Below are 124,874 nucleotides of genomic sequence, written 5' to 3' on the forward strand. Positions count from 1 at the left end.
GATTTAGAGTTTTTAAATATTTAGACATCTGGTAGGTGAGCATCCATTTATACCATTGTCCCAGGCCCTGTAGAAGTGAGTCGTGGGCCTGTTTGCTTCTCCCTCATCAAACTCAAGATGACATGACCACTCTCGCATCAGAGCTCACCATCCAAGCTCAGAAACCACATAGATTCAGATAGTGAGGGGTAGTCAGGATACTTCCAGAATTCAAGCACTTCTTACACCCCTGTTGTCAATACTCTGGTCCAAGCCATTTCAATTTCTCATCTGGTGTGATGGGCTTTGTATTATGTCAACTCAACCAAGCTGCAACTATGTTTCCCAGAGTTCCTTTTCTTGTATAGTTTTGGATGAGAATTGGCCACAGAGGGAGATTTAGGCAGGATTTAGGAGGTGGAAGTGAAGCTGTAGACATGCTTATGCTTGGAAGGCTAGTACAGGGTCAAGTGCTGCTGCAGTTCATGCATGTTTTCACTGATCTGTTGGCTCCCCTTGTCAGTGTAAGGCAGCAGCTGGGCCATAGCTCCTCCAGCACCGCCTCCCCGCCCCAATCTCTGCCTTCAGCTTCTCCAGCTCCAGGGTAAGTGTGTGTTGATGAAAGGCACCAGCTTCTCTTGCCAGTCATCGTCAAAATTGGAGGCTTAGAGGTGGGGAGAGAGAAATGCGGGGGTGGAGGTCTAGTTTGTCCTCATAGATTCCAGTTCATCTTCATGGGTGCCAGCTTGACCTTGCCCTCCACCACTTCATGTCCATCTTTCAGAACACCCATCATTTAGGACTTCCCTGCTGACTCCTAACCCAACATCAGAAGCACAAACAACAGCTGTACATAAACTGTGTAACCAGCACCCATAATTACATATAATCAAATATGTATAATAAATCCCTTATTCCTACCACTCTTAATGGTTCTGCTTCTCTGATGGAACCCTGATGGATACATCTGGATTATTGCAACTGACTCCTAACTGGTCCCCTTGCTTCTGTCCCTGCCCTCCTGGGAAGCCAGAGTGATCCTGTGAAAGCTTTTCAGACATGTCACTCCTCTGCTCAAATCTCTCCAATAGCTTCCTATCTCATTCTAAGTAAATGCCAAAGTCTTTCCTTTAACTGTACCAGATTCAGTTGAGATGTCTCTCAGCAGTCAACATCCTTGCCTCATTGCCAAACGTTACTGGCTGCCTCAGCATCATCAGGAGGCAAGAGCTAGTCTTTGGCATGAACTCAATTAAGCCTGCTACAGTAGGAACACCAGAAGCTTTGGCGCTCATGTCTGACCCAACTGGGCTTATGAAGGCTCTGGCTTCCCCAGCAACAGCCCAGTGGAAGGAGTTAACACGGTTCCAAAGGGCAGACTGTTAAGATCCTGTTGGCAACCATGAGAGTAGACAATGAAAAATTGATGACAGGGCTTCCCTGGTGGCGCAGTGGTTGAGAGTCTGCCTGCCAATGCAGGGGACACGGGTTCGAGCCCTGGTCTGGGAAGATCCCACATGCCGCGGAGCAACTGGGCCCGTGAGCCACAATTACTGAGCCTGCGGCGTCTGGAGCCTGTGCTCCACAACAAGAGAGCCCGCGATAATGAGAGGCCCGCGCACCGCGATGAAGAGTGGCCCCCACTTGCCGCAACTAGAAAAAGCCCTCACACAGAAACGAAGACCCAACACAGCCATAAATAAATAAATAAATAAGTAAAAATTAAAAACAAAAAATTGATGACAGATAAATTCCTCACTCTTCTTCCTTACTATGGACTATTCCAAGGCACAGTGGTTCCATGTGACCTCTTTGAAGAGATTCCATGTGACTGAGCAACTGGCCTTGATTTTTGTAGACTCTGGCCAGCTAAGTAATGTAAGAGCTTATATTTCTTTCCTTCTTTCTCTGTTTCACTTCTGTTCTCCCCCTCACTTTTGCTTCCTTGGGATTGCAACACCCAAGGAAGCATCAGTGTACAACCTTTGATTCAGGCTCCATTTTCTAAGGAACATACGTTGACATTTAGTACCAGAAGAGGTCCTAGAAAACAGACCTCCGGGGTGTGATTTTGTAGTTGAATTTCTCACCCATGTGAAAGCAATAGGGATCTCATTGTTGGTAGTAGATGGAGTGATAATAACTTTGCCCTTCAGCTGGCATCACAATTAGTAAAGCTTTCACTTGTGGTGAAGGGAAGGCTATGTAGAAAAAAAATCACAGCCAATCACATTATAAGTGGCAGAGTTGCAAAGGTCTCTAACTGTACAGTGTCAGTAGATCTCCTATGTCATAGTCAAGGCCCTGATAGGGAAAGAGTAGGATCCTGAGACCGGGGCTAGGGATATCAGGGTAGACAAACCTAAGAATCTTTATCTCATAAGTTCTCCTGGGTGGCAGAAGCAGCCTCTGCCCTCTTGCTAAGGAATAACAGTTTCTCACTTCCCTGAGACTATACAATAATCTCACATGAAGCAGGTCCTTCATAAGATATTTGTTCTCCTTAATACAAATGTCACTCCCATCACACACTCAAATAACTGGGGTCTGTTCCTAGCAAATCCTAAGTGGGGAGATTTAAGTCCTTACCCAGGAAAAATAAGCTGCACATCAAAGGAATCGAAAGGCCTGGCTAATATATGTGGGAGTGATCTTGGGAGTTTTAGACATGGCAGTGAGGAGGCAGGCATGGCAGAATATAAGACTGGCTAATGGGGAATACATCGTCATGGACCACACTTGAGTAAGTCAGGCTTTAATATGCTTGCAAAGATGCCTGAGCTGGTCTCTGGTAGTTTCCAAAGAGGGTCACCATCAATTCCTTCTCTCCCTCTATGTACATGCCACTCCTCACATCAGAAGATGGAGTCTATTTTCCTCCTTTCCTTGAATTTGGACTGGCCTACGACTTGCCATAACCAACAGAATATGGTAGAAGTGACACTGTTCCAGTTCCAGACCTGGCCTTTGAGAAGACTGGCAGCTTCCATTTCCTCCCTCTTGGATGCCAGCCACCATGTAAGAAATCCAACCACACGGACACCCTTACACTGTGAAGAGACACCATGCTGAGAAAGAGAGATGCCTGACCAGCCTCAGATGTTCCGTCCATCCCAGCTGAGCTGCCATTTATGTAAGTGAAAAGGACATCCTGGACATTGTACCTCCTGCAACACCTACAAACAATACATGAAGCGTACGAACACCCAGCTGAGCCTAACCCAGGCTGCAGAATTGTGAGAAATAATAAATTGCTGTTGTGTTAAGCCTTTAAGTTTGGGGTGGTTTGTTATTCAGCAATAGATGATTGAAATATGATCTTAATAGTTTGCAAGGATGGTTCCTTAAAGCAGGATGATGACCTACAGTAAATGAGGTCAAGATGCTAGAACTTCCTTGGTAGAGTATTAAGAAGAGGTCAGAAAGTTCAGGGAGGTGGAATGTAAGATCTAAGAACTCAGCACCCGTGTTCTCTAGGAGGGCCCACACGACACCCTCTGCACTAAGTCAAAAAGGAACTCACTGATAAAGGGGACACCAGCACTTCTGAGTAGCTCAGTGGTGACTGTTCTGGGTACCCTAGGATTAAGAGTAAGAGATGCTGCCATGGTATTGGGATCCCTAATATCAGTAGTAATGTTGGGATTCCAGAATGGCAGAGGTGGCATCCAAGACCAGGTGAATATAATTACTGTCAAGGGCAGCGAGGCCAGAGTGACAATGAGGATGCCTCGGTCTGCAGGAATCTATGGCAAGTTGTAATGGGGATGCGATGGATGGACAGCTGACTGGGTGATCCTCTATTTTCATATTTTTTTAAAAATCCGGAGCTGGTAAGCAGACGACTGACATCAGCTGCTACAATGGATAACCACAGTCCCTCATCTAGATTCTAGATCTACGTTCACAGAGCCAGAACCCCTTGGCTATAGCAGAGGCCATCCCCCTAAAGAAACAACTCTATAGTGATATACCATAATTATATATAGTAAATATTCCTCCAATCCTTCCCCAAAGGAATCTGCTGTCATTTACCAGGATAATTGTGCGTTGGAAAAAGGACAATATTCAGAATATTGAAAGATTGTTAAAGAAATGGAGTCTGAATTGACACAAAACAGAGTTCTCTGGCTAGAGCAGGGAGTAAAGGAGGCCAGGTGATATAGATGGAGTTTAGCCTAAGTCCAATGGGTTCCAAAGAAGCTGACAGAATCCTTTCATTGATTCCACGATCTGCAGGTAAAGGCTGTAATGATAGGAAGAGCCAAGCAGAAGCTCCTGAAACTCCCTGTATTAGTCAGAGCTCTCCAAAGAAACAGAACCATTAGGATGTGTGCATATATAGTGAGGGAGTGATTTATTTTAAGGAATTAGCTCATGCAATTGTGGAGGCCGGCAAGTGCACAATCTGCAGGGTAGGCTGGCCACTTGGCGACCCAGAGAAGAATTGATGTTACAGCTTGAGCCCAAAGGCGGACTGCAGGCAAAATTCCCTCTTCCAAGGGGGAGTCAGGTTTTTTTTTGCTCTTAAGGCTTTTAACTGACTGAATGAGGCTCACCCACATTATGGAAGGTAATCTGCTTTACTCAAAGTATACTGATTTAAATGTAAATCTCATGTAAAAACTACCTCACAGCAACATCTAGAGTAGCATTTGACCAAATATCCAGGTACTGTGGCCTAGCCAATTTAACACATAAAATTAACCATTACACTGCCCTACAGCTGATTTGTGCAGTATTATTTCTGATCTAATACTTTGGCTGAGCTTGGATTCCCCATCGTATCCCCATTCAATTCACCTGTCTGGCCTCCAAGAAAACAGATGGATCAGGTAGATGATGGATAGATCACTGTGAACTTAACCTTGTGATAGCCCCAATCAGAGCTGTTCTCCTGGATGTGGTATCTTTACTGGAGCATATCAGCACAATCTCCAGCACTTGTGTGTGGTTATTGATTTAGCAAATGCTTTCTTTTCAATACCCAAGAGAAGAGATGATCAAAGGCGGTTAGTTTGCCTTTACATCACAATATGACAGTGAGAGCACCTTCACTCTCTCCCCTCAGGGCTTTGTTAACTTTCCAGCTCTCTGTTATCTATAGTCTTCAGGGAACCTGATCACCTTGACATCCCACAGAACATCATATTGGTCCACTATATTGATGACATCATGCTTATTGGACATGAACAGGAAATGGTAAGCACCATATTTGCCAGAGAGTGGAAGATAAATTGCATGAAGATTCATGGTCCTGCCACACTGGGAACATTTTTAGGGGTTCAGTGGTTTGGGGCATGCCAGGACAAGTTATCTCACCTCACATATCTCTTAGAAAAATGCACAGTTTTTGGTGGGCCTCTTTAGATTTTGGAGACAGAATAGACATGCTTAGAACTACTTCTCCAACCCTTTATTAGGTGACCTGGAAAGCTGCCAATTCTGAGTGGTGCCCAGACCAAGAGAGGGCTGTATAGCAGGTTCAGATCATAAAACAGGCAATGCGGCCACTTTGGATTATATGATCCTGCAGGTACAATGTTGCTGGAGGAATCTGTGGTGGATAAAGTTTCTGTGGGGAGTCTCTGAAAGCTCAAATAGGAGAGTTGCAGTGAGGACCCCTAGGATTCTGGAGTAAGGCCGTAATTACCATGGTCCATTTGAACAAAAAGGTTCTGATGTGTCACTGGGCCCCAGTAGTGACTGAGCATGTGACCGCCAGCTGTCAGGTGGCTGTATGTCTAAAGCTAGATGTTATCAGACGGGCACAGCAGCAATCCAATATGATGGAAGTGGTACATTCAGGGCTGGGCTCAAAGAGTTCAGAGGCATAAGTAAATCAAATGAACAGGCAGCTCAGAACTCCCATGGCATCTAACTCTGTTGATGCGACACCTCTCCTTTAATTCATACCTATGGCCTCATGGAGGGTTCCCTATAGCAAACTGATAAAGGAGGAAGGGAGCAGAAGCCAATTTACACACAAGTCAGTATATGCACAAGCTGGAAATGGACCACTCTATTACAACCCCAAGTGGGGGTAGCCCTGAAGGACGGCGTTAAACTCCCTGGGGGCAAAACTCCAAGCAATATACTTTGTCCTTCCTTTTGTATGGAGGAAGATATGACTGAAGCACAGATATACACTAATTCCTAATAAATGGCAAATGGCTTGGCTAGTTGGTCAAGGGCACGGAAAGAGAAAGAGCAGAATTTCAGAGACAAGCAGGTCTGGGTAAGGGGCATATAGATGAACTTATCGGAGTGGGTGCAAAGTATGCAGATCTTGTGTCTCACATTAATGCTCACCAGAGACCATCGAGGCTCTCCAGCCAGATGGCCAAATGTCCCATCTTGTGGATGTCAGCCAGCCTCTAAAGTTAGCCACCCTGTTGCTTTGCAAAAGACCCATAAAAGGGTGGCCGTAGTGGCAAGGATGGAGGCTATGAATGGACCAGACAACTTGGGCTCCCTTTCATCATCGAGGTTGATCTGACAACGGCCAACAATTAGTCAACCAGCCAGCAGCAGGCAGCAGCATAGAAACATTGGTCAGGGAGGGCAGCCAGCCCCCTGTGGGCAGGTCAATTATATCAACCCCCTTCCTCCTTGCAGAAAGCAATGATTCATCCTTACTGGAATTACATGTACTCCAAATACGGTTTGCGTTTCTAGTTCTGCAAGCATCGCCATCCAAAGGTTGAAAGAATGCTCAATCCATTACCCAGAGCCAGAAGACTCATTTTATGGCAAAGGATACGTGACAATGGCCTCATGAACATGGGCTTCACTGGTCTTACCATATGCCCATCACCCAGAAGCAGCCAGCCTGAGAGAACAATGGAATGGAGTGATTTCATTTCCACAAGTTTTAATCTCCTCTTCTGCAAAATAGGATTATAAACAGTTCTAGTACTTCACAAGACGTTTGTGGGATTGGATCTCTTTCCTGGCCCTTGTATGCTGCAAGTGCTCAATAAGTGGTAGGCATTATTATTAATTGAATTAAACTGTGAAAGACCTTCTGCCCCAGGAGGAACTGGTGATCGGGCTTCACTAAGCCCAGCAGGGCTGTGGATCTCACTCTAGTTTGACCTGCTTTGAATACTCTTAGCTATTCGGAAAGTCTCCGACTTGAATTACACTTTTTGGCCAGTACGCAGCTCAGCAGAGATGTTGTCGCTGAGCAGAGCTGGAGGGGAGGAGAAAAGATGCTGCAGAGCTCGAGAAACCGAAACTGGAAACTCTGACAGGGATTGGCCACCTGTGGGCAATCTGAAAGGACTATAAAAAAACCAGCCTGAGAGCTGTTACCTCACTGCAGTTCCCGTCTATCAGCAGCCTGCAGGCAGGAAGATTCCTTCTCTGCTCTCCTCCAAGGTAAACCCAGAAGCTATGAGATGTGGGTGTGAAGCTGCCAACCTCTGCCAGGCTGCCTGCCTGTGAGGCTCATGCCATGAGAGCCGGGATGCCCATTCCTCAGGGAGTCTACACCCCTGAGTGCCCTGGACTCAGAGTGGTCTGAGGGGATGTGTTGGTGGGCTTTTAGGGGGTTGGGTTGCAAAACCCCAAGAGTCATGAGACTTAGCTTATAGATGCCATGTCAGCTGTCTTTGGCCTTAACTCTGTCACTTCACCTCCTTGGGCTTTAGTTCCTCATCTGTAAGATTAGAATCAAGCTACTTTACTTGCCCAAAGGACTGGACGATTTCTGAAACCCCTTTATTGCAGAATCTAATGTGACAGTGAGTTTATCTTTGAGGATAGATGAAGTGATCTGAAGTAGATATTCAAAGTGTGGGTTTGGGCATTAGTCAATTGTGGCTTTAAATCCTGACTGCTACTCCCTAGTTTAGCAGGCTTGGGATTATTACTTTTCTGAGCTTCAGTTTCCTTATCTATAACGTGTGGTTTAGAACAATGGTACCTACTTCATGGGGTTGCTATGGGTATAAATAACCTTGTGCCATAAAGCGCTGAGTAAGTGCTCAGTACAGGGGAAGTTGTTTGGGTTTTTTGTTCGTTTTCAATTCAAGGGAAATGCATTGAGCAGACAAAGTTCACATTAGAGGTGAGTTGTGGTGGGGGAAGGGAAGTGTGTTTCTATTTTGCTGTGTAATGGAAAGAGCATAGGTTTTGGATTCTGCAGTCTTGAGTGTGTGTCTAGGCTGCACAGTTTCTTGTGTGACCCTGGGCAAGCTCCTTTACCCCTCTCTGCTTTCTTTGTGAGAAAGGAAGTTGATGTGAAGCCAGTGTTTGGGGCCTGTAAATATTCAATGCATTGGGAGAATAAATCTATCAACAACCATCGTTTAGAAAATTCTGTGTGACAGACACTGTTCTAAATGCTAGGGATATAGTGGTGAACAGTTGCAAAACTCACAGCCACCCTCTGAAATAGGCTTTATTGATAGGCCCACCTTAGGGATAAGGAAACAGGCTCAAAGAAGTCCCAGGTATCCTGCTTAAGACAAAGCCAGAAACACAAACCACAGTAATGATACTAGCTGACTTCCGTTGAGTGCGCAGTGCATGCCAGACACGGTACCAGGGAGGATTCCATCCTGTAAGTCTCATAACCACCGGTGTGGCGGGAACATCAGCGCCGCTGGTGCCGTGAGGAAACGGAAAGCCTGCGGCTCCTTAGAGGGGTCCTGGGCTCAGTCCAGAGCATCTCGCTGCTTTTTGTGGACTCATCCTCGAATCGAAAGGGAATACAACAGAGCGGGAGTGGCTCCAATAGGGCTCTGGGGACCACCTCTTCCCTCTCCCCCATCCCAAGTACGGCGACAAAGCATTGCGCTGTGCCACCATGCGGCAGAAGGCGGTATCGCTCGTCTTGTGCTACTTGCTACTCTACACCTGCGGCTGCGAGGAGACAGGTAAGGATCCTGGGGCACCTCAGGACTCTGCGATAAAGAAGCGGAGAGCTTCAGGATCCCTGGTTTCGAGACCCACGCGTGCCTCTGAACGAGAGAAGCTATTCCAATGGACAGTGCGGGGTCCCTGTCTAGAGACCCAGATTCGAATCCCTGCTCTGTCAATTCTTCCATTCTCCCGAAATGAGTTCATGCCAGTTCTGTACCAGGCAGAGCGCTCTGGGAAAAGTCTCTTCCCTTCGTTGAGGCTCTCCGAAATGGGAGGATGGTGGCCCCACCTCCGGGGGTGGTCCGGAGCATCAGGCACAGAGTAGGGGACCCTGCTCCCCACTGGGCATTGTCCACTCTCCTTCCAGACAAAAGACGCTCAGGGGACGGTGACTCCGGGTTCTGGGGCACGCTGACCTACATGGCCGTCGGAGGAGGTGGGTCTGGAGGGCGGGGAGCCCCGGAAGGTGGGGCGGGCCCTGCGGCTGGCGTCCCTCACTGCTTCCTCTTCCTCCAGGGCTCATGGCCATGGCGCTGCCCGCGCTGGGCTTCTCGAGCACAGGCATCGCCGCCAACTCGGTGGCTGCCTCGCTGATGAGCTGGTCGGCCGTGGCGAACGGGGGCGGAGTGCCCGCCGGGGGGCTGGTGGCCACGCTGCAGAGCCTGGGTGAGTGCGGGCCGGGCCAGGTGGCCCTCTTTTCTGTCCTGAGCCCTTTTCACAGGCTAACTCAACTCTACTAGGTGGGGCTTCTTCTAATGCCCACCACTCAGTGGGGAAACTGAGGCACCCAGGGATTAAGGAATTTACTCAAATTCTCCCATATAGTTAGCACCACGGCCAGGATTCAAACCCAGTCAGTCTGCCTTCTGGCTTTCAGACTCTAAGGCCAGAGCCTTCACTAATGCTTTGGCCAAGTCGCAAGTCTCAGTTTCCTCATGCGTTAACCAGCATAAACATCCTCAGTTTAACATTTTATGAATCTCCTCAATCTCAGAGAACCAGAGTGGCAAAGAAATGTGGTGAAGCGACCCAGTTCAATCTCATACTAACCCTGGTCTTGCATTTCTTCAACATCATGAAGGGGATAGATACAGAGCACAGAATGGTGCTTCTAAAAAACGTGCTTTCACCTCTCTGTCTCTCTCTTTCATCCAGCCCTTTCTTTCTTTCTTTCTTTCTTTTTTTTTTTTCCTCTCCCCCTCTGAGGCGTCCAGAATCCTACAGAAAAACCACCCCTGACAAACTGCCCCTCTGCCTTTCTGAACCCTCCATCTTCCCTCAGTTCTGGAAGGCAAAAGCCCAAAGAACCAGCCCAAAAGGACACAGCCCTTCTCAGAGTGGGCAGAGAGGAAGACAGACCAGGCTGCACCCCAGCAGTGAGAGGTGAAGGGTGTGGGCAAGGCTAGAAACAGTCCTGTGCTATAAGATGGTTGTCCTCTCACCAACTGTATTTGCATTACAGGGGCTAGCGGTGGCAGTGCCCTCATGGCCAAGATTGGGGCCCTTCTGGGCTATACTGTCCACAAGCAAATCGAAAGCAGAGGGAAGGAGAGAGCGGATGAAGAGTAGCTAGCAGCTCCCTGGAACCCCCTCCTTCTTCCTTGTCTTCCTTTTCCAGCTGTAGTCCAGAGGTTCCTCTTTCACACTTGGCAATGACCTAGGTAAAAAAACAGAATAAACGTCTCTCAGAAAACACTGTGTCCTGCTGTGAGTCGTGCTTGCTATGAGAAGCCCAACAAGATCTGGCTCTGGTCTGCCTCATCCACACACCCCACCCGCATTTCCCCCAAAGGCCATCACAGCTCCTGGAGCAAAACTAGCTGATTTTGCCTCTGAGCCTTGGCATATTCTGTTCTCTCTGCCTAGAATGTCCTTCTGAAGCTAATAACCCAGCTCAGACATCTCCTCCTCCGGGACTCCTTCCCAGCAGAGCTGCTACTCCTGTCACAGCCTGAATGCTCAGGCTCTACTTCTCAGGGTCCCTGGGGAGGCAGATTCTTTCTGTTTTCAGTGAGAGAAGTTTCCAACTCCTTCCCTGATTGGGCAGAGATGGAGAAGCCAGATCTCCATTCTCCAAAGAAGTGCTAGAGTGGTCTCCCTCAGGCGGAGGCTAGAAGGCCAGACATTTGTCTTGGGGAAACGGTGTAACAGCAGCTTTTGGGGGGTCAACAAGGCCTCCCTTCCCTCAGAAAACTCTGGGGACAGGGTAGGCAGTTTTCATCTGGAGCCTACACGCCTTCTGAGGGGGAAGGGAAGGCCAAGCCCTTGGGAGGATCTGAGGTTTGGGAGGCCTGTTCAGTGAACCAGAGTGCCAGGACCTAGGCAGGCGGGGGGCAAAGAGGCTCTGGAAATTGTTTGGTAGTAAAGCTAGGGCTGGTTCTAGCACCAATGGGGAGAGAGAGAGAGAATCGTGCTGGGGTTCTGGTCTGAGTGGGTGCACCAGCCTCGATGCCAGACCAGCCTTCTAGAGAGATCTGCACCCCTGGGAAGTGGCCATGTGTGAACTACAAAAGCTGGTCACTAAAGGGCCAAGCCAGCTGTCCTCAGGCCTCCCCCACCCAGCCCCACTTCTAATCCAGAATTTCTTCTTCGATTACAAATGTATGGAGGTGGGTAAGAGGCTCTTTCGTGCTTGCTCCCATCCTCAGGTCCAGCGCCACCCCTGCAGGTGGCAATGGTTTGCCTCAGCTGGCTTGCCCCAGGCCCCCAGAGAAGCAGTGTTTGTGGAAGAGGAGACACAGGTGGCGGAGACACCATCTGCACCTCCAACACTGTCTCCACAGCTTGTGTCCAAGAGCGGAAGCTGAGCTGAGTCCCCTGCCCTGATAATCACCACTGGGCCTCAGCTGAGTCCTGCCTTGGTTCGGGCCATTCACTGAGGGGCAGATGGAGTGGACTTCTGCCCAGGAGGGGATGGGGTCTCAAGCATCACACTCTCCCAGGCCTGGTAATTGCACCCCAGTTTGTCTGTAGAGTTGATATCCCAGAGACAGAAACGGGTATCCCTCAGCCCCTTCATGGCGGGCACTGCATCTAATTCATCTCTCCTCCCCAGTGCCTGGCACACAGTAGGTGCTCAATATATGTGGGTAGAATTGAACCTGAGGTTAGTCTCCGTCCATCTACCTGTCCCTTTACCTTTCCCAACTTTCATGGGAAGGAGGGACTGGACCGCTTGTTCTTTCCCTGGGGAGCCCTTGATAATACCCGCTGTCACTGCCATGCAGGCCTCGGGGAGAGGACCTCAACCCCCTTTAACACTGTGGTCAAGTAAACACAGGCCCCTAACCTTTTATTCAATATTCTCTAGCACAGATGAGGCTAGGTTTTCAATAAGGCAGTGGAGCAGAGTGGGTAGGGATGTCCCTCTGGAGTCCCACAGACCTGGGTTCAAACCTGCCCTGCCATCTCCTACCTGCATGCCCTGGCACAAGTTCCTTTACTTCTCTGTGCCTCAGTTTCCTCCCCTGTAAACTGAGAATGATAATAGCATCTACCTCGTGGGGTTTTTGTTATGAGATTAGATGAAATAATGAACAGAAAGAGTTTAACATGATGCTGGCACATAGTAAGCACTCAGTACATGTCCGTTATTATTATGATTAAGGACTTGCATAAAGCAAAGAGGAAATAGCCAAATAACAGCCAGGAATTAGATAACCTAACTTTGGAGTCAGGGTTTACTTTCTGGGGCCCACAGCCCCTGTTCTTCCTTCCTCCTAAGGGTGGGCAGCCTGCCCCAGGGGCAAACACCCTCCTTAGACATCATATTGCCTTGAACAGCGTCAAGCCCAGAGAGAAATGGACAGCTCTGCCCCCAGATTTTAGATCTGAGGCCTCAGCAATTCTCAAGCTGAATGACACTGGCAATGACTCGTCTTTAAGGAGATCCTCTGCCTACCACAGGATCCCTTTGGGCCTGTGCAGGATAAATCTTTGCTTTCATTCTGCAGAGGTTTGCTGGGCACTCACTCTGTGTCAGGCACTGTGCCAGGTGTTAAGGACACTGCAGTGGAAGAGACCCAGTTCCTACATACTTGGAGCCCATAGCATACAAACTAGGAGCCCCCCCAAATCATCCATGACCCCCTTTCTCCCTCCCTGTCACCACCTCCTTGCCCCCATCTCCTTTCACCCATCCTGGCCCTTGTCAACTTTCACGGACCACGGTCGTCTTGTCTACAAAGTATGAGACAGAATGATGACTACAAACCAGAATTCACTAGCGCAACAAGTCAGGAGATGCTAATCACCTTTGGACTTCTCCTTGACAATGGCCTTCAGAAAGACACAGTGCTGAGTCCTGGCCCAGCTCCAGGGTGGGGCACTCAGGCAGGTTACTTGCCCTCTCTGAGTCCCAGCTTCCTCATTTTCAAAACCAGGGGGGTTGGACATCAGAGTCTCCGAGCGCTTCCTGCTCCAAAACTGCTGAGCCTGAAGCACAGACTTCTAAATCCCCTGGGTCCTGTCAGGTCCCAGTCCTCTGAGATTTTATTTTTGGAAGCTACCAAAAGCCACCTTGTAGTGCCAACTTTGGTGACTAAGGTGGGTGATGGTGCTGAGAGATGCCTGTTTGGTCACAAATGAGGGTGGCTAGAAACTAGCAGGGCAGTTCCTCACTCTGGGACCACACCCTAAGACAAGCCCCAAAATAGATCCCATCTGTGTGGCTTACTTGATGGAAAACAGCGTTGAGGTCCCCTGACATCATCATTTCTCTCTGGACCTCAGTGTCCTAGTCTATAAAACAGAGGAAAGGAAGTGTTGGACTCTCCTCTAGACCTAGAATGTCTTTCCAAAGTGCTCAAGTTAGAGGTGTCTTGCTTTTTGATAAAAATCCCTTTATCTAGAGATTTCTTTTATTCTTTAAGGGCCTCCCTGGCCCCCAGACCCTTGAAAGTCCACTCACTCTCTCTCCCGGCAAGCCTCCCACAATTCCATTGCTCTATGCATGGATGTGGCCACCAGGTGGCAATACAGTCCCAGCCTGGAATCCTCAGCCTGAATCATCCTCCAGCAGCTCCACCAAGATCAACAGCCCTCCCTGGGGCCAGGCCCCCCACAGATGTTAGAGACCAAAAAGATTCAGGCCCTGCGCCTGCTCTGCAGCAGGAGCTCCTGAAGCTCACAGGAGTGGTCAACCCTCAGGATCCCTGCAGGGCCTGCCTCTTCCTCTCCTTCCAGGCCCTCAGTCCTGCAATGCTGGGATCTCCTGAGCACAGCATTCAGGACCCTCTGCAATCAGGTCTCACTTCCAGCCTGTGCTTCCAGACCTGAGCCACAGGGATTTAAAGGCAATGAGAGGAGCACTCCACACAAACATTTCTTATCTGGGCAGCAGATGGTGATGCCAGGAAGAGGGCATCCCTGGACCCAGACTTGAAGGGGACCTGGGCCAGCAGAGGGCCTGGGTCAGCAGTAGCCGGAGGGAGGTGAGGCAGAGGAGGCCTGTGGCTTCCTGTGAAGAACTGAAGAGCCACTTCCTTTAAGCAGATGGCTGTGAGGGAGGGGCAGAAGATTAGGGAGCACGGGCTTCCTGGCTCAGGGGCAGAGGAAGGCCCTAGGAAGACCCTATGAAGTGGCCCAGGGCAGCCTTCTATTTCCTTTCCCTCTGGGGTCTCCATGAAGCAGACAGTGCAGACAGGCAGGGTCACACCTTTCCCATGTGCTGTGAAGCCACAGAGAGGAGAGTCAGGTTAGGGGCAGTTCATTTGTACAAGACCAGTAAACAAATGGCGTCTTGGTTACTCAAAGAAGCAGGCCCAAAGGCACCTCCAGGCATGCAGGAACTGAGGCTAGACAAAGGCCTTCCCCCTGACCTTCCAATGACGGTTCCTTCTTCACTCTGGGGTCTCCGCTCAAATGTCACCTACTCGGAGAAGCCCTCCCTGACCACTACTTTAAAGCAGCCTCCTTGTTTCTCTCTACCACAGTGGTTCCCAAACTTATCTGCAGCTGGGAATTACCTGGGGGCTTCAAAACATACAGATACCTATATCTCACCCACAGAGATTGTGATTTAACTGGTCTGGGGTGTAGCCTTGGGCTTTGGAAGTTAAAAAAAAAATCTCTGGGTGATTCTAATGTGCAGACAGGCAAGTGTGGGAACCACTGTGCTAGCATATCATCCTGTTTCAATTTTCTGTATAAGGCCAGTAAAGAAATGGGGCTTGGTTACTTCAAGAAGCAGGCCCAAGCACTCAGCCCCAAATACTCAAGTCCAAGTACTCAGCTTCAGAACCCAGTCCCAAACACCCAGATCCAAGGTTTTACATATATCAACTCATTTAATCCTTACCACAATCTTCTTTTTTTTTTTTAATATTTATTTAGGCTGTGCCAGGTCTTAGTCGCAGCACGCGGGATCTTCGTTGTGGCGTGCGAACTCTTAGTTGCGGCATGCATGAGGGACTTAGTTCCCCGACTAGGGATTGAACCCGGGCCCCCTGCATTGGGAGCGCAGAGTCTTACCCACTGGACCACCAGGGAAGTCCCTTTACCACAATCTTCTTAGGTGTTATTAGGATCCTCATTTTACAGAAAAGAAATCAAGGCAGAGAGAGGTCAAATCACTTCCCCGAGGTAAACAGCTGACAAGTGACAGGCCAGGATTCGAACCCAGTCAGCCTCACTAGGACAGTGCCTGGCACCCAGAGGGGACTCTATAAGTGACTGTCCAATCAAGGAACTTAATTTTAATCTCCTTGTGCCTCACCCATCCAACCCCATTCAAGTGAGCAACCAAGCAGCCTGGAGATTCTATTTTCTAATTATTTCTTTAGTCTGTTCACGCGTCTCCACCCACATGGCCCCCCTCTCAGCATCTAGCTCACTACCCTCAGGCCTGGAGGGCAACTACAAGGTCCTTCTAATGGGTCTCCCTGTGTCCACTCTTGCCCCCCTGTGTTCACGCTTGTCTATTCTCCACATAGAGTCAGGAAGATCTGAAAACAAAGTAGATCAAGTGACATCCGCCCCACCCCCCTCAAAACCAACGGTGGCTGCCCATCACACTTAGCATAAAATTCTACTTCCTGGGCTTTCCTGGTGGCACAGTGGTAAAGAAACCGCCTGCCAGTGCAGGGGACACGGGTTCGAGCCCTGGCCCGGGATGATCCCACATGCCACGGAGCAACTAAGCCCGTGCGCCACAACTACTGAGCCTGCGCTCTAGAGTCTGTGAGCCACAGCTACTGAAGCCCACGTGCCACAACTACTGAAGTCCGCGTGCCTAGAGCCCGTGCTCCGCAACAAGAGAAGCCATCGCAATGAGAAACCCACACACCACAACGAAGAGTAGCCCCCGCTCGCCGCAACTAAAAGAAAGCCCGCGTGCAGCAACGAGGACCCAACATAGCCAAAAATAAAATAAATAAATAAATAAATTTATTTTTTAAAAAAAATTCTACTTCCTTACTTTGGCCTTCAAGGTCTTTAATAACCTGCTCCCCCAAATCTCCAGAGTCTTATCTCACCTTCCTTCCCCTCTGCCAACTCTTTTCCAGCCATACTGGCCTCTTTTCCCTTCCCAGAACCCTCCAAGAACGTGCCAAGTTCAGTGCCTGTCCACAAGCTCTTTCCTCTGCTTGGAACACTCTTGTTGCTTCAGGAGTCAGCTGGAATGTAACTTCTCCAGAGACCTGAGCCCCCAGTCTAAATTAAACACTCCGTTGTTCCAGCAGCCTGTACCTTATGTTCCTAGAATTGATCACGGTTATAATAACAGCACGATTGGTATAAGCATTTTGTTACTGTCAGACCTGCTCACTAGACTTGAGCTCTCTGAGCACAAGCACAGGACTCATCGTTATTTACCGCCAGCGCCCAGCTCAGTGCCTGGCACACAAGAGGCGCCCAGTAGCTTTGGTTGAGTGGATAGACAGATAGGTGGACAGCTGGATGGACAGACGGATGGGTGGACGAGTGACTGAGTGAACAAATATATTTTAAAACTTATAAAACTATTCACCTGCCTGTATTTCTCAGGTCAGCTATAAAGTGCGCGATTCACAAGGGGGTTATTTTCATCCTTCTAGAGGCCCCACCCACCAGCCCTGCAAGGCCTTTCTCAGGCCAGGCCACTGGGCGGGGCTTCCGGGGGCCGGATGAGTGACGTCACGAGAGGCGTGCCCTGAGTCAGCCTCTGCTCCCTGATTGGCGGGCGCCACGAGCGGCTGCACTCACAGCCACTGCTGTCGGAGTAGATGCAGTGGGAACCAAGGCGAGGGAACGCAGCAAGGCGTGCCCGTGGACCTCGGCGAGGCCGTTCGCAGCCGCGCCAGCCTCACCTCATCGGAGTCCCCTGAGGTCGCGTTCACGTAGCGCCGAGCGTTTGGCCAGCTTCTCGCCATCCTGCAGGGAGATGTGACAGCGGAAGGGGCCCGCGCTGTGGCTGGACGGCTGCCCGCAGCGGGCGGGGCAGAGAGCCAGTGACCAAACCTCGACGCGCTCACCGAAGCGCTGCTATTTCGGGCCGCTGACCTCAGCGAGGAAAGTCCCAGAAACACAGCCCCACACTCCCCCCTCACACCTCTGGACACGCTTCACCTCTTCCCCCCACCCCAAACTCAGACCCCAAAGAGCTGGACGAGGAGTAGCACTGGACTCCTATTGCCTCCTTCAGACCCCATGGCAGCCCTGCAGGAGATGCTGTTCCCATTTTACAGATGCACAAACTGGGGTTTCTGGATGGATGCTCTTTGCCTAAGGTCACACGTGAGGTAGTGGCCAAGCCAGGGCAAACTTCAAAGCCCAACCTCTTTCTTCTACCCCTCAGCTTGGTGTCTCTTGTCTACCTGCCCTGCTACCAGGCCCATCCTGCCAGAAGTATCATAAGGTCCTGAGGGTCCCATGGCTCCTGTTCCACACAGCTGGATCCCACCCCCACTGGGGCCTCAGCAGCTGTGTCTGGGCAGCACATGGGGGTCACGGGTCCTGGGTTGGGCAGGCACCAGGTGGGAGGGGGCATAGCTTCCCCAGGTATCCAAGTGGCCTCCCTCCCTTCACTCAGGTGTCTCCACCTCATCCAAGGGCCTTCCCTTGCTACCCATCTAAATACTACTTCCTACTTGCCTTCTGTCCTTTTATCTGCTTTATTATTTTTTTCTTGGCACTACCAAATGACAGGTAATTATTTGCTTGGCCTCCATCTCTGCTGAGGAGCTGGCTCTCATCACCTCTGCTCCCTCTACTCTCTGTGGCCTTTGCAGAGCCATTCCCCAAGGGACCCTGCCTCTCCTGCCTCCTCCTATTGTCCTCTCTCCCTTCTTCCTCCCACAAATGTTTATCCATGCCTACTCTGTGTCATTGAATAAGCTCAGTGCTGGTCCTTGCAAAGGGAGAGACTGACAAGGAAACCACGTTATAATTCATTCACCCATCCCCAATCCTATTGCCTTCCCCTGTTCTGCCCTCAGCGGTGCAGTCTGCTCTCCACATTGCAGCTTGAGCCATCCTGATAAAAGGGAGGTCAGAACATGTCACTCTTATGCTCAACCCCCTCCCATGGCTCCCTAGCCCGGAGAAAAAGCCAGTGTCCTTGCTGTGACCTGCAAGGCCTGCATGAGCTACCTCATCGCCTCCCACTCTCCCCTCTGAGAGCTCTATTCTGGCTGCACGGGCTGCCTTGCTGTTTTTCAACATGCCAAGCATGCTTCTGCCTCAAGCCTTTGCATTTGCCCTTGGTGCTGCTAGGAATGTCTTCCCCAGGTATCCAGGTGGCCTCCCTCCCTTCACTCAGATGTCTCCACCTCATCCAAGGGCTTCCCTCACTGCCCATCTAAATACTACTTCCTACTTGCCTTCTGTCTTTTTATCTGCTTTATTATCTTTTTCTTGGCCCTACCAAATGACAGGTAGGCAATTATTTGCTTATTGTGTGTTCCCCTACAGGAGTATAAGTCCCATGAAATCTCCTACAGTTCCCCACCCCTCAGGAGAAAAAAAAGGGGGGAAAGAGAAAAGAATATCAGGAAACTATGAAGAAAGAAAAGACAACATTAACCATACTACTATAGATAATTATATTTAAAGCCTCAATAATTAAAACAACTTGCTTTGGATGCAGGAAGAGACAAAGGAATGGGCTGGACTAGAATGTCCAGAAATAGACCCAACTGTACAGGAGAATTTAGTATTTGATAAAGGTGTCATCTCAAAGTGGAGAACGGACTCTCTAGTAAATAGTTCTAGGACAAATAGGTAGCCGACTGGGGGAAAAATGAGATCTCTACCTCACATGGAGCATTAGGATAAGCTCCAAAGATTTAAATGTTAAAAAAAATTAAAATAAATAAAAGCACTGGGACTTCCCTGGTGGCACAGTGGTTAAGAATCCTCCTGCCAATGCAGGGGACATGGGTTCAGTTTCGAGCCCTGGTTCGGGAAGATCCCACATGTCGCGGAGCAACTAAGCCTGTGTGCCACTTAGCTGGCATAAATAAATAAATAAATAAATAAATTTAAAATAAAAGCACTAAAGGAAAACGGGAGAGAATCTGTAATCTCATAGTGGGAAAAGTCTAACCATGACTCAAAAGAAGTCATTAGAAAAGATTGATAGGGACTTCCCTGGTGGCGCCGTGGTTAAGAATCTGCCTGCCAATTCGGGGGACATGGGTTTGAGCCCTCCCTGGTCAGAGAAGATCCCACATGCTGCGGAGCGACTAAGCCCTAGCACCACAACTACTGAGCCTGCACTCTAGAGCCCACGCGCCACAGCTGCTGAGCCCACGTGCCACAACTACTGAAGCCCGCGCACCTAGAGCCCATGCTCCGCGACAAGAGAAGCCACCACAACGAGAAGCCTGCGCACCGCAACGAAGAGCAGGCCCCACTCGCCGCAACTAGAGAAAGCCCACACGCAGCAACGAAGACCCAACGCAGCCAAAAAAAAAAGAAAACCTAAATACATAAATAAACAAAAAAGAAGAGATTGATAAAGTCAACTATATAAAATCAAAAACTGTTGCATGGAAAAATCATATAAATCAAGTCATAAGATGAATGGCAAACTAAAGGAAAATATTTGCATCTCAGGTCACAGATAAAGGGTCATCTCTCTAATTTATAAAGAATTCCCAGAAGTCCATTAAAAGGGCCAACAATCTAGTAGAAATAGGCATAAGATATGAACTGACAGTTTGCAGAAAAGTAAATACAAATGGCTTTTAAAGATATGGAAAGAAGATCAAACTCACTCGAAAGAAATGAAAATCAGGAAAACCACACTAGGATACCATTTCTTAACAGCCTGGCAAAAAATCCAAAAATTTAATAATATACTCTGTGGGCATTTCTGTAAGGAAACCATACTCTCACACCTGCAAATATAAATTGGCACAGGTCCCCAAAAGGGCATTTTGGCAAAATCTATCAAAATTACAAATGAGTCCAGATATTCTACGTCTGGGAATTTATCCTTTGGATATACTTGCACAAGTGAGAAATGATGTATGGATACAGTTATTATCTGCAGCACTGTTTGCAATAGCAAAAGACTGGAAACAACTCAACTGTCCATTAGTAAGTGTTAGGTTAGGTACAGCACAGTCTATCCATAAAATGGGATACTATGCAACTAAGAAAGAGAATAAGGGAGATCTGTGTGTCCAGATGGGGAAAGGATATCTGTAAGGGATGTTAAGTTTAAAAAACAAGGTGCAGAGCAGCATATATGATATCCCACCTTTTGTAGGAAAAGGGGGGAGAATTATATATACAGTTGACCCTTGAACAATGCAGGGGTTAGGGGCTCTGAATCCCTGCACAGTGGAAAAACCCATGTGCTGCTCTCTCTGCCTCATAAACAAAGGACTTGATAAATGACTCACACAAGGGCAGGAACGGAAACAGTTTGGAGAGAATCAGGATTCAGACTCTAACTCTTTTGATTCCATAGATTGCGATCACTAATCAAACACAAACTTTTCCCCACACAATTAAAGATCTGTAAAATGAAAATCCAGGTACTATATTTATTGGAAAAAATCCCTGTATAAGTGGAACCACCCGTGTCTTTCAAGGGCCAACCAGATATTCAAATTCCTACTGAGGGGCAGGGCAACCAGTGATTAAGAGCACAGGCTCAGAAGCCAGACTGCCTGAGTACAAATGCACATTCTGGTACCATACTGGGTTCAGTAGTGTCCCACCAAATGTCCACCTGGAACCTGTGAATGTGACCTTATTTGGAAATAGGGTCTTCGCAGATGTAATCCAGGTAAGATGAGGTCATCCCTGATTAGGGTGGACCCTACATCCAATATGACTGGTGTCCTTACAAGAAGAAGAAAATTTGGACACAGCGACAGACACACACATATGAAGACAGAGGCAGAGATTAGAGTGATGCATCTACAAGTCAAGGAATGACAAGGATTGCTGGCAACCACCTGAAAATAGGAATGAGGCATGGAAATTCTCCCTATAGCCTCCAGAAGGAATGAGCCTTGTTGACACCTCAATTTTGGACTTTTAGCCTCCAGAACTGTGAGAGAATAAATTTCTGTTGTTTTAAGCTGCCCAGTTTGTGATAATTTCTTATAGCAGCCCTCGAAGCTGTAGTAGTAATACAGCTACTTAGAAGCTGTGTAATCTAGGAAAAGTGATTTAGCCTCCCTGTGCTCCAGTTTTCTCATTGGTCCTGGAACCAATCCTCCACAGATACCAAGGGACAACCGTCATTGAGTCACTATATTCTTGGACAAGTAACTCAGCCTCCCTGGGCCTCAGTTTCCCCATCTGTAAAATAAGGACAGTGAGATTGACCTTACTGTGCATTTAGTGTGCTCGGTGACCCAATACAGCGGGCGCCTCACATACATCATCTCAGTTCATCACATAACAGATTTTATTAATATAGCCATTTTACAGATGAGGAGACAGGCTTAAGGAGTTTGAGCAGCTTGTTCAAGGTCACCCAGTCAGTAAATGGAGTAGTCAGGATTTGTCTAGAGGCCAATGTCAAGGTTATGGAGAGAAGGCAGTGTCAATCAGTTCAAGCAGACCCTGGGCCAAACCCCAGCTTTTTCACTCATTCACTAGTTGTGTGACCTTGGGTAAGTCTCTGGAACTCTCTGGCCTCCATCCCTATTAACAGGAAGAATGACTCTACTTCACAGGGAGATAATGCAGGTAGAATGTCTAGAACAGGGCCTGGCATACAGTAGGTGCTCAGTAAATGGTGTTCCCTCCTCCCTTCCTTATTTCCCTGCTCTGGTAGGGATTTCAGGCCTGCGGGCTGACCTAGCTGTCTTAGACACAATATTTGTGTTCCCTCCTCCCATATTGAAAAGGCCTGGGGGACTGCTGGGAGCACCACTCACTCCCAGGGTCACTCCATTCGCAGGGAGCCTCTGCCTGCTGGGGTCTAGGGGATAGTCTCCAGGCTGATGGAGAGCAGCCCAGTCGGAGAAGGGATATTCCGGCCACAGGCCTGACACAGAAACCACAGCATTGTGCCACCTCATTGCGCAGTGTGTGTGTGTGGCTAGGGTGTGCGCACAGGAGGTAGAAGGGCTGGTGCTCTGGCAGGGGCGTGGCTGGCGCTCTGCCCTATGTTGAGTGAGCTGCTGGGCTACTACCTGCTGGAAGGTGAACACATTGTGTGGACGGCGGCTGGAGAAGTTGGCACAGTCCAGCTGCTGCTTGTCCAAGTGACAGCCCAGTACATCGCTAACGCTATGCATGGTGGAACAAATAGGAATTGTACCCTGAGGGCCTGAGCCACCCAAACTGGCCCACTTTCTTCCGCCCACCACCTACTGACAACCTCTCACTGAGCGCCCTGGCCCCCAAGGGCCTCAGGTCTCACAGGCTGTGAAGCAGAGTAGCTCCTCCACCCCAACAGGGCTCCTATACTCTGGAAATAAGCAAGCCCTCCATAAAGCAGGAGGGACTGCAGGTAGACTGCAGAGAGACCCTTGGAAGCAAGGGTCTGTGCCCAGCAATGCTCCCCACTTCAACTGGGAGTCCCATTCTTGAGAAAGGGTTTCTGAGGAAAGGAAAAGAGTCCTGCCCAAAGGCAGAGGGATGGCCAAGTTAACCTGACCCTTACCTGGAAGCCCCAGAGCTCAGACAGGATGCCGCATCAGGACTGGCTTCTCCTTGGTGCCACTGACTTGGAGACCACAGCGGATATTGGCCCCCCCAAGGCCATGGTCACCAGCATCACCTTGTAGCCCATACTGAAGGGCTGCTTATGGCTGAACTGGAGAGTGATGACCTGCCTTGAGGGGCAGGAGAGAGCATGGGACTTCCAGGGACCCCAGAATCCTTGGACTGCAGACTCGGGGCTGAACAGGGCTCTCTGGGCAGCCTCCAAGACCACACACCATCTCCACCACTATTCTCACTCACCTCTGAAATACCCCAGCCCACTCAATGAAAGACTCCAGCCCCCTCTGAAGTACTCCTGTTGTCTCTGAAATAATCCAGCCTCCCCCAGAAGACTTCAACCTTCTCTATAACATTCCAGCTTCTCTCTGAAATACTCTAGATCCTCCTCACTCCCCATAATATTCTAGCACTTTCTGAAATAACCCAGCCCTCAGTGAAATTCTGTAGCCCCCCACTATACGATATTCCAATCATCTCTGAAGTACTCCAGCCCCGGCTTTGAAACAGCACTCCACTGTTAAGCTGCAGCTCAACTTTATTTTTTAATTTTATTTATTTATTTATTTATTTAGGCCGCACCACACAGCATGCAGAACTTCCCCAACCAGGGATCGAACCCGTGCCCCCTGGAGTGGAAGCGTGGAGTCTTAACCACTGGACCGCCAGGGAAGTCCTGCAGCTCAACTTTAAATGTGTGCTCCAAGTTCAATACTCCAGTCCCCCTGAAATATGCCAACACGCGTAATACTCCTCACCCCCCTATAATACTCTAGTCCTCACTCCCATTATAGTCTCCACCCCCAGTGAAAATCCTCCAGCCCCTTCAGTAACACTCCAGTCTCACTCTGATAGCCCAAAACCTCTGTAATGCTCTGTCTGTCCACAAAGATGGACCCCCCCCAGGCCTGCCTAGAACATACTGAGAGGTAGTACTTGCTCTGGCTCCTGCTGGTTCAGACGTCCTCCTGGACCTCAAATGGCTCCTGGACATCAGCATAGGGCAGCATCAACACCCCTGCTGGGAGGAGGCTGTGAGAGGACCCCACCAGCTTCCTCACAGTCCTCCAGCCAAACAGAGTCCCCTTCTAGAAATCTTCCCCCCGCCCCCACCCAGGTGAAGGGCCCCACTAACAAAACATGATAGTAGTCCCCAAAGGTTGGCGGCGCCCAGGCCCTGTGGGACAGCACACCACTGACCTGCCAGGTCAACTTGTCAGGAACCCCCTGGCTGGGTCAGCTGCCCAGAGTAATCCCGCAGGCTCAGTCAGCTCCAGCACCAGGCCGGTTTCCCCCTTGTGCTGCTCTGAGACACCTGTCCTGTGGCTCCATGGATCTAAGGTAAAAGGGCAGTTAGGCCAAGGCCAAGCTGTCTCTGTTCAAGGAACACAGTGACCCAGTAGGGCTTCTGAGTCACCAGGGAGTGGAGCTGGGCCCCTGGGGAGGGTTTGGGGGGCTACCTGCCCTTTTTTGTGCTTATCCAAGTGCTACCCACTGGGTCACCCTTATGTGAGGGTGAGTGTAGCCAGAACCTAGCAAGTCCCTGACCACAAGGTGGCTGCATGGAAGGGTTAATTATGGGTTAGCAAGTGGAAGGATCTAGATTCCAAGGCCAGCTCTGTTGTGTTACTTTAGGCCAATCACTTTCCCCCTCTGAGCTGCAGTCGCTTTACCTTTGAAACAGATAATAATACTTATCTTGCCCCTTACCAGTTTGCTTCAAGGCTCAAGTGAACTAGCAGTTAGAGAATGAATCTTGCATTTAACAAGTATTTATTGAGTGCCTACTATGCGCCAGGCCTGCATCAGACATAGACATAAAGTATTTATTATAAAGGGTATACAGTGGTGGTGGGAGAGATTCTAAAACTCCTGATCAGACATCCCTCCCTGGCTCCTGACAGCCTTTTGTACACCTACTATGTACGAGGTACTTTCAAAGGCATCATATCCTTTACTCCTCATCCTGGGAGATAAATATTAAGTTCTGGTTTTACTGATGTGGAAATTAAAGCTTAGAGTTGTTAAGTCACGGCCTAAGAAAACATAGCTAGTAACTTATGGGGCTTAAGTTTGCTCCATCCTACCTCTGACAAGGAAGAAGTCAGAGCAGCACCACACCCTGTTGCCCTCCATGAGCCAGGTCTGTTCCTGGGGGTCCTGGCAGTGGGGCCTGAGCCAGTGCCATCTCTGTCCTCCAAGAGACCCCAGTCCCATAGAGGACAAGAGGACCAGACTCCAAGCAAGACATCTGGAGGTTGAATAGGCCTCATAGGGCATCCTGTCCCACCCTGTCCTTGTACAGATCAGGAAACAGAGGTCCAGAGGTGGGCAGACCCTTGTTCAAGGTCACACAGCCCGTCAGAGGCCCTGCCTCTCACCCAGGTAAAAACTTGCTGCTCATAAAAGACAGAGCATGCCAATCGCCCTCCAGCGGTGCCAACAAGAAGTGCTCGAGGGTCAGGGAAGGGAGAAAATACCACCTGCCTAGAAGGCTGAGCCTGGGCAAGAAAAGAGGAGAGAGAGGCTGCCAGCTGGGGAGACCTCTGGTCCGAGGGTTGGCAGTGGGACTTGTGTGCATCACCATGGGGGCCCACGCCCTGCCCATACCTGAGGCTAGTCCATGAGGATCTCCTCTGTTGCTCTCCCTGGTGATTCCTGAGACCAACCATTCTGCTGCTGAGCTATTCTGAGAACGTAGTTCTTCCTGCTCCTGAGCTGAAATTCTGCTGCCTGAGGCTGCACCCGCTGGTCAAATTTCTGCTGTCTGGGTCCCCAGAAGGAGTATCATCCCAGAGCCTCGAGGGGTGGAAGTCGGGGGAGGGACTCTATCAGAGTTTTCACCTGTGGGCAATCTCCTATTTCTCCTTCAGAACCCACTAGATACTCTCTCCTGTGGGGAGTCATCCCTCTCCCCCAAGCAAAGTTCATTCCTTTCTTCACTCCTGTTTTCAACCAAAGACTATCAAGCACCTACTAGGTGCCAGGCACTATCTATGTGCTGGGTAGATCTGGTGACCGAAGCCCTGCCCTAGTGGAGCCGAAAGCCTATTCGGGAGGGAGAAAAACACATTGACTAATACACACCCTGATAGCTGTTTTTTTCCCCAAAACTATCTAGCCAAATTTTATACATTACATTTGGCAATGAAGTCTCTTTGGTCTCCTTTAATAGAGAACAGTGACCCCATCCTGCCTTTTTTTTTTTAAAGACAACTGTTTTAAATGACCTAGTCAGTTGTCTTTCAGAATGTTCCACATTATAGGTGAGTGTGAAGGTTCCCTCTAGTGTCGTTTACCGTATTCCTCTAAACCTGGTATCGCTTGGAACTGGAAGTTAGGTGGAGACCACAGGATGGCAAACTTTCTCTGTGAAGTGGCAGAAAGTAAATATTTTGGACTCTGCAACTCATACAGTCTCTGTTGCAAGTACTAAGCACCGTCGAGTAGCCATACACAGTACGCAAATGGAGCGTGGCTGTGTTTCAGTTACAACTTTATTCAAGGACATTGAAATTGGGATTTAACGTAATTTTCATATGTCACGCAATATTATTCTTTCTTTGATTTTTTTAGAACCATTTAAAAATGTAAAAACCATTCTTACTTCAGGGGCTGCACAAAAACAGGCAGAGGGCCATCTTTGACCCATGGTTTGCTAACCCCTGATTGGATTTAGGTTAAGCATCTGTAGCAAGAATTCTTCAGAGTGATGGTGTATACCTAATAGTCATCGCGTGAGGAGGCACGTACTGCCAGCTTATGCCAGTTACAGGGTGAGTTGCGGGATGTCCACTAGACCTCTCCATTGAAAAGAGAGATCCTCTGCAAATGCCAGGTCAGCTGTGCGGGGCTCCTTCAGCATTATGTGAACATTGTGTTCTTTAGAACCTTTCAACTAGTGTTTTTAGCACCAGCTATGCACTGAATTGTGTCCCCCCCACAAATTCATATGTTGAAGCCCAAACTCCAGTGTGACTGTATTTGGAGATAGGGCCCTTATGGAAGTAGTTAAGGTTAAATAAGGTCATAAGGGTGGGGCTCAAATCCAATCAGACAGGTGTCAAGGATAAGAAGATACACCAGAGGGCTTCCCTGGGGGCGCAGTGGTTAAAATCCGCCTGCCAATGCAGGGGACACGGGTTCGATCCCTGGTCCGGGAAGATCCCACATGCCGCGAAGCAACTAAGCCTGTGCGCCACAACTACTGAGCCTGCACTCTAGAGCCTGCAAGCCACAACTACTGAGGCCAAGTGCTGCAACTACTGAAGCCTGCGTGCCTACAGCCCATGCTCCCCAACAAGAGAAGCCACCGCAGTGAGAAGCCCATGCACCGCAGCGAAGAGTAGCTCCCGCTCCCTGCAACTAGAGAAAGACCGCACACAGCAATGAAGACCCAACACAGCCATAAGGAAAGAAAGAAAGAAAAAAAGAAAGAAAGAAAGAGAGGGAGAGAGAGAGAAAGAAAGAAAGAAAGAAAGAAAGAAAGAAAGAAAGAAAGAAAGAAAGAAAGAAAGAAAGAAAGAAAGAAAGGAAGGAAGGAAGGAAGAAAGAAAGAAAGAAAGATACACCAGAGAGTTCCTTCTTTCTCTGCCATGTGAGGACATATTGAGAAGGCAGCCGTCTGCAAGCCAGGAAGAGAGCTCCCACAAGAAACCCACCCTGCCAGACCTTGATCTGGGACTTCTAGCTTCCAGAACTGTAAGAAATAAATGTTTGTTGTTTGAGCCACCCACTCTATGGCTTTTGGTATGGCAGCCCGACGTGACTAACACATCATTGACGATTCTTGCCTAAATTGATTATCTAATTGAGGCTACAAAATGGAGTTTTTCTAGTTCTCACATTCCCTCTAGTATATTAGCTGGCATTCTTCTACAAAGAAAAGCTTTCCTTCATCAAGTAGGAATGAACTGCAGCTCCTCTTAAAAAGACAGAATAAATGTTAAATTCTCTAAGGGAAAGTTTTTGGGTTTTTTTTCTTTTTTAATGGGAAATTCTAGAACCTGTTTGTATGCTGAGAGGATAATTCTTTGGAGAGACATGGTGCAGGAGAGGAGGTTACAGAAGGCGTGAAGTCCTAAAAAGGTAGGAGGATGTAGAGTGCAACTGGGGAAGGGGGAAAAAGGGTGGGAAGGGGGAGGGCAGAAGAAAGGGTGTGAACTGGTCATCTGGGCAGACATACAGGGCCAGCTTACTAAGAAACGCACCGGAGGGTTGCTGGGCCTGGTTAGCGCCCTTTGAATCTGGGAGCTGTAACTCTTGTCTGTCTGGCAGGTGGCTTTCTCCTCCTCACCCCGAGAAGGTGAATGGTTGGATTGCTGCAGGCCTGGGGCTTTCCAGGCAAGCACACTGGAGGGCGGCAAGGCAGGGCAAGGGCTTGGCAAAGGGGCACCATAACGACTGACCACAGAATCCAAGATAGTTGAAAACAGAAGTGAGAGCGGGAGAGTGATGGCTGGATGGGAAATGGATGGGAGGTCTCAGCAGCTTGCTGGGCCTTGATTTTTGGTTTTGGTATCAGTTTTCAGAATTGATTTAAAGGAACACATGAGCGAGCGGGGGAACTGTGAGCACTAAGGATAGTGGGGGAGGCCCCCCTGTGGCCTCTTTGCTCTGTGCCCATTGTCTCCTGTGTCATATGGGGAACACGTGCCACATGGAGGGCAAGGACTGGACCTGACTCCTATTCGAGCCTCCACCACCCAGCCTGCCACAGACTAGTGACAGGGAAGTTTGAGTATGATTGAACGAATGAATGAATGATAGCAAACACTTATACAGCACTTACTGTGTACCAAGCACTAGTCTAACAGCTCATTGATTTCTCCCAAGACTTCTGTAAGGTAGAGACTCCCCATTTTACAGATGAAGAAACTGAAGCATGGAAAGGTAAAATAATTTGTCCAAAGTCACAGAGCTAGGGAGAGGCAGAGTTGGACTGCAAACCAGGCAGTCTGATCCCAGAGTCTGTGCTCCTAACCACCAGGTTATTCTGAATGGATGAATGAGAGTCATAGACTCGACCTATCTCTGTCCTGGGTGAAGCCAGGTATATCTTGAGGTCAGAGCCCCGATCTGGTCAAGAGAGACCCCGAGACGATCAACAATGAACTGAGAAATACTCAGTTCTAGATTGTGACAACTGCCATGAAGGAGACAAACTGGGTGCCAAGGGCAAGAATAAAGGGACCTCCTTAGATGAGGTGGTCAGGGAAGGCTTCTCTGAAGAGGCAGCACTTCAGGTTAAGGATAGAAAGGAGCCAGTACTGTGAAAAGCCAGGGAAAGAGTGTCCTAGGAAGAGGGAACTGCATGTGAGAAGATCCTGAGGCAAAAAGTCAATGTAGTCTAGGAACTGAAAAGGATTCCAGCGTGGCTGAAGAGGAGGATGGCCCAAATGGGACTGAAGAGGTGGGCACGGGCCAGGTACGCAAGGCTTGGGAGGTCATGGCAAGGCATTTGGGTTTTATTATTCTTCCCTATTATTGAATTGTATTTTTATTATTCCAAGCAAAATGGGAGGTAAGCCGTGAGAGAGTTTTGAGCAAGGAACTTATGTGGTCTGATTTGTATTTTAAAAGCAGAAGCAGTTCTGTTCTGTTCATTTGCTTATTCATTGATTCTTGAATATTTTCATTCATTCTTTAATTCTTACATTCAGTCGTTTATTTTTTCATTGGGCTTTCATTTGTTTACCTGTTAATTCCTTTGCCCCTTGATTGATTCATGCACTCCTGTACCCAGAGAACCTGCCTCTCTGTGCCAGACCCTGCCTGTGCTCCAGGGGCATTGCCAACAGCCAGGTCTAGTCCTTGGCCTTGAGGAAAACATATCCCACACCCCACACCCCAGGAAAATGATGCTGAGTGCTCAGCTGGGGATAAGAAGCCAGCCCTTGAAGGATGACAGAGCCTGATAGATTGGGGGATCCCCAGGGATGGGACCAGTCTCTTTCATGTCTGTGCTCCCGAAGCCTGACACTTGACAGGCAATGATAAATGTTTGTTTGTTAACTGAACAGGTGGGACAATAGCCAGTCAGGGAGTGCTTGATGGCGGAGGTGATGATGTCCAGCCAGGGTGACGCCACCCTTCCCAAGTCCCTGCACCTCCACCTCCTCCCCTGTGCCTTCCTCCCCCCATCCTTCCTCCCGTTATCCTAAGAGAAAGGCATTCTTACCTGCACCCCACTGTTCTCTGCCACCCCGCAAGCATATTGAGACACACGTGAGCACATGCGTGTGCACAGACACACACAGGCATTCAAACGTATCCCTGCTCATACACAGAAGCACATGTGCCTGCATAATGTGTCCCTGTTGTTGATTCCAAAATTGCAGTCATCACATTCATTGCCTCCAATCACACACTCACACACACACACACCTGTTCTTACACACGCTCCCTGCCTCCCCACTATATCCCAACACACACACTTCTCCACCAAACAGCCCTCCCACACACATCTCTTCCTCCCCAGACAGGAGGGATTCTCCTGGTCCTGGCTGAAGGCTGAAGAAGTAACAGTGGTGGGAGGGGGGATTGAACCCCAGGTTGAGGGGAGGTCAGGGACCCCTGATCGTTGGAAAGGCTGGAACTGTGATAGAAGATGCTACTCAGTTTTTCTAAAACTTGGGTGTGTTGGGGAGGCTTGACACCTCCCTGCTTCCTCAGTGTAGCCCAGTGACTGATCCTCTGAAAAGCAGTTTCCTAAGAGAAGGGTCTTCTGCTGCTCCCCACCGTCCTAGATCCCTGCCTCCCCAGCGGTCAGTCCCCAAGGATGGCAAGGTGTGGTGACTGGATCCGAAGTGGCCCTGGTGACAGCAGTGTGAGGTCAACTGGCTGTGAGAATTTGGGTTAAGGTCTGTCCGCATCTGGTCCTCAGTTTTCTCAGCTGCAGAAGTGGGGTGGGGCAGTGACAGAGAAAAGCCCCTCTTAACCTCAAATGCCATGATTCTAATAGAGCAGGTGCTTCTGGGTGTGAGGAACCTGCCCCTTTGGAGGGGGTCTTAGGAAGGTTGTGCTGGGGGTTCAGGTCTGGGGACAGGAGCCAGGGTGCAGGGGGAGGCCTGGGAAAGCCGAGCCGCGGTAACCCGGGGGGGGGGGGTGGGAAATGGGGGCGGGAGGGCCTGGGATTTGAGGGCCCCTCCCCGCTGCGGGCAGCTGGCTTGGGGCTGGGGCGTGACTGCAAGTTCTCCCCGTCGCCACCGCCATCGCGCCGCTGCGGCTGCAATAAGAGAAGTCCGAGGCTGCTTCCTCCTCCCTGCCCAGAGGGGGCGGCGGTCAGAGGCGGGCAGCACCCCAGTTTTCTCGCCCCCACCCCCGTCGCTACTTGTGGCTGCTGGGAGCCCCGGCTGGCTAGCCCCGGGGTCGGTCAGAAGCAGTGTCCCCTGGGACCAGGTAGGTGCAGTCAGGTGGGGCTGGATGGGCAGGCGGTGCCCCGCCCCCAGCCCGCCCTAGGCCCTAGGGTCCGGGTTGCGGGAGAGTGGGGGGACGTGAACTTGGGGAGGATTGTTGAGGGAGTTGAAGGCCAAAGCAACCCCACTCTGAAAAGAGCCTAAAAAGGAAAACTGAGGAGACCTGGGGCGTGAAACTGGTAAAATTTGGGGAGGGGGATGAGGGAATATGGGGAAAGTAAACTAAAAGGACCCCCAAAAATGGTCTGGTGGGGAAAACGGAGGGAACCTCTAGAGATAGAATTTGGGAAGGGGGCTGAGTCGGGGAAGGGAAACTGAGGGGACGCACACAAGGGCCTGGGAACCTTGAAAGCGAGAATTTGGGGAGAAGCTGAGAGGTCTGGAAGAGAGGAACTACTAGGTGGGGGGCCTGGGAGAATCAGGTGAGGGAGTTTGCCAGAAAGGGGTCAAGGAGAACCATTTCTGGAGGACGCAGAACGTGGGGCGCAATTCCGGGGATCCAGAAAGTCCCCCTATCCGGAATCGGCAGAAGTTGGGGGCGAAGTCTGTAGCTGGGAAGGGAGGGGAGGCTGCCACGCTGCAGCCCCCTAGACTCTCCCGCCCAGCACAGGTGGGCGGGTCCCGGTTGGCTAGGGGACTCCTTCAACTTGCTGGAGGCGTGGGTTCCCGTTTCCTGGGGAAGTCCCCGCCCTCGGCAGGGATGGGCCTCTCTGGGTGCCCCCTCCCCGCCCGCGGTGGCGGTCTCGGTCCACGTTCCTCTCGGGATCCGGGAATTGCTGGCCGCCCCGACGGAAATCCTGCCTTTGACCGCGATTGCAGGGAGGGGCTGTCTCCATGGCAACAAGAGGGCGGAGAGACCGAGCCCAGCGCTTGGCTGCAGCAGGGCTCAACGCCCGCGGTGCCCCCTTTGGTCCCCTCCCCCCCGCCCATTTTGGGTCGTCAGTCGGGGGCGGCCTGCGGGATAGAGGAGTAAGGCAATGATGCTCAGTGTTCGGGGATCCTGAGGTGGGGAATCTGCAGTCTCAGGGACTTAGCCAGACTGGGACCTTGATTGCTGTGTGACTTTAGGCAAGTTATGGGGCTTCTCTGGGCCTCATTTTCCTCATTTGAATTATGTAGGACATTATCTCTGCCCCTACCCAGCTCCCATCCCCCACCTTATCCCCAGTCATGAGAACCAGGTGCAAAAAGCAGTTTTTGCCCAGTGTGCTGGAGGGGTTAAGACTTATCACTCCTTCACTTTCTCAAAAGCATGGAGCGGGACCAAAAAGCCTGACAGGGCCTCCAGGAACCAGCACACAGCTGACTTCTAGTGAAATAAATGTCTGTGGGTCTGTTGAGGCCCCATACTGGGAAAGGCAGCAGGTTTGAGATCTGTCCCCCACCCACCCCCCCTTTTTTTGCTATTTTTTGTGTTTATGTTCATGGTATAAGCACTGGTTTGCCAGCAAGTTTTGCCGTTCTCAATTCCAAATAATACAAAGTTCAAGAATATGAGTTTTATTGAAACTTCATTTTATTGAAACCAGTGATCCCTGAGTCCTTTGGCATCCTTCCATCTGTGCGTGGTGGTGGGAGAGCAGGGCTCTGTTCCCACTTCTAAGATGGGAAGATGGAGGTTTGGGAGTGAAGGACTGACAGGCCAGCAGTAGGGACCCAGAGTCCAGGGAATCCCGTCCCTGATGTGGTGAAGGAAGTAGCCAGAGATGAGGCCTGCGTTCCCCCCTCAACCCTACCAAATCCCACGTAGCCCTCCGGAGAGGGGAGCGGGTGAGGAGGGGAGTGATGGAAGAAGGTATGGGGCTCCTGGGCTTCATGGCTGGCTCCTGCTCCCCAGTGGGTATGAAGCGGTGAGTGAGGGTGGAGAGTGTGTGTGAGTATGCTTTGGGCTTTGAGTGAATGAGCATGAACATGTGAGCATATGTGTGGGTGTTTGGGTGTTCTCTGCAGCCACCTGGGGCTGACGTGGCAAAGGAAGTGGCCAGACTTTTGGGAGGATGGGTAGGGAGACCCCAGAACTGGGGAAGGAGGAGCCAGGGCCCTTCCTGCACAGAGCAGACCAGGCTGGGCTACCATGGGACCCCGGGGAAGTCTGGCCACACAGTGGAATCTAGGCTCCTGTTCCCTCAGCTCCCCCTGGACCACCCATGGCTCTCATCCCCCAAGAATCTCAATTCCCTCAAGACCCCTATTTTAGAGGCTAATGGGTAGATTTTCAGCAACAGATGAGAAACCACTTTTACCCACAAGAAATGGAGAAAATTCAGCTGATGCCCTCAGGGCCATGTGGAGGGTAAAGTGAGTGTGGCCCCTCTCCCACCTCTACGCACCTGGCCCTACCAGGGTGGCAGAGTCAGACTCTGGTATGTCTTCTTAGCCCCTGGGTGTTCAGGGCTGGGGGTGGTAAGGCCTCAAGCAGGAATGGTACGAGATGGTTGGAGGTTCTATGAGAGGTGAGGGCCTCAGTGAGGGAGATGGAGGCTCAGTAAGGGCACTAGAGTCAGTGAGGGGTGGAGGGTCCCAGTGAGGAGTGGAAGCCGTCATCAGGGGTGTCAGGCCTTGGTGAGGGATGCGGTGCGGCGGGACTGAGACTTGGGCCTGCCTCTGGCCAGCCCAGAGCCCTGAGAAGGAGCCGGAACTCTTGCTGGATGGTGGTTTCCTGCTGCTGTTCAGTCCCAGTTCCCTTTTGGTGAAATCCCCCAGGCAGCTGGGTCAGCTCAGCCCTCCCGCCTCACCCAGAGCACTTCTCTTTCTTCTCAGCCTTGCCACTCCTCCTCCCTCAGCCTTGGAGGGGGCTTCTTCAAGGGAAGGGAACCGAAGTGAAAGTTCACTGAGCAGCTACTGAGCGCCCTGTGCTTTCAGGGGCTTGACCGCAGTTGATGTGCAGAAGCAACCCCATGAGGTAGAGATTTAGATTCCTATTTTCTAGGCGAAGAAACTGCAGCTCAGAGAGAAGTGAACTGACTTGCCCAGTGTCTCAAGCTAGTTGTCAGGCAGGGTAGAATTTGAGGTGAAATCTGTCTTCAGATCCCACAGGACGTCCTGTGTCTACATCAAAGCCCTGATGTGGTGTTGGCAAGTATGGACCTCAAGAAAGATGGGTGAGCCTGGGGCTCCTATGTCCAGGAGTAGGGGTGGGAGGGAGGCAGGTTCCCTGCTGGGTGGCCAGCTGCCATATGGCAGGGGTGGTGTGATCAGTTGGCCCGGAGCTGGGTAGGAAATATGACATTCACCAGTCAGGGACAGCATGACCTCCTGCTCAGGCTTTGGAGAGCATAGCCGGGAACAGAACTCTGGACCCAAATTAATAATCCTGGCTTTGAATCCCCTGTCTGACTGTTTGACCTCCAGCAAGTCACTTCCCCCCTACACACAAGAGGGAGGTAGACTGATAAATGGTCCCTGGGGGCCATTCTAGCATATGGTTCTCAGCCTCACTCAGCCACACTGGGCAAGAGCCTTCCCAACAACTGCACACAAGGTACAGATGCAAAAACTGAGGCTCAGAGGGCTCATGTTATTCACCCAAGGCCCCAGAGCTGGGTAGGACCACACAGAGGGAGATGCTGAAGGTGGGAACAACATGGTCCAGGACTGGACCTCAGCTCTGACATCCACAACCTGATTTTGATCCAGATCAGACTTTGGAAGCCAACTCCTGTCAACCAGATGTTCAAGAGGCATGCTTATTAACAGACTCAACTTCCTGCAGCGACCAGAACACTTGTAGCCGTTCTCTGAGCTAGTGCCTTTCTGGTGTTAGCAGGCAGCCTAGATCAGCGCTGAGAAAAGAGAGACCTGGATTCAGATTCTAAGAGCTATGAAAATCATTGATTGCCTGAGAGACCCTGGGCAGGTCACTTCCCCTCGCTGGGCTGTAGTGAGAATTCAGGTCATGTAGCACAGGGCCTGGCACACTGTAGGTGCTCATTAAGGTACATACATTATTGCTTTCACAAGGACTTCAAAATACAACATTGCTTATGACGGACTTTGGAGCCAAATTGATTGGGGTTGCATTTTAGCTTCCCCTTACTTGCTATGTAACTAATCTTAGGGAAGTTATTTAACACCTTTGTGACTCAGCTTCCTTATCTGTAAAATAGGGGTAATAATAAAACCTACCTTATAGGGTCACTAAATGAGATCAATCATGGGAATTGCTTGGCACAGTGTCAGGCACTGAGTAGGTGTTTAAAAAATTAGCATTTTAAAACTAATAGTTATTGCCCCCCCACCAGACTTCTAGGAAGTCAAATTACCCTCCTAGGAATTGGTGGCTGGTAGTTGAGATCAGAGCTAGGCGAGGACAAAGAGTCCTGGGGGCCTATTTTCATGCAGATGCCAAGCAGAGAGGACCCTACCTGCTCCCTTTCTCTTTTTCCTATCTTTAGCTCTTTAGTTCTCTGTCTCTGCCTCTCTCTTTCTCCGTCTCTGTCCCTCTCTGTCTCTCTACCTCTCATTTCTGTCTGTTTGTCTCTTCTCTTTGTTTCTTTCTGGCAGTGATATGCTGGAGCTAGCTAGCTGGTACTGGCTCTTGGGAGCTGATTCTGCGAATCTCTTTCCAGCCCAGCGTTCAGGAAGTCACTTCGGTAACTTGAAATCATCCATGATGGGAATATTTACACCATGAAAATCAGCAACTGCTACAAATCAGGGCCCTTTTTCCCCCTTTTCTTTTAAGAGTCAGTATACCAGGATACCCTCACCCCTGCCCCCGCTGCCTTGCCAGGGCTCTCCCTAAGCCCACAGAGCCTTCCGCCTCCTTCTCGGAAGCTGACAGTTTCTGAACGCACGTTCCACTCCAGGCATGCAGAATTCTGGGCTCCCCTTAGGCTGATTTGAAAACATTGTGGTAACAGGTACCTGTGAATTGTTGGAAGTGGCCGCATTGTATCTAAGTGGGGACCCAAGAGGTTGCATAAGTTTGTGTCTCTTACAGAGGGGAGCTCTGTGTGGGTCTGTGACTCAGGGATGGGGGAGCTACATATATCTCTGGGTTTCCCTCTGGGGGCTCCATGCACCTGTGCATGCTTGCAGGAATGGCTGTAATCATCTGTGTCTGTGACCAGGCAATGGAGAAAAGAGGTTCAGATCCTGGAACCAAACGCCAGGATACATCATCTGTGTGACCTTGGGCAAGTTTCTAAACCTCTCTGTGCCTCAGTTGCCTTATCAATAATTATAATACTTACCTCGTAGAGTTGTCGTGAGAATAAAATGAGGTAATATATATAAAATGTTTAATGCAGTGGCTGGCACAGAGGAAGTGCTATAAATCCTCCATATGCTATTCTTTGGGAGAGGCTCTGTGTGTGTGTGTGTGTGTGTGTGTGTGTGTGTGTGTGTGTGTGTAGATGGGTGAGGGCTGAAGGTGTGTGTATATTCACAGATGTCTGCATCTGTGAATCTGTACAGAGGAGCTCATAGTCTCTGTGTGAGGCGCTACGTGTAGCTGAGGTGACGTGTGTGCGTCTGAGAAGGTGTCGGGAGGGCCGTGTGGACCTGCGTGTAGGGCTCTGTGTTGTTTGAGATGTGCAGTGTGTCTTCCTGTGAGAAGACCTCCATTCTCACCCTATAACCTTTGTTTTCATCTTACCCCCATCTGTTTTCTCAGTGCCTGAAATCCCCTCCCTTGGCTCTAGATGCCCCCCACCTCCACGTCTATTCTCTCCCTGAGTCTAACCAGCCCTGTAGCCCTTCGGACAGTGGCTTCACCCCAGGGGAGGGGTCCTGAGGTGAAGATCTCTGCAATGGCTTGGTGAACAGGGCCTATTTTGGGGCTCAAACCACAGCCTGCCTCACAGTTCACCACATGGGTGTCACCCCCCCACACACACACGGGAGAACGGTTACAGTGGAGCATGAGACAGGCTGGTGGGTCTAGAGTGGGGGTCAGGGCACTGATGTGACAGAGCCATCAGCTAAGCAGCTGGATCCAGTGGATCCAGGAAGGCTTCCTGGAAGAGGTGAGTAGTGCTGGGTAGGAGGGGCAGGACCCATAGAGAAGAGGCGGGAGGCTATCCATAAAGGGAACTGGACTTGGGAGTTGAGAAAGGCAAGACCAGGCACCTGTCCCAAGGATCCTTGGGCCCCTCTGGGAGAAATCAGGCTTCACTGGGTTGGTCCCACCCTAGGACTCTCCATTCCTCTCATATCTGAGAAAACCGAGCCCTCTCCCCAGCAGTTCCTCTCTGAGTGTTGCAATGGGAGAGTTTCTGGAGGGGCGTGGAGAGCCCTTGCTCAATGACCTGCCTGCCGTGTCACTCAGAGGACACAGCTACTAAGAAAGGCTTGGCTCACTTAGGGACTCCCCAAGGGACCCTGGTGGCTCTGGCTTCTGACCTGGGCCTTTCCCTGATGTGGGGATAAGAACAAGCTCTGGAGGTAGGTGTCCACCTGCACTCAGCTACCAGATATAGTCCTGGGTTGCCGGGGTTTACCCAGCCCAGGGTGGGAACAGAGGCAGCACCCGGAGGCTGGGCTTGTTTTTAGGAGACAGTGACCAGAGGCCTGCAGTGAGCTGAGCAGGGCTTGACAGAAATCCTATTACAGACATGGGTCTAACCCAAAGATACGAGTGTGTGAGTGTTCGAGTCTGTTAGCCTGAGAGGCAGCCTGTGGCGTGTGTGTGCCTGTGTGTGCTACCACGCATCAGAGCCTGGGCTCGTGTGAGAGTTAGTTGTGTTGGTGTGTGGCAGTGCTGGTGAGCACGCTCATGCAAGTGTGCGGTGTGAGTACTGGTGTGTGACTGTGTGCTGCCGTGGGTGCTACTCTATGTGTTGGTATGTCAGGTGGATGTGAGTGCGAGAGGGCTGGTGTGGTGGTGTGTCCTGTCTGGGGGTGGATGTCTAAGTGAGCTGGGGCTGTGGGAAGGAAAATGAAGGCAGAAGACACGCTAGGGCCGAGCCCAGGCCCCCTGGCTTCCTGGAGAGGACAGGCGCTGGCATCTGGCTGCAGGAACACTGGCAGAGACTTCACCTTCCGTGTCCTCTGTCTCGCCTTCAGGTCTCTGGCCCCTCCCAAGGACCATGCCGCAGCCCCACTGACCCAGGAGTAGGGACCTGAGGGGTGAGTGGGAGGAATGGGGACTGAGGGCTCTCAGGGTCAGGAAATGGGGTAGGGGTGGCCTTTCTGGGCCCCACAATTCCTCACAGCCCCCTCCTCCTACAAGGACCCTGTTGCTAGGTAACAGATGGGGGAGCCGGAATGAGGCAGCTTGAAAGGCCAGAGGCTGGACCCACGACAGGAAATGGCCTTGATCCCCCTCTGCAGGGAAGCTCCAGGTGCAGGCACACAGCCCTCACACACACTTACACACAAACATGCATTGATACATAGACATGCACACACACACAGAGACACACACATACCCACAGAGACACGCACACCTACTTACACAGACCTACACACACAGATACACACACGCAGACAGGCACAAATACTCCCACTCAGGGCTATGCACACAGTCGTGACACACAGATACAGAGGCACCCACTCACACACACCCACCTGCATGCACAGTCACACACACACAGAGGCACGCACATGCACGCTCACACAGAAACACACGCATACGTAATACTCATACAGACATGAACACACAGAGTCATCACATGCAATAAACATACACACACTCATACACATACTCACATACACACACAGACGCAGACATTCACAAAAGGCTGCACATACACACACACACACAGACACACACCCACCAGCAAACTCACAAATACTCAGAGATACACACACAAGCACTCTGACGGAGTCACAGAAACCCAACACACTGAAACACTAGGAGGCAAAAATATGTAAACGAACACAGCAACATCGTGAAGCAGAAAACCAGCCCCGTGGAGGAGACACATACTCTCTCCACACACACTAAGGCAGCTGGGGGGTGGGGGGGTGGACGCAATGGTGGCCCTGCGCCACCTTTATCCCTCACTAGGGAGGACACCCCCTACTCCAGGCCTGAGAGAGGAAGCTGCATGCCTGCGTGAGTGTGTGTGTGCAAGCATGCGTGCATGTGTGCCTAGGGTGGCATATCTGGCAGGGGCCCCACGTGAAGCATGCCCCCGTTCCATAGCAGGGCACGTGGAATGGGCTGTGTGTTCTGCAAGAAGTTGGAGCCGGGGCCCAAGGAGGATGTTGGCCTGGAAGAGGACTTCAGGGGCTACGGGGCTGCAGACCGCTATGGCCCTGCCCCTACTCAGGGCCGGCCTGCATCCTCCTTCGCCCATATCCCCAACTACAACAACTTCTCCCCTCAGCCCGCCAGCCCCGCCTTCCTCAACGGGGGCACCATCAGGGGCATCTCAGGTGAGTCCAATGGGCTGGAGTCAGGCACTGACTGGACCCTGGCAGGACCTAGGGGAAGGAGAGACTTGGACTTGCCCTTAGGAGCCTCCATTATGATTTGGGAGACACGGCCCTGCTTTTAGCGCACAGTCTGAGGGAGTATGTACAGCTCTACCCTCAGAAACCCTAGTCTGAGGGGGAGACGTAGTTCTGTTCCCAGTCTGAGTGAAGGATTCTGATGACAGATGCCGGTGGGAAGTCTGCTTGGTGGAGGAGAGCAGAAGCGACTCCCCAAGGAGTCCCCAAGGGGGGAGGGATGGGCTTGAAGGTGTGTGTCCTGAATCCATGTCCAAAGCAGAAATCCACTGGATTCCAAAGACCTTTGCGATCCAGTGCACTGCAGCAGTGGGGAGGCATAGTGCCTGGCTGTGGAACAGGACTCTGGGGGTGCAGCCCCTGTGGTGCCCCCTGATGAGTAGCCCTGACTCTGCAGGGACTGGGGTGACCCTGTTCATCGCCCTTTATGACTATGAGGCCCGAACAGAGGATGACCTCACCTTCGCCAAGGGCGAGAAGTTCCACATCCTGAACAACATGTAAGTGACCAGGCCACCCAGCTCAGGACATGGCCTGGACGGGGAGCAGGACCCAGAGAGGAATCCTACCTGGTCCTTGTCCTCAGAAAGCTCTAGCCTAGTTGGGGAGGGATACTTGACAATCACAAGCCGGGGTGATTGCTACTATGTAGGGGAAGCCTGAGGAACTATGGGCACAGAAAGAATACCAACCATGGTCTCCAGGGTAGTAGTGATCAGGGCAGGCTTTCTGGAAGTGATTTCTAAGCTGAGACTAGAAAAATGAATAGACATTGAAAGAAGGGGTGAGAAAAAAGGAAGAGAGAGCGAGAGAGAATGAAACTAGAGAGAATGAAACTAAATGATGACTTCTGGAAACCACCAAGTGGTTCAGTATAGGTGGGCCATAAAGTATGAAGTGCAGAACAGAGAGAGCAGATCCTGAAGAGGTGGGTGGGAGCAGATTCTGCAGGGCTTTTTAAGCCATCTTGAGGAGTCTGGATTTTATCAAGAAGGAAATATAGCCATTGGAGGGGTTTTTAATGGAGAAGTGACCTAGTTAGCTGTCCACTGCCCGCCCAAACCCCAGCCCAGCTGAAGTGCCAGAAAAGAAAGCCAGGAGGCCCAGATGTCCCCAAACATATTCCCTCAGCGGGGAAAATCTCCCGGGGCAGCTGCAGTGGCTGGGGGCAGAACAGACGAAAGCCTTGGGGAGGGTGTGTACCCAAGGTGAGGGGTTGGCAGGGCCAGTGTCCACCTGACCCTCGGTGTGACCCTGCCTGGCCCCATGGTGCCCCAGGGGCTGGGTTGCCAACGCCGCCGCCTGTTCTGTGCCTTCAGCGAGGGTGACTGGTGGGAGGCTCGATCCCTCAGTTCTGGACAGACTGGCTACATTCCCAGCAACTACGTGGCCCCTGTGGACTCCATCCAGGCTGAAGAGTAAGTAGGGGTTGGGGGGAGTCCAGCCTTACAGACAGGACCCTGGAGTCCAGACTCAAGGCCACCTCTTGGGCAAGTCACAGCTCCACTCTGAGCCTGTGTCCTTACCTGTAATTCTGTAAGATCGTTGTGAGAATAAAAAGATAATAATGATGACACTAAGAGTAGGTAAATATTATCTAGCACGTACTATGTTCTGGACACTATTCAAAGTGCTTCCTGTGCATTAACAAAGTTAGAAACTAATAGAATCCTATTTTACAAATGAGGAAACTGAGGAACAGAGAAATTAAATATCCTGCCCAGTTCACATGGCTAGTAAGTAGGTGGAGCTGGTATTTGAACCCAGATAGTCTGGCTACATTTGCTAAGCATTATATATATATGGCCTCTCGGAGATAACAACAGTGTATGAGCTTTAAAAAAAAATTGTAAAGTGCTAAACAGATGGAAGGGGGCATTACTTAGAATTAATTCTATTAAGGAATCAGGGAAGTATCATTTATGGAGTATCTTGATGTAATTGAGATACTATGACAGATACTTTACCTATCTAGATTCATTTAATTCTCACAGTAACACTATGGATATTATTATTGTCCCATTTTACAGATGAGGAAACTGAGGCTCATAAAAACTCTTTATCTAGCCTCACGTATACATACATATATGGGAAAAGTAAAGATTGGAGAGACTGCAGAATGGGAGTCACCAGGACTTGGTGACTGATTTGCCATTGGGCTATGGGGAGTGGGAGGAATCCAGGGTGACCCAAAACCTTCTTGAGGAACTGAGTGGGTGCCATTTGCTTAAGTGGGGAACACAGGAGCAGGTACAGATACATGAGCGGGCTTGTTAGCTTGAATTCATGGAGAGGAACACCCACATGGAAGAGACGGCCAGCAATTAGATTAGGTTGTGCTTTGTACGTGAGGTGCCCAGCCCATGCCAAGCCATGCCCCTGAATTAGCCCAGAGGAAGGGGCATCTTATTCTCATTGGAACTAAGGCTCCTTAGTTTGTTTGCTATGGCTCCTGCAGAGGGCACACCTGGGCTGGGGTGGCAGGACTCTTCAGCGTGGAGATGATAATTAGAGCTGCACAGGGGAGTGAAGGAAGAGGGAGAAGAGTGAGAAAGAGATTGGCCCTAGGACCCAACTTTGGAAAGAGCTGTTGGAAAACCAGGCCAGGCTAAGTCAGAACAGCCAAGAGGGCGGAGGGGAGGTTTCAGGAAACAAGAGAGGGAGTGTCAGAGGCTGCCACTGGATTTGGCAATGGGGATGACCTTGGTGAGAGATCTCTCCACATGAAGTGGGGGTGGAGGCCAGACAGCAGAGCCTGGGAGGGAGTGGGAGGTGAGGAAGTAGAGACCCAAGTGTGAAGTGCTTTTTCAAGTGAAGGAAGGTGAGAGATATAGCAGAATGTTGATGGCAAGATAGAGCTTAGAACGGTTTCCTTTGGGGAAGGAAGAAATGTAGGCATATGTAGAGGCTGGTGGTGGGATGGAGAGGCTGCAGATGGGGGCTGGTCGGTGGGGAAGAGGTGTCCTTGAGCAGATGGGAGTGAACGGGGTCCTGAGCTCAAATGGGATGAGGCCTTCATCTGGAGAGGGTGGTAGGAGGCATGGAGGAGAGGAGAGGTGATGAGGCAGAAGGTGAGAGGTTTGGGGGTCCACATCTCGGCGGCAGTGTTGTGAAGTTCAGAGAGGCACTCCGTGCAGTGTCATGGTTAAGAACAGTGTCATGGTCAAGAACGCATGCCTTAGAGCAGACAGCTTGGGTTCCTATTCTGGCAGCACAGCTTAAGAGTCGAGTGGCTGTGGGTAAGTTGCTTAACCACTAGGCATTTCAATTTTCTCGTCTGTCTAACGGGGGCTAATAATAGTACTTACTTCACAGTGTTGTTATAAGAATTAAATGAATACATATATGTATGACAGCAGAGCCTGACACAAAATAAGTGCTGTTACGATTATGTCAATTATTAAGGAAGTAGCTAATGTCATGGGTGTGAGTGGGGGCAGAGCATTGAAAAAACTTGGGAATGTGTTCTGTCTGCATAGTTCTTCAACAGTTTCTCCTTTCCCACCCTGCCTGCCCTCCTGGACACGCTATTCGCCAATGCCTTCCCCTGTTCCCCAAACTGTGCGTAGTACCCAGGTATGGATTGACAGTCCCAGAGTTCACTGAGACTGCCACCTCCCTTGATTTGAAATCTATGCTCCTTTTAATTCGGCCCAAGATGGTCACAGGTCAATTTAGTGATCAAATGACATCTGAGTCTTCTACGACACCTACGGTCACCTCGACTCTCCCAGTGTACTCTCACAGTTGCTTTCAGGCTACAGTTCAGTCCCAGGAAGAATATCCAAGAGACAGCAGGAATGCTTGAGGTCTGAGCTTGAAGTAGAGACTTAGAACAACATCCAAATTTAAGAGAGTAGAGGAAAAGCAGCAGTCAGAGCTGGGCAGGAGCAGTCAAAAAGAGGGGAAGAGGGAGTTCCCTGTCAGTCCAGTGGTTAGGACTCGGCGCTTTCGCTGTCGTGGCCCGAGTTCAATCCCTGGTCAGGGAATTAAGATCCCACAAGCCACGAGGTGCGGCCAAGGGGGAAAAAAAAGGAGGGGAAGAGAAGCAGGGAAGGGTGTCGTTCTGGACACCAAATGAGGAAATGGTTTGAGATGTGTGCAGGGAGAGGAATCTGAGCGATTGCCTGCGATGGTGGGAAAAGAAGTAGGGTCGGTGGCGAAGGATTTCAGGTAGAGCTCATCAGCCAGCCCTGTGGGCAGGTCAGTTCCCCTCTCTGTGCCTCAAGTTCCTCATCTGTAAATGAGCCTATGGAAGGAGTGGTAGTGAGATGGACCCTGATGAGGTCACTGATGACTGGGGTTCTAGCAATTTAAATTCAAGAGAAACCCAGAGAGTGAAAAGAAGTCTAACCTTTATTGGGCACCTTCTGTGTACCAGGCATTCTACATTCGCCTTCTCTGTGATCCTCCTAATCAGGCTGAATCTTGGCTAGTGAGGTGACTTTCCCCAGGAGGCTGAGTTGGGGGTTGAACTGGGTGTATCTGACTCTTGCCTGCCCTTCCCAACAGGTGGTACTTTGGAAAGATCGGGAGGAAGGACGCGGAGAGGCAGCTGCTCTCCCTGGGGAACCCCCGGGGGGCCTTTCTCATTCGAGAGAGCGAGACCACCAAAGGTGGGGCTGTGCCACTGCCCATCCAACAGGGAAGCCTAGCCATTAGGGGGAGGCTAGGAGCAGTGGGGTGGGACTTGGGACAGGGCCACGACTGGGACAGGGTTGGAGGGGCAGAGCTAAAACTGGAACTGGGTTCAAGGGATGTGGCCATCCAACCTCAGAGTCCCCAGCCTTTTGGGCCTCTCTGGGCTCCCAGACTGGGTATGAGGAGGAAAGCAGGCCCAAAGGTGACCCTTGCCCACAGGCGCCTTCTCCCTATCCATCCGGGATTGGGACCAGGCCAGAGGCGATCACGTGAAGCATTACAAGATCCGCAAGCTGGACACAGGCGGCTACTACATCACCACGAGGGCTCAGTTCGACTCGGTACAGGAGCTGGTGCAGCACTACCTTGGTGAGGGCAGCCCTCAAGGCTGGCGTGTGCTTCAGATTCCTGAACCAATCGGCTGAGACTGAGGCCCAGAGAAGGGAAGGGGCTCCCAAAGCAGTAGTGGCTGGACCAGAACTAGAACCCAAATGTCTGGGCTCCCAGCCCAAGATCCTGCTCTGTAGGTTTCCAGAGGAAACTGAGGCGTGAAGCTGTCCATGGCCAAAGGATGCCCTCTAATGTCTGAGCTGGGTAGGAGACTGAGTGGACCTGACTTGGAGGATGGGCTGTGGGGTTGAGGGGAAGGTTTGCATCCATGCCTGGTTTCCGCTTTGGTTGGTTAGGCCAAGGATAGGTCTGTGGAAGGGTGAGGGCTTCATGTCCACACCATTGTCTGGAATTCCCAAATCCATTTCTACCTGTCAGGCCCAGCTGGAGGCCACCCCTTATGGGAAGGCCCAGATGGACGCCACCTCTTATGCGAAGGCCCCCAATCCTTTCAGGGATCATCTCTCCCTCCGGTGCCACCTCCTTCCCTGGGCACCAACATGTTCACCTACTCAGTGGATCAGGTTGCCTTCTGCCCTGGCCTGTGACCTCAGCTGTGTCCTAGTTCCTTATAACTGATCTTGGGGGCTGGGGTGGGATGAGGAATGTGTGGGCCATTCTGGCCTGCCTTTGACCTCCAACCTCCCAATCCCCCACTGCCCAGAGGTGAACGATGGGCTGTGCCACCTGCTCACGGCGGCCTGCACCATCGTGAAGCCGCAGACGCTGGGCCTGGCCAAGGACGCCTGGGAGATCAGCCGCAGCTCCATCGCGCTCGAGCGGCGGCTGGGTACCGGCTGCTTCGGGGATGTGTGGCTGGGTACGGAGGTCCTGGGAGCGGGGGCCGGAGCCCGAGGCAGGGGCGAGGGCTTGGGACGGCGGCGAGCCGGTCCTGACAAGCCTTTCTGCCCGACAGGCATGTGGAACGGCAGCACGAAGGTGGCGGTGAAGACGCTGAAGCCGGGCACCATGTCCCCGAAGGCCTTCCTGGCGGAGGCGCAGATCATGAAGCTGCTGCGCCATGACAAGCTGGTGCAGCTGTACGCAGTGGTGTCGGAGGAGCCCATCTACATCGTGACAGAATTCCTGTGCCACGGTGAGGGGCGGGGTCATGAGGCGGAGTCTGAGAGGGCGGGATTTGGGGCGAAGTTAAGGTGCGTGTCTCTGGGGGAGGAACTTGGGTGGCGACTTGGGATGGGACGAGGAACAATGGACAGAGTCCGAGAGAGGGGCCGGAATGAGTGAAAACACAGGAGTGCTGGGAGTGGGGGCGGGGCCAAGTTAGACGGGGCGGGCCCGGCCTGGGGGCGGAGCCTTTGCCTCGGGGCGGAGCCTCGTGGGTGGTCAGCTGGTGGGTGGAGCTTGGGCGAGTGAAGGCGGGATCTGTGATGAGAAAGGATCTGGGGCAAAGTCTTAGTGGGGCTTGTCTAGGGAGGATGGAGGAAGAGAAGAAACGAGACGTGGGCAGAATCAGGGTGTCTGTGAGAGTAGGGCCTGGGCGAGATCTGTGAGGGGTTGAGGCACCTGGCAGAATCCTGAGTGGGGGCGGATCTAGGGTGAGAGGCCTGAGAGCAAGGGGGTGGGGTCAAACTATGTGAGAGGAGTCATGGAGAGGGGCGAGGCCAAGCGAGAGAAGGCAAGCCTGGAGCTGGAAGTAGTGTGTTGATGCTGATTTTTTGAGTTCTCCTCCCCAGGTAGCTTGCTGGAGTTCCTCAAGGACCGGGAGGGCCAGGGTTTGAGGCTGCCCCAATTGGTGGACATGGCAGCCCAGGTAAACTGGGACAACAGCCTTTATCTCTCAGAGCCCCTCCTATTATCTTCCACAAATCCCTGTGTCCTCAAACGCCTAGCCTACCCCTGGAAGTGCAGCCCCAGCCCCTGGATAACCTGTGCGACCTGAGGCAGGGCACTGCCCCTCTCTTTGAGCCCCAGTCTGGAAAGTGGGTTTTTCAAATGATCCCTCACGCAAACCATGGTGTTCCCATCTCTCTATACCTTCGCCCCCAGGTAGCTGAGGGCATGGCCTACATGGAGCGCATGAACTACATCCACCGAGACCTGAGGGCAGCCAACATCCTTGTCGGGGAGCGGCTGCTGTGCAAGATTGCTGACTTTGGGCTGGCCCGTCTCATCAAGGATGATGAGTACAACCCCCAGCAAGGTGCCCTGCCTCACCCCACCTTCCAAGAGCTCCCCAGTGCACCAAGGGGCTGCCATGGGGCCCCACCTCCCCGCAGACCATCCGGGACATTCCCACTCTGATGTAGTGTAAGACGCAACTCTGGGTTCAAACTCAGCTCCTCCACTTACCAACCATGTGGCCTTGGGCAAGTCACCTAACCTCTCTGGGAGCTGTCTTTTCTCACAATAAAATCCTCAGTGAAAATATTCAGACAACAGTAAGTCAACAGATATTTATCAAGCACCTACTATGTGCAAGGCACTGCTATAAATCTCAAGTGAAAGACCATAGAGTGTAATAGCGAAAATGCTGTAGCCAGAATGCCTGGGTATGAATCCTAGACACAAGCTGTGTGATTTGGGCAAGTTATTAACTACTCAGTGCCACCTTTTCCTCTTCTGTACAATGGGGATAATAATAGTAATAGTAAAAAAAAAATAGTAATAAAACTCACAGGGTTTTCATGAAAGTTAATTGAATTAATGCATGTAAATCGCTTAAAATGGTGCCTGGCTCGTGGTAAAGGCTATACAAGTGTTAGCTATTATTATGATGAGAATTATTACAATGTTTGTAAAGTGCCCGGTACTATACTAGACACAGTAGCAAGTGCTGGCTAGATACCAGGTCTTTTCTGTTATGTCCAGAGACCTCTGTGCTTACGGGCCCCAGTCCTAAAGATGCCATTCTCTTAATCCAGCTGTTCCCAGGGATTTCTGCACTAACTTTCCCTTCTCCCCCAATCTCTCCAGGGACCAAGTTCCCCATCAAGTGGACAGCTCCAGAGGCTGCCCTCTTTGGCAGATTCACCATCAAGTCAGATGTGTGGTCCTTTGGGATCCTGCTCACTGAACTCATCACCAAGGGCCGAGTCCCCTACCCAGGTTTGCTGGGAGGTGGGGAGGTGGAAGGGTGGTCATGGGAAGGGCTTCTTCCTGGTTGCCTCTTCAGGAGGGGCTAGGCCCCCTGACTGACAGAGCCCCACCCTCCAGGCATGAATAAACGGGAAGTGCTGGAACAGGTGGAGCATGGCTACCACATGCCGTGCCCCCCAGGCTGCCCAGCTTCCCTGTACGAGGTCATGGAACAGACCTGGCGTCTGGACCCGGAGGAGAGGCCTACCTTCGACTACCTGCAGTCCTTCCTGGAGGACTACTTCACCTCCACAGAACCCCAGTACCAGCCTGGGGATGAGACATAGCCTGTTTGGGCATCAACCACCTCTCTGGGGGTGCTCACCAGCCCTTCCAATCCCCAGGGCTCTGGTCCCAAAGCCCCCCAGGCCTAGAACCCTATAGAGAGAGTCCTAGCATGTCAGAGCAAGCAAGTTGCTTTGGCATCATCTAGGGCAACTCATTCATTTTAAAGATGGGGCAAATCAAGGCTCAGAGATAATCCCTCACCAACTCTGGCCCCAAGCTCTATTTCTCCCCTTCCCACTTCTGCCTCTGCATGCCTCTAGTCTTCCTGTCTGCACTCCCCCACAAAAGAAATGCTCAGATCTTGTCTAGTTATTTATAAAACTGTATATCCTTTCCCTCACTTATCTCCTGTCCCTGCTTTCCTGCCCTGTCATCCCACCCTGGTCCTGGCCCCCAGAATTCACCTCCTTCTCAATTCTCTCATGTCTGTATGTTACAAAGAGAGGGAAAGTCTTTGCCGGATCCCTTTCCTGCTGGGTGGATTCTGTAGTCCAGGACTGAGGTCCAAGCCCAGGGCGAAGGAGAGTGTTGCTGAGGGCTCATCACCTCTCTGAATCATGTGTGTGTTTACTGATTTTGTAAATAAGAAAAGTGACAATATGAATCCTTGAGCCGTGAAAATCCCTGCCTGTGGGAGGGATGGTGGTCGGTGGGAGGTGAGTGGGGTTGCTTTGGCTGCTGGGAGGCAGGGGAGGAAAGAGAGCACCCTAATGCCTACTAAGCACAGGGCACCCAAGGTGTGTTCTAGGACACCCCAAAGTCCTGAAGCTCATCCTCATGTGAGTTTAGGGCGAGTTGAGAGATGGATATAGAAGACAGGTAACTGCAGATCAAAATATCTCCTTCATTACTGATGCGGCTTTCAATCTGCATGCAGTGGTTTTGCTAATTCTTTACTTGATTTCAGCAGATTTACTGTTCATCACAGGCACCACAGCAGACCCTCAGGCCTCCCCCAGTGGGGCAGGGGGAAGACCACAGTGGACCCTCTGCAGCTCCCCAGAAGGGACAAGGGGTGGGTGGGGAGAGGCCTGAGAGTCTAGCTCATTGGATTTCACTTGGGGCAACTGTGCCCCCAGGGGGCTTTTGGAGAGGTTTGGAGGCAGTTTTGTTAGTCACAATGACTGGGGGCTCCTACTGGCATGCAGTGGACAGGGAGGGGGGTGCCTAACGGCCTGCCATGTACCCTGCAATGAAGATTCGTCCCGCCCCCTGGCTCCCCCATTGAGAGACTCCAGCAGCTGATGTGCCTCCGGGTGGAAACAAGACGAACAGGGAATAAGGATTCCCACCTCTCCCATCAGGAAGTTGTTGACCCCTGACTTACTAAGGGAATGGCCAGGGGAAAGAGTCTGGGGGCTGGCAATCACTGCTACGCTTGGCAGACAATGACTAAGCATTGACTCTGTGAAGGGCCCTTTGCTAGGCAGGACCCTGGGAACACAGAAATGAACAAGACCTGTCCCTGTCCTAGAAGAGTTCACAGTCAGACTGGGGAGAAATAATAGTAATAATAACTCATTTATTAAGTGTCAGCTGAATGCCAGATGTGTTTACATCCATCTTTTCATTTAACCCATTCCTGAATCTGGTTCTATGATTAGCCCCCCCCCCAATTTACAGATGAGGAAACTGAGGCCCAGGGGTTACATGATGTACCAAGGTCACACAGATATACGTGACAGAGCTGGGATTTGAACCCAGGTCTCACACCAAGGCCCATGATCCTTCTACCAGACCTTGCTGCCTCTGGGCCTTGGGAAAAGATCCTATCTGCCCCAGGTGGATGTCTGGGTGATCCTTCTCTCTCGAAATATTGGTAGAAGGAGTCCCTGGAAACCCCCCAAGCTGAGTGACTTAAAGGAAAGTGGATGAGGTGGCCAATGCAGATGGAGCATTCCCTGTGCTCAGCCCTGTGCTGGGGATGGCTGAACAGGAGTGATAAGATTGGTGGAAGCCAAGTGGCTGCTTAGAGAAGTGGTCACAGGAGTGGGAGCCTTAGCTCTGTACATTCCAACTCTCAGGGGCCAAGGCTTCCAGAAGGCCATGGTCTCTTGCCAACCAAACTCACAAGAGCCTGATGTATAAACCAGAAGCCTAGTGTTTCCACCTGCCATGGAGTAAGCAGATAAGAGCACAGTTCTGGAGCTGAATGTAGTATTGTGAATCTTGCCTCTACCACTTGCTAGCTGTGCCATTTAGTGCAAGCTATTAATCTCTCCAAGCCTCAATTTCTTCATCTTTGAAATGGAAATAAATGCACAATACACGTTAGCTGTCTTTGTCACTACCACTTACAAATCATTTATTCTATGCCAGACATCCTACTAAGTGCATGCAGCCTACTAAGTGCACAGAGCCCTATAAGGTGAGGGCTACTATATCTTGATTTTACTAATAAGGAAACTGAAGCACAGTGAGGTAAATAGATTATAGGACATAATGGCAGAGCAGGGGCTTGAACCCGGTCCTCTGACTCCAAAATCAGTGCTCTCAGTCTCTAGAGTCTTTTCCTAGGACCAGTCTATTCCTGTCTGCCCAAAGGGGCTCTGCCTGGCACCTGGATGTCCATTTAGTTTAAATGGAGGCCCAGCAGGGCAGTGAGCCACCTGGAGTCCACCAGGCCCCCATGACTCCTCAGCAGAAACCAGAGCCACCTGAGCCTGGAATCCCTATGTCTACTGGTTCCCTGTCCCTCCCTCTGGTGCAGCCGAATGAATTCTCCCTTGCACCCCCTTTTCTGTGCATCCTTCTGTTCCCTTCAGATAGAGCACAATGCAATTGATTAGGCCTCTGTTTTCTCAATTTCAATCACATCCTCGCCCTGCCTCCCTGAGATTACAGGCGGGTCACCTTGATTGCGGTTTCCACCGTTCACAAAACTCTTCAGTCATTTACAAAACCATCTCTCGCCTCATTCACTCCCCCACCTGGCTCTTCTCCTCTGTGATGCATGATTTTACTGGCTTAAGACTCAGAGGGCAATTTTATTTCCAAGTTCATGGTGGGGGAGGAGGACACCTAATTGACTAATGCTGGGTGTTTCACATGCCTCGTCTAATTTGAGCCTCGCCATGAGGCAGTGCAGAAGTATGATTATTCCCGTTTTACAAAAGTGGAAACAAAGACTCTGAAAGACTACAACGCTTGCTCAAGGTCATCCAGCTGGACGATAGAGTCAGGATTTGAATGCAGGTTTGTGTGACTTCAAAGTCTTATGCATCCCTCTGTGTCACATTGCCTTATTTGATGGAGCAGCATGGGAAAGTATAATACTAAACCAGAGTCAGGGCCAGGGAGGATAGGGGGTGGGGGTAGCCCCATATGTGCTGAGGATTGTTTTCGTAAAAGAGCCAAGTCATTTATTAATTTCACACACATCTACTGATGTCTCCTGTAGGCTGGTCCTGTCCAGGAGACAGAACAGTAAACAATTACAACAATTAGGGGCAAGGTCAGTCTGGAGGCTAAGGGAGACTTCTTGGAGGAGGTGAAAGAAAAGTCTGCTTGATGAAGCAGCCAGAGGGTAAGATCATCTCCCACTGAAGGAATGGCATGTGCAAAGGTCCAGAGGTATGGGAGAGCAAGGCCAAGTCAGGCAAGAGCAAATAATTATGTATGGGAGGGTTGAGGGAAAAGATGAGGCATATAAGAAGATGGTTGGAAGGTCAGAGGCAAGAGGTAGGAGGGTCAGAAAACCAAGGGTTATGGTCCCTGAGTTGTGGAGAAAAGTCAGAGAGAAAAAATCTCGGTGCCCCAGGACCTATTGAGATGAGTCTATTCTGGATCCCACTGCTCCAGTTCTGAGCTGGGTGGACCCACTATCCACTCCAGGAGTTCTCTCCCAGGTACAGTATCAAAGCCTCCCTCCCACCCGGCCATCCACATCCATTACACCACACACACACACACACACACACACACACACACACACACACACCCTGGATGGTCTTGCAGTGGAACACACACACACACACACACACACACACACACACAGAGAGAGCCTGGATGGTCTTGCAGTGATGTCCATACTCCCTCTAGTGGTCATTCTGGGCACTACATCCAAAACTGCAGGAAACTTTCCTCCGAGACAGGAGGACCAGGTCCCTTCAGAGCCTCCCCATCCATCAGAATGGAAGAGACAGTAATTCAGTACAGTTCCTGCTCTCAGAAATCTCACAATTTAATGATGGTGAGGGTGAAGGGGACAGGCACAGGCAGAAGATGTAGGAGAACAGGGGAGGGTCCTAACTCAATTGGGCAGGGGGAAGTCTTCTCAGTGGAGGTGTTGCTTCACCACCGGAGACCTGAAAAAGGAGTGAAAGTTTGCTAGCAAGAAAGAAGCAAGCAAGAGAGGGGTATTCCAGACTTGACAGAATTAAGTAGCTCAGAGGCAGGAAATGGGACCGTGCAGAGAGTTACAATTAAGTAGGTGTGACTGGAGTGAAAAATTTGAGGGGAATCAGTGGCTAAAGATGAAGATGACGAGGTAGGCAGGGGGTCTTGTCTGCCATTGCCCTCGGGCTAGGATTCCAAACCTTGGGCCACGGAAGCCAGTGAAGGGTTTTAAGCAGGGTAATAACAGAGTCAGATTCATTTTCCAGAAGGAGCCCAGTGGTGACCAACACGGAGGAAGGATGGGAGGGGAAGAGGTGGGAGAGGAACACCCTTCTTGGACACAAAGAACCACACCAGGTCACACAGAGCTTTGGGCAGGCCTGTGAACCAGACATATCAACACACGTGATGACACCTACAGACATGTCAGTGGGACCCCAGGCTGAGCACCCAGACAAACAAACACATACTGACATACACTCAGACATACGGTCCTCGAGCCAAAAGGAAACCAAGGACACACATTTACCCCCAGACACAGGCTGACAGTGAGAACCATGCACACCCTGATGGACACAGGAATTCACACACACACACGCAGTGTGGCTGTCAAGGGCTCTACCCTGCCCCCCTCTCTCTCCCCCTGGGTCCCTCACCACCTCGGGCAGGAACAAAGCTGACCTTTGCCCTCTGGCCTCTGGCCTCTCCTCCCACACCCCCTGCCCAGAGGGAGGAGCCGTTTGAAGTCTGGGCTGCAGCTGGGGTTTCCTGTTGCCTGGAGGAATGTGGGAGGACTTTCAGGGAGGGGCGAGTGCAGGGAGGCTAGCCCACGAGGAGGGATAATGGGGACCTGGGGGCCTTGGTTCCCACTGTACCACAATGAAGGAGGGCTTCCTGCTTCCATGGTCTCTTGGGCCCCAGCTCTGAGCCGTTCCCATCCAGAGGAGGGGAAAACCAAGGCCATAATGGCTCCAGTCCAACGGGCCTCTTGTTCCTGGATCTGTAGCTCAGTGGCTCAGGTCAGGCCCTCAACCTCTTTTGGCCCAGTTTCTCCTTCTGTGGACTGGGATGAATCCCTCTCCAGCAATCCAGATCTTTGCTGAGGTAGCTCCAAGAGTGGGACCAACCCCAGAACTTCTGTAGTCAGGGAAGGCAAGGCTCCCTTCACTCTGCCCTTTCCAGGAGCTCCAGGGGCCTGGTTCCAGGCTGCTGTGACCTCTCAGTTACTGTCATTGTTATTATCATGACTTAATAATCCCTCAGCATGCCCGTGCCAGTTTTCAAAGTGCTTTCACATCCATGTGTTCAGTAAATCTTCTCAACAGCTTTGCCTGTAACACAGAGAAAGGATTACTCCTCAATTTTACACATGTGGAAATTGAGACTCAGAGAGTTTAAGGACACACAAGTAAAAGCAGAATCAGAACCAGGTCTGGGGAATTCCCTGGCGGTCCAGGGGTTAGGACTCCACGCTTCCACTGCAGGGGGCCCAGGTTCGATCCCTGGACGGGGAACTAAGATCCTGCATGCCGCTTGGCACAGCTAAAAAAAAAAGAACCAGGTCTGTCTGGCCCCTATTCCCCATGGCCTCCAAACCCTTAGGCCCCAAAACTTTACCTCTGGACTCTCACCTCTATTTCCTAGGGTCTAGCTATACCACCTTCTGCTTACATTGAATCAAAAATGGCTGGAGTGAGCGGAACCCAGAAAGGGATGATGCAGGTTCTTCCAGAACCTGGGTCCCCTCCTTCAAGTCCGCTTTCTCTGGGAGCTTATAGCTACCCTGCCCAGCCTGAGGTGACCCCAGATGCTGTTTTTGAGGACTGGGTAGCCCCCTTTTAGACTAGGCTGGTGAAGCAGAGATGGCAATTAGACACTAGGTGGCAGCAGCCACCTACAGGAAGACTCGGCTTGAGTTTGGGGAGCCCACCCCCCCTCACCCAACACAATTTTAAGAGGTTCCAAGAGAAAGACCAGCCCCCAAATGACTGGGAAACCCTGTAATGCTTGGTTTCCAGCTATGCCCAACACCTTGGGGACTAAGAGCACCCACCCTGTCTGGGGAGGGGGCCGCTGAAGCAGCCTGGAGTGGGAGGGGAATGCATGGACAACCCCACCTAACTTCTATTCCCCTCTCACTCGTGGAGCCGTGGGCCCTACTAACCTTGCACCTTATGACCTAACCTCTCCCCTCCCATGCCTTTCCCAAATGCCTTTTCATTCCAATCTACCTGGGGCTCCCTATTTCCCAGAAGCTATCCTGTATGCCCACCCAATTCCCTCCCCAAATTTGATTCAGCTTAGGTGGGATCTTCACGCCCTTGGGCAGAGCCTAATAGTTAAGGATGTTGTGAGGGGGTAAAAGAAAGGGGAACCTGGGCCTCTCCTACGCTCCCCAGTGATAAGTCTCGCTGGTGGGGGACCAGCTGGTGCAAGATGCCAAAGTCCCATCTATTTGTGATAACTTTAGACTCAGGCTTTGGAGGTGCAAAGGGCCCCTAATGACTTTAACCACTGCTTTCATTAATATCTGACCTTATAATTGTTCCCATTCAATGAATAAATCTTTGAACCCAGGGCTTGCCTGCAAGGAGAAGCTGCTCCCAAACGGGGGCCTCTGCAGCTGGCCATGCCAGCCCCATGATGCCAGATCAATAGGTTACTATTTAGACCCTAAACCTCTCCCATGGCTGCTGTGCTCCCAGTCCCCACAAAGGGCCAACAGAGAGTGCCCCCTAGATCCCCTCTTTTGCCCTCTGGGGGTTCCAGACTGTCTAGAGGAGGGGCTTGGGAAGGGTGGAGGTGTAGGGAAGGTGGTGACAGGGAGCTGCAGTTGGCAAAATGACACCACCTGCCTTTGTCACATGCTGGCCATCACCTCGCAACACCCCGCAGGGCCAAAGGAAGAGTCAGAAACAGGTGGGACAAGGACAAAGGCACCGCTGAAGAAACTTCAGACATGGGGCAAGACAGAAAAAAGCCAGCAGACACTGGACAAAGGAATGTCAGACACACAGATGAAGTGGGACCAGCGCAGGACCAGTCAGGGCCGGTGCTGGTAGACACCGAGGACTGGACAGCCACCATGCATTATTCATCTCCGTGTCCCCTGTGAGCCCTGCACACCTCAGTTAACATTTGTCGAATTGAAGTGCCAAGGGAGGACACACAGACACTGGGAGAGAAGGTCAGACGGAGACCTGGGGAGTCAAAGCTCCCTGCCACAGCCCAGAGGTTAAGCAGTGGGCTTTGGAATGAAACGGATCCTGGTCTGGCTGGGCTCTACCACTTCTTCAGTGGGTGTCATGGGCCTCAGTGCCCTCATCTCTAAAATGGAAATGATAACAGTACCATTTCACCAGGTCTTTGCAGGACTCAAGAGCCCTGCGGTGTTCAGTAAATGGCAGCAGCAGCAGTTTTCCTTTCTGGGCTGTCCAGATATCTTCCCTTGGTAACCAGGCCCTGGCAGTGCACATTTCCATCTGTGGGGATAGGCCAGGCAGGGGGCCCAGAGCGAGGGGCTGGATAACAGATGTGACCTGAAGAGGAGGTAGGTGAAAGTGCTGAGTCCAGCCCCCTGGGCACAGCAGGGGCTCTGAACTGTTGAATCTGAATGTTGCTTCCTGACACAAGGAAAAAGCTCAGTCGAATTCAGGAAGGCAAGCGGGGTGTGTGTGTGTGTGTGTGTGTGTGTGTGTGTGTGTGTGTGTGAGAGAGAGAGAGAGAGAGAGACAGAGAGAGAGAGACAGAGAGAGAGATCTGTGGATTATCCAGGAATTTGTGCCCTCGCCGCCCTTGGACTTCTAGAAAAACTAAGCTTTGGTGGGGGTCGCTAAACCCAGAGCTCAGAACTTGAGACGGGGTCACTGAGTGAGGAGGAGGTGCTGGTGGGCTTTGAGGTTTCTAGAGCAGCCCTCTCGCCATAAACCCTTGCGCTTTACTCAGTAGGAAACCTTTTCATAAAGGGAGAACGCCCCAAATTCAGGGAGCCGGTCCTCTCCTCTTTCCTCTTCCTCTCTTATTTAATTGGGATGCCCCAGAAAGTAGCAGGCCCTTTAGCTAATCCTTCGATTCCCTGTTCTACTCTCATTCCCTTCGCAGACCCCGCCCCTTCCCTCCCGCCCGTAACCTCTGCTCAAGCCAGAGCCCCCGCGGGGGACTAGGAACGTGGGAAACGTTCCCAATCCTTGGGGAGAACCAGCACCCCTTGGTAAAAGAGGACTCGCCCCGGCCGCAAGGGCCCGGGCGCTGGGGTCCCTGCAGGGTCCCGGCCGCGCCGTCGGAGCTGCTGGCGCCGCCCCGCCCGCCCCGCGCGCCGAGCGGCCGAGGCGGGGACTACAAGTCCCGGCGTGCCGCGCGCGCGCTCCCCCCTGGGGTTCCGGATGGTGAGCGGCGAAGGTAAGGCGAGCTCGCAGAGGCAGCGGCGGCGGCGGCGGAGACGGAGAGAGGCAGGCAGGCAGGCAGGGCGAGGGCGAGAGACGGAGGGAGGGAGCGAGCGAGGCAGACCAGACAGACAGACAGGCGGGCGGGCGGGCAAAGCGAGCCACCCGCCAGGCTGCGCTCAGCCCCGCTCGCAGCGGAGAGAGCAGAAGGCAGGAGGAGGGAGGGGAGGAGGGGGAGGGAGGGAGAGAGGGAATCCAGCTACCACCACCCAAAGCCAGCGTCTGCTTTCTGTCCTCATTTCCTTTTCCCACCCAGCTCTGAAAGCAGAGAAAGGCAGAGGGAGCGAGAGATAGAGACAGTCAGAGAGACAGACAGACAGCCAGAGAGAGCAGGAGGGAGGAGGGCGGAGGAGGAGGAGCAGGAGGAGGACTACGCGGGGCGCGTTCCCTCCCAGGTTTGCAATTGGGGGGGGTGGGGGCGGGGGTGTCCAGGGCTGTGAGAGTGTGTGCGCGGTGGGGGGAGCGAGGTGGGCACAGAGAGCGAAGGAGTGATCGAGGTGGGGGGCGCCGCGAGAGCGGGGGGCCGTGTCCAGCGGAGTTAGCGGCGGAGAATGTGAGCCGAGGCGCGAGCCATGCTGTCAGCAACGGCGGGCGGCTCAGGGCTCCACCACGACTGCTCTCCCCAGCTGCCGAGCGCCCGCGTCGCTGCCGCGGCCGGAAGACAGACGCCCCCCAAAGCCCCTCGCCTGGCTCGGACCAACGGAGCCGGCAGCCCAGCACTCCGGTGAGTGGCGCCTCCTCCCCAGCCCTAGACCCCCGCTGGGGACCGGCCGGCCGGGCTCTTTTGTGCAGCGCACCGGGGGGGCTCCGCGCCCCCTCCGCGCGCCCGGGTCCGGTCCGCCGGACCCCGTGGCTGCGGTGCCCGCGGTGCGATCGGTCTTTGTTTCCACCGGGGCCCGCGGCTCGGCTGGGCTCGGCTCGAAGCCTGGCAGGCAGCGCCGGGAAGGGGGAGGGGGAGGTGGACGAGAAGGGGGGGCGGGGAGGGGGGGTTCTCGGGTTTCCTGGCCGCCCCGCGGCTCCCCCGGCTCGGGGGCGAGGTGCGCGCCCAGCGCTGCCGCGCGCCCCCTCCTCCTTCCCCCTCCCTCCGTCTTTGGATTTAAAACTGCAATTTGCTCTCCAGCTTGCTGAGAATGTGGGGGGGGTGGGTGAAGGGGGGGACCGTGGGAGCGGAGAACAAGGCTGGATTTTAGGAACGGCCCTGGGAAAGGGGGAGACTGCGGAGGGAGGAGCCCCTCCCCTTCAACCCCCAAATCCCAAGGTTCTGCTGGTGCTCTGGGAGTTGAGGGGCGGGGACCTAATGACCCGGAGGGGGTGTGGGGCGGAGGAGGGATTTGGGGGCGGCCAGGGCCGTAGGGGTTGGGCCGCGTGCCCGGTTACCTGGTGAACAAAGTCGGCTCACTTTTGCATAAATAAATAAATAATCGCCTATCAATGCGTTTCCTCTGAGGCTCTGATTGAATCGGCCCCCTCTTCCCCAGGGGGTGGGGTGCTGAGTGACAGCTGTCAGCCCCCTGGGCCGGTAGCTGGGGGGTGAATTGCAGAATCTCTCTGCTTTCTGGCTAAGGGCGCATTCCCCTGCTGGGTCCTGGTCCCCAGGCAGAGCCAGAGGGGCAGGGGGCTGGCTCTGAGTCTAGGAAATAACCTTGTTTCCTGTTCTACAGGAAAAGGGACAGCAACCCAGAGTTTGGGGGCTGGGGATGAAGACTGATGGGAGCTGGAGGGGTTCCCCAGCAGCCTGACCCCCCAGCCTCCTGCCAGGCGAAGGGGCCAGCTGAGGGAGGAAGGATGTGGGCCTTGCTGGCCGGAGGCGGGAGCTGGGGCCGTCCCTGAGGCGGGCAGCGGGCACTGAGAGGGAGGAGGGAGAGAGAGAGAAGCGGGGGCGGGAATTCTCTACCGCAGACCCTGGGGGCCAGGGCCAGATGTGGAGGGGTGGGGAGTCCCCCCTCCCTCCTAGCTTGGGGGCCCTGGGGCTGGGCTGGGAGGGGCTGAGCCTGGTGCCCTCCGTTCTGCACCAGTGCCTGACTGGCAGGGCCAGCTGAATTTGGGCCCAGGCGTCACCCTGGGAGGTAGGGCCAGGCTGCACCAGCCTGGCCCCTGAGCACAAGGAGGGACCCTTGGGGGGCCTGTGCCTGTCTGGCTGGGCAGGCGTTTCCCGCCGGACCAGTTGGTGTCAGGCGGGACTTGGCCCCAGCTCCCTGGGCAGAGCTCAGGGTGTGAGGACAAGCTTTGCCTCCGGGTCAGGGTGGCCACATTTTGTCCGCTGCTGCCGCCGGCGGGGCGGGGGCATGCGCCCGGGCCTGGGCAGAGTCCTGCCAGGAGCATTTGGGGTGTTTCTATTGTTGGCTTGTTCCTGTTCCGTGTGGCCCGGTGTGTGTAGCTGTGTGAGCTGGGGCTGTAGGTGACAGATTACCAGTTGGTCCGTCCCCCACCCACACACAGCCCCCACCCCTGCCGCCTGGAGGGGCAGGCTGGGTTGTGGTGGTGAGCTGCGGGGGGGACCCCCCAGGTGGCATGTGCCTGCAGCTTGCCATCTCCCTCCTTTGAGCAGATGTATATTTATTTTTATAGTAATGGAAAATCAAACTGGATAGTAAGTTGAATTCATTTTTTTCTTCTGCTGTGTCAATAGTTGGAATAACCCCCAGAGACTAGTGAACTTCTTGCCCCAGAGCTCCCACCCTCCAGAGGTTGCAAAGATCAGTGAGGGCATGAGCTTTGGGGGACCAGTTCAAACCAGTGACTCGTTGTCCTTCTTGGTCTGGCATTGGGGCAGGTGCCCAGGTGGGTGGGCATTGCCCCCTCCCCAGGCATTCCCCCCACACCCCACCCCACCCCGGGTGTAGTCTGTCCTCTCAGCCACCTCCTTGGTCGGTGCCTGAGCTGTGCCCAAGCCCTCAGGGACCTTCTCCTGGTGGGCTCTCTCCCCTTGCCTGGGCTCCCGGCCCACGTGCTGATATTTATTTTCTGTAGTAAAATCCATTTTTAATGCCGTTACTTTTGAAATAATATAGAGAGAAACAAATGTGATGTGTTTAAGTTGCCCTCTGTGAGTTTTTAATGTGATCTATGGCTGAGGTAGTGATGGAAGGAGCTGTTCGGCTTGGAGGAATTTGGTGTCATAAAGAAAAAGAGCTTGCTGCTTATTATGGTTGCTGGGCTGGGGGGTCTGGAACAGGGTCGTGGGGGCAGGGAGCCCGAGCACCCCCAGGTGCTGTGGATGGACAGCGTTGCTTCTCAGTTTGGAGGTGTGTGGGTTCCAGGATTATTTTGCATTGCTCCCCAGCCCTTGATGGGGCCTTTGGTGAGGGGGCGTGGGAGCTGGGGGGCTTTGTCCCCTCCCATTCCACCTGGTTAGATTTGGGCCGGGAGGCTTATGGAACCCCCTGCTGAGCTAAGTGGAGGTGTACTGTAGGGAGGATGGATTTGGATTCTAAAGGAGATTAAGAGACGGGATCTTTACCTGCTTGGTGTGGCTGTGCTGGAGGCTTGGGGGGCAAACTGTCCCTGGCAGAAGACCTTTTTTTTTAGAGGGGGCTGATCTGGACCGGCAGAGCCCCAGAGGGACATTACTTATTCTCAATCAGCCTGGAGCGCTGGCTCGAGCCACTACCTCCTCTTGCCTCTGTTCCCCATTGGACAGGGGCTTCCTCCAGGGAAACCTGGTCCCCCTCACTTCCCCTCTTCTCTCCTCTGCCCCACCCCAAGTCAACTTCTTTTTTTTTTTTTTTTTTTGGTTTGTGGAATACAGAGCTCTGTGCCTCAGGCCAGCCACCCAAGACCACAGGGTGCCATGCCTTCATACCAGATGCCCAGGCACTTCTGGCGTGATTAGTGAGGTCAAGCAGACTCACCATTATGGGATGGAGCCCAGCTCTGCCTCTAGGTCCCCTGGGTCTCTTGGGACAGAGACAGGGAGGGGGGAGCCAGGATGGGGTGGAGCTGGGAACTGAAGGGGGGGGAGCAAGGGTAACATTGTTGCTAATGTCAGCAGATGGGCCCACCAGGGAGAGAGCTGGGGGAGGTGGGGAGGAAAGAGACCCAGACAGCCTCACATGAGGTGGAAAGAGGAAAAGATGGTGACAGAAGCCAGTGATGAGGGGGTGAGAGAGAAAACGGTCAAGGAGAAGAGCCAGGATCACAGCCCCTGGAGATGGCATCCAGGGGACCAAGAAGGCCTAGGCATGTGCCACTCCCCACCCCACAGCCCAAAATGCGCGGGCACTGAGAGCCTCTCACCCAAGATCAAATGCTGCTAGGATTGTATCTGGAGGAGAGACAAGCAAATGTCTCTGGGAAGAGGGAGGAGGACAGGTGGGAGAGAGAGAGAAGGAAGCTCTCCCACAGAAGGAGGGAGAACGGGGAGACAGGGGGATTCCAGGGGTCACTTGACTAATGCTCCTGCCCCAGGGCAGCGTCTCCCGACTCCCCAAATGTCTGGGAACAGAGCCGAGCTCTTCTTTGGACCTGGGGGCGGAGCCTGAGGCAGGTACAGCGCCCCACAGGTTGTGGGCGCTCTGTGTCAAGAGGCACTGGGCTTTTAAAAGCGGGGAACATTAGGACCGTTAGAGACACCAGGGGTGTCATCCGGTTGGATCCCCCCCACCTTGTCTGACAGGAGGAAATCCAGTCTAGAGGGGGCCCCCTCCCCTTGCTTGCCTGGGACCTAGGCTCTTTCCGTCCACCTCTCTGTAGTTAGAGAGCTGGAACAGCTGCAGGGGGCCTCCTGGGTGCGGAGGGGGCCAGAGCCTGGGGAGAGGAGCAGGCGGGCACCCTTGTGGCCAGAGCCCCCCCCAGGGGAGGGGGAGGCGCCGCTGCTGGGAGAGAGAGGGAGGGAGGGGAGAGAGGAGGGGAAACAGTGAGTCAGGCTTCCAAGAGCTGAGGATGAGAGAGCCAGGGCTGGGAGGGAGAGGGCAGGGAGGGCTGCTCAGAAGCGAGGAGAGGGAGGGGGCCCAGCCAGGGGCAAGGAGAGCTCTAGAGGGAGGGAGCCAGCCCCTGGCCCTGGCCCAGCGGCAGGGCTGTGCAGGGCTGTGCAGCCAACATGGACTTTGCCCGTGGCAGGTCAGGAAGGAGCCAGATTCTGCCCCTGCGGCGTCCTTTTCATTCCCTATTCCTCATTTTTGATCCCACCCCAGGGTCTCAGGAAGAATGACTGACTGTGTCATCCCATCCCTTCCTCAGTTTCCCCATCTATTGTGGGATTTGGACTGTGAGCTCTTCTTAGAGAGGGAGGAACAGAGCCTCCTGGGGAGTGTTGAGGGGTACCTCCTCCAGCTGCTGGCTTTGTGCCGGGGGCCCTGCTGGAGGCTGCCACCAGTCAGCGTAGGGTGCAGGTCTCCGCGGTAGGGCTCCTCTTGAGCCCTCAGAGTTGCTGGGCCAGGGAGTGGCGATGGTGGGCCACGAGTGCTGGGGTGCAGTGTGTGTGTGTGGTGCTGGGCTGGCAATGGTAGGTGGACTGCCAGGGGCCTCTCAGGATGGCCGGGGCGTAGACAGGGCCACGAACTCCAGATGTCCAGAGCCAACCTCCATTTGGGGAGGGAGGAGACATCCGTGTGATCCACCCCCCTCCGCCTTATCCCTGTGGGTCAGAGGCTCTGGGGCAGCTGGGAGGTAGGAATGGCCCTGTGGGAGCTGGTGAGAACTGCCTATGCGGCCCCTCGTGTCTGGAGCTGGGACCAGAACTGGAGGGATCCCCAAGGACTGCCTGGGAGGGAGGAGGGAAGGAGCCCCCCTCCCACCCATCTGACAGGAAGCTATGGCTTCGCCCAAGGCCTGGCATCCCCCAGCCCTTCCCTCCTGGATCCCCAGCGTCTCTTCCATTGGTGAGGGGATGAGGGAGGTGGGCACTGAAGCTTCCTCTCCTACAGGGTCTGGCTTTGGGGGGGAACGGTGAAGCGAAGGCAAAGTGAGGCCCCCTGCCTCCCCCTACGCACACACACGGACTCAGCTGCAGTGAGGCCCTGCTTTCTCCTCTCTCTGCTCTGGGGTCCTTGGCTTGGGAGCCCAGGGGAGGGGCCACTTCTGCAGCTGGCTGGCCCCGAACTCCCAGCTCAGCCCAGCTGCTACTGAAGCTTCCAGAAGCTGCAGCTCTGCACCCCCTCCCCGCCCCCTGAGCCAGGAGAGGCCTTTGCTGACCTGGGGGAGGGCGTCTTGGTGAGCGAGTGGGCACCCTCAGAAGGACTAGCACAGACAACCAGACAGATGGGTGGCGGAGCAGATGGACAGAGACACCCACGCACAGGCAGACGGAGAGAGACGGACAGATGGACCAGGACTGGGAGAGACGGACATACAGAGGTGCTGGCAGAGACAGGAGTCAGAAATACGGAAGGGCCTGGGGAGAGAGAGACAGACAGAGAGAGACAGAGACTTGGAGACAGGGAGATCCAAGGGGGGAGACAAGGTGACTGAGATGGGAGAAGGAGAGATATGGGGGAGAGAGGGAGAGGCAGGAAGAGATAAAGAAAGGGGGAAACCCAGACCGAGAGAAAGAGAGAGGAGAGACTGAAGGCTACAAACCACAAACAAGGATTTGATGAGAATCTGGAAGGTGTTTTCTCCTGCTTCCCTCCCCAAACCCCCAGGCCAGCCAAGTCTCCATTCCTTCCACCCCCGGCTCAGTTTCCAGCTGCTAAAGAGGTCAGGGAGAAAGAGAGAGAGGAAGACACACACACACACACACACACACACACACACACACACACACACACACACACACACACACACACACACACACACACACTCCCCCCAGATCCCAGAGACCCCTCTCCCCTGATCTCTTTGTAGGGGGAGGGAGTTGCGGAGGGTGCCTCTCCTAGCCCTGACCCCTACTTACAAATGTACGTATCTCTTGTCTCAGAAAATATCTCAGAATACTCCCCACTCACTCCCCACTCACACTCACTGTGTGTTTCCTCATGTAAGTGCACCCGCACACACTCAACACCTGTCCACAGGGGCCTGGCCTCACACACACTCACAAATACACATTTTGTGGCATACATGTCTCTGCTCTCACACTCATCTTGAATCTCACAAGCATAACTGGTGAACCTGTCCCTATGCTTTCTTACCCATACAGGCAGTGACACACAGGCCTCATCGTGGCTTCTCAAAACATGTTGATACACACACATACACAGTCACACTCTCACACAACAGTGGCAGTCACCCCAGAGCAGAGAGAGGACTCTTTACCTCTGGAGGGGAAGATCAGGGTTCCCAGGGAGCCATGGTGTCATGGTGGGGTGGGGAGGTATGCCCCCCTACTCTGACCTAGCTGGCAGGGCAGGGAGGCAAGAGACACTTTCAGCCGGTGGCAGCCCTCCTGCAGGGCCTGGCCTGGACACCGAGAAATGGGCTGGTGTGAAAGAGCTGAGAACTGGTGAGAGTGTGTGTGCACATGTGCAAACATGTGCACGTATGTACAGGTATAAGGGATGGTGAGTGTCTGTTACAATGTGTGTGAGAGAGACTGAGTGCGTATGAGGTGGGATATGGGTGTGACAGGGAGATCCACTCCCCGAGGTGTGTGGAGTGTGTGGGTGTGGGTGTGACAGCTACTTGTCGGGTATGTCTGTGTGGAGGCATGTATATGTGACAGGTGCATGTGGCTGTACCTGGCTTTGCAGTGAGCGGGTGTGTGTGATGGGCGTACACATGTGAAGGACTAGGACCCTGGGACTGAGGGCCATGTGTACCAGGGTGCAGCATTCTGCAGATGTGAAGGCGTGGGGGGTGTTTGCGTGTGAGTATAGTGTAGGCAGGGTGCATGGATGAGGGGGTAGCTGCCTGTGTGAGGCTGTGAGCTCGTAGCCTGGGTTGGAGGGCGGTTTTCCAAGGCAAGGATGCTGCTTGAACAGAGGCCACTGGCATGAACACAGGCGAAGGGGCTCCAAGGCACACAGTCGGGCGCTGACCCGCACAGACACACAAGGACAGACATACCCGCCCCTGTCCTCCCTCTTCGTCTCTCCTGGCGTCAGTGGTTTTCAAAGGAGCCTCCGTGAGGACCGTTTGCTGTGCAGTTCCCCCCCACCCCTCAGCCCGTGCCTCTTCAAACACACAGGGATGCCCTCCAGGCAGCTTTGTGGAGGCTCCTGCCTCGACCATCTGAAGGCAGATGGGTGGGCTGGGATCCACTGCCTCCCCCCACGGAGCGAGGAGGCGGCTCTGCTCCTCCGGCCTGGGCGCAGGAAGAGACAGATGGACTGCCTGTCTCGACACCCGGACGTGGGGTCTGGGGGTGGGCGGGCACCCCCAGCAGAGGGGTTCTAGCGGGCAGCCCCGAGGTGGGCCCCTGAGCAAAGGCCAGGACTCTGCCCTTCACCTCCTCAGGGGCACCTGCCCTCACGCCGCAGCCCCATCACTTGTCTGGGCACAGGGGCCCAACTCCAGCCCCTCGCACCTCCTAAATACACAACCGCTTCCCCACTGACAGCTCCAGCACCCCTAAACACACAGCCCCAGCACGCCCCCAAACGCACAACCACCACATGCCTACCCACCCAAACACATATTACAGCCCTAGTACTTAACCAAAACCCAGATGTTTATGACCCCCAATATACCCCCAGACACCCCAACACACACACAAGGCTTCTACCACATCCTCAAACAGATCATCTCCTCCTCCAACCCCAGCACCTCCCCAGATACACCCAGGACCCTACTGTAGCCCTGATACCTTCCACACACTCAGGCTCTCTGAGCCCCAGCACCTAACCAGACACCCACAGACTCTCCCAACAGCCCCAGCGTTTCCCTCCGCTGCAGCTCAGCACGTCCCCAGACACACCGATACAGCCCCCTACACCCTTCCAAACTCTCCCCGCGACATACACGTACACACACCGCCTCGACACCCACTCAGAGGGGGACAACCCTGCAGCCACACCGTTTACCTCAAACACACAGACATAGTGCGTCTTTGAACAGTAATGTCCCCTCAAGCTTCTCATACTTGCCAGGCCGTGCACATGCATGCGCACCCCGCACACGCACACGCACACACACACCCCAGATCCCAGCACCTCTGCAAACAAGCAGTTCTCTGTGCGTTCCCCAGCAAGCTCCAGCTCCAGTACTTTCCTCAGCCATCCAAGGGCCCAGGGACAGCCCCCACCCCTCTCCAAACACCAGTCCCGCACTCATACGCAAACACACACAGCCCCAGCCCAGTCACCCCTCAGAGCAGCTCTGCCCTGCGCCCACACCTCACCCTGCAGCCCGCACTCCCACCATCACACGTTCCAGCACAGCCTCCGTCCTCAGCGCTCTCCATCACCGCTCCCCCATCCCACCTTGTTCTCCCCAGGCTCCCTCCCCCAAACCCTCCCCATAGCCTCCCTCCCCCAAACCCCCCCCACCCCCACCCCGCGCACCCATAGCCTCAGCCTTGCAGACACACTGGCCCACTCTTCTGTGCTCTCTCTAGTTCTCAGCTGCCTGGTCCTCCCCCACTTCCCAGAGCCTCCTCTGCCTGGGGAGGCATCTCCACCCCCCCTCATTGCCCCAGGCCTTTCATTCCTGGACAATGAGGCTGTACATCTGGTTCAAAGCTGCCCCACCCAAGACCCTGTGCTCTGGGCACCCTGGCCTGGGCTTTTGGGGGTTTGGGGCCTCTTTGGGGGCTCTTGGCACCTGGTCGTCCTGGTGTGTCAGCCAAGAACTCTGAGTACCCAGCCCTGCCCTGACTCTGGCGTGTAGGGGTGAGGGGGGGGCCTGGACAGGGGGATTTACCCCCAGCCTGTGCTTTCTCAGGTGCTTGCCAAATCCCCCTCTTCTTGGGCTCACCTGAGGGGGACATTGGGCCTGAAGCTTCAGGAAAAAAGATGCAGAAGGTGCTGGCTTGACATGCTTCCCCTCCCACCCCCCCCAGATCCGGGCTTGGGGCTTGGTCTCCCTGGGAGTCAGTTCCGACAGTGAAGGTTACTTTACTAGATGCATGATTTTAAACGGAATCTCCACCATCTGTTCCACCCCCTAATTACAGATGCACAGAATCCGCCTCAGAGGGCAGCATGAGGGGAGTGATTTAGAGGCTGAGCTGCTTCTGCCTGCATTAGGGCTGGGGAGACTGGGGGGGGGCCTCTGGGTATTGCTCACAGCCCCCCAATCCCATCTCTTTCCCAGGGGCCCCTCGTGCCTCTTCTCTTGCTGGGGTGAAGGCTCCTAGAACGGTGCCCCGACCCCCTAGACCTGAAAGAGGAAACAACTGCAGTGCTGAGGGAGGGGTCCCTGAGAGATTGCCTGTGTCCCAGGCCCCAAGTCTGGGGAGGCAGGCTCCATTAGAGCCTTAAAAAATTCAGTGGATCGATCTCCTGCCTGCTTCCTGTGCCCTGGGGAGCCACAGACGCTGGCCTGGCCCAGCTGTCTGCCCACCCCAGGGGTAGCAAGGGTTAGTGAGGTTAGGGAGGGGGCGGTTAGAGCAGAGGTGGGGGCATCCAGGTTTTGGCAGCAGAGGATGTGGCCAGGCACGCCAAGACCCACCAGGTGTGTTTGCACGTATGTGCTGGTCCTCCTTGGCGCAGCTGGCAGGCCCGACCCCAGCTTGAGCCTTGCCCTGTGGGGCTGGACGGGCACCAGGGGCCGGAGGGGATGGGCCAGGGCCTGGGCCTCAGAGGGTTCTGAGGGACACCCCGAGGATGGGTCTACCTTTGCCCATGGCTCCGGGGACCTGGGCCCCCGGCCAGCTCGCTGGTGGTGGTGGCGGCGGCCGCGGGCACACTGCGGTAGAAGCTGGAGCATTCACTGTGGGGAGAAAGGGAGCGAGGCCGGGCTACAGGAATTTTAAAGATTGCTGCAGGCAGGAGGGTCTCTGGAACCCTGTGGAGCGGGCAGTCATGCAGAAGTAATCCTATCGCCGCCTGCCTGGAGGAGAGGAGAGGAGAGGGGGCTGGGAGGGGAAGGATGGCGCGGCCGCCCCTTTCCCACCTCAGCCCCTGCCCCGGCCAGCTGTGGAGGGAGCCCGGGACCCCAGGGGGCTCCCCCGGGGAGGCACCACCCTTCCACCACTGCCTGTGCCCCCTGGAGGGGCGGCACCGCAGCTGTTGCTCGGCTAGGAGCTCTGGGTTTTATAAATAATGCAGCTTGGAGGTGGGGGCCAACTCAGCCTTGGGTCACCCACTGTGGCATCATCTCCAGCTGGCAGTCCTGTGGCAGAGCCCCTCTCCCTTCCAGCCTGCTCCTCTTCTTTTGCTATATGAGCTTGGGCCAGAGGCCCAGCCTGTGTGAGCTGGGCCAGGGCAAAGGAGTGTGGAAGAACCCAGAACCCCCTGGCCTTTTGTACCCAGCCCCCGCCAGCCTTCACAGGTTAACTGGCCACTGGCTCAGCAAATCCAGGCTGGGAAGGGATGACCCGCTGTACAGGGACCTCCCCAGTTCCAGCCCCTCCATTTTGCAGATGGAGTAACCAAGTCCAGAGAGGGCAGGGATGGCCAAGGCCAGCCAGCTGATGAGCACCTCCTTCCTGTCCCGTTCTGCTGTCACTCAAGGCTCTTCTCAGCCTCAGCTCAGCTAAGAGCAGGGCCTGGGGGGGGTGGGGGGGTGGGGGGGGCGGGGGATGTTTGGGAAAGTGGTTGCGGCTGAGACGTTGCCATGGCGATGCTGCAGGATGCTGAGCTGAAGTGGGGGTCCTACAGGGTCTCTGGGGCCCCCAGCTCCACACCCCTGTGGTCTTCTCCTCCCCATCTACTGTCCCCCACCCAGAGGCCTGTCAGGCAGCTCTGGTGACAGGCTGGGTGGGTGACAGGTGGTGCAGGTGATGGGCTGGGTGGGTGACGAGCTGGGTGGGTGACAGGTGGTGCAGGTGATGGGCTGGGTGGGTGACGAGCTGGGTGGGTGACAGGTGGTGCGGGTGCGAGGCAGGCAGGTGACAAGCTGGGTGGTGACGGGCCCTGCTGATGACAGGCAGGGGGTGTGGTTGGCGGGGATGCTGTCTCCTGGCTGGTGGCCTGTCGCAGCCCCCCACCCTCATGCGTGTGCACATGCACAGACTCTGGGCTCAGAGCTTGGGGCTAAGATACTAATGAGGCTTATTACGTGTGGAGGGGCAGGTGCCCAGGCTCACTAATGAGAGGCCTTTAATGAAGAGGGGAGACAGCTGGGGGGCTTCGAGGAATTTGGCTGGCCCTCCTGGTCTAGAGGATGAGCCAGGTCGGGACCCCACCTACCCTTCCCCCCCCCGGCCACTTGGCTTTGTGTTAATACTACCCATAGTCATGATAGCTACCGTTGTCCAAGCGTTTGCTACGCTGGCCGAGCCCTTTACATGCGTTTTCTTATTTCAACTCAGCAGTCGTAGGAGGGAGGCACTATTGCCCATTTTATAGATGAGGAATCTGAGGCTGAGAAGGCAAGGGACTTCACATAACAAGTTTCTGTTGCAGCTGACATTTTAATCTTAAGTCTCTCTGTCCCCAGAGCCCGTGCTCTTAACCATCCCACCAGTAAAACTCAGGTCTTGGTGCAGACCCTGACCTTCTCTCAGGGCCTCAGTTTCACTCTTCTGGAAAATGCATGTGCGGTGGAGGAGTGAGCACCATACGCTCCTCAGCTCTGACTTGGGTGGCTTCAGGGACTCCTCCAGTTACCTGCCAAAGCCTCACCCGACCTGGCCCAGACTCTAGGTGACACCCCTGGACTGGAGAGAGGGCAGGGCTTAGCGCTGAAGGAGCGGAGCTGAAGGGGGGACGCCTGGGGTATCCTAACCACTTCCTGCATTGTGTGGTGGGGAGGCTGAGGCCTGGAGAGGAGCAGCAACGGCCCAAGGTCACACACCCTGTGAGCTGTAGTGCCCCATGGGATCCCAGGTCTCCTGGCCTGTTGGAAGGGCGGGGCTGGGAGTGGTGCCAGAGCTGGGAGGTCACCTCCTCCTGGACCCCACCCACCAGCCTAGCTTCTTCCCTGGAGGTTGTGAGCCCCTACATCCTGGGAGGGTGCAGGGGGCTGTTGGCTGCCTCTTTAGGGCCATGCCCCTTCCCCGTCAGTCTGGGCCCCTAGTGTCAGTTGAGCTCCTCCCTTTGGGACCCATTGGGGTGGAAACTCCCTGGCAACAGCTGATGGATGGGTTAAGGCCTTGACATTGGCCTGGGGCCACAGCATGACCCTGGAGGGACCAGGCTAGGGCTGGGGGGCTTGGAGGGGAATTTAAGGGAGAAGAATTAGGCTCATAAATCTTGGAGCGTCTCGGTTCTCTTCTCCTCGACCTTAATCTCTTACCAAACCTGCTCTCCGGCTGCTCCAAGACTGAGGGTTGAGGGGGTTCCACCTGCCCATTCCCCTCTCCCTCCAACTGATGCCCCCCCCCCAAAATTGCACCCCCTATGGGGAAGAACGAGTTGCAGCCACTGCCGCTGGACAGAATTAAGAACTTGTGTGTCTAGACTACTGGATTTGGCCTCTGATTCATAACGGTAGGCAGGGCAGAGAGCTTCATTGCCTCAGTTTCCCCAGCCTTGGGTTTGAAATCCTCTCCTGGTGCCTGACCGCTCAGTCAGGAAGGAGTACTAAGACCAAGAGGGATTTCACAGCTGCGGGACACATGGCCCTGTCCTCAGAAGCCCCATTCTGAGATAAGCAGCACAGTCCTGGCCTTGAGAGCCCTCAAACCCAGAGGTGAGGTCTTGAACTCAGGCTGGGTGTGTGCTGAGGCTCAGGTAGGGAGTGGGTGGTGCTGGGTGGCTGGTCTGCGATGGCTTTCTGAGGCAAAGGCTGAGGCTGGGGAGAGGCCAGAAGAAGGGTGGCGGTTTGCCTGGGGGGCTGAGGAGCCGTCTGTGGTTGGGGGTGGGAGCCTGGAAGGGTCTGGCTTTCCCATAGTCCCGGGCAGCTGTAGCCTGAAGTTCTAGGGCTCTCCTAGCTCCCCAGGGAACCCGCTGCTGCCCGGCCCTGGGGACCCAGGCGTCCTGGCGGGTGAGGGCGGGTCTCCGGCAGGCGCCCTGCCAAGCCTCGCAGCCTGCTCACCAGGAATCTTGTTGCTGAGAGATGGAAAATCCCGGCCGGGCCTGCAGCTCGTCCCTCCCCTCCGGGAGGAGGAGGGGCCCAAAGATTCCTTCCTGCACCCGCCCTCCCATCTGGGGCAGGGCCCTCCTCAGCAGTGGGTGGGGCTGGGGGGCCCAGGACAGGCCTCTAAGGCTCCGTCACATGTCCTGGAGCCTAGCCCAGCCAGCAGTGGGCACTGGGGCACTCTGGAGGCAGAACGGGCCTGGTGTGGCAGAGGAGAGGTGGGGGTAGGGTGCTGAGGCCACAGGGGGGACTGCATAGGGACCTAAGCCTGGCCCTGGCCCCACTGGCTCCCCCAGGGCGGAGGGTGAAGAGTTGGTTCTCTCCTTGGACAGGAAGACGAATGATCCCATTATGGGAGCGTGATTTTGTTCCACGTGTCACGGAGTCTGAGATTAACTTGCTCACCAGTCTGTGACAAACCCCTCACACCCAGCACACACATACACACACAGAGGCACAGAGACACACGGAGATCCTTGGTCTCACAAATGCACCTTCCACAGACACACATAAGCATTTCCATACTACAACGCATGGCAGACTGTCACATGCAGATACACAAGCACACACTCACACTTAAAGATACACCGAGATCTAGACCCACAGTCTCCAAAGCACAACGTTCTCCCACTCACACTAAGGCCACACAGACAGAGATACAAGCAGACGGTCCAGGGGGATGCTCGCAGCCGTACTTAGACATGCACAGATCAAGGACGCCCGGTGCCCCACAGGCACAGATACACGTAGACACACACAACTCCAGACACAGTCTTGTGGACAAGCCTAGACCAACCGCCACACACACTGAGACAAAGGCTCAGATACATACAGAGACAAAGACAGGCACAGACACACAGCCGGCAGCACGCACACAAGCACAGGCGTGCACACCCGGACACAGACAAAGACAAATAAATGCCCAGAGGTTTCGCTGTGGACAAAATGTGAGGCGCACACACATCTGGGCCTCCTGCTCGACCTCTCTGCCTGGAGACGTGGTGATCTGGCGCCGGTGGCTCCAGGGAGAGCTCTGAGGAACCTTCTGCTCGGTCAGAGCCCCCCACCCTGGGCCCAGGGCCAGCCCCCACCTCTGGCTCCCGGCCCGTGGCCGAGGCCATGGCAGCCACACCCTCAGCAGCGCCCTGACATCCTACCTTACCCTCCGCGCTGTGCACACTCACGGGCACACCGTCTCCTCCTGCACGTGCTCACGACACCCTCCACGCCCGCACACTTACGGTTTCTCCCTCACACCCCCCTCAGGTGTCCCCCCCCTTGTTGTCTTTCTCAATCACTGTCCCCACCCCCTCGCCCCGCAGACACGCACAGCCTCCGGCACAGCCTTCGTGGCCCACATCCTCGCCTCCTCACGCAGACCCGCGTGCACAGATATAACGCACGGGCTCCCCGCCACAGACCCACAAGCCACGTACACGCGCTCCTTCACATGCTTCCTCAGCGCCGCTCTCACAGACTGATTCACAAATGCAGCACACACACACACACACGCACACTCCCCCGCATACATCCCCACCGCCTTCTCACATGCGCGCGTGCGTGCACACACACACATACTTTCAGAGCCTCCCTCACACCATCACTTTCCTTCCTCTGTCTCTCACAAACACTCCCTCTGCCAAGAGCGCGGCTCTCTGCAGAGCAGCCCCTGGGGTACTTGTCACTGTACTCCACCACGTCCTTGGCCTTCCTGGCCTCAGTCTCTTCCCTTCCACCTCCAGCCCTGCATACTGTGGCCTTGTATTCTTTTGCCATTTCTCCGTTTAGTCAACAAGAATATATAGAGTATTCATCTATTCAACAAATGTTGACTGAGCACTGATTATGGGTTAAGCATTGGGGACACTATGGTGACAGAGGTCCTTCCCTCGTAGAGCTCTCAGTTGTGTGGCCAATTTGTTTGTTGCTTGTCTCATCTGACTAGAATGGAAGGTAACCCTTGATCTTGGATGTTGAGAGATGTGTAGGAGTTCACAGGAGGAAAAGTAGGGGAAGGGTGTTCTAGGCAGAGGGAAAAGCATATGCAGAGCCTACAAGTAAATCAAGATACAGCAGGCTGGAAACTGAGGTGACGCTCAGAGACTAGAGGAGAAGCTGCAAAGAGGGAAGAAGCCAGATGTCACAGAGTTTAGATGCCATGCTCAGGGGTTTAGATTTTGTCTAGTGGGCCACAAGGAGTCATGGGAAGTCTTTAGTGACAGGACAGGGTGAGGAAATGATGGTGGTCTGACCTAGAAGAGGTGAGTGGGAAGGAAAGGAGACTCATTTAGGCACAAGAACCAGTGGGGTTCCAGTTCCAGAGCTGTGACCTCAGGAAAGTCACACAACCTCTGTGACCTGGGTCCATCACATGAGGATGGGAGACAGTACCGGAGCCGGGCTTATGGTATATGCTCGATAAACAATAGCCATTATTGTCAGTTATCGGTAGGACATGGCAGGGCATCAGATGAGGAGGAGATTTTACAGAGCACCTACTGAGTGCTGGGTACTGTGCCAGGTGCTGGGCCCAGAGGGGAGGTGGTGTGCGGCTTCGGGAAGCTCACACACCGTAACCACAGCTCACGTGGAGAACAGAGCGCGGGGTGTGAGGGTGGAGGCAAAGCACCTCGGAAGGTTAGAGGAGCATGAGGGCTGTGGGTGGCTCACGAAGGAGCTGGCATTGAGCCGGACCCTAAAGAGGCTGGTTGAACTTGGGCAGGCAGAGGTGGGAGAAGGAGCTTTGGGGAGAAGGAGCCCTGTGAACGACAGCCTGAGGGCAAGGAGTCTAATCCGGCTGTTGTGTGGGACACAGGAAGGGGGTGCCGTGGGATGGGATTATGGAGGCGAGACCTTGGTGGCCAGGCTAAGAGGGGGGGTCAGCACGGGCTGAGCTGCACTCTAGAAATCCCATTTATTGGTGGTGACATGGAATGTGTCCATTAGAGACTGCTCCAGGCTCCGCCAGTTAGCCATTGGGTGACGGTGAACAAAATGCCTTGCCCTCTTCGACCTCAGTTTCCCCATCTGTGTGATGAGTTTAGTCTTGTTTAGGAGGGAATTCCAGTATCATGTCCTGGGGTTGGTCTAGCCTACTTTGTTGGGCATCTTCTGGCCTGGGATTCTGGGTCTCAGCAGTGCTTCCTTCCTGAGCACTCTCAGCCAAAGAAAGGAGCAAAATGAGGGGTTCCCCAGAGGCAGGTTTTGGGCGCTGCAAATGAGGGGCCAGGAGCTCCACACGGAAGGAAGGGGTCTTTGCCAGGATCTGACTCCAAGCCTCAGAGGGAAACCAGAATAGAATGCCAAGGTCCGTCTTCCCTCTTGCCCTGACCCGTGTGGTGGCAGATGTAGGCCATGTGCCCAGTGCCTGGTGCAGGGGGTATCAGGACTATTCCTGCCCACTGACAGAGGAGCAGGGCTTGGGTTCAAGAATGTGGCCCAGGGCTTAGAGTCCCCTGGGGTTAAGGAGCCAGGAGGCCAATCTCAGGGTGGCAGAGCCAGGTAAACGCCCATGGGTAACTGGGTTCATTTATATTTGGTGTTGCCAGGAGTTGTGGTCTAAGGCAAGTCCTGGTGACACCCCAGCTGCCCGGGATCCTGGCTGCAAAGGGCTCTTTAAGCATCTCACCTGTGAGGTGGGGCTGGCAGAGAATTAATTTCCTGTGCTATTTTAATTTTGCTGTATTTAATTTGCTGTTTATTTTAATTAATTAATGGCGGGTAATGGTCTATTGTAACTTGCTGCCGCTGGCTCCTCTTCCTTTTCAGAAGGGTGGAAGGCCAGGCCAGGTGATTGCCGAGTTAGCAGTGGGGGCACGGGACGGCCTTGAGGGCCTGACCCTCTTCCCCTTTGCCCCTCAATCCAAGGGTCTTCTCCACTCTCTGGTTCTCCTCCAAAGGGGCCCTCTCCTCCCCCCTCACTAGTAGCCCCTCCTACTTCTTCCTCTTCTCCCCTCAGGCCTGCCTCAGGGCCTCAGATGCAGTAACTTGGTGAAGAGAGGCCAACATGAGGCCCCTGCCCGTCCCCCCCCAAGAAACTGTATTTTAATGTCATAGGTGGTGGATTAAAGGACAGGGAGCTTGGCTTCCAACCGAAGTGGTGCTTAAGAGCTGTTGGGAAAACTTATAAAGTGGGGGTCAGTTTTAAATGGCAGCTCCCTTCCCCACCCCAGTGCCCAAACCGCACGCCCATCGGTGTGGTCAGGCCTATGGGACACTAGCATGTTCAAACACCTGTGAGCACATCCATGGGCGTGATTTCAGTTATTAGTTAATCTCTAGGACAGACCTCCAGGGGAGGATTATCCCCTGTAGAGAGGAGGAAGTGAGGTTCAGAGAGGCTAAGTGACTTGTCCAAGGTCACACAGCAACTAAGGAAAGCAGGGTCTGGATTCTGGCTATAATCTATCTGGCTGCATAGAAGGAGTTAACAGTTGGAGGGAAGGGTGGGGAAGTGGCTTGGGGCTTAGGGTAGGGGGATTAGGTCAGAAGACTGATGGGGCCAGGAGATGGGGTCCTCTGGCTTTCGAGGATGTGGGGAGAGGAGAGGAGTGGGTCCTTGCCACAAGGGGCTTCCCGAGATGTGAGGTCTCTGCCACCTGTTTCCATTTCCCTCGGTGCCTTCAGTTGTCTGTTTGGAACTGGGGTTTGCTTTGTCACTTGCACTGTACCTTACCAGGGGGACCCTTCCATGGCTAGGTGGAACTCTACTTTTATTTATTTAACAAACACATAGCATTTACCACGTCCCAGATACTCTTCTAACTTTATAAATAGATATTCATTTAATCATCATAGTAGTCCTCTTATTATCGTCTTTATTTTACGTATCAGAAAACTGAGGCTTAGAAAGGTTAAGTATTGATAACTTGTCCAAGGTCACACAGCCAGTACCTGGTGGAGAAGCCTTTGAACTTGGAACACAGGGATCCAGAGTCCTAGTTCTGAGCCACCATACCATCCTGCCCCCTTAATGCTCTAAGTGGGAGATATGGCCCTGAATTCCCAGGACGTACTGCATCTTTGGGGAGCCTCTAGCCTTGGTTGAAGGGGAGCTCCAGCCCCACCCTCACCAAACCCAAGTTTGACAGGGCAGAGAGAGCCCACAAATCTAGACCTGCTTTGTGAAGGAAGCTGGCAGAGTGTCAGGGTGTGCCTGGCTGGGAGGCACAGATCTGCAGTTAGGAAGCCTTTAGAGCACGGCCTGTGGCCACAGTTCTGGCCATGGTAGGGGGTCGGAGACACAGAAGTGTTGACAGAAGCATTGCCTCAGACTGAGCCCTCAGAGAGCTTGCCTTCTGACTGACTGGAAAAACAAGGCAGGTGTGTGTGAACAGTTATCAACAGTTGTGTAAGACGGGAGAGAAACAGCACAAAACCCAATGCCGTTGAAAGAGTTTGGGCTTGGAATCCTTTGTGGCCGTTTGACTCCTCTCTCAGCCTCAGTTTCCTCACCTCTCAAGGGAAAATAATGATGGCTCTGACTCCATAGGATTTTGTGAGGCTCAAATGAGATAAAATGTGAAGGGTCTGAGCTCTGGAGCAGGGGCCCAGTGAGCATCCATCTAGATGGCATTGGAGCAGATCAGAATGGGAATAGTGAGGATGAAGAGGCCAATGAGGGTCTCGGTTTTGGAGTCAGACTGCTTGGGTTTAAGTCCCAACCATGACGAGTCGCTTACCCTCTCTGGCCTTGATTTCCTTGTCTGTAAAATGGGTATAATAATAGTGCACCCCCACCACCACCATTGGGTGTTGTGAGGATTAAACTAGTTAATTCATTTATTAAATAAGCAATATTGAGCACCTGCTGGGTGCCAGACATATTTCTACTCACTGCAGATAATAAATAGTCAGTACATGTTAGCGATCTTATTATCGTCATCAGTCATTTTCAGGAGGCAGGGGACTGTTCAGGGAGGAGAAAAAGAGTAGGCTGAGGCTTTTCAGGGTCTTTGCCTAAACGGGGATGAACGACATTCTGATCACAGGCTGATATTTAGTGAGTGCTTACCATGTTCTCGGCACGTTAGCTTATGAGGCTTATGAGGTGCTCACGTCATCCGCCTTTTGCAGGTAGCAAACAGGTCGAGAGAGGTGTAGTGACCTGCCCAAAGGAACACAGCTAGTAGGGGGTGGAGCTGGGTTTTGAGAGACCCAAAAGCCAGGCTCTTGATTACAGAGCTTTAAACCTGATTAAGAGATGGCATGGGGTGGGGGCAGTGATCCCGCAGAGGAAGGAGGGAGAGACCTGGCCAGGAGAGGGACAGAGGTGGACAAAGCCTCCAAACTCGGCAAACAGTGAGGAATGGACCAAGTCAGCATATGCTCCCCCAGTGGGTTTTCCCAGCAGTAAACAACAAGGCATGAGCTCAGGGAAGGGAGCGAGTGAAGACTGGAGGCCAGGCTTCCCAGAAGAGGTGGGTCTTGAGAAACAGGCAGAGTTGAAAGACATGGGGAGCCGGTGCATTCCAGGCAGAGCGCACAGCGTCCACAAAGGCCCTGAGGTGAGTGAGCAGCCTGGTGTAGGGCTGAGAAGTGGGAGGAAATGGCTGAGGGAGGTCAGAATGAGGGTTGGGAGGGCTGGTGGCCTCAGGGGCATAGAGAGAGAGAGACAGCCCCAGGGAGATGGGGAGGATGACAGATTCAAGAGGCCTAGCTAATGTAGGAATAGAAATAACCTCCCATCTGGACAGGAAATAGAGCACAGTGAACAAGAGGGCAGGTTCTAGAGTCACATTCTAGTCAGGCTGCTTCCTACCGTGTGATCAGGGCAAGGCACTTGATGTCTCATTTTCAAAATGAGGGGTAATGAAAGCACCTCTCTCCTAAGATGAGACCATCTGTGAGGAGTGCGGAGTGCAGTGCTGGGCATGTAGTAAGCGCTTGATTCATTCATTCATTCTTCAACTACCAAGTGCACACTTGGTGTCAGGCACTTTTTTAGGGCACATAGCAGAAAACAAAGTAGATAAAAATCCCTGCCCTCAAAGAGCTTACATTTAGAGGGTGAAACCGTTAACACAAAAATCAGTAAAATATATGGTTTGTTAGATGCTGATAAATGCCAAGGAGAAAAATGAAACATGGAAAGGGCTTGGGGAGTGCCAAGGTTACAGGGTGGTTGCAACTTCAAGTAAACTTATAAATGGAAGCTATTGTGTAGACTTATTGTATAGCTGTATTATAGCATTATTTGTATGACAGGTTTTAGTAGAAAAAGCACCTTCCAGTTTAGGAGGCATTTATCCTTCATTAGAATCATTGATGGTGTAGGTATTTCTGTCCCCATTTTATAGATAAGGACGTTGAGGCTCAAAGAGAAGATTCTGACCTTGGAGTCATGACTCTTGAGGACAGGCTATACTGGCTGACTCCCTGTGACAAGAGGAGTGTTGTTCCTGAAAGTCTGGAGAGAAGGAGAGAGAGGCTAATAGGAGAGGATATAGAAAGTGGCTAAGGTGGGTCCGTGTCTCGGGATAGAGCTGAGCTGGAGAGCAGGGGCAGAGGCCTACTTCCTGGAGCCAGAGCTCAGGTCAGCATACCACAGTTGGCCTGATCAGAGTGGGTTCGAAGTGGCTGGACCCAGGGGCAACCCTGAGGGCAGAGCAGGGGCAGCAGGCTGGGCCTGAGACACTGCATGATTGAGCAAAGGGGCAGAATCTGTCCAGAACTGAGTGAGTGTGTGGGTGGTATGGAGAATATTGGAGGGGGTTGAGGAGAGGACTGACCAGACAAGAGGGAACAGTGAGGAGGTTGGTGGAGCCAGAGCTGGCTGTGCAGGCTCTTGAATATCAGGGTAAAGACCTCGGCCTTGATGTTGTTGTCAGCAGTGGGGAGCTATTAAAGTCTTTGGAGCAGGGACACGGTGTCATGAGAATGAGATTTGAGGAAGATGAATCTAGCACTAGGTAGAGCAGATTTAGGGGAGGCATTTGGAAGTGGGGAGCCTGCCGGGGGGCTACCATAGTTGACCAGGCAAGAAATGATGAGGAGGTCAGATCAGAGAGACAGCTTGGACTAGTGGAAAGAGTGGGGCCCAGGAGACAGTACTCCTGGGTGCTACCCTTGGGTCTGCCTCGAATTTTCTTTTTTCTTTCTTTCTTTTTTTCTTTTTTTTTTCCCCTTGGGCGCACCTCACGGCTTGTGGGATCTTAGTTCCCCGACCAGGGGTTGAATCTGGGCCCACGGCAGTGAAAGCACCGAGTCCTAACCACTGGACCACCAGGGAACTCCCTACCTCGCATTTTCTGAGGAACCTTAGGCTAGTAGTCCTTTCCCCTCTGTGCCTGTTTCCCCATCTGGATTGAACTAAAGGCTTCCCCCTGCTTTTTTTTAACTCTTTGGGCTAAGGATCCATTTTGAGAAGATGATGAGCCTTCTCTTCAGAAAAATACTAAAATACATTTTGGTTAAAATTGTGTGAGGTTTACAGACTTGTCAAAGTCCATTCACAGAACCAAGCTAGATCATCAGTAATAGTAAAAACAGCAGCTAGCGTTACATGCTTATTATGGGCCAGGTGCTTATTATGGGCAAAGTGCTATACATCATAATCCTGTTCAGTCCGCTCAACAACCCTATGAGGTAGGTACCATTATTATTATTCTGTTAAGAGTTGAGGAAACTGAGGAGGTCTAGAGAGGTAGAGTGACTTGCCCTAAGTCAGAGCTGGAATCAAAACCTGGGTGTGTCAGCTCCAGAGCTTGAGATCTTAACCGCTATGGTTAAAGGCTAGGATTCCAGGATGGAGGAAGGAAAAATGGCAGGGAGGAGGGCAGATGTGGGAGAATTTTCAAAGAAAGCCATGGAGAAAGAGACCTAGAGAGAAACTGTGGGAAAGGCGGATAGTGGTGCCAGCTCAGTCCTGAGGTGATAGGCACAAGGTGGTTGGAGGTGAAGATTCCGTTTGGAGGTGCCTTGTGTAGCTTCCAGGAGATTGGTATCTGTCCCACATGACCCTCAGCTAAGTGACCTGCTCTGGAGCCTGCTGGGGAGGGGTGGGGCTACTCTGTCTTCTTGGCTTGATTATGTTCTGCCCCTTTGGCAGGAAGAGCTTACCCCTGACTCTTTGACTCAGCCTCCAGTGCTGTCTCTGGAATCTACCCTTCCTCCCCCTTCCCAAGGCCATTGACAAGGGCCAGTGGGCCTTGATCTCTCTAGGGGAGTTTGGAAGTGGGGACACCCTTTCCATCCCAGAGAAGAGTACTGGGGCCCGTGTCCTGAGATCAGAGTGGGATCTGGAACCCAAACAGCGTTGGGTACATGTTAGGTTCTGGTTGAGATCCTGATCAGCAGTACCATCTAGGAGGAGGTGATCGAGATTAGACTGGGCCATAGTCTCAGGCTGGAATCTAGATTTATGGAGGGTTGGACTTGTTGGTCATCTAGAATAGGGGTTGGAAACTTTCTGTAAATAGTCCGATAGTAAAAATTTTAGGCTTTGTAGACCATTGGGTCTCTGTCATGAGTACTCAGCTCTGCCATTGCACCTTGAAAGCCTTCATAGACAGTGCATAAAGTGAATGAGCATGGCGGGGACTTCCCTGGCACTCCAGTGGTTAAGACTTTGCCTTCCAGTGCAGGGGGTGCAGGTTCAATCCCTGGTCGGGAAGCTGAGATCCCATGTGCCTTGGAGCCAAAAAACCAAAATATAAAACAGAAGCAATATTGTAACAAATTCAACAAAGACTTTTAAAATGGTCCACATCAAAAAAAAAAAAGAATGAGCATGGCTCTGGTCCAATCAAACTTGAATCATAAAAACAGACAGCAGGCTAGATTTGGCCCTCTGGCCATAGTTTGCCTATCCCTGATCTAGAACCTTATTCTTCCTGCAGATGTCTAGATCTTAAATATTGCTAGACAGTGATCTAAGCAAGCCAGGCTGGGTGATCTAGAGCCACACTCTTGCTGGATCTAGATATTGGGAATTGGTGATCAAGAAATGTTCTAGAGAGTGGTTTAAAGCAGACTAAGCCATAATCTCTGGCTGACCCAGATTCACAGAAAGCTGGGGAGGGGTGGTGTGGGATGGTGAGATTTAGACCCACACGTAAGGCTGTGGTCTGGATATGGGGAAGTGGGTGAGCTAAAGCCACACAGATATTGATCTAGAGCAGGCAAAGTCTTGGTCCAAAGCCAGAACACCATATGATCTAGAACAGCACTGTCCAATGGAAATGTAATAGGAGCCACATATACAATCTAAATTTTCTAGTAGCACATTAAACAAAGTAAAAAGAAAGAAATGAATTAGTGTTAATAATATATCTTATGTAACCCAATATACCCAAAATATAGTCATTTAAACATATAGCCATTGTAAAAATCATTGAGATATTTTATATTCTTTTTTCATATTTAGACTTCAAAATCTGGCATATATTTTATATTTACAGCACATCCCAGTTGCAACTAGCCACATTCCCAGTGCCCAATAGCTAGTTTCTACCACATTGAGCAGCATATTCTACCAGCATTGGGCAGTTTGGAAGCAGGCTTTTCTTTGGGACCAGGGTCCAGAGGAGTCATGAGCCAGGATGATCTGGAGTAAATAGAGTTGGACACACCAGAGGTTATATTCTTAGCAGACTTGAACTGGGTATAGACTGGCTTTTCCTGGGAGAGCATCTAGGCCCTGGGTTGGGAGGTGGTAGTGGTAGTGGTGGTGGTGGGATCCCTTCCTTGGAGTCCTGACCAACTGGCCTCCAGCTCCTCCCTCCCTCATCCCAATGTCACCTCTGACTCTGGAGTCTGGTCTGGCCTGGCAGGTGGGGGTGGGGCAGGGTAGCAGCTGGACCCTTGAGGGAGCAGGAGCTCCACCCCTCCAAGCTAGCTGCTGCCAGCCTTCCTGGACTGACTCTGTGGAAACAGGGGGCCCAGAGACAGAAATAAACTGCCAGGTTTCCGGGGCGGAGTGGGGGGCCTGCCAACCTTTGCGCTTCCTTGCTAAGGGGTTGGGGGGACAGGAAGCAACTCCCGGCCCTCTCCCAGGCTGTTACCCCTGCATGCCATCTCTCCTTACCCCCAGGTGTCCTCACCCCCATGGCTCTGAGGCTGGGCTAAGCCTAGAATTTGGTGGATTAGTGAACCCTGGGGGCCCAGGAGTCTGGGTCTGACCCTTGGGAGCAGAGGGTGATCCTCCAGGGCCCTGGACACAGCTTTGTGCCCATTTCTAGATCCCATCCTAGGGGCCCCAGTAGCTGCCCCAGGGCAGGAGCTGAACAGATTCAGAGGACTGCAGCAGGGCATTAGACTAGGAGTTGGAAGATCTGTGTTACATGCTCAGCTCTGCCACTAACTGGCCAAAGGCAACTTTGGGCAAATCACTTTGAGCCTCAGTTTACTCTTCTGTGAAAAGGGGGCAGTGTTTGTCCTGCTCATCTCAGGGCACTATAGTTCAGTGGTTTACTCAGACTCTGGAGCCAGAGTTTTGCTAATTCTGGCCTCTGCCACTGTGTGACCTTTGGCGGGTCACTTAACCTTCCTGAGCCTCAGTTTCCTCATCAAAAATGAGGAAAAAAGGAACATTACCTACTTTATGGGAACTTTATGATCAAGTGAGTTAATGCATGCTAATTATACAGGGCAAGTGTCCAGTGTTGGTTCTTGCCATTGGGCAGACCATAAGCTCAAATGGGTTGTAAGTGAAAATGCATTATTCGAATATGAGGGATTCTTCCCCTGTTAAGAGTCCTCTCGGACTGCCTCATTTTATAAACGGGAAAACTGAGACCCCCAAAAGAGAAGGCATTTTGGCCAAGGAGAGGCACACAGCAAGCAAAACCTTTATTTGGTACCCACCGTATAAAGCCAGGTAGCTCACCCCCAATTTACAGGTAAGGAAGTCGAGGCCGGTGATTGGCTACCGGTGCCCAGTGGCGCTATCCAGTGAGGCCTGAGTCCGCTGCTAGGGAGGGAGTGCCCTGGCCGCCCGCGCTCACCGGAGGAGGGGCGTGCAGGTAGCGGGCGCCCTGGAGCCGTAGCCGGAGCCAGGCGCGCTATTAATAATCCCGCCGCTCCGGCTCGGCCTCGGCCGAGAGCGCAGGTCCAGATCGCCGCCGGGCGCCTCCCGGGCCTGGGCCGGGGCCCGAGCCCCAGACGGATCGCGGCGGCCCTCCCCTTCCCCCCGCCACGTGACCCCCCCCCCCCACTCCGCGGGCAGCCGAAGGCCCGGGCTGGCGGGCCGGGGGCCAGGAAAAAGCCAAAAACACCGAGGCTGGGCCGCTCCCCTCCCGCTCAAAATAGCCCCCAGCCGGGGCTGCCACGCATTCCGCTGGGCCCGGGGCGCGGGAAGGGGCGGCCGGCCGGGCCCCCGCCCGGCCCGACGTGGCTGCCCAGCCGGGTTGGAAGGGGGGGCGAGGGCGGGCCGCGCGGCCGGCCGGCATGTGGCTCTCCTTCGGGGAGCCTTGGCAGCCCGGGCTGCGCGCTGCGCCGGGATGATGGAGAGCTTCTGGAATTTCCTGCAGCTGGAGAGCGCGGCCGGCCGGGGGAGCGGGCTGAGCGCGCGGCTCGGGAAGGGGCGCCTTGCAACCCGACCCTAGGGGGCGCCCCCGCGGCGAGGGTACTGGGGGGAGATCTCCAGACCCGCCCCCCAGGCTGCACGCGAGGCAGGCGGCACACACACCCCCACCGCCCCCTGCGCTTTTCGGGTCTGGCGGGGGTCCAGACCCGCCCCTCCCGGCCAGGGCGGCGGAGAGGGGCCAGGTGCAGGCAGCGCCCCTCCCCCAGCCGCCTGGTTTCCCTCTCGGCCCGTCACCTCCTCCAGGAGTCAGAAGCTCTGCGGCCTCATCTGGGAGGGGGCGGGGGTGGCAGGGATCAGGGGGCTGTGCAGGCCTGCCAGGTAGCCCGAGAGGCGGCGGCGGGAAAAGTCGGAGACGGACCGTTCGGGCCCGAGAACGGCTGGGCCTGCGGACCAGAGCCTCCTGCTCAAGCTGGAGGCGCCTAAGGGGTTCTAGGAGGGTGTTGAGGCCACCGTCTCGCAACCACCCCCCAACCCCCATCTCCCGCAACTGTGGACCCGGTGGTGGTCGTCGGATGTGCCAGAAAAATCCTGGACAGTTTTCTCGACGGCGGCGGCAGCTTTCTTTGGGGGCGGCTCTGCACCTTGCAGGTCCCGGAGTCCAGAAAAGGGCTCCTGGGAGGGAGGGGCTTCCTTTTACAGGAGCCCTGAGATCCAGGGGAGTAGGTAAGTGACCTCTTAGGGCACACTCTGGGCACGGTGTCTTGCGGGAGGGAAAGAGGTCTACCCTGCCCTTTGTGGGGGAGGGGAAGATATGCTTTCCCACCAGTTTGCTAGTTCCAGTACCATTTGGTGCTCTGCAAACTGATGAACCTTTTGGCAACTCAGCAGGCACCTCCCCCTCCTGGGGTGGACCCCCTCTCCCCTTGCCAGTGGTCCCTGTTCAACTTCATGTCCTGCCCCAACCCAGCAGACCCTCACCGTGTGAAACAAGCAGAGGGGTTAGGTGCAGTTCCAATACCTTTTCCTCCACTCACTGGCTGTGTGACCTTGAGCAAGTCCCTTCACTCCTTAGTCCCTTTGCTCTTTTGAAAAGCTAGATGATAGTAGGTAGGCCACGGCCTTGAAGTTGAAGAACATTTAAAGCAATCACCATAGTGTCTGCATACAGTCAGGACAGGAAATAAAGACAGCCCCATTCAGAGCCTTCAAAGTGTTCGACTCCCCCTTCCCTTCCAACAACCTTGAGAAATTCGGCCTTCCAAGGTAAGTAGTGCCTCTCAGTTGGGCTGGGAAAGATGGAAAGACATTGGTTCTGTTGAGTGTTCATTTATTCATTAAACACATATCTAAGGTTGTTCTCAGCTAGTTCCATCCAGTCTGGGGGAGAGACGTACTTTTGTGCTGGAGACTGAGAAGTAGGACTGTTCGCCACATCATGTTAAAGTTGGAAGGGCCCTTAAGAAATCCTTCCTGCTAGGCTAGCTCTTAGTACAGATGGAGAAACTGAGGCCCAGGGAGGAGGCAGGGTCTCCTCACAGCGCTCCTTCTGCTGTTGGGGGGTGGAGGTGGAGGTGGGGTTGGAGGCTGGCAGACAGCTCTGGGGCCGGGAAGTTGGGGCAGCCCCCGGCCCAGCTCCCTGGGGCATGGCCCTTGCAGGCTGAGAAGCTGGTGGACTTCTGCTTTCCTCTCCCTCCCATCTCCTTGCTGACCTTTCACTCCACCTCTGCTAGAGTGGGTGGAGGGTGGAACCCAGATACCCAGATTCAAATTCAAATGCTTGTTGGCTCCCCTTCAGCCCAGGATGTTGGGCCTGGGCCTGTGTCAACTCCCACCCTTCCCTCTCCTCCTATCCCACCCTCCCCCCAGTTCTCCCTGTTTCCTGTTGGATGGGCCTTCCTTGTGTACTGGAAGGAACTCAAGGCTCCACTTGTTGTCTGTGTGAACTTGAACAAACTACACCACCTCTGTGAGCCTCATTTTGCTTTTTGGAAAAATGGAGTTGAAATTAAAACTACCTTGCAGAAAACGTCTTTCACAGCATCGCAGAGGCTCCCTGGCAGAGAACTATTTAAATAATAAAAGGCAGGGACTTCCCTGGCAGTCCAGTGGTTAAGACATCATGCTTCCACACGCTTCCACTGCAGGAGGCGTGGGTTCAATCCCTGGTCAGGGAACTAAGATCCCACATGCCACATGGCGTGGCCAAAAAATAATAATAATAAATAAGTAATAATAATAATAACAATAATAATAATAATAAAAGGCAGGGATTCCCTAGATGTACATTCTAGGCCAGGTATAGGGAACAGAGCAGCCTCCCTTTACCTTTGGTTTGGGGAGGCAGCTCTCTGGGGCCCTGGGATGGGAAGTGGGTTGGGGGTGAGTGTCTACCAGATAAATTTGGCAAAGTACAAATTCGAGGAAGCTTATGTGGCCCAGATTCCAGGGCTGCCAGGTGCCCATGTGTCTGAATACACTGCTGGGCAGTTCTCATAAACTCTCTAGGACTACAGGCTCTCCCTCTCCTAGCTAATCCAGTCCCATCTCGCTCTGCCTCAGAGAACCCTTCCTAGGCTGACTGTCCCCCACCCCCAGTTATCATGGAGGGCCCTCAGAGACTGTAGAAGAGAAAGGGGCTGGAAGCAGCAGTTGGGCTGTGTGACTTTGGGCAGGGCACTTCCCCTCTCTGGGCCTCGGTTTCCTCCTGCATAGCAGAGGAGGCTGGATTAGTGACTCCCTAAGGCACCTTCCAGCTCTGACAGGCTCGGAGCCTGTGTTGACTGATGTATCCTAGGAGATAGGAGCACACAGAACCGAGTCAGCTGGGAGATTCCTGTTGAGGTATCCCCCCCCCCCTCCAGAAAGCTGGAGTGCCTCCCTTCCCAAGACACACCCTCCAGGGATCCTGGCTGTGATTGTGATGGGTGGAGGGGGCATATCACCCAAGTGGTGCTGCTGATTCCCAGGGTCCCTGTTGTCAGTAGAGAGGCCTGTGCCTAAGAACAAGAGCTTGTGTCAGGCAGGGCTGTGACACTCTGCTTGCTTCTAGGGGAAGGGAATGTGTGTGTCAGTGACCAGCCAGCCTCCAGGGAATGGGGGGTGCGGTGCATGAGGCAGCTAGCTTGTGGGATGGTGTGTCCAGAAGAGCAAACACAGGGGCAGTTTACTGGGGTGTGTGCAAGACAAGGAGGCTGACAATGGGAGGGAGGAAAAAAACATAGATGAACCGCAGAGCCAGGCTTTGGGTTAGGGCAGGCTGTGTGGGGAGGCTCCAGCCTTATGGGGAAGTTACAGAAGGTTCAACACAGTCAAACACAGTTTTGCTTGTGCCTAGGTTTGTCGGCTTGTTTATAGGTGCTGTGCTGAACTGCACTGTTCTGAAATGCAGTTGTCACATTCTATTGTGGGGTATCTGTGCAGGGGTGTTGTCAAGGTTTTCTGAACAGCAAGTGTCTGGCTGTTTGCGGGGAGTGTCTGTACAGGACGATATTGTAAGGCAATAGGCGTCTTTTGTCCGTTTGGGGTACCCTCAGATTGTACGAGGGGCATCAGTTCTGGCTGTTAGGAAGCCTTGGGTTGTATCGGGGGAATTGCCAGGCTGTGAGGGATTCCTGGCCATGTTTTGGGTGCCTCTTCCCCCTCCATCTCTTACACACTGGAAGAGAGGTCTCCTGTCTTAATCAGTCCCTCCGCAGGTAGGCAAGCAGGCAGTCGCAACCCGCTCACACTCGCAGTAATTTTACCACGGTGCCTAAATCAGGAACAGGCGTGAATTGACCTTTTAACCCCTTCCCTGCCACGGGATTAGACTGTTTCCTGTTCAATCTCCTCCAGAACCAGTTCCATCCCTCCTGGGGCTCCCCCCCACCCAAGGAGTGGCTAAGCAACCCCCACATCTCTTTTCTTCCCCATCTCTCTTGAGCCTTGCGGGGGGCCTGAGGGCCAGGCTGGTGCAGGGCCTGGCAGGAGCCGAGGGCCCAGGCGGGAGTGATAAATATTGAAGAGGAGGGATTTCGGTGTGGGCTGGAGCAGCTGCAGTGGTTCGAGTGTCACACTATCTCTCCCCAGGTTTACTGACCCATTTCCATTCACGCGGCTGCCGGTTTCCTAGCAACGGCAACAGTCCCCCCAGAACAGGCGGAGTGTGTGTCTGCCATTAGCGACTGCCGCAACTGTGTCAAGGTTACCCCGCTCCCTGCAAACCCACCCCGGCGGGTTTGTTTTCTGCCAGCGCCTGGCACACACCGTGCCAGCCTGGGAGGGCGAGGGAGGGGGCCGGGGGCCAGCCCAGGGGCTTGGGTAGGGGGGGCGCCGAGGAGGAGCTGTAGTTCCCGGTCCAGTGGGAGCCAACTTGGACTGAGGCCGAAGCAGCCGCCCCCCCCTCTTGGCTGGTGGAATTCCTAAGCCCGAGGGGAGCAGGGGGCGGGGCTGTCCCTCAGCCCTGACCCCCGAGATTCCAGAGCCTGGGGGGAGGGGTGTGGGCAGAGGGGCCTCTGGGAAGCCTGCCCGATCTGACCCCACCTGGCTTGTTCTGCTCCTGCCCTGGCTTCCTCCCACTTCTGCGCGGCTCCATGCTCTTCTCTGTTCTCAGCTCTTTGTCCCAGCTTCTGTGCCTGGTCTCCCCCATCAGACTCCCCAGGGCAGGGTTGTATTTCTCCCATCAGACCAGGGGCTCCCAAGGTTGGGGTTCATGATACCTCCTTTCCTTCTCTTCCCTCAGCACCAGTTCATGACTGTTTTTCTAAATGTCATGGGAGATGAGACTAAACAGTTGGTGTGGCAAAGGATAATTTTTCTTAACAGGGACTAGTAGGGCAAGTACCCCCATTCCACCCACTGGGGGAAGTAGGTTCTGCCTGCACTCCCCAGCCTGGCAGCACTCGTTTGGGAGTGGCCATTGGAAGTAGAGTACCCCTCTTTTTCACCCTGGAAGCCTGGCTGCAAAGGGTTAAAGCAGCTCCCACCTCACCTTGGTATGTGAGCTCCCCCAGGCTGGGGGGATGGGAGGATGGGGGTCTGTCGCCTTATAGCCACTCATGTGGTCAGCTCAGACCTGACCAGTCACATTCCTGCCCAGGAGGACCAGGGCTTGAGGTGGAGGGGCAGGGGCCTGGAGGGGGCTGGGTTTGTAGGAATCGGGGGGTGGGTACCGAGAAGGTGGGGCAAGGGGCTGCTGGGAACATGGAAGGATTGTGCAATGTAAACCTCTGGAAGCCTGAATCAGCCTCCTATTCCTCTGGGTCTGTCTCTCTGTCTTTCCTCCCAGTTTGCAACCCCCCAAACATTCCCGTGGTCCACATAGCTGTGACACAGGTACAGATCTGGTCCCAGTTCTAAACAAAGAAAAGAGTGTGGCAGAAGCAGTTTCTGACATGCAGGGTGGCCCAGAGATTTGTGGGTAGCCTCCAGTGTGACTTTCTGGTGCTTGGAGGAGGTCGGCTGGGTTTTTGGCTGGGTCAGAGGCTCTGAGATCTAGGGTACAGAGCAGGCTGTGCTAGATAGTAGAAAGAGACCTGGGCGGGGACCCAGGAAGCCTGGTTCTCTGCCCAGTCCTGTACCTGACTCCTCATGGTCTCAGTCTCCCCATCTAAGGGGCTCAGGCCAGTGGTCTCTTACAGCCCTCCTGTCCTATTGGTCAGTGGTTCTGGGTGAGGGATGAGGAGTGGGGGGCAACGGTCTGGAGGGATTGTGGGAAGCTGCCAGCTCAAGGGGGAGTTTGCAACGTGATCCCAGAGCGAAAATAGCCCAGGTCATTTTCAGCTGCTTGGGCGGAGGTATCTGATCCCAGCAGGGCAGGGCAGCTTGGGCAGGGGGCAGGGAGGAGCATTCTGTAAAGCTCTCTGGGAAACCAGACCCCAGGATGGGAGGGTGGGAAAAGGTTGGCATGCCCGGCTGGGCTTCCTGAGACCACCCCCTCCCCGCGGGGGCTCTGGAATGGAAAGATGAGGAATGCAGAGGGTTAACAGGAGGTGAGGGCTGGACTCCAGCCCCCTTTGGGTCCTGGCCTGGTTGAGGTGAAAGGTCAGCCCCAAGGAGTCCAGGCACAGCTGGGGAAAGAGTAACCCGATCCTAACCCTGCTCAGGGGATCATAGAGCCGCCTCCCCCAGGAAAGGTGCTTTGACATCCCCAGGAAGGAGTTTGTTTGAAGGACTTGTTCTCAGCAAGCACTGGGGGCTAGGGGAAGGTCCTGCCCCAAGGGGTCAGGGAGAGCTGCAGGCCTGGAGCCCCAGCCAGTATGGCAGTGCTTTTTCATCCTAAGGTCAGGGGAGGTGGAGGTGAGCTTGCTGGAAAGGTTAGAGGTAGCCTGTTCTGGCCTTGCTCCTACTCTGTGTCCCATTTATGACTCTGATAGCCAGCATTGGGGATTGGGGAAGCTTAAAGGTAGGAGACTACCCCCCAGAGCACACACTGATTAGTGAGAGAAGCTGCCTGATACTAGACGGTGACACTGAGATGTGTTTGGGGTGGAGAATTACACCCTAACTCTGAGATGGCTTTGCTGTGTGTGGTGGGGCGTTAGAGGGTAGCATGGTGTGATGGGAGGCAGAGATAATACATGGAAGAACATGGGCTATGAAGTCAAGTTTGACCTGGGTTCAAATCCTTGCCTCTGCCTTAGGCAAGCTATTTAACCTAAGCCTCAGTTTCCCCAGCTGCAAAATGGGACTAATAGTACTCACCATAAAGGGCAATTGTAAGGATTGGCACAGAACAAGTGCTCAGTAAAAAGTAACCCTTAGTGAGCCTCCTTATGTCCCAAAGTCACACACTAGTGTGGCACCCGCATTAAAACTGGCAGTCCGGCTCCAGAGGAGTTGGTGAGCCGCTAGAGTTGGTCTGAGGGAGAGGATAGTTATGAGAATGTGACTGGGTCAGTGTCCCCAGGGCTCTGCAGGAGAGACTGTGGGAGTATCCAGGTCACTTGGGCTAGGATGGAGTGAGGTGAATGATGTTTAGTCTGTGGTGAGGGGTGGCTGGGGCACAGTTCTTCTTAACGCCAACCTCTGGGGCTGGCGACAGCCCCCTGTTCCCCACCCCGGCGGGTTTGTGCAGCCATGTGTGGGTGTAGCTCTCCCCGGAGTGTGGCTCTAGGTATGTTTGAGAAGGCGCAGGCATCCCAAGAAAGAACAAGTCGCCTTTTGTACGAGTCCAGCCCGGGGCTGGGCTAGGCCCTCTCTGGGGGATCCCCTGTTTCCGCGCCCAGCTCCCTGCCTACGGACAGCGCCCCAGCCCCGCCTGCCACCTGAGGGGGCCGCGAGGCTGCCTGAGCGACCCCTCCCGGGACCCACGCTTCGGCCCGGAGCAGGGGGGGCGGGGTCTGGGGCAGGGGGCGTGTCCGGAGATCTGACCCCGCCCCATGACATCACTCCAGGTGCTACCAATCTCCGGGAGCCGTGCCCACGGGCGGCCCGCCCCTCCCAGGCTCCGCTCTCCGGAGATCTGGAGGCGCAGTAGGTGGAGGAGGAGGCAGCGCCGGCCCATGGGGCGGGGAGACCATTGAAGGCCTCGCCCTTCCTGCTCTGGGCGGGGCTGAGCACATGACCCTGAGAGTGTACAGAGCAGCTCACAAGACCTCCTCTCTCCTGGTGCACTCTACCTTCTTGCCCACCTGTCCAAATCTTACCAGGTACCTCTTTCTGCAGGGAGCCTTCCAGAACCGACCTCCCCCCAATCTTTTCTCTGATGACCTACACCCTTTTAGCGACCCTCCGTCATAACGGCGATACCAGTACTGACTGCTCCTAACAGCAGCAGCCGTCCACTGAACGATTTACCAGACTGCTCCGTGTTTTTCATTGAATATCTTACCTGATGGATCTCTGATTGCTTTCTACCTTGTCTTATGAGCCTTTCTCACCCACTGGGTTGGAAGTTCCTCTGGGCAGGGGTTCCAGACATGGCATGGCTCAGAATAGGCACTACTAAATGTTTAGGATGGATAGTAAATGAGGAGATAGGCTCATGGAGGGAAAATATCCTGGCAAAAGTCACACAGCAAGTAGGTAGAACAATCAAAGCTAGAAACCAGGTTTCCAGGCTCCATTCAGGTCTTTAGTTCTGGTGTGTGACTTAGAGTAGGGAGTTGCACAGGGGATGCCATAGACCTTCCCTCTTCCCGTAGGAGGGCTTCTCCCCCCACCAAAGATCAGAAGAACCCGAAATCTGTTTTCCTCCGCAGTCCACACACCTTGTACCAGAATCCCTGACTTCTGAGAGGATGAGGAAGAAGAGATGTTGGAGGAGCTGGGAGGGCTTTTGCAGGCCAGAGTGGCAGTTCTGGGCTATAAGGAGTAGTGTGGTTCCAGTAATTGGGGGGTACTGGTTCTGGGGACATAAAGCATTTCACTTGCAGGTGGGAGGTTCCAAGCGGGGCAGGGAGGAGGGTTGGGAGCCAAAGTATGTAGGGGTTCAGTGCAAGGGAGGCAGGGATTGTGCTGGGCCAGCACTCCCCCCACCACCGAGCCGGCCCGGTGGAATGCTGCGAGGCCCGGGGGATGGGGCCAGGCAGCCAAGGTGTCTCCGGTGGCACAGAAGCAGTTAAGAGCTGCCTCAGCCCGTTCCTTCAGACAATTAGTGACATCTCGCTTGACAACACCACACTGAGCCGATGCAGACCTCAGCCCCCCCTCCCGGCCCCCCCATGGCCGCTTCAGCTGTTTATTCTTGGGCTTTAACAATTGGGATTCTGACTTGGAGGAGCGGGCGCCCTGCGCTGCCCTCTGACCCTCCGTCGCCTTGGCAACTGGAGCCCGGTAGGCCTGGGCTCTGCGTTAGGATTACAGATCCTGAATTCACAATCTTGCTGCTCCCCTGCAAGCAGAAGCAGCAGCAGCAGCAGCATGCGGGATCTTCAGCTAGACTGGAGGGGACAGAGAAAGAGGATCCCCAGGGGCCAGCCTGAGGCACGGGTGGGAACCAGGGATGCCCACAGGCACCCCAGAGAGTGGTGTCCCCCATGGAGTGGAGCAGGGCCCAGAGCTCTGCTCAGCTCCCAAGGTCTCCCATCCTCTCTCTGGAAACTTTCTTCCTGGTAGAGCCCCGAGGGCAGGGGCCAGGCTTCTTCATCACTGCCCTCTTTCCCCCTCAGTCTGCCCCCTACCATGCCCAGAACTCCAAGTGCCAGCAGACTGTGCCCCTGCCGTGCCCGCAGCCATGGCAACAGGCCCCCCTCCCTTGTCAGCTCTGCTCCTTTCTCCCTCCCCGCCACCACAATCTCCCCCCACCCCCAGCAACCAACTGCCCCAGCTGAAACCGGAGCCGATGCATCTGTGAGCCTCATGCCCAGACCCACATTCCATTTCTGTCCTGTCCCCCCCAGCTCTGGCTACGACATCTCCCCCTCCTCCTCTTCAGGCCCCCTCCCTCCTTGCCTCTGTCTACTCCTGCTGCCCCCACCACACACACACTTTATCACTTAGTGTCTCCCCACTCCTCCCTCCCCAGTCTCTTGAGTGCGTCTCGCCCTTTCACTCTGTGTCTTTTGGTCTTTGGGTGTGTCAGTCCCTCTGTCTGTCTCCAGCTCCCTGTGGTGTCTTCAGTTCCCTGAGCCTTGCCCCGTCTGTGGCAACTCCTTCTCCATCTCCTTCCCCTCTGCATGTGTCTTGCTCTCTCTCTCTGTCTTTGTCTCTGCCTCATCCTGCCTGTCTCTCTGTCTCTTTGTCTTTTTCCTCCTCCTCTGTCCCTTCTTCCTGAGTCTCTTTTTCGCTCTTCTCCTTCCTCTGGCTTCTTCTCTGTCTCTCCCGCAGCCCCTCCCTCCTCATCTCTTCCTGCCTCTTCACCCTCATTCTGCCCCGTTTCTCTTGCCCCCACATTCTCCCTCTTTCCGTCTCTCTCTTCCTGAATCTGATTCTTTGCCTTGGTTTCTCATTCTCTCTCTCTCTTTTCCGACTCTCTCCTTCTAGTACATAGATTTCTTTCCAGCCTTCTGTATCTATTTCCCATTTGGCCATTACCCTCACGGCCCCTGGGTTGGAACTGGGAGAGGGGGGCCCTCCAGAATCACCCCGAAGGAGTCCCCTTTCAAGTGGGGGCCAGATGTCCTGGCGCCCCATTGGGCACATGTAGTTGAACCTGGGATGAGGAGGGGAAGTTCTAAGGTCAAAGAGCCAACAGGGGGTGGGGTACCAGGAACCAAGAGTGCCAGGCCTCCCTTCCCAGGGTTTCAGAGGACGGGCTCCATCCCTCTAGCTTACCTTCTACCAGCCCAGGTGGAGGCAGAGGGTAGTCCTAGGGGCTGAGCTGGCCCAAGAAGCCCCCGGCTCTAAGAACTCAAAGTAGAGCATGTTTAGGCTTCCCTCACTGATTCCTGGGATTTGTTCCTCCCCTGCTACAATGACAGCTGTTTCAGACTGTGCCTCAGTTTCCCCCAGTGGCGCAGAGTTGGGAGGGTACTACCCTTGCTCTGTCTCTGACTTTTTTAAAGTACTTTGAGTTCCTGAAGCAAAATCGGGCTTATAAAGAACAGGGAAAGGGTAAAGTGACTCCCACCCCCTTGCTCACCACTACTCTGTGCTGGAGGGGGACTCCAGCACAGAAGAATTTGTTTGGCTCAGGGCAGGGGTAGAATAAGGGTCCTGTCTCCTTAAGTATCTGGTGGAGGACAATGCCCACCCCCCGCCAGCACCCCCCCCCCCCCGCAAAGACTGGCAGCCCCTGCTGTCAGGCCCTCCCTCCCAGTCTGGGCAGTGGCCTCTAGCCCTTCTCCCCACAGCCCCTCTTCAGAATGAGCTTCGCGTCATGGGAAACAGGCCCTGGGGTGGGGATGCCAGGCCTCCAGGGCCCAGCCCTTGCCTCTGGGTGTGATGAGACCTGGCCAGACAGACAGTTCTAGGACCCTGGGGTCTGGGCACTACTCACCAAGTGGCCAGGCGGGGGAGTAGGGGTGCCTGGGGGAGGCGGGTTGCACGCAAGGCATGCTGGGCCCCCTCGGCGGGTGGGTGGGGGGAACAAAGCTGGCATCGAGGCCTCAGCTAAAATTAGCCGCTTCCCTGCGCGGGAGCGAGCATGCCTGCCAGCCGCCCAGATCGCCGCTGCCTCGGCAGGCCATCTGTCGCCACGTTTTGCTCAGTCCCCCAGGGCCCCCCAGCTCCAGCCACCCTAGGGGCTAGACAACTCTGCTCTGAAGCTGTCCCCGGCCAGGGCTCTGGGCTCTGCTGCTGTCATGCTGTGTGACCTCAGGCTAGGCCTGTCCCTCTCTGAGCTCCTGTACAACGAGAGGGCCCCAGACACTGACCTCCCAGTCCCCCAGTCCTTCCAAGCACCAGGTGCTGGTGCTGGTCATGGGGGCTGGAGTGTGGGCTGCCTCCCTCCCATAGAGCTGGCCCTCTGGTCCAGAGTTTGAAGGTGGGCCAAGTGGGGTTTAGGGTAAAGGTCAGGCTATATGACAGACTCCTATCCATTTCCTTGATCTTCACTGGACAGTAGGGCAGCTCTATAAGCAACAACACCCTAACACACACGTGCACACACAATCAATCTCCAAGCAGTCTTAAGAAACAGCTTCAGGTGGGAAGCCTGGATGTGGAGGCTGAGTTCAGCCGATACTAGCTTGATCTGTGGCTTGGGCAAGTCTCCCGCCCTCTCTTAGTCTCTTTTCCCCTCTTCAATAAGAAGCTCCTGTTTCCCGAGCACCTGTCCACTTCATGCTGCGTTATCTCGTGAGGCTGGCGTTATCATTCCTGCTTTCCAGCTGAGGAAACTGAGGTACAGAAAGCTGAGGTTCGTGGTGAGGAAGCGGCGGAGCCAGGGGTTGGACCCGCTGTGTCCTCCTTCCCGTGGCCCCCAGCACTCTGCCTGCTGGTCTGCAGCCTCAGCGCTTCCCTGGCTGCTGCCTCTTCCCCCGCTCCCCAAAGCCAAAGAGACTGAGCCTCTGCTCCAAGGTCACTCCGCTTGGCCTGGGAGGAGTTCAGACTTGAACCCAGGCCCCTTGGCTCCTGTCCTCCCTCACTTTCTGGCCAGCAGGCTGGGCCTGTTCCCTGGGTGAGTCATGCCCCTGGACTTTGGCCTCCTTGTCAGGCTCTGTGGCCTGAATTTGGAGAGGGGGCCCTTGTAAGAAAGAGGGGCTCCCCTGGCCACAGTGGGAGTCTGAAGCTATCGTCCCACTCCCTCAGCCCTGGGCCCCGAGGACATGGTGGCAGCGACCCCTACCCTGCCTCCCCTCCCCCACCTCTAAGAAGTCTTGTAGGAACTGCTCAGGCCTCGTTGACAGCCTCCCTCCACTACGCAGTCTGCCCCCTCCCTGGATAACAGCTACATTCAGTTAGAAGTGGGGTGGGGGTGGCTGCTTGGGGAGGTGGCATTTTCAGGTTGTCTGTGTGCCCAGGCGGCTTTCTTCCCAGCACTCATCTTCCCCAGCTCCGGGCCAGTGGGTTACCCAGGAGGGAGGCCACGGCACCTCCCCTCCTGGTGTTCAGGGACCAAGGTCACGCCCAGAGCCCTGTGCACCTCCACCTCCTGGGGCCAGTGGTGTTTGTCACTGGGGCAACATGTGGCTGGGCCCGGCTCTGGCAGTGCTGGGGTGACATTCATGCCCTGTGAGCTGTGACGCCTCTGCAGGCAGAGGACGGCACCACTAGGCTGGCAGTGATGGGGGAGGGGTGGGGTGGGCTGTCACCCGTCCAAAGCAGCCAGGGTGACATGTCGTTTACCCATCCTGCAGTCTGGAGGGAGGAAGGGGTGAGGTTGATGTCCCTGGCTTATACTTATATGTGTGTTCGGGGGAGGGGTCCGTACCTCTGTCACACCTGGAAGGTGAGGCGTGTGTGTGTGTGTGTGTGTGTGTGTGTGAGTGAGAGAGAGAGAGTGAGTGAGAGACAGGTTCTCTGTGCATTTCACATACTATCAGTGGGTGAGGGGGCGCCTGGTTGTATGTCAGTTACACCATTGTGAGGGTGACAACCTGTGTTCTTGTCTCATACTGTCTGGGGGTATCAGATGTGCCCATCTCAGGCTTTGGGGGAAGTGACAGGTTCTGTGCTTAGCTCATCCTGTTAGGAGGGTAGTCACCCACTCGTACTCCTGTCTCTCTGACTGTTGGGTATGTGTGAGATGTCACCATGTGCCTATCTCATGCCGGTGTGGGGAGTGACATGTGTGATTATCTCATGCTGTTGGGGGGTTGTCAGTAACTTGGGAGCTTGTCTGTCACCCTAAAGAGACGACATGTTGCCCAGTGGTATGGGGCTGACAGTTGGCAGGGCCCCAAAGGGCAGGCCAGAGCAAGCACCCAGGCCACGGGCACAGGGACAAGCTGGGACGGGGGAGTCTCTGTTCCACAAGACCTACCTTCTGACCCAGGTGCCAGCCCTTGGGACTGTTCCCCAGGAGGAAGGACCCAGCGTTTTGCAGATGGTGTGGAAAGGGGCCTCTGGGGCTGGGGCAGGTGTGACCGGGGAGGCGGGGCGCCAGGCAGGGCTGGCATGGGGGCCTGTGTCCCCGCAGGTCTGGGAGACCCTATTGCCTGCCTCTCCTGCCCCTGAAACTGTTAAACTAATTAAGGCTGTGGAGCCGCAGGATTAATCGGGGCAGCTCAGCGCGGGCCGGGAGCTCAGGTAGTCGATTAGTGCGCCGCGGAGGATATTGGATTTCTGAACCGCAAGTCAGCACTATTCCGGCCTGTTATCTCTCCCAGGCTCGAGGGTCAGGAGGCGGGAGGCTCCAGGCTCGCTGGCCGCCCCGCCCGGCGGCTGCGGAGCAGCCGCTCCCCCTGCCCACCCGCGTCCCCACCCACCGCCCCTGCCCTCCCTGGCCCTGCGGCAGGTTCCCGCTCTGTCACCCTCGGGTCCCCTCCATCAGGCTTGCGGCCCCAGTGCTGCCCTCCGCCCCCTCAGTCCCTCCTGGCCTGACTCGCACTCTGTGCCTCGCTGACACGCTCGCTCCTCAGCCTCTGACTAGTGTCTCCACCCCAGTCGCCTTCCCTGTCGCTCTCCCTGTCCCCCACTCTGTTAGCCTCTCCCGTCACCCGTCTCTGATCCTCTGCTTTTGTGTTTGTGTGTGCCTGTTCTCATGTCTCTCTGTCTCTGTCTCTCTCCCTGTGTGTCTCTGTGTATCTTTCTCGCTCTCTCTCTGTCTTTTCCTCTCCCTCTGGCGCTCAATCTCTCCTCTCTCTCTCTCTCTTCCTCTCTCTCTCTCTGTCTTTTCCTCTCTCTCTTGTGTGGTCTCGGCTGGTGTCTGCAACCAGAACAAATCTCCCCCAGCCAACACCCCCTGAACAAGGAGGCCAGAGCAGCTAATGGGAAACATGTGATTCTGCCTTGCGCCTGGAGCACCGTGAAGGGAGCCTTAGTCCCAGCTCAGCCCCTGCTCCCCCCTTGCTGCATTCCCCCCACCACGCTGTCCCCTGCCTCCCAGCATCCCCCCAGCCTGTGCGGGCACAGGCGCAAGTTCCCCAGTCATTTACATTTCCGGGGGTGTCGGAGCTGGAGCTGGCGTTTATCAGTTGGGGAGTATCAGGCTGTGGAGGGGTTGGGAGCAGCTTTACTCCTTAGGTCGCCCCAGCCCCCAGGGCCAGGCAGACCTCATGCAGACTCCCCCCACCCACCACCACCATATGTAGGAGAACAGGGCCAAGATGAGCTGAGCTGTGGCGGCCTTGGGGGGGGCAGCCAATCCACCCCCGCTGGAGGGCTCTGGGGCCACCCAGATTTCCATCTTTTCCGCCCTCCTGGGCCTCTGGGGAGCTGCAGAGGTGGGGGCTCCCTAAGGGCTTGGGAGCTGCCCGGCTGCATTTCTCTGCCCACCCAACCACGGGGGAAGGGGGGACGGATCAGAGGAGGGAGGCTCTGGCAGGTTGGAATTCTCCTTCTCTGCCTGTGGATAAATTGTCCCTAATCCAGGCTTGGGGAGTTGTCTGGCTCCTACAGAAAAAGAGAGAGAGAGAACGCAGGAGATAGGGAGGGAGGAGGGAAGCAGGCATACAAACACAGTGACACAGACACACGCTGTCTCACAAAGGGTCTCCCATGCACACACACACACGCGCGCGCACACGCACTGACAAGTTACATAAAGGCACCACACAGACACTGAGGCACCGTTCTACTGACAGGCATACCATGGCACACAGACTCATACATGTTGACATTGACACAGACATACAATGACATGGCACAAGGACCCACTGACATACACAGATGCACAACGATAAAGTCAAACAGCACACACATGTAGAGTTACACGCGTGAGCACGTACTGACCCACAGTGAAACAGACCCACAGGGACACTGTGACCAGTCATGCCATCACACCGTGACCCTGAAAACCCAGAGAAAGGCAGAGGTAGGAGGGAGGCAACACTGACCCACAGTGACACCAGCGCCCGCAGTCACAGGCCTCGAGACTGGAAGCCTGCAGGGACAGCAGAGGATCCGCCACACACCCCGCCCCCGCCCCCCGCCCCAGTACACACGCCCAGAGAGTCAGAGATGGGCAGAAGCCGGTTCAGCTCCTGACAACGGTGAGGTGCAGAGAGCTGTGTGCACACGGGCACTCACCCCCTGACCACAGCTGGGCACACCTCGTCACACATTAGGTACACACTCACACCTCTGTGTCCCCACAGGCGTGCAAACATAGGCTCAGCTGGACACACAGAACTGAACAGACCCAGATGCACACACCCACACGTATAATTGAAGACACCAAACACAAGTATCAGCTCACTCACACACACACACATACACACAGTCCCATATGTGTACACTCTTACACATATACTCGTATAGACATACAAATACACCCAGAGAAGCATACAGAAGGCTAACTAGACCCAGGAAGCCACACACAGGTGTATTTGCCCAGACAGCTGACGCTCACAGACGTGCATCTGTACAGGCAGGATCTCTGACACACACACACACACACACACATTCCCAGGCAACCAAAACCTATAAGCAGTCCATGAGGCCTGGTTCCCAGACCCACTCTCGGCTTCAGTACAGACCTCAGGGAGGCAGACAAATGGGCAGGAAGCAGGGGGCGGGGCGGTGGTAAGGAGGGCCATGGTTATTAAAGAAAACAAGAGACATATAACCAGTCGCTGATGGAGAAGGGTAAATGCCAGCTGCGTATACACCTCTCATGAACATCTACATTCACCATCACTTTGAACAGCAATTCTCACATCTACGTTGTAAGTGAGCTCTTAGCATTTATAGTTTCCCCAGAGTGCTTCTCCCCATTCATAAGCTCTCCCCATTTTATAGATGAGAAAACTGAGAGCCCAAGAGGTTAACTGACTTGCCCAAGATCACATAGTTGGTGAGAGTTGAGCCAAGGACCATTCTGACTCCCAAGGCCAGGTTCTTTTCACCATAGCATGTGTGTTCATGTTCACGCGTACATGTACCTACCCGCACAACGATACTACCTGGGGTTTCAAGAGATAGGCTCACACTCCCCAGTGAAATGAAGTTGGAGCCAATTTCATCCTGTGCAAGAGTGGACCCCATCTAGGACGGCCTCCTGGTCCCTCTGTCTGGCTCATCCTCTATCCATGCTTATGTCTGGGGTGCTGTTTTTCTTTCCACAGATGGGAGCTTGCCTGCCTGTCTGCCCACTGGCCTGGACCCCAGAGCCTGCCCAGCTAAGTGCGTGCAGAGGGCCCTGGCTTCGGGGCGACTCTCAGGCCGCCGAAGAGACCACCCTGGAATCACTGGCGAAGGCAGGCCTTTCTTGCTGAGCTGGACCTGTCTGCACAGCCTGCTCAGGTAACAGTGTATAGGGAAGCCGGGTCTGTGCCTGGCCACCCCAGGAAGTGGGAATCAGGGGTACTTCCTTCCCAGTCCTAGCAGGGATTCCCGCCTCCCAGCTTAGGCCAAAAAGAGGCCCTTTAGAGTCAAAATATTTTAACCCAACTTACTCAGACTCCCCATTATCCAGAAAGGTGAGGTCCATGGATATACAGGCAGTTCCCTGGAGTCCTGCCTCCTAGTCTGGGGACTGTTCCCTGCACCTGGATGACCTGAGAGAACTGGGAAGGGAAAGGGGTTGTGACAGTGACCAGAACCCAGGACAGAGGTAGAGACCAGAATGCCTGATGTGTGAAGCTGACCCCGCAGGACCCCTCTCTTCTAGAGTCTGTGGAAGCTGAGAGGACCTGGGTATGCTAGGCTGCCCTCCTGAGATGAGATGGGGCAGGGGTGGGGGCAGGACCCACCTCCCGACTCTGGGCCCAGATTAGCCCACCCAGGCTCAAGAGCCACAGAGGCCAGGTGGGGCTGCCCTGCCCTGCAGAGGCAACTCCCCGAACTGACACATGAAGCCTCAAGCCTTGGGCTCCAGGAAGCTCCCTAGAGCCCAGCCTGCCTGGGGACCCCACCCAACTTCCAAAAGAGCATTCCTGGGGCCTGAGGTCTGGGGGCGGGGCCTCCTGGGATTGTAAGGGTGGGGAGGTTCAGCTGTGGGAGGATGCAGAGCTGGCTGTACCTGACTGTATATGTACAGGGCATCTCATGTGCAAGTCCTCCGGCTTGTGTGCAGTCAGGCACATGCAGGACTCTGTCCGTAGGTGTGCAGGGTTCTGCACACAAGAGTAAGTGGACTGGGCTGGGGGACATTCAGAGGCTGTGCATGTGGTACATCGGAGTGAGTGTGCAGGATTCAGAGTGTGTCCTGGGCAGGTGTGGGGAGACTGGAGTGTTGTGTGTGCCACACTGGATGGTGTCTGTGTGCAGGGCGCTAGTGTACACTGGAGAGGTGTGTAGACAAGAATCTGAATACACTGGGGTGATATGTGAGTACAGTGGGGTGGGGTGTGTACACAAAGATCCTTCAGCGTGTCACCGGGGAAGCGTGTGTTCAGGGTTCCGGCTGCACACTGGGGGTGGTGTGTGCACGTGGCTCCGTTTGTGCTTTGGAGGTGGGCTGGGCAAGCCTTCAGCTGAGCTGGGCTCAGCAGTGCCCAGCCTTGTGGCCAAATTGCTGAAGTCACTTCCTTTCCAGCAGCAACTTTCCAGGAGGAGGAGTTCTTCAGACCTGGGCGGGGAGGGGGGTGCAGAACAAGGAGCTCTCAGGGGAAGGAGGTGGGCGGTGGTGAGAGGCTGTGGGGAGGGCCTGGTGGGGCTGGAGGAGGGGAGTCCTCCAGTAGACAGAAGGAAAGACAAGGACAGGAGTCTGGAAGGGCCAAGGGCAGGAGGGGATGGGGGCGGAGCAGGGCGGGAAGCGCACAGTCCCTGGGTGACCTCGGAGAGAGGAAGGGAGGGCTGCCCGGCAGGGTGACCCTCAGGTTCAGCCAGAGCTGGCGCTGGTGCCCACACACCTGGCACCCAGGGCTGGGGGCTGGCAGGGGGCGGGTCTGGGGCAGACCTGCTTGCCAGGTGCCCCGCTCCGGGCAGGAAGGGGATGGACAAGGGCTGCACAAAGGAGCTCTGTGTGGCTGGGGGTAGGGTGGGGTGGGGTGTGCTGTGCTGTGGTGGGGAGCCCTGATGATTCCAGGGGGTGGGGCGGGGCTTGCTCCCCTCGGGGGCATCAGTGGCTCTAAGGGGACACCTAGTGGTGAGGGAGGGTAGTGCATGGGATGACCTAGGTGGGAGGGGTGCCGAAGCTGGGTGGGGGTAGATTAGAAGTCAAAAATTAGAATTGGTGGTTGGGACTAGGACAGTTAGAGGAAGCTTCAGGGGAGGGGGCTGACTCTCTGGATAGTGAAGAAGTTTGGTTTAGAGGAGCCCAACAAACCTAAGTGCAGACTCCAGCTCTTCCCTGTCATGGCTGTTTGTCCTTCAGGGCATTACTTAACCTCTCTGAGCCTCCATTTACATGCCAAATAAGTGACAGCTGCCATTATTTTTTTCATCATTGTTATTTTTGTTATGATTTTGGTCTGGAGTCAGGTTGGAAGAAGATCTTCAGGTACAATTGGGCGGCTGGGAGGGGGCTGAAGAGAAGGAAGTTGAGAGGGGTGATGCATAGTTCCTGAAGGGGCAGATCCTGGGAGATAAAGGCCCTGAAGGGAGGTGATGGGGGAAGTTTCACAGCAGCAGTGATAGCCCCTTTGATGCAGAGTTTTCCATTTGAGGACATCCCTGAGCCTTCAGTCCGGGCTGGGAGGGAAATGGTGTTGGGGGGGTGGGGAGGAGTATGCAGGCTAGAGAGAGGGTCATGAGGCCGGAAGTGAGAGCTGGGGCTGGCAGCCTGGCTCCCCTGGGGAGGTTGTGGGTGGGGGAGGGGAGGCTGCCTGGGGAAGGGGTGGGGTGGTCACAGCCGCAGCGGGGGAGGGTGGGGCTGGGGACTCAAGGATGTGGGCTGGCCCTTCCCGGCACTGTGCACAGCAGGTTGGGGCCCCCAGCCCCCTTCCCTCCCAGCCAGCTGGTGTCCCCATAGGCAGGCTCAGACACACTGACCCAGAAGCAGACAGATGGACAGAAGAACCTTTTCGACTTTGTTCACAGACGTGGGATAGGTGGTGCCCTTGGGAGGGGTCCAAGAAAATGGATGCCTGGGTGTGGTGGGGAGGGGTGCCAGCTGCTTCCCTCAGATCCTGGAGGCTTCGAGAGAGAGCAGTGGACAGAGTCAGGAGGTCTGGCAGGACGACGTGCCCAAAGGTCTTCACGGGTGGGTGGAACAGAAGCAACCACTGGAGAGGAGGTTTCTCTCTTCTGCCAAGATCACACCCTCAGGCCCCAAGTGGGAGGTCTCCAGAGCAGGGAGGGTTGGTGAGCCCCACCCTCAGTAAGGGAGGGATGATGGCTTCTGGTAGGCATCTCAAAGAGGGCAGCACTGTGGATCAACCGTACTGTTGGAAATCTGACCTGGAGACTCCACAGAGTCTGAGCCCCTTCCCTCCTTTGTGAGTGTCTTACCCACAGTCCTTCCTGCAAGAGCAACAGTGAGATTCTTGAAGCAGAGAGAGCCTAGCCTAGAAGGGGCCAGGCCACAGTCTGCAGGCAGGCATGAGAGAGAACAGAACCCTGAGTGATCGAGTAAATGGGACAGTGAGGAACAGCTGAGGCCTGGGACCTGCAGGGACAGGGCATGTTCTGCCTGGATGAGCAACAAAGAGGCCCTCTTCATGCCATTTTGTGGTCTTGGGCAAAGTCTCTTTCCCTCTTGCGGTCTCAGTTTCCTTATCTGTAAAATGGGAGGCGCACGAGGTGGCGCTAGAACAGTGTAGCCACTAGGGGAGCCGATTAAAAATACAGATTCCCAGATGTCCCTTTAGATTTATGAGTCAGACTCCCCTGGACTAGGGTCTGGGTATCTGCAAGGTTACGTAGCTTCCCCAGGCCCAGGGTTTGGAAGCCAATGGGTTAGATGATTTTAAGGTTCCTTCCATCCTTAAGTGAGACCACAGCTCTAGAAGGAGCACTTTCAGGAGTGGCTGAAGGAGAGTTGCAGGAGCTGGGAGTGGAAGGAGGCTTTGGACTTGGCAGAATTAGGAATCTTGCCACTTAGCAGCTATGTGACTTCAGGCAAGTTATACAACTGCTCTGAGCCTGTTTTCCTCTGTAACGTGGAAACAGTAAACCATGTCTCCCAGGTTCGGTGAAGATTCAGTGGGTCATATATGTGGAGGTGCTTCATAGATTGCAAATTGCCGCCCACCAAAGGGGAGTGGATGAGTGTCCCTGCCCACACTCTCCTGTCCCCAAGTCAGCTCTGCAGTCTTTCTGTGGAGTTAACAACCCTGGGCAGCGATCCTCCCAGTGGTCATGGACCATTCAGCTCCCTGCTCCCCCAAACCCCAGCTCCTGGGGATCAGCCGGGGCCCTGAGTCCCCAGGCTCCCTTGGGTGTCAGACATGCCTGGATCTAAATCCCAACTCTGCCCTGACCAGCTCAGGGAGTCAGTCGGTAAATATTTATGTAGCATCCATAGCCCAGGCCCTGGGGTCAGGGGATACAACGGTAAACAAGACAGACACAGTCCTTGCCCCTGAAGAGCCCACACTCGGGGAGGAGACACACTGAACAGCCAGTCATACAAGTAATTGACATCAGTCATGATAAATACTGTGAAGGTGAAATAAAGAGGGCTCTAAAAATATGTAGCAGGGGCCGGATCGAGGCTAGAGGTGGCATGGAGGGCGGAGAATGTCCCTTTTCACATTCTTAATCTCCTTCCCTCCTTCCACATCCTACTTGGGTCCCACTTTGGGGTCTGGAGAGGAAAGAGAGAGAGCCTCAGGGGGAAAGGCGGGGCTAATTGTTCTGTGTGCCTCATTCATTCATTCGTTCAGTAAATATTTTTTGAAGCACATTTGTGGCCCATGTGCTGATCCGGGGGTTGGGAGATACACACAGAAGTCAGCAGGACAGAAATCCTTGCCTTCATGGTGCTTAACCACCTTCCAGCGGATGGTTTCCTCGACTGTGAAAGCGGGGATGATAATCGTATCGATCTCAGGTTTGCAGGGGGGTTAGGTGAGGCAATCCATATAAAGCACTTAGTCCAGTGTTTGGCAGCAGAGAAAGTGTCCCCAGAATATGAGCTTTTGTCGTTGTTGACTCCCTGGTATGATTTGTTAAACCTCTGACCTCAGGCACTCTTCAGTTTTTCTTTGCAGCTCTTAACCCGCTAATAATTAAGTCACTTACAATAATCTGATAAGTGTTTGTCTACCCAGTCCTTGTGCAAAGTAGGCACTCCATAAATAATGAGCATATGAATGAGTGAATGATGTTACTTCATCTCTGAGCCTCCATTTCCTCATCTGCAAAATGGGGTTATTAATAGCCCCTACCTCGCAGGATTGGTATGAAGAATTAAATGAAACGATGCCTGGACAGCTTCCAGCCCAGTGCCTGGCGCGCAGTAGGTGCTCACTAAACCTGAGCTGCGGTGGTCCTTTCCAGGCGCTGTCCACGCCCCGAGGCCTGGGCTCAGGCCGAAGCTGCTCCACAACACCCCCAGCTGACAGCCAGCGACTGGCAGAGCCCCCAGGTACGGGGGCCCTCTCTCTTTCAGGTCAGCTGGGCGTGCGCTGGAGGGAGTACTGGGGGAGCTGGGGTTGGTATGCGGGGGAGACTGGGCCCCGTGGGCAGGTGGGCAGTGGTTGGGCTGTGGCCAGCAGACCACTGAGATCTCCTCTTGCCTGTCTCGTTGCCCACAGAGATCTCCAGTGTGACAGCCCAGGCGGCAGAGCCGAGGGTGAGTGGCCGGGGTTCTCCTAGAGCCCTGGGGATGGGGCAAGAAGGAAGAGGCCGTGTCCTTGATAGAACTTCCGGGCCCTCTGACAGGGGCCTGGCCCTCTCCTGACGTTTGATCCACCTTGCTGATGGGCTTTCCTCTCAAAAGCGGGTGAACTGTTCTCCCCCAGCCCTTAGCCAGAGTCTAGACAAAAGTGGGTGAGCTGTCAATAAGTGGAACTGGGGCCCATGGGGGTTCACGATGCGTGTGGTGGTTTAGGAAAAGCTGGGGGTCAACGAGGGGATTGGGCTTCGGGAGGGGACTCAGGGGAGGGGTGCAGGGGATCACTGAGGTCATGGGGAGCTGATGAGGACTTAGGCGTTTGGTGAGGGACCTCCTGCCTGTCCTGCCCGGCAGGTCCTGGTCCCGGCTTCTCGCACCCTCATGTCAGCCCCGGCCCCGCCCGGCGGCCCGCGGAGGACAAGGTCAGGATGCGTGTGAAGCCCCAGGGCCTGGTGGTGACTTCCAGTGCCGTGTGCAGCTCTCCTGACTACCTCCGGGAGCCCAAGTACTACCCCGGCGGCCCCCCCACCCCCCGGCCCTTGCTTCCCGCCCGGCCCCCTGCCAGCCCACCCGACAAGGCCTTCGCCCACACCTTCTCCGAGAACGCGCGCCCACCCCCACGCCGGGACCCCAGCACCCGGCGCCCACCAGTCCTTGCCAAGGGGGACGACCCGCTGCCCCCGAGGGCGGCCCGTCCTGTCTCCCAGGCCCGCTGCCCCACCCCCGCGGGAGACGGCAGCAGCTCCCGACGGCGCTGGGACAACGGGCGGGTGAACCTGCGTCCAGTGGTCCAGCTGATTGACATCATGAAGGACCTGACCCGGCTCTCCCAGGACCTGCAGCACAGCGGTGTGCACCTGGACTGCGGTGGCCTCCGGCTCAGCCGCCCACCTGCCCCGCCCCCCGGGGACCTTCAGTATAGCTTCTTCTCCTCACCCAGCCTGGCCAACAGCATCCGCAGCCCTGAGGAGCGGGCCACCCCCCACGCCAAGTCTGAGCGGTCCAGCCACCCCCTCTACGAGCCTGAGCCTGAGCCTAGGGACAGTCCCCAGCCCGGCCAAGGCCATAGTCCCGGAGCCGCGGCCGCGGCCACCGGTCTGCCACCAGAGCCCGAGCCAGACGGCCCTGATTACTCAGAACTCGCTGACGCCGACATCCTGAGTGAGCTGGCCTCCCTTACTTGCCCTGAGGCCCAGCTGCTGGAGGCCCAGGCCCTCGAGCCACCATCGCCTGAGCCAGAGCCTCAGCTCCTAGACCCCCAGCCCCGCTTCCTGGACCCGCAGGCACTAGAGCCGCTCGGGGAAGCTTTGGAGCTGCCGCCCCTGCAACCTCTTGCTGATCCTCTGGGGTTGCCGGGCCTGGCTCTACAGGCCCTAGATACCCTGCCCGACTCCCTGGAGTCGCAGCTGCTCGACCCTCAGGCACTTGACCCCCTGCCCAAGTTGCTTGACGTCCCTAGCCGCCGTCTGGAGCCCCAGCAACCCCTGGGACCCTGCCCGCTGGCTGAGCCCTTGCGCCTGGACTTGTGCTCACCCCATGGCCCCCCTGGGCCTGAGGGTCACCCCAAATACGCCTTGCGGCGCACCGATAGGCCAAAGATCCTGTGTCGCCGACGGAAAGCCGGACGGGGACGCAAGGCAGAAGCCGGCCCCGAGGGCCGTCTGCTGCCCCTGCCTGTGCCCACAGGGCTGGCGGCTGCCCTGGCTGAGCCCCCGCCCCCGCCCCCGCCCCCACCTCACGCCCTGCCCGGCCCAGGCCCAGTCCCAGAGCTGGAGCCCGAATCCTCCCAGACCCCAGTGGTCCCTACCCGCAGAGGCAAGTGCCGGGGCGTGCGGCGCATGGTGGTCAAGATGGCCAAGATCCCTGTGTCACTGGGCCGGCGGAACAAGACCACGTACAAGGTGTCGTCTTTGAGCAGCAGCCTGAGCGTGGAGGGCAAGGAGCTGGGCCTGCGCGTGTCCACAGAGCCCACCCCGCTGCTGAAGATGAAGAACAATGGGCGGAACGTGGTGGTGGTCTTCCCACCCGGCGAGATGCCCATCATTCTCAAGCGGAAGCGCGGCCGCCCTCCTAAGAACCTGCTCCTGGGCCCCGGCAAGCCCAAGGAGCCAGCGGTGGTGGCGGCCGAGGCAGCCACTGTGGCGGCAGCCACCATGGCCATGCCGGAGGTGAAGAAACGGCGGCGGCGGAAGCAGAAGCTGGCATCTCCCCAGCCGTCCTACGCAGCGGATGCCAACGACAGCAAGGCCGAGTACTCAGACGTCCTCGCCAAGCTGGCCTTCCTGAACCGCCAGAGCCAGTGCGCTGGGCGGTGCTCACCGCCCCGCTGCTGGACACCCAGTGAGCCCGAGTCAGTGCACCAGGCGCCCGACACGCAGAGCATCTCCCACTTCCTGCACCGTGTGCAGGGCTTCCGACGGCGAGGTGGCAAAGCAGGCGGTTTTGGTGGCCGGGGTGGGGGCCACGCGGCCAAGGCGGCCCGATGCTCCTTCAGCGACTTCTTTGAGGGCATCGGCAAGAAAAAGAAGGTGGTGGCCGTGGCAGCCGCTGGGGTCGGGGGCCCTGGCCTCGCTGAGTTGGGGCACCCACGCAAACGGGGCCGGGGGGAGGTAGACGCCGTGACTGGGAAGCCCAAACGCAAGAGGCGGTCCCGGAAGAACGGGACTCTGTTCCCGGAACAGGTGCCCAGCGGCCCAGGCTTTGGGGAGGCGGGCACCGAGTGGGCCGGGGACAAGGGTGGTGGCTGGGCCCCTCACCATGGGCACCCAGGCGGGCAAGCTGGCCGAAACTGCGGGTTCCAGGGGACCGAGGCCCGGGCCTTTGCCTCCACTGGGCTAGAGAGCGGGGCTTCGGGCCGTGGCAGCTACTACAGCACAGCCGCACCTGCGGGCCAGACGGAGCTCAGCCAGGAGCGCCAGAACCTCTTCACCGGCTATTTTCGCTCCCTGCTCGACTCGGATGACTCCTCCGACCTCTTGGACTTTGCCCTCTCAGCCTCTCGCCCCGAGTCCCGGAAGGCATCAGGCACCTACACAGGGCCCCCCAGCAGCGCCCTGCCCGCCCAGCGGGGCCTGGCCACCTTCCCCAGCCGGGGAGCCAAGGCCAGCCCGGTGGCGGTGGGCAGCAGCGGGGCTGGGGCGGACCCCTCCTTCCAGCCGGTTCTGTCCACTCGCCAGACCTTCCCGCCGGGCCGGGCAGCGAGCTACGGGCTAACCGCCGGCACGTCAGACTGCCGGGCAGCCGAGACCTTCCCGAAGCTGGCTCCTCTACCTTCTGCCGTGGCCCGCTCACCTACCACGCACCCGCCCGCCAACACCTACCCCGCGCAGTACGGGGGCTACGGGGCTGGACAAAGTGTATTCGCACCCGCTAAGCCCTTTACGGGCCAGGACTGCGCTAATAGCAAGGACTGCAGCTTCGCCTACGGCAGTGGCAACAGCCTCCCTGCCTCACCCAGCAGCGCCCACAGCGCCGGCTACGCCCCACCGCCTACCGGTGGCCCCTGCCTGCCACCGAGCAAGGCGTCCTTCTTCAACAGCTCTGAGGGGGGCCCCTTCTCTGGTTCGGCCCCCACACCCCTGCGCTGTGACAGCCGGGCCAGCACGGTCTCACCCGGCGGCTACATGGTACCCAAGGGCACCACAGCCTCTGCCACCTCTGCCGCATCCTCGTCGTCCTCCTCCTTCCAGCCCTCGCCTGAGAACTGTCGGCAGTTTGCGGGGGCTTCTCAGTGGCCTTTCCGGCAGGGCTATGGAGGCCTGGACTGGGCCTCGGAGGCCTTCAGTCAGCTCTACAATCCCGGTTTCGACTGCCACGTCAGCGAGCCCAACGTGATCCTGGACATCTCCAACTACACGCCGCAGAAGGTGAAGCAGCAGACGGCCGTGTCCGAGACCTTCTCCGAGTCGTCCTCCGACAGCACCCAGTTCAATCAGCCCGTCGGCGGCGGTTTCCGGCGTGCCAACAGCGAGGCCTCGAGCAGCGAGGGCCAGTCGAGCCTGTCCAGCCTGGAGAAGCTGATGATGGACTGGAACGAGGCATCGTCCGCCCCCGGTTACAACTGGAACCAGAGTGTCCTCTTCCAGAGCAGCTCCAAGCCAGGCCGCGGACGGCGGAAGAAGGTGGACCTGTTCGAGGCCTCACATCTGGGCTTCCCGTCAACCGCCTCGGCCAGCGCCGCGGGCTACCCATCCAAACGGAGCACCGGGCCCCGGCAGCCTCGGGGCGGACGGGGTGGCGGGGCCTGCGCAGCCAAGAAGGAGCGGGGCGGTGCGGCGGCCAAAGCCAAGTTCATCCCCAAGCCACAGCCAGTCAACCCGCTGTTCCAGGACAGCCCAGACCTCGGCCTGGACTACTACAGCGGGGACAGCAGCATGTCACCACTGCCCTCGCAGTCGAGGGCCTTCAGCGTGGGCGAGCGAGATCCCTGTGACTTCATGGGACCCTACTCCATGAACCCGTCCACGCCGTCGGACGGCACCTTCGGCCAAGGCTTCCACTGCGACTCGCCCAGCCTGGGTGCCCCTGAGCTGGATGGCAAGCATTTCCCGCCGCTGGCCCACCCGCCCACGGTGTTTGATGCTGGCCTGCAGAAGGCCTACTCCCCCACCTGCTCCCCGACCCTGGGCTTTAAGGAAGAGCTGCGGCCGCCACCCACAAAGCTGGCTGCCTGTGAGCCCCTCAAGCATGGGCTCCAGGGGGCCAGCCTGAGCCATGCAGCTGCAGCCCAGGCCCACCTGAGCTGCCGGGACCTAACGCTGGGCCAGCCCCACTACGACTCCCCCAGCTGCAAGGGTACGGCCTATTGGTACCCGCCAGGCTCGGCCGCCCGCAGCCCGCCCTATGAAGGCAAGGTGGGTTCAGGGCTGCTGGCTGACTTCCTGGGCAGGACGGAGGCCGCGTGCCTCAGTGCCCCACACCTGGCTAGCCCACCGGCCACACCTAAGGCCGACAAGGAGCCACTGGAGATGGCCCGGCCGCCCGGCCCACCCCGTGGCCCCGCTGCAGCTGCTGCTGGCTATGGCTGCCCACTCCTTAGTGACTTGACCCTGTCCCCCGTGCCGAGGGACTCGCTGCTTCCCCTGCAGGATACCGCCTACAGGTATCCAGGCTTTATGCCGCAGGCGCATCCCGGCCTGGGTGGGGGCCCCAAGAGCGGCTTCCTGGGGCCCATGGCGGAACCTCACCCTGAGGACACATTCACCGTCACCTCCCTGTAGTGCCAACTGAAGTGCCGACTGGACCTCGAGGTTTTGTTCCTGGGTGAGTCTGAGGATGTGGGTGCAGTGGGAAGAAGCCGGGGGGTGGGGGGGGGTTGGGGGGGTGGGGGGGATGAGGACATTAGAGCTTGGGCAAGGGGAAGAAGTACAGCGATGAGCAGGAAGGATTTGAGGACAAGATTGGGGACCCGAGTTGGGATTCAGGGAGTCTGGCATTAGATGTTGGGAACAGTCTTAGGGAGGAGATGGGGCCTTGGGTGGGGAACCCAGTGCGGGGCTTGGGCATTCAGGGGGTCCCATTATTGAAATGGATGGAGGACCATAGACTGGATGGGGCCATCTAGTTTGGTTCATCAAGCGTTCATTTCCCTCATCCATGCTAGGTCCCGGGCAGGGACCACCTGAGTCCCAGGAAGCACTCACCACTTGAACTCTTGCAAGGTAGGGCGTTTGCATCGCCCTGCATGTGACAGATGGAGAAAGAAGCAGGTTGGATAATTATCCGCCGAGGCCCATCCAGGATACTGACCCTGCCTGCTTCCTTGTCTCCCTGGGAGCTTCATTTAGTTCAAGATGCAGTCTGGCAAGGGCCGGGCTGAGGGTGTGGCCAGTATGTCCTTTTCTGGTCTCCCAGGGTACCCCAAAGGCTATTTTTCAACAGGGGTGTTGGGATCTCCCTGTGCCTGGGGACCTGTAGCCAGCGGGTCTATCCCCAGGCAGGATGTTTCCTACCTAGAAAAAGCCAGTCCCTTTCCTGAAGCCAAATGCTTTTCTTAAGAATTCCATTAGGGAACTCCCTGGCAGTCCAGTGGTTAGGACTCCTCGTTTCCACTGCAGGGGGCGTGGGTTCGATCCCGGTTTGGGGAACAAAGATCCTGCGATCCTGCAAGCCTCACTGCGCGGCCAAAAAAAAAAAAAAAAAAAAAAAAAAAATTCCGTTAAATATTGTTAGGTATTCAGATATTGTTTTATCAGGTACTGTCACCTCCTTGAGTTTTCTTAATATTTTGTGTTTAGGAAAAGGAAAATAAAAGAGGGGAAGTGCCCCCAAAGTGGAACGGGGCAGAGTTGGAGGAATCATTTTCTTGATGAACAACCTGCTCCAGAAATGCAGCCATAACTGGCCCATGAGATCCCAGTTTTGGAACAGACCTGTTACAAAAATTGACCCAGACGTGGTGGGTGGTGATGGAGTGGGCTGGGGACCTGTTTGAGCCCCTCACTTCCCCCCACCTCTGCTACTACTACAGCCTCCTGGGAGTGCCTTTTCCTGGAGAATGAATAGCAGGGCTCCTGGAAAGCCCCGTCCCTGCTCTGGGAAGGCTATTCGAGGCCAGGGTGACTCAGGGTCCTGAAGTCATGTCAGTGGAAACTTATTACCCCCTCTCTGCCTGACCTCAGCTCCCTTGGTGCCTGAAGATGGCAAAGGGTAGCACATGGGAGTCAAGCGGCCTGGGGAAGGACCATTCCCCAACTGGCCGACTTGCTACATGCCCTTGACCAAGCTTTTGCCCCTCCTTCGCCCACCCCCCGCCTCTGTTTCCCCGTCTGTTGAAGGCAGTTGACTTTGATAATCTCTTGGGCTCTTAAAACTCTGCATGGCATAGACAGTGGACCAGACTTTCTTGGAGGGCAGCATATTTTTCCTCCTAATGAAACCAGACCAAGATTAAAATGGCCTTCCGTTCCCCATGCACCTCATTGCAAGCAGCAGAGCCGCAGATCTGAAGCAGGCCAGAGAGAAGCTGCTTAGGGTTTAAAATGTCAAACTCCTGATCCTTCTCACTGGAGGGGAGATGTCTCATGGATAATCCAGACATGTGAAATAATCAGAAAACCTTTCCTCCTGGGCTCTGGGTGGGAAAATAAACGGGTGAGGGGGCTGGGTGTTTGGGCAGGTCACGGCTCAGTGAGATACATAATGGAACCACCCAGTGAAGCCTGAATGCAGGAGGAACTGGGATGCCATCCAGCCCCACATTCTGGCCCCGCTCCCCACTCAGAGCTGGGAGTTGACAGCACTGTCCTCAAACCGATGCATTCAGTTGTTCCAGAGACGTCTGTCCAGCACCCACTGCATGCCAGGCACTGGGGACACAGCAGTGAACACCTCAAACGAGGTCCTAGTCCTCAGGGGGCTTCCAGTTTAGCGGGAGAGACAGTAAACAGGATGACACAAAGTATTTGGTAATTATCGCTGTAGGAAGGACTGTGCAAGAGGAGAAAAGCTAGGAGGCCATGAGGGCTTGCAGCCAGCTGACCAGATGCTGAGGCTGATGCCTGAAAGATGAGGGGGGTGTCAGCCAAATGGGGAGTGGGAAGAGCATACTGGGCAGAGGGAACAGCAGTGGGTAAAGCCCTGAGGCAGGAAGCGGCTCAGCTTTGAGGAGCCGATGGGAGGACAGCAACACTGAGTGAGGGGGTGAGGGGGCAGGGCCAGATCATGCAGGGCATTGGAAGGAGTTTGAACTTTGTCCCAAGACAAATGGGGAACCACTGAAGCGTTCTCAGCTGGAATGTCCTGGGCCACAGTGGAGCAGGGCCGGTGTTGAAGGAGGGAGATCGGCTGCGGTAGCCCAGGCAAGCAGTGGTGGTGGCTTGGACCATGGTGGTGGGAGGGCTGTCCCCCTTCTTCATCCAAACACTCCCTCATCCAGGGCAAACCCCCCCCACCCCCCGCCACCGCCCAAGGACTGATTACAATCACTGTGGGAGTGAAGAAGCCTTGGGGATATAGGGAAGGAGAACAGTGAGGAAAAAGAGTTAACAGAGGGAGTGTCACTGTCAACAGAGGGCTTAAGCAGGGAGGACAGTGACACACTCATTCACCAACAGGCAGTGAGCCCTTTTGACCCTGGGCACAGGGGGAGCAGTCACTGAGCTTATCCTCACATCTTGAGCCCCTCCATGCCCGTCCCGATACCAGGCACGGGGAAGACAAAGCAGACGTGGCCCCTGTCCTCAGAGTGCCCATCCACCCCAAAAAAGCTAAAACGAGCACACAGAGAGCCTCAAACACCTGGTGGGAAGTGGCAGGGAGAAGCAAAGCTCGTGCACCAGGAAGGTGGGCCATGGGGTCAGAAGTCACCTCTCTGCCCCTTTGGTGAGGAAAGGGACATATATTCGTGCTTCACATCCCAATGTGAAGTAGAAGAAGAAAGCTTGGAGGAGCCAGAGTGGGGAATGTGGGACCTCAATGGTCTGGGAGCTGAGTTGATGGGACAGAGAGGGAAGTGGGGCCGGGGTTGGGGGGGACGGTGACGGAGACTTGGGCCCCGCAAACATCTTCTAGTCCCTTAGATGGAATGCAGAGCCAGACAGACTGGCTCCCCCTTGGGCCCTCAGGGCCGAAGATCAGCCCTTCCAGACCCTGGGGAAAGGGTGGGAGGGTGGGAAGGGCCCTCCAAGGTGTTTAGGGATCTCGAGTCCCCCCTCTCCTCCCTATTCCCTGTCAGGCCTGGACCTGAGGCCAAGAGAAATGTCACAGGTCCTCCAAGGTTACACCAGCTGGGGCCTCACTGGAGCAGAAGGGCGGCTTCCAAGGCCACCAACCAGCCAGGGTCAGCAGGCATGCCCGGACCTGGACCAGGCACTGGCCACTCTGGGCTTTGTCTCTCCATGTCTTGAAACCTCAAGAGGTCACCTGATCTTGCCTCTGGCCCTGGGCAAGAGGCCCTCACGTCAGGGGTCAGCCAGGCCTGCCCTGCCTCTCCTGGGCTCCTCTTCCCACTCTCTGGGGCTATCCTCCCTCCAATCCTATCTCTTGCCTCTCCTGCAGCCATTTTCAGGCCAGGCCTTCTTGTGCTGAGCCCTCATTTCCTGGAAATACAATCTCTGCATGAGCATGCCCTCTCATGCTCCTCCTCTCCCATCTCCCCACATCCCTGTGGACCCAGAAGAACCCAAGGGAGCAAGGCCCTGAAACTGCAGGGTGGTGGCTAGGAGCATGCCTGTGGGCACAAACAGGCCTCCGTGCAGAGCCCGGTTCCATCCCTTACCAGCTGTGTGACCTGGTGAGTCACGTCACCTCACTGCATCTCTTGTGAGAATTAAATGAGATTACCCGTGAAGCACTTAGCCTGTCCCTGGCACACAGGAAGCACGTAATCAGTGGTTGGTAGATGGGTGAATAAAATACCTCCCCACCGTCTGTGCGCGTCACACACCTCTGACCCTTTCCTCCAAGCTCAGGACTCCGTAGCCAGCACTCCTTCACCTGCTCTTCCTGCTTCCCTTCTAGGAAGGAGCTTGTATTCTAGTATGGGTTTGGGGCCTTTGGCAGGAGGCTGTGAAATACCACCTAGTTATATGCCTTAACAGTGGGGCTGAGTCCTCCCTGGGCGGTCCAGAGACAAGGTAAGTCACAGACCCCACACCAAGGGACCTAAAGCCTGTTGGGCAACAGGACCCAGACTCCTAAATGACCCAGGTCAGCTAGAAACTCGGTCCACACACAGTTATCCACAGCAGTCCTCTCTTTTGGTACAGATAATCTGAAAGAAGATTGCCTTGTGATTTTGTACTACATCATGATTTCTCTCCCAGCAGATTTGCCCTCCTTGTCATCCTAACTTTTGCTGCCATAGTGCCCTCTGTTTGTGCTGGAGGGCAGGAGGAAGTAGGTTAATTCTGTGTTCAACCAGCATGAACCAGGCGCCTGCCCCGGGCCAGGCATTGCATCTGGTACTAAAGGTACCACTGAACAAGATGAGCAGTGTCCTGCCCTCATGGAGTTTACAGCCTTGAAACAGGTGTTCATTACAAGCCTCCATGTGGGCATCACTCTCCAGGGGAGGGACTGAAATGCTCCCACCGGAAATACCAGGGACCACCCTCCTGAACCACGGGCAGGGCAGACAGCAAGAGCTTCCTGCGGGGGGCCGGGTGGGGGGCGCAGAAAATGGGTCTTGAACAAATTTGAGGCTTCGGAAGCTATAGTCCTAGCTCAGCCACCTGGGTCAGCGCAACCAGTGTGTGCCAGGTCTCTGCCCCAACACCTGCCCCCGCTTCCTGAGCCCATAGCCCCCACTGTGGCTGCTGAATGTCTTTCAGCATTTTGGGATGCGTGGTGTCTGGAGCAACCGCCCCCCGCCCCGAATATTTACTGGATGAATTGATTAAAACATGTCTGCTCTTGTGACTTCATTGCTTAACACCTTTTGATTGCATCCTCCCCTCGCCAGCCTCCTTGCCTCCAAAATAAAGGCCCGACTTCCTAACCTGGTATTCTGGGTATTCAAGGCTGCTTCTTCAGCCCTGACCTCCTGCTCACACAGCCTCCCTTTCTAGCTCTGTACTGTGGGGTCGGGAGGGAGCTTTCCAGGCCCTTTCTCCAGTGTGCCCTGTGTCTTTGCTTTAGCTGTTCCCTGGCCTGGGCCGCCCTTTCCTAGTCATCATCCATCTCCCACCTGTCATTTCCTATCTTTCACTCAGACACTGCCTCCTCCAAGAAGCGTTCCAGGATCCTTCCCAGGCACAATTAATCTCCAGCCCTTTATGCATCCATGACAGCCCTTCCCGGGAATGTCTTCCTCACCATGCCATCAGCTCCTTTAGGCTGGTTACTCATCTCTGTGCACTGTCCCTGTCTCCCCAGTGTCTCGTCATGCCGGGGACACTTCAAGGGTCAGGATTTTTTTTTTTCCTGGAGTCAAAGAAGGGCATGTAGACTAGGGAGAATTGTGAGAGAAAAGGTTAGGCATCGGGGAACGGGACATGAGCTGGTTTCTCTCAACCCTACTGTTATCAGATGCGCTCCTAAGGATGAGGCAGGGGAGGGGTGTATAAATAAACCAGTTCCAACTCTCAGGCTAACTGGGCTTTTGGAGTTCTGTAAATTCAGCGCCTCCCAGTTTACAGAGAGGAAGAGGGACTCGCCCAAAGACACAGAGCCACCCAGGCAGGGAAGCACGGAAAGGTAGAGCCAGGAAGGTCCCTTGGGGATCACCCAGTTCCATGTTCTTGCCGCTTCCTCAGCCTCCACTCAGTTGCATGCCCAACACATACCCAGATGTGGGACAGATGTCCTTACATAGACATCTCCGATCGGGAGGGTGGAGGGTGTGGGTGTTCGTGGTGGGGGCGTGTATAGCCTCCTCCCAGGACAGGTAAGGAGTGTGAGGCTCTGAGAGGTGAGAGATACGCACAAGGTCACACAAGCTTGGTGGGCAATCATGGATGTAAACCCCATTTGGTCCCACTAGCATCCCTCTCTATGCCCCGCAGTGGGGGAGGTAGGAGAAGATCTCTAAGGAGGGAATGACTGGCAGAGCTAGAGTTTAAGGAATGCCTCTAGTCACTGGTGGACAGATTTTGAAAAACTTCCCTGGAGTGAGGAGGAGAGCCACACACCCACCCACACGCCACAGACTACCCAACCCCAATTGGAAGCTTCATCCCTCAGAGAACTCTGGGTCCAGAGGATATCTCCATCTGTCAGGTGTGGTCTGGGCCTCAGGGAAGCAGTATCCTCTCCACATTTAAGGGACTCAAAAGCCTGACTTTGCCTGAAGACATCAGAAGGGCTGGATCAGCCTCCCTGGGCAGCTGTGGTTTGTCTCTGACCCCTTGTCTTTGGTGCTCTATCTCAGTGCCTGAAGATCTCTGCCATTCCCTGTTCAACCCCCTTATTTTACATAGAAACTGAAGCCCAGAGAGGGAAAGGACTTGCCCTAGGTCACACAGCATATCCGTCTCTCAAATCCTCATGCACTCTTTGCCTTCTGCTCCACTGCCTTGTTTGATGCTGAGACCCCTTTCTGGAGGGTAGAGACTAGAAGGTGGGGTTAGAGCTTAGCTCACGGCCTGGCAGTTAGTGGCTATGAATACATGTCTGCTGGTTGCTTGAATGAATGCTCCTTTTGCCGGGGAGAGCAGCTCTCTTTGGACAACCTGATTTATATGTGATCTGTAGCATTTTAAATCCCTGCTCGGCTCTCCCTTGGCACCCCCAGCGCCAGCGCCCACTGACAGGCAGAGACCACTTAAAGCCCTGGCCTCACAGATGGTAAAACTGCTGGAGCATGAGACTCTGGAACGTGCAGTCCTTCGTTATGGAGGCACTAAAAGGTTAAGTCTCGTGAACAATGGCTGGTGTCCTAGGGCGCCAGCCACATGCTGGCATCGGGGATGCGGAGGTACCCCACGCAGGTCTCTGCCCAGGAGGAGCACGGAAGGGAATGACAAGTGCCCCAGTAGCTATGGTAACAGGGCGGTCTGAGGAGGCGTCTGGAGATGTGCAACACCTGAGCTGGACCTTGACTCGCCGATCGGACTTAGACCGGTCACGGCTCTGTCATTCAGTCGGCACACATTGTTGACCCCAGCATGTGCTGGGCGCCGAAGAGCCACAGTCCCTCCCACCAAAGCTGGGTGAGATGCCCGCGCTGTGCTCCCTGAGTCCCCCAGGGCTCCTCTTGACACACCCCCATCTCCCTGCGTGTGATCGCCTGGTTTGGGGTCCGCTTTGCTTCCCTCTGTGCTCTGTGAGCCCCTCAAGGGCAGGGACCAGATCCGTCTTGCTCTCTGCTTTGTCTCCAGTGCCCAGCACTGGGCCACCTGGCCCAGCAGCACTGCTTCTGTTCCGTGGCGAGTTGAACCTGGTGAAGTCAGGGTTCTGCATGGCCATAGCGTTCTGCTTTCTCCCTGGCTCAGGAACCTCTGGTTTTGATTCTCTCCCCATCCCCCACCCCCCACCATCCCCCCAGATTCTGGCCAAGTCATGAAAGCTGGGGAGGGTGGTGTGAGGAGGAAGGTGAGACAGCGGTGGCTTAGCAGAGGGTGAGAAAGCCTCCCTGCTGCCTGGCCGCCGGCACCACGGGAATGGTTCTGGCAGGAGCTGCCTGCTGGGCTGAGATCACCATGGAGACCTGGCTTGGAGAGGGTCACTGGCAGTGGCTAAGGGCTGGAGGGGGCGGGGGTGACAGGGATTTGTGCAGAGGCTCCCAGCCTGCCCCGGGGCCCTTAGGGGGAGCAGGGGAGGCTGGGGTTCAGCACAGTTCGCTTGCTAAGTCGTTTGGAGCTGCCCATCCTAAATCTCCCCCTCACTTGTCACCCCAATACACCATATCTGTCACCCCAACAGAGGTTCCTTAGCTTGGCAGCTGTTCTTCAACTGCAGTAAAGCTGTCCTACAGATAGATGCCCCCAGCCATCCAGCTGAACCTGTCCCCCCACCCTGTTTATCACCCTAACTGGAGAACTGACACCCACCCCAACTGCATCCCCTGCCCCAATCACCCCAGTTGCAATACAGCTTTTCTCCCCCATCACCCCAGTTGTAATACAGCTGTCGCCCTAACAAGCACACCTCTTACCCCTACGGCTAATATTCCATCCTCCCCTCACCAGCAGGAGACCTGACAGCTTAACAAAGATGCAGCTCCTACCCTCCCCCTCATGCCTCTGCATGCCACCTGGGCTGAGGCACCAGGATGGGGTTCTGTCCCACCTCCCAGGAGCCCACCTGGCTCCCTGAGGGGAGTCCTGGCAAGTCCAGCCTGGGGACAAAAGTCTTCCCGGGGGCTGATTGCCCAGCAGACAGCAGCCAAGGCTGAGCAGAATTTAAATGTGGCCCCGTTGGAAAGAGGAGCCAAGAAAGAGGACAAGAGAGGGAAGGCTTTCTGTGGCCGCCTGGTTCCTGCAGGGGTGGGGGAGGGTGGATGGCTTGCTGAGGAGTCTCAGAAGGTGGTTTTAGGACCCCCACGCCTGCCCCTTAATTTTGGTGGGTTGGTCACTCACCCAATGTAGGAGACATGAATTTCAGGGCTCTGAGAAGAGGACAGAGCTCTAAAAGAGCCAGGCTAACGACTGGAGGTCTTGCGAATAACTGAGCCCACCCCTTTCCACTGGGTATCTTCCCACTCACCCCGGCAAAGCTAGGGGTCTGGATAGGGAGTCAGGTCCCCAGAGCCCTGCAAACATAATTAGGACCGACCATCTAGGGAAAGAGGGTACTTGAGATCTCTATTGTCTGGTGACTGTAGGGACTGGGGGACTCGAGATTTTCTGAGCTTCAGGAAGGCGGGGTGCAGCCAAACACAGATGGTATTGTGTTGGGCAATTTCTTTATTCCTTTATTCAGACAGACTTCCTCATCACCTCACCTCTCTAAGGAACAGAATGACATTGATAGGGAATGGGGAGAAGGTTGGATTTGGAAGAAATTAAAGCAGTGGTTCACACCTGTGCTGTGCTAAGGCCCTGTCTTCGCATTATGTCATTCCTCAGAACAGCCTAGGTAGGAGGAATTACTAAACGAACTGTTAACATGAGGAAGCCGAGGCTTGGGGAGCCTAGCTGGCCCAGGCCCCATGAAGATAATGACTAGTACTAATTAGTATCACTTATGACACATTTATGGACCAGGCTTAATCTGCCTCAAACCACTGAACCTTCCCAACAAATTTACGGGATAGTTCTGTTATCCCCTTTTTACAGATGAGTAAACTGAGGCTCACAAAGATTCACTGACTTGCCCAAGGTCATAGAGCTATTAAATGGTGGTGGCTAGCGTTTGAACTCAGCTGTGTCTGACTCAGGAGCTCAAGTTCTGAACAGATTGCACTGCCCGGAATCCCAGCTCCTCATCCAGCACATCCTTTACCTCTCAGTGGTGTGGGCCTTGGACACACACCTATTTTACAGATGGGGAAAGTGAGCTCAGAGCAGGCCAGAAGCAGTCCGGAGGCTCATGGACGGGGCCACTTGGAATTTTCTGGGAGAAGGAACAATGCAGTTCCCTTCTCTCAGAATCCTGGTAGGAACCGGGTGGAGGTCCGGCTTTTAGCCTCCCAGTTCCCAGAGCTCAGGGTCTGTCCCTGCCGCTGACTTCTGCCTCTTCTCTTGTGTTTCTCTGCAGCTTTCAGAAAACCAACGCCAAGACCCCTCCCAGCGTCCACACGGTCCTCCGGCAGGCGCCTGCCCCTCTGCCTCCCGCCCCACCTCCCCTGTACCCCCTGCAGCCCCATCGCCCCCCCACCCCTCCCTGCCCACCTCCTCCACGCAGAAGCCGAAGGTGAGCCCTTTCTGCACAAAACCAGCAATTGTAAATACTTTTTAAAAATGTACAAAACTTAAAAACAAAACACAGTTTTAGAAAAAGACAAAAAAAAGAGAGAGAGAGAGAGAGAGAGAGAACGCGAGCGTGTGCAAGGGGTTGCGAGCGGGGCCTCAAGGTGTCCAGAGCCCCTGCAAGTATGCACTGAGAAATTTATCTACAGGTCGTTTGACAAAAATGAACAATATCCTATTTATTGTATATACTGTTTTATTATAAATCGTGGATTGTATATTGCATTCTGTAAACCTGCTGTGGTCCCGTGGTGTGCAAATTCGCATGGTGGGGGGGAGGGAGAAGAACCTCTTGCGGGAGCTTTTTTTTTTTTTTTTTTTTCTTATTTTTCACTCTTTTGGGTTTTCTCTTCTGTTGTTGTTGTTGTTTTCTGTTGGCAGGACACACCCAAAGATCCAAGTTTGTATTAAAAAGAAATGAAAAAAAGCAAAAAAAAAAAAACAAAAACAAAAACAAAAAAACAACCTCGTGTCTTGTGAAAGGGGGTGAGTGAGGGTGGACAGAGTGGAAGGGGTGTGACAGCTGGGGGTCGTCACCAGCCACTGGGTCCCCAGAGGAGTTGAAATACCTTCATGTGTTCCCTCCCTCAGAGCTCTCCCTTCTGCCTGAGATCTGAGTCACCTTTGCCTCTGGGCCCCTCCCTTTACACCACAGGCCCTGGGTCTCCCCTGCCTCTGGGCTCCCCAACTGCCCCCTGGGGTTTCCTGGCCCCTGGTCCATGCATTCTGTCCCAGGTCCAAGGAGTCTGCCTTTTAGAGCTTTCTTTTGCACTACGTCCTGGGTCTCCCATGATTCTGAGACCCCTGTTCTCCCCCAAGCCCTAGGTTTCCTCTCCCTGAGGAACCCCCATTATAAATCCGGTCTTGGGTCTCCCCTGCTTCTAGACCCCCTTACTCCATCCTCAATCCCAGGTCTCTGACTCCAGCCCCTTCATTTGTCCTGTGTCCCCTCAGCCTTTGGGCCCCACCGTTGTACTCTGGTTCAGGATACCTGTCTTTGAGACACTCAATCCATCCTGAGCGCAAGAACCCTTGTGGGACACCCCCCTTTCCCACAAAGACTGGAGTATCCCCTGTTTGTGTGTCTCCCATCTACCCCAGGGCCTGGGTCTCCTTTGTCTCCAGATCCCCCTCTTTTTTATCCCAACACACCTGCCTCTGCCTATGCAAACTCCAGGGTTTGACTAGGCCAAACCCATCTGCCTTCTCCTTTCTTTCCACTCTGAACCCCAAATGCCGGGTCTGTATTTCCTCCCAGCTTTTGTAAACTTTGGAAAAAGAAAACTCCTAATCCTGTGCCTATTTCTGGTGGACCTGGAAGGGCCGAACTGTATCACACCCCCTGACCTTGGGGAGCTCTTGGCTGCCCTTGACCAAATAAGCCCACTTTGGGCTGCCTGGTCCTTAGCAAGCAGCTTTTCCCATAGACCCAGTTTATGTTAAAGCTCTGCTCTATGTCCCTCCCTGCTGAAGCTCAAGGAGACCCCAAGGGACAGCTCCGCACCACCTGCCCCCGTCCCCGACCCTACCGGCAAGGCCCAGGCCTTGGGAGGGTCAGACGAACCCTCCACCTGAGGCGGGAGACAGACCCCCACCTTCTGGGCACCCCTGTCTGAAAGAGGACGCTGGAGGGTTCAGACAGGGGCAGGTAACAGTCCCTAAAACTGCATTCTCTGTGCTGGATGTGAAGGTTCAGCCTCCCACCAAGCCCCCTGTGCAGCCCCAAGACTCAGCTGAAGACGCCGTTGTTCCTACCCTCCTGCGCGGTGAGGGTGGAGGCATCCACTGCACTCAAGCTGCAGCCCGGGGTGGGGCTGGGAGTCGGGGCAGGGGCAGTAAGACCCGGCGAGGGTTTCCTGGAGGCCAAGACCAGGGTGCGAGGCAGAAGAATGAGGGAGTTCCCAGAGGAGGAAAGAGCAGGGCAGGGGGTGGAAGCCCGCACGTGGCTAGGTCTGTTTGGAGTAGACACTGTGTGTGTGTTTGGGGAGGGGAGAGGGCTTTGGCAAGGTCACCCCTGGGCAGGGGGGAGGCTGGTTGGAAGGGGTGGGTGGCTTCAAAGGCACCAGTGGGAGAGGCCAGGAGAAGTTTGTTTTCAGCCCCAAGAATCGCCCGCAGGGAGAAAATGAGTGTGTTCAGCGGCTGCCGAGGAAGCGGAAGAGATCAGGGAAGGCTGTCCAGGTGGGGCAGGCTGGGTAGAGGGTGGGGCCCGGTGAGGCGGTTGAGGGCTGGGCGATGGAGGTGCAGTGGGGAAGGGGTAGTGGGGGGATTATTCCGTGGAAGGGATTGTTGCGGCTCTGCAAGATGGGGAGGAGGGACAGTGAAGGCTTGTGTGCCCAGGAATTGGGGTGGGGGTGGAGAGGGGTGACCCAGGAAGGAAATGGGAGTTTAGGGAGGAAATTATAGCCCAGCAAGGGGGCTCTGTAACTTGAAGAGGGCTTTGTAGGAGGGGTGGGGATTCACTGAAAAGAGAAGGGCACCTGGAGAGGGATGGAACCCAGAGAGGGCCTTGTGGTTTCCGGGATGGGAGGGAGGCTTGGTGAGGAGAACTGGGGCTCCTTGAAAGGTTAAGGGAGGGCTCCTGGAGAGAATGGAGCACAGGAAGGGGAGGGGTCTCAGTCTAGGGTCTGTGGCTTAGTCTGGGCTGAAGAGGGCTGAGGAGGGCCGAGGTGTATTTGGAGAGCAGGCTCAGGGACATCTGCCATGGCCAAGGGCCCAGCCTTTGGGATGGAAGCTTCTTTTGGCCCTTGGGCCCTGGGGCTTCTGGGAGAAGGGCCTTCGCAGCCACAATCCCACACCTGATCCCGGAATACATCAAGGCAATGTGGCTCCTAGATATTTGGGTTTTGCCACCATTTATTAAACGCTTCCCTGAGGTTTTTATTCCTCAAGACAATCCTTGAGGTAGAGAAAAATATTCACCTCATTTACAGATGGGAAGACAGGTTCAGAGACACAGAGTAAGTGACCTGTCCAAGATCCCACAGGAGGTGGCAGAAGTAGGTTGGCCCATAGTCTGGCTCTGAGCCCTTGCTTTTTCATAACAATTTAAAGGAAAAAAATCTTGCTTATAAAATTCATCCCCAAATTCATCTATAATAAAATTTTTAAATGATAGAAATAAGAGTAAGAAATAATTATATAACACTATGTACTACTTACTATTCTAAACCATATATATAAACTCATTCCATCCCCACAACAATCCCGTGAGGCTTTACTGTAATGATTATCATTCCCATTTTACAGACAGGAAACTCAAGTGCAGAGAGGTAATTTACAAAGACCACTCAGTGAGTAAATAATGACACTAGGGTTGAAACCCAAGCAATCTTCAGAAGTCTGCTTCACTATACTGTTCAAGGTGAAAACCCACTCTACCCCCATTCCTGGTAACAATCCTTGTGTCAACATTTTCGAGTCCATTCATCTAGATCGGTGGTTCTCAATCCAGAGATTTTATTGGTCTGGGTGGGGCCTGGGCATGGGGATTTTTAAAAGCTCCCCAGGTGGTTCTAATGTGCAGCCAAAGTTGAGACCCTCTAATCTAGCTATTGTGCTGAGTGCGCACAAGCAGCCACCTGTGTGCACACACCTATATTTAATGAGTTGTCCTAGGTGTGCATAAGATGCTTTCTTGTGTGTACACTGTGGTATCCATCAGTGTTTATCACTGAGTGGCTGGTTGTAAATTACCATGGGTTCTTCTCAGTGACTGTTAGAGACACTGTGTGAACACATTAATTCAACCGATATTTCTTAAGCATCTATAAGGTTCCAAGCACTGTCCCAGGCACCTGGGGATACACCAGTGAACAAGACAAATGGGGTCCCTGCCTTTGTGTGTATGGTCTGATGGTATTGACAAATTTGGTCTTATGTCTTTCCCTGTGGGTGGCAGGGGTTGGGAACCCCTCAGGGGTTGCTAAGGGGTGAATGGCTGGCTGGGAGGGCTTAGGAAGGTGAGACTTGCTGGTTGGCTGTGTGCAGGGTGGATCTTCCGGCCCTGTGTGCAGA

General features: G+C 54.5%; 3 protein-coding genes across 20 annotated transcripts; all 3 read left to right on the top strand.

Moving 5' to 3' along the window:
- The first annotated feature begins 7,227 nt into the window (after positions 1-7,227).
- Positions 7,228-10,545, top strand: IFI6 (interferon alpha inducible protein 6). 6 transcript variants are annotated; one of them, XM_082342177.1, is made up of 5 exons: positions 7,228-7,362; positions 8,765-8,864; positions 9,218-9,286; positions 9,367-9,516; positions 10,313-10,545. In XM_082342177.1, the coding sequence occupies exons 2-5, from the start codon at positions 8,795-8,797 to the stop codon at positions 10,417-10,419; spliced, it is 396 nt and encodes a 131-aa protein (XP_082198303.1). In that variant the 5' UTR covers positions 7,228-7,362; positions 8,765-8,794; the 3' UTR covers positions 10,420-10,545. The 6 variants fall into 6 exon arrangements, with proteins under 6 accessions (XP_082198303.1, XP_082198301.1, XP_082198302.1 ...); XM_082342175.1 differs by having other exon boundaries at positions 7,267-7,362; positions 8,397-8,864; XM_082342176.1 differs by having other exon boundaries at positions 7,281-7,362; positions 8,384-8,864.
- A 20,685-nt stretch (positions 10,546-31,230) lies between these two features.
- FGR (FGR proto-oncogene, Src family tyrosine kinase) lies at positions 31,231-48,801 on the top strand. 7 transcript variants are annotated; one of them, XM_082344003.1, is made up of 13 exons: positions 31,231-31,365; positions 38,391-38,453; positions 39,475-39,707; positions 40,180-40,282; positions 41,102-41,200; positions 44,295-44,398; positions 44,643-44,792; positions 45,478-45,633; positions 45,730-45,909; positions 46,508-46,584; positions 46,821-46,974; positions 47,748-47,879; positions 47,988-48,801. In XM_082344003.1, exons 3-13 carry the CDS (start codon positions 39,488-39,490, stop codon positions 48,194-48,196), a joined length of 1,584 nt encoding a protein of 527 aa, XP_082200129.1. In that variant the 5' UTR covers positions 31,231-31,365; positions 38,391-38,453; positions 39,475-39,487; the 3' UTR covers positions 48,197-48,801. The 7 variants fall into 7 exon arrangements, with proteins under 7 accessions (XP_082200129.1, XP_082200131.1, XP_082200128.1 ...); XM_082344005.1 differs by having other exon boundaries at positions 39,478-39,707; XM_082344002.1 differs by lacking the exon at positions 38,391-38,453 and having other exon boundaries at positions 31,277-31,365.
- An 8,104-nt stretch (positions 48,802-56,905) lies between these two features.
- Positions 56,906-120,786, top strand: AHDC1 (AT-hook DNA binding motif containing 1). Of its 7 annotated transcripts, XM_082397749.1 has the most exons (8): positions 56,967-56,987; positions 57,234-57,372; positions 57,604-57,701; positions 99,974-100,151; positions 105,234-105,345; positions 105,491-105,528; positions 105,925-110,832; positions 120,649-120,786. In XM_082397749.1, exon 7 carries the CDS (start codon positions 105,999-106,001, stop codon positions 110,787-110,789), a length of 4,791 nt encoding a protein of 1,596 aa, XP_082253875.1. In that variant the 5' UTR covers positions 56,967-56,987; positions 57,234-57,372; positions 57,604-57,701; positions 99,974-100,151; positions 105,234-105,345; positions 105,491-105,528; positions 105,925-105,998; the 3' UTR covers positions 110,790-110,832; positions 120,649-120,786. The 7 variants fall into 7 exon arrangements, with proteins under 7 accessions (XP_082253877.1, XP_082253878.1, XP_082253875.1 ...); XM_082397751.1 differs by lacking the exons at positions 56,967-56,987; positions 57,234-57,372 and adding an exon at positions 56,906-56,933; XM_082397752.1 differs by lacking the exon at positions 57,234-57,372 and having other exon boundaries at positions 56,956-56,987.
- Positions 120,787-124,874: the final 4,088 nt, after the last annotated feature.

Source organism: Balaenoptera borealis, assembly GCF_965194805.1.
Source record: "Balaenoptera borealis genome assembly, chromosome: 1".
NCBI classification, from domain to species: Eukaryota; Metazoa; Chordata; class Mammalia; order Artiodactyla; family Balaenopteridae; genus Balaenoptera; species Balaenoptera borealis.

Excerpts from the sequence above, each read along its gene's own strand:
- IFI6 (XM_082342177.1), top strand. The coding sequence starts at position 8,795 with ATGCGGCAGAAGGCGGTATCGCTCGTCTTGTGCTACTTGCTACTCTAC. Across the intron at positions 8,865-9,217 it reads CTGCGGCTGCGAGGAGACAG|ACAAAAGACGCTCAGGGGAC; the intron begins GTAAGGATCCTG and ends CTCTCCTTCCAG. Across the intron at positions 9,287-9,366 it reads CTACATGGCCGTCGGAGGAG|GGCTCATGGCCATGGCGCTG; the intron begins GTGGGTCTGGAG and ends CTCTTCCTCCAG.
- FGR (XM_082344001.1), top strand. The coding sequence starts at position 34,464 with ATGGACCTCAAGAAAGATGG. Across the intron at positions 46,585-46,820 it reads TGGTGGACATGGCAGCCCAG|GTAGCTGAGGGCATGGCCTA; the intron begins GTAAACTGGGAC and ends CTTCGCCCCCAG. Across the intron at positions 47,880-47,987 it reads GGGCCGAGTCCCCTACCCAG|GCATGAATAAACGGGAAGTG; the intron begins GTTTGCTGGGAG and ends CCCACCCTCCAG.
- AHDC1 (XM_082397751.1), top strand. The coding sequence starts at position 105,999 with ATGCGTGTGAAGCCCCAGGGCCTGGTGGTGACTTCCAGTGCCGTGTGC.